The 144,179-nt window shown below is 48.8% G+C and overlaps 2 long non-coding RNA genes across 3 annotated transcripts; one reads left to right on the forward strand and one right to left on the reverse strand.

The window, feature by feature from the left end:
- Positions 1-1,359: 1,359 nt before the first annotated feature.
- Positions 1,360-60,942, reverse strand: LOC140427429 (uncharacterized). 2 transcript variants are annotated; one of them, XR_011948485.1, is made up of 3 exons: positions 60,771-60,942; positions 18,560-18,605; positions 1,360-1,653 (listed from the first exon to the last, which is right to left on the reverse strand). It is a non-coding gene; the product is annotated as an uncharacterized lncRNA (long non-coding RNA). The 2 variants fall into 2 exon arrangements; XR_011948484.1 differs by having other exon boundaries at positions 60,704-60,942.
- A 33,086-nt stretch (positions 60,943-94,028) lies between these two features.
- On the forward strand, positions 94,029-117,688 carry LOC140427430 (uncharacterized). The gene is made up of 3 exons (XR_011948486.1): positions 94,029-94,144; positions 115,069-115,168; positions 117,458-117,688. It is a non-coding gene; the product is annotated as an uncharacterized lncRNA (long non-coding RNA).
- Positions 117,689-144,179: the final 26,491 nt, after the last annotated feature.

A 144,179-nucleotide genomic window follows, 5' to 3' on the forward strand; every position in this document is an offset into this window, starting at 1 on the left:
GATCTCGTTTGAATGAACCCGGCAAGTTTCGGGCACCAACTGGGCAACCAGTACAGCTCACTGTTTGCGATCTGCTAAATTCCAGCACGTTCTGTTGGAAAGCTGGTCCACTGGCAGATCCTGGGAGTATAAGTTGATTTGCACAGGGGTGAGCTTGGGCCAACAACTGCTGGTGGGTCTTCTGTGCAACTATGAATGGCATCTAGAAGTCTCTTTAAGGATTGTTGGTTAGGCTGCTCAAGATTGGTGCAGCCAGATGAATCTTACATTGACAATTTGCAGCTGAAATTTAAATTGGTGTAAAACAGATAGTGTTAGGAGGGCAGCACGGTGGCACAGTGATTAGCACTGCTGCCTCATGGCGCCGAGTCCCAGGTTCGATCCCTGCTCTGGGTCACTATCCGTGTGGCGTTTGCACATTCTCCCCATGTTTGCGTGGGTTTCGCCCCCACAACCCAAAGATGTGCAGGGTAGGTGGATTGGCCATGCTAAATTGGCCCTTAATTGGAAAAATGAATTGGGTACGCTAAATTTTAAAAAAAATATATATATATTGTTAGGATCTTGAAACCTGTTCCCAATATGGCAAACTCTGCACTTGCAAACATGATTAAATAATTTGAATTACTTTTACAAGTCAGGAGTGTGATGGAATACTCTCAATTTGCCTGAATGGGTGCAGCTCCAGCAGCGCTCAAGAAGCTCAATACCATCCAGGACAAAACTACCCGCATGATTGGCACCCAATCGACAAACATTCACTCTCTCTACCACCGACTCATAGGAGCAGCAGTGTATACCACCTACAAGATGTACTGTAGGAACTCAACAAGGCTTAGACAAACGCACAACCCCTACCATCTAGAAGGACAAGAGCAGCAGACACATGGGAATGCTAACACCTGCAAGTTCCCCTCCAAGCCACACACTATCCTGACTTAGAAATATATTGTTGTTCCTTCACTGTCACTAAGCCAAAATACTGCAACTCCCTCCCTAACAGCACTGTGCATGCACCTACACCACATGGACCGCAGTGGTTCAAAAACACAGCTCACCACCACTTTCTCAAGGGCAATTGGTGATGGGCAATAAATACTGGCCTAGCCAACGATGCCCACATCCATCCCATGAACAAATAGTTTTAAAAATTAGGCCCAACAAGCAGGCAACACAGAATTGTTCATTCTCTTCTCGGACTAAGAGTTTAAGGAAAAGACAGGAATATTTAGCATCTTGTATCTCAGAAATATTTCAGACCTTTCAATTATTGTGAGGGCCACACGACTGCACAGGCCAATACTGGAGCAACGATGCGCACTGCTGGATTCCTCAAACAGCAACAAGATAAGTCAGCAATTGGTCTGATTTTGGTGGTTTTAATTGAGGAAGAAATGTTGGTACAGAAACTGGATGAACTCTGTGCATAGTGCTGAAGAATCTTTAACATCCACGTGACAATCTTTGTTCAATATCTCAGGAACAGAATGTGACAATATATGCATGGTAAGCATAATGACGCGTTAACAATTTACTGTAACAACATCCAACCACTAGATGGCGTTCAAACGCATACATGTGGATCATGTAATACTCTTGATTCGGGGCGTAGGTTGTTCGGCGAGGTGGTGAATAGTCGTGTTATCAGGAGCTCTGTAGTTAGAATCATAATTTTAGTCAATCTTTTATATCTTAGCAAGCAAATCAAATCTATTTAGTTGTAGTGTAAATAAATTAGCTTTGTTCAATACATCGCTTGATGTTCTCTGCGAGACACTACACTTCAAAGCTATCCTCATTCAGAAATCAAAGAACATTACACAGGACATCCAACAATGCAGTATTCCCTCAATAATTCACCAGCGTTTCAGCCTAAATGATGTGCTGAGGTTCTGGAGGGAATGAGGATGAACATCAATAGTTAATCAGAAATGGTTCACTAGGATGGCACGGTGGCCAGCACTGCTGCCTCACGGTGCTGAGAACCCGGGTTCGATCCCAACCTCGGGTCACTGCCCGTGTGGAGTTTGGTAAGAAGTCTTACAACACCAGGTTAAATCCCAACAGGTTTGATTCGAATCACTAGCCTTCAGAGGAGCTGCGCTCCGAAAGCTAGCGATTCAAAACAAACCTGTTGGACTTTAACCTGGTGTTGTACGACATCTTACTGTGCCCACCCCAGTCCAATGCCGGCATCTCCACATCATGTGGAGTTTGCACATTCTCCCCATGTCTGCGTGGCTCTCACCCCCACAACCCAGAGATGTGCAGGGTAGATGGATTGACCACACTAAATTGCCCCTTAATTTGATTTAAAAGAAAATATGGTTCACTGAGCAAAAGCTGTTATACCCTCCAATAGTCAAGCATAGCTGAATTAACATACAACTGATGATTATTGGCTGCATATCTACTTATTGCCGGACCTAAGTAATGCCACTAAGTAACTTTCCTCTCATAATGCCAGCAGTGCTCAAATATTTTTCAATATAAACTTAGAAAAAGGGAAACTAAACAAGATTAATGTTAATTCATTTTGACTTTTTTCTTCTGCCAAACAGAATTGTGCCGATACAAATACTGATCTTGTCAGGTTCAAAGCCGCATCAAATATAACAAGTTAAAAATGAGGAAGTTAGAAGTTGAAAGGGAAATTGCGCAAAAACTTGATTACTCGAAGGATGCTCGAGGTTTGGATTAAGTTATCACAGACTGTAATTGAAATGGACAGGATAAAGAGGCAATGACTTGTATTTCCAGAGAGAGCGAGAAAGGGGTTGAATTGAGGGATTTGTCATGAATACGTTGTCTATGAAAGTGTATGGGTTTGCTGGTACAAATAGACTTTTCCTGTTCCTAAAATGACTTGTAAATTCAAGGGATAATTCTGAGTGAAGATGTGAGTTTGTAAAATGTGAGTGTACACTGCAGATGATTTTCCAACAAGTTTAAATTGATGATCAGAGAATAGTGTCTTGTGTGACCCTGGAATTTCACAGGTTCCCTGCCAACTATGCAAAGTCCCAAAGGACTGAAGTGGTGAGGAAGCCACCAAGAGGGGAAATCTATATGTATCCTTGTCCTCAACAATCTACCTGTCCCATGTGTGTCTACCCATAGTATTGGCAGGAATGACCACTGTACAGTTCTTGTGGGGACAAAGGGTGGGATTTTCCATCCCCCTGCCCCGTGGCATGTTTTCTGGCAGGGGAGGCAGCTCGCTATTGGCCGTCAGTCCTGCCAATGTCTACTTGTCTTGTGTGGATCACCCATCCCTCTGCCAGTGAACCCACCGTGGGAGGATTCCACCAGCGGAACCAGAAGATCTCACCAGCAGGAAGGGCCGGAAAATCCCACCCAAAGTCTCACCTTCACATTGCGGACCCTCCATTGTGTCATATGGCACTACCTCTGTGCTCAGTGGGAAAGAATTAGAACAGATCTAGCAGCTAAATGAGGCACTGTGAGCAATCTGTGGCAGCAGAATTCTATTCATATACAATCTGTAACTTCACGAACCGGCAGATGCTTCACCCCACCATTATAAATAAACCAAGTGTGATGAATGTATTCACCATAATATAAGTTGTCTGTATAGTATTGTGGCCTATGGCCAGGGAATGGTAATATGATCTCCTTCCATGTATTGTACTGGAACCCTGGTGGGCTCCCCCCCCCCCCCGCCCCCCCAGGGTGGTATATAGACCTGCCGCCTATGGGCGGTGCTCATTGTTACAGCAGTCACAGGCAGGCAAGTTCCTGGATAATAAAGCCTATGTTCACTCGTTCTCATCGTCTTGTAGTGAATTGATGGTACATCAATTTATTATCCAAAGACATCACTATGGAAGCCGCTCTGAAGCCTGATAAACTGGAACTCGATGCACGAGCAGCAGAAGCTAAGGAAATCTTCTCCCACTGGCTCCACTGTTTTGAGGCCTACCTCGACTCCTCTGAAACGCCTCCCTCCGACGCCCTCAATCTGAGCCTCCTCCACGCCCGGGTGAGCCACCGAATCTCGGGTATGATTGAGGACGAAGCGGCGGTCGCAATTCTAAAGAGACAGTTCGTGAAGCCCGTGAACGAAGTGTTCTCGTGGCACCTCCTCACTACCCGCGACAACGTGCCGGGGAATCGCTGGACGAGTATCTAGAGAACCTGACACTACTCGCCCGCAACTGCAACTACAGGGATGTGAAGGCCGACGAGCACATGAAGCTGATGATCCGGGACACCTACGTGTCTTGGGTCCGGTCTAACTACGTCCAGCAGCGATTGCTAGAAAACGGGGCCACTGATCTACAGGACACGGTAAAATTAGCCACCTCATTAGAGGTGGCCTACCAGAACCTCACCGAATTCCCGGCAGACCCAGCGAACCCCTCGTGGGCACCACAGACGCGGCCTTCACCAGACCTGACTACATCCCAGGCCTGTGCCGCGCGGCTGCTCGTTCAGCCCGAGGGACCGTCTTGCTACTTCTGTGGTCAGGGCCAACACCCCCGGCAGTGTTTCCAAGCCCGCACCGCGACATGCAGTGACTGCCGCAAAAAGGGACATTTTGCCAGAGTCTGTCTGGCCCGATCCAAAGCCCCGAAGTCAAAAGCTTACCAGGCCCAATCCACGGACTCACAGGCCCACAGACCCGACAATGTGGTTGCGTGCCTGCTGGTACCGCCCCCTTCAGATGCGTCATCCGCCTCGTGCAGCTCATGGGGGGCGCTATCTTTAACTCAGCCCGACACATGCGACCCATGGGGGCAGCCATATTGGCCGCCATCTTCAACACCAACCGACACGTGCGACTCGTGGGGGCCGCCATCTTGTGACCCCGATACCTCCGACCATGCAGACGACCCGCAGCTCGGTGCAATCACCCTCGACCAGTCGTGGCCAAAACATCTGAAGAATTCGATGATGACCGTCCAGGTCAATGGGCACGAGACCCCCTGTCTTTTCGACTCCGGGAGCACAGAGAGCTTCGTCCATCCCGACACGGTAAGGCGCTGCTCCCTCCACATCTACTCCGTGTCCCAGACAATCTCCCTTGCCTCCGGATCCCATTCGATACAGATCCGGGGGTACTGTGTCGCGAACCTCGCGATACAGGGCGCTGAGTACGCCCAGTTTAAACTTTATGTCCTCCCTCACCTCTGCGCCCCCCCTACTGTTTGGACTCGACTTCCAATGCAGTCACCGAAGCCTGACCCTAAAGTTCGGCGGACCCCTACCCCCTCTCACTGTATGTAGCCTCGCGACCCTTAAGGTCACCCCCCCTTCGCTCTTTGCGAACCTCACCAACGACTGTAAGCCCGTTGCCACCAGGAGCAGGTGGTACAGTTCACAAGACATGAGTCGGAGCTCCAGCGACTCTTGAGGGAGGGGGTCATCAAGGCCAGCTACAGCCCCTGGAGAGCAGAAGTGGTGGTTGTCAGGACCGGGGAAAAGAATCGGATGGTTGTGGACTACAGCCAGACCATTAACCGGTTCACGCAACTTGATGCATACCCCCTCCCCCCCTCCCCTGCATAGCGGAGATGGTCAACCAGATCGCACAGTACCGGGTGTTCTCCACGGCAGATCAGGGGCGTCATTCTCCGACCCCCCAGCGGGTCGGAGAATGGCCGTTGGCCGCCGTGAATCCCGCCCCCACCGGTTACCGAAGTCTCCGGTACCGGAGATTGGGCGGGGGGCGGGAATCGGGCCGTGCCGGTTGGCGGGCCAACCCGCCAAGAAATTGCCTGTCCCGCCGGCGTAAATTAAAGTAGGTATTTACCGGCGGGACAAGGCGGCATGGGCGGGCTCCGGGGTCCTGGGGGGGGGGGGGGGGCACGGGGCGATCTGGCCCCGGGGGGTGCCCCCACGGTGGCCTGGCCCGCGATCGGGGCCCACCAATCCGCGGGCGGGCCTGTGCCGTGGGGGCACCTTTTTCCTTCCGCCTTCGCCACGGTCTCCACTATGGCGGAGGCGAAAGAGACTCTCCCCACTGCGCATGCGCGGGAAACTGTCAGCGGCCGCTGACGCTCCCGCGCATGCGCCGCCCGGGGATGTCATTTCCGCGCCAGCTGGTGGGGCAACAAAGGCCGTTTCCGCCAGCTGGCGAGGCGGAAATCCCTCCGGCGTCGGCCTAGCCCCTCAATGTTGGGGCTTGGCCCCCAAAGGTGCGGAGCATTCCGCACCTTTGGGGCGGCGCGATGCCCGTCTGATTGATGCCGTTTTGGGCGCCAGTCGGCGGACATCGCGCCTTTGGGGGAGAATTTCGCCCCTGAAGTCTGCCTACCACCAGTTCCCGATCCGCCCGGAAGATTGCCACTACATTGCTTTTGAAGCAGCCGGCCGACTCTTCCACTTCCTCAGGGTACCTTTCGGCATCACTAATGAGGTCTCGGTCTTCCAGAGACTGATGGACCGAATGGTGGACCAGTACGGGATGCGGGCTACATACCCGTACTTGGACAATGTTACCATCTGCGGCCATAATCAGCAGGACCACGACGCCAACCTTCAGAGGTTCCTCCAGGCCGCCCAATCCCTCAACCTCACATATAACAAGGAGAAGTGCGTTTTCCGCACAGCCCGGCTAGCCATCCTCGACTATGTCGTGGCAAACGGGGTCCTAGAGCCCGACCCCGACCGCATGCGCCACCTCATGGAACTTCCCTTTCCCCACAGCCTCAAGGCCCTCAAACGCTGCCTGGGGCTATTTTCCTATTATGCCCAGTGGGTCCCCAAAGCCCGCCCACTTATCAAAGCCACTGGGCGGGATTCTCCACTCCCACGCCGAAGTGCCCATGCCGTCGTGAACGCCGTCGAGGTTCACGACGGCGCGAAACGGCCCCGATCCCGATCGATTCAGGCCCCGACAATGGGCTAGGATCGAGGCCGTGTCATCTACACGCGCCAGGCCTTGTCGCCGCGTAAAGGCGGCGCCGCAAAGATGACGCGGCCGGCGCATGCGTGGTTGCCGTCCTCTCTCAGTTCTCCCCGCAAGAAGATGGCGGATGGATCTTGCGGGGCCGCGGAAGGAAGGAGGTCCTCCTTTAGAGAGGATGGCCCGACGATCGGTGAGCACCGATCGCGGGCCATGCCACATTTGAGGTATTCCCCGGTGCAGGATCCCCCCTCCCCCTCCCACCCCGGCAGGCTGCCCCCCCAGCGTTCCCGCACTGTTCCCGACAGCAGCGACCAGGTGTGGACGTAGCCGGGGGGGAACCCGCCGTTTTGGCCTGGCCACTCAGCCCATCCGGGCCTGAGAATAGCGGGGTTGCCGGAGAATCGCTATTTTGGGTGTCTCCGGCGATTCTCCGGCCTGTGGCCCGCGGAACGTGACTGGGCCGTTCCCGCCGCTTGGGAGAATCGTGGGAGGGCGTCGGACTAGGATCCCGGGAAATTTTGGCGGCCCAGTCGATTCTCCCAACCAGCGCGGGAGTGGAGAATCTCGCCCACTATAATCTCCCTGACAGATGAGGCCCGCTCGGGCTTCAGCCGCATCAAGAACGATATCACTAAGGCCGCAATACACGCAGTGGACGAGTCCATCCCCTTCCAGGAAGAGAGCGATGCGTCAGTCATCGCCCTGGCTGCCACCCTCAACCAGGCGGGCAGGCCAGTAGCCTTCTTTTCTAGAACTTTCCACGCATCTGAGATTCGACACTCCTCTGTCGAGAAGGAAGCGCAAGCCATTGTGGAAGCGGTGCGGCATTGGAGGCACCACCCAGCCGGTAGGAAGTTCACCCTCGTCACCGACCAACGGTTGATAGCCTTTATGTTCGACAACGCACAACGGGGCAAAATTAAAAGCAACAAAATCTTGAGGTGGAGGATCGAACTCTCCACCTACAATTACGATATCAAGTATCGTCCTGGGGAGCTCAACGAGCCCTAAGATGCCCTGTCCCACGGCACATGCGCCAGCGCACAAGATGACCGACAATGACCTCTGTCACCCGGGGGTCACTCGGCTTATCCACTTTATTAAAACCCGCAATCTGCCCTTCTCCACCGAGGAGGTCAGGGCCATGACCCGGGATTGCCAAGTCTGCGCGGAGTGCAAACCGCACTTCTACCGGCCAGACAAGGCCCGCCTGGTAAAGGCCTCCCGGCCCTTTGAGCACCTCAGTATCGACTTCAAACGGCCCCTCCCTTCCACCAACCGCAATATATACTTCCTGACCGGCATTGACAAGTACTCCCGCTTCCCCTTCGCTTTCCCATGTCCCGACATGACCTCGGCCACCGTTATAAAGGCTCTGCACAGCATTTTCACCCTGTTCGGTTTCCCTGTATACGTCCACAGTGACCGGGGCACCTCTTTCATGAGCGATGAGCTGCGTCAGTACCTGCTCAGTAAGGGCATCACCTCGAGCAGGACTACGAGCTACAACCCGCAGGGAAACGGGCAGGTGGAGAGGGGGAACGCGACGGTATGGAAGGTCGTCCTTCTTGTCCTTCGGTCTAGAAGTCTCCAGATTTCCCGCTGGCAGGAGGTCCTCCCCGACGCGCTCCACTCCATTAGATCCCTCCTCTGCACAGCCACGAATGAGACCCCTCACAACCGTTTGTTTGTCTTCCCTAGGAAGTCCATCTCCGAGGTCTTGCTTCCATCCTGGCTGACAACTCCGGGACCTGCCCTTCTCCGGAAGCATACGAGGAGCCATAAGACCGACCCCCTGGTCGGGTGGGTCCAGCTGCTGCACGCCAACCCCCAATATGCCTTTGTCGCGCACCAAGACGGACGACCAGATACGGTCTCCCTCCGGGACCTGATGCCCGCTAGTTCCCATGTCAACGCGCCCCCCTCCCCACCGCCTACCGCCACCCCCCGAATCCCTCCCCCCCCCCCCCCCCCCCGGGGCTCCTGTACTGTCCCGTGCCTACACTGCCGCCATCCACCACCCACCTGCCTACCCCCACCCCTCAACCCTCGCCGACACACCAGACCGAACCTCCAGCCAACACGCTGTCGGAGTCAACAACTACAACGCCCGTACCCGCCGCACTGCCAGAGCTGAGGAGGTCCAAAAGAACAATCCGGCCTCCAGACAGACTAAACGTATGATGACCCCACTTCACCCCCGCTGGACTTCATTTTTAACAGGGGGTGAATGTGGTGAATGTATTCACCATAATATAAGTAGTCTGTATAGTACTGTGGCCTATGGCCAGGGAATGGTAATATGATGTCTTTCCATGTATTGTACTGGAACTCTGGTGGGCTCTGCCTCTGGCTCTGCCCCCCCAGGGTGGTATATAGACCTGCCGTCTGTGGGTGGCGCTCATTGTTACAGCAGTCACAGGCAGGCAGGTTCTTGGCTAATAAAGCCTATGTTCACTCGTTCTCATCGTCTTGTAGTGAATTGATGGCACATCACCAAGGGACCAATCTTAGTTCAACGAAGTGTACAGAAGAACATAACAGGAGCAACACAAGGCAGACCTAAAAATAAGGTCCCTACCTGTTGAAATGACAATGCAGGCACTGACACAGTTATATATATTTTAAATTAAGGGGCAATTTTAGCATGGCCAATCCACCTAACCAGCACATCTTTGGGTTGTGAGGGTGAAACCCACACAAACATGGGGAGAATGTGCAAACTCCACACGGACAGTGACCCAGGGCCGGGATTCGAACCCGGGTCCTCAGCGCCGTAGTCTCAGTGCTAACCACTGCACCATCGTGCTGCCCTAGTAATATATTTCTTATATTCTCCGCAGGGTCACTCCACTCCCGACATCATTGCAAACTTGGTCATCTATAGACAAAAGAGATGAACTCAAGGACTAAGGTGAGAGTGACAAGGGTGGTTATTTGACGGAGTGTGGCAGGTCAGGGGGAAATTCTCCATTGGTTGGAGCCATACCTAGCACAAAGGAAGATCACTGGAATGATATTGTCTCAGTCCCCGAACAACTCTGCAGAAGTTCTTCAGGGTAGTTTCCTATGCCCAACCTTCTGCATCTGCGTCATTAATGACCATGTAGTGAAAAGTAACTGAGGAAGATTCTGGGAGAAGTCAGCTCACTCACCACAACTGAGAAGGACATCACGGTGAGAGGGAGAGAGAGAGAGAGAGAGACAGAGAGAGGGCAGGAAAGGTGGCTCTCCCTCTGGAAATTTGGAATTCGGCACGTTTAGCCCGAAAATACTCTACCAAGCTAGCAAAAAAAAAAAAAAACCCCAACCTCTTCCATGATCATCATAGACACATAGAGAAGCCCTCAAGCCATTTAAGGGGCTGAAGAGATGGTAAAACTAGCAGAAGTCAGGAGAGTAAAGCCGGGGCGGCGGGCATGCGGAGCAAGGAAGAGCTTAATATAGCTGACCGAGCAGGGTCCCCGACAATCACACCTAACTACCCGCCAATAAGCCAGTGGATGGAGCTCCTAATGCAGGAGCTCCTGAAGCAGAGGGCCGGGATCAAGCTGGAAATGATGGTGACAGTGATAGCATCGGTCTCAGATGCCCCGGGCCCCTCCAGCGATTGGAGGCGCAGGAAGTGGATGGTGCGGAAGCTCGAAGGGGTGGCGAGGGGACTGAAACGCCTCATTCGAAGCGGAGGTGGCAAGGATGTTGCCGACACAGGGAGCGCTCAAGGAAAAAGTGGAGGACCAGGAAAACCATTCATGTTGCCAGAACCACATTGTGAGTCTGCCGGAGAGCATCGAGGGCAGTAACCCAACTGTCTCGTGTGTACCGGCAGGGCCTGTCATTCAAGGGCCTGATGGACCAGGCATGTCGCACCTTACACCGTGGGGAATGGGGGAGGAAACCCACTCCCGGTGGCCGCCAAAGTGATGGTCACCCTGAACATTTACACAACTGGGTCCTTCCAGGTGCTGAGTGGGGACCTGTCTGGGATCTCACAGACCTCGATGCACAGGTGCATCCATGCTCTCATGGAGGCTCTATATGCATGGTCGCTACAACACATCAAATTCAACATGGAGCAAGCCACCAGGATGTTTGGGCAGCGGGGTTCACCGCCATCGCCAAGATGCCCCGGATCCAGGGGGTGATCGACAGGATGCATGTCTCCCTACCAGCATTAGCCCATGACGGGCCGGACTTCACAAACTGAAAGGAGTTCCACTCGATGAACGTGCAGCTGGTGTGACTACGAGATGCACATCATGCACGTCTGCGCCCGATACCCGGGCAGTGTGCTTGACACCTTCATCTTGGCACACTCGACATTTCCTGACCTCTTCGAGGTGCCCCACTGGCTGAGTGATTGGCTCCTGGGAGACAGAGGTTATCCACTGCTTCTGTGGCTGATGATGCTTATCCAGAGGGCACAGACTGACGCGAAGACCCGCTACAACTATGCCCTTCTGCGACCAGGAGAGTGATCGAGCGGTGCAACGGCATCCTGAAGATGCATTTCAGGTGCCTGAACCGCTCTGGAGGGGTTCTCCAGTATAGCGCTGGGAGAGTCTCCCACATCTTGGCGGCCTGCTGCGTCCTGCACAACATCGCTGAGCAGAGGAGCGACGTGGTGGATGAGGGGGATGAATGTCAGCCCTTGTCTAATCCCGAGGATGCAGGGGAGGGCAAGGATGGGCAGGACATGAGCCAAGAGCAGGCATGGTTGGCTGCACAATGTGTGCACCAGGGCCTGGCATGTATGGGACGCTCTAATTGCCTCCAGATTCACTGACTAGGGGGCCTGGCCAGCGGCATGGACATCTCAACCCCAGCACCCCACACCCTGGCTGACCACTCTTCCCATGAACACCCACCCCTGCGCATCCCACCCCCCCCCCCCCCCCCCCCCCCCCCCCACACTCCATGATACCTACCTGCCTCACACGGGGTGCAGGCCCAGGGTTGGGAGTAACAGCGGGTACAGTCCATGGGATGGAGGATGGTGACAACTCACTCGGGGATGACCTCTGGTGCTCCCCCCCAGGCATACCGGCACTTGGAGTGTCTCCCAGGCAATTGAAGGCCCCTGGGTGGTTGGCAGAATGGTACCCTAGCACTGTTGATGCCACCCAGACACCTTGACCCTGCCATTCTGATGGTGCCACCTGGGCACCCTGGCAGTGCCACCTGCGTGTCATCCTGGCATTGCCAGGGTGCCAGGTGGTACTGCCAGGCTGATAAAGCACTGCCATGGTGCTAGGCTGACAGTGCCAAGGAGCAAAGCTGCCAGGGATCGGGCCCAGAGGTGCCCTGCAAGTATGTGGTGAAGTGCGGGGGGGGTGATGGAACTCGAGGACCCCCCAACAGATGAGTTGGGGATTGGGAGGATCTGGGGGTCACATTGGGGGGTTGAGAGATCAAGGCATCTTTTTCAAATGGCGGCCCGATTTCATCCTGCATTGAGGCGTTCTGCCCGTCAGAGCTCCTCAGTGCAGGATAGGCAGCTAAGAGCGGCCTCAGCGGTACGTACGCCGTCAAGGGCTGAAAAATAAATCAGAGTGCCGATCGATAGCGGGGTCATTCCCGGCGCTATAAGCACCAAGAATGACCCCATGATTCCCACCCAGAACAGACTCTGTTTTATTAAAACTTAAATTGCACCCACTGCCTGTATGGATTTTAAACCAGGGTTTTTAATAACGTGACTGCAACAAAATATAAAATATAACATACAACAATTTCTACATTCATCACACTGTGGTAATTGACAACATCATAGACTGTCAAAATCTTCCTCACTGCAGGTTGCTGGCTACGTTTGCATGTTAATAATGGCATGCATCGTTAGGTACTGTTATTTTGTTTTAGCAAAATCTAGTTATTCAAAACACCAGTAATATCTTACAGTAGAGCAAATCAGGATCTAGAGATTATTAAAATGGAGTACCATTGTTCCTCTCCATCGTGGCACATTAGAATATCAACAACTTGCCTGAAAGCTGGATGGTTCCAGATCACACTGATCTTTTTTCAGTATTTGTATTATTTTCCTGGATCTGTAAAACCTTCCTCTCAGTCCATCAGATCTGCTTATTTTTCAACTTCCATTAACTAATTGTTCAGAAAAACTGTTGATCCTGCAGTTCACCAAGAACCCATTGGTCTCACTGTGCTGTTATCAGCAAGTGCTTCCAGAAACTTTGTGTGAAATGTTCCAAAAGTGCAATTATAAAGTCTAAGAATCCAGGCTACTGCAAAATGCCCTGTTGGACCTTGCTGATGGATACATTGGTGAATGGTGTGTTTCTGAGTTATCTAGATTTGTAAAACTCAATCTTTATCTCTCAGCATGCACTGAGTTAATCACAACCAGAGCAGTTCCGCAGGGCAACGTAATTCCCCTCGGCTAGGCAGGAGAATAATGAAGCAGGGTCCTATTTCTCATTGCTACTCACAATGAAAACCTCTCCCCCAAAATGCCTGACAGATTTTTGTTAGAGGGGCAGGACTGAGACAAGACAGTGGGCTGCATGGGTAATGAACGGGTTGAAGAGCTTTGCGACCTGCAAAGCATCCGGTAACCTCGTAACAAAGCAACAGAGTCAGAAAAGGGGGCTGTTTGATTGGTGAATGGTATGTGTCTAGCCGGGAGCCACAATGCAACAGAAGGTTGGGATCCTCGAGGCTGGAGAAGTAACTGTAATTAATGAGAAAAATCGATAAATATTTCAATTAAAAAGGAAGGTGAATTGTTCTGATAGAACAGAATCCAACAATTACTAGTATACAGAAATGTAGAAACTATTTCTGGGGATGTGAGAGCACTTGTTAGGTTTCCCTCTCATTATTATATTGAGAAAGTGCAGCAGGCAGCTTCAAATGAGAACACTATATTTTCTGTCTAATTTTTAAAATGGAACGTCGGGTCTTCGCCGTTTCGTGGTGGAGAGAAATATTGAGACGTCAGGTCTGATCCATTAGTGTAATGATGCTGCACTGACCTGCTGCCATGATGCAGAATGCTCCTGGATCCCATTGTCTCAGATTACCTTACATTGTCTCCTCCCCTCACCCCCTTGAGGAGACAGGACACTGTTATAGTCATCACCCCATGAGTCTCCCGGGAGAAACCATCTGTTTGCCTGACTGCTTCCCATCAGAGCTGAGGCCTGTTACTGCTAGGCTCTGACACTGCCTGCTTGCCTTTGTCTCAGATTCAGTCTGAAACCCTCTGCACTCTCAGCAGAGAGCAGATTGCATTACATTCACAAACAGAATCCCTACAGTGCAGAAGGAGGCCATTCGGCCCATCAAGTCCACACTGACCGTCTGAAAGAGCACGCTCCCTAGGCCCACTTCCCCGCAACCCATAACCCCACTTAACCTTAGGGGCAATTTAGCATGGCCAATCCACCTAACCTGCACATCTTTGGACTGCGGGAGGAAACCAGAGCACCTGGAAGAAACATGGGGAGAATGTGCAAATTCCACACCGACAGTCACCCAACTTTGGAATCAAACCTGGGTCCCTGACGCTGTGAGGCAGCAGTGCTAACAGCTTTGACACCGTGCCGCCCTTGGGGCATAATCTTCTGGATATATAGAATCTTCATGATATGCTCTCCCCCAAAATTCCTGACAGTTTGTTGTTTTCATTTTTTCACAAAGGCTATTCTGCTTTCTGATTTACCTTCTACACAACCATTCATCATTAAGGATGGTCAGGTGTTACATGCTATCTCAATCTTGTTCAAAAGCCTGTTTCAATTGAGAGTTATCAACCAGATTCCAGGACATAGAGAGATGGGAGAGCTGGAACCAAAAGGCTTGAAGCTGGTATCTGTGTAAGAGGACTTACCAGACTTTGCCATGTCTTATGACACATGAGGCAGACAAAGCACATTCTTCTGTCTGTTTCCACAGCTAGATTTTCCTGTCACAGATCACTAACCTGTCACCAGAGACTAAAGCTTGTGGGGCACCACGCCACAGCAAACATGACTGACCAGGTGACTGTCCTGCTCTCATCGCCTGCAATGGGCAAATTGAAAGGACTGACAGGTTGATAATCACCCTGTTTTGGCAATGTAATAAGGTCACCTTCTATGGCCATCAAGTCCTGGAATGTGGCTTGAACCCCCCAATGTAGAGCTTCTGGCTCAGAGGCAGGTAATGCACCACAACACTTCCACCTTCCCAAATGTAACATAGGACGAGGGAAAAATTATTTTGGTCCCTACCTGTAGCAAAGTTGTATGAATGTGTTTGCAACGCATCCTTGCCCAAGCATATCATCCTCCACAGCTGTTTTTTTTACCTGATTAAAAAGCACTTATGAAGCACTTTTCACAACCACCTGACACCTCAGAGCTTTGAAGTATTTTTGAAGTATAGTAACTGTTGTGATATCGGAAACATTAAGGTCAACCTGGGCACAACAAGCTCCCACGAAAAGCAACGTCATAATGACCAGATATTCTGTTTTTTGTGATGTTGATTGAAGGATAAGCACTGGCCCAGGAGGCTAATTCTCTTTCTCTTCTCTGAAATAGAGCCACAGGATCTTTTACATTCACCCAAGCAGACAGATGGGGCTTCGTTTTAACATCTCATTCAAAAGATGGCATCTCCCAACAGTACAGCACTCTCGGAGTCCTGCACTCCCTGAGTACTGCACTGGAGTGTCAGCCCTGAGATTTGTGCACAAGCCCTGGAGCAGGACTTGAGCCCAGAACCTTGTGACCGAGAGGCAAGAAGTCTATCAATAGTGAACCAGAACTGATACAAGATGATGCCGTTAAAGTTTAAAATGATGATTTACATTCTCTTGTGTAAAATATTGAAGTAACAATCTACAATGTGATTGTTTCATAAAGACTGTTTAGAAATCATAACTCAGAAAGGCCTGTTGGCGCAACCAATCATATTGGCATTTACCCTCCGCACAAGCAAATAGTCTAATCTTGTTTATGTACCTTATTCCCATATCTCTTTTCCTTTATCCACTTATCTAATCTAACCTTGAATGTTGGTATAGTTTCTGTCTCAATCAATGACCCTGGAAGTGGATTCCACAACCTCCCAGCAATCTGGGTAAAGAAACTTCTCCTGATAACATTGTGAATCTCTGACATTTAGTCTTGTATCTATGACCCCCTCAACTATCTAAAGTTATCAATTTTGATCTTCCTACTTACTATCCTCTCACAAATGTAAGCATTTGTTCCCCCTGTATCATGACATAATCTGCTTTGATCCAGTAGGAAAACCTATTTTTCTGGTGCATCTTTTTATTTTTATATCCTCATACCACACAGCATCTTAGTGCATCTGTGTTGGACTGTCTAAAGCATCAATGTCCTTCCCATAGTGTGTGGCCCAATACTGCACACGGTACTCAAACTGGATCCTTAAGGTTTTTATATGTGTTCATCATCGCCTCTTTGCATCTACATTTATCTCAAGAGGGCACAACAAATGTTAGTCTTGCCTGTGACGCCAACATCCCAGGAATGATTCAAGGTGTTTAAAATGATTAAAGGATTTGACAACCTCTGGTATGAGAGTCCAGAACAAGGGTGCAAAATCATAAAATTAGAGCTAGCACATTAAGGATTGATTTGAGGGAGCATTTATTCACTCAAGGGTGGTGAACTCTCTCCCCAAATAGCTGTTGTGGCTAGGTCAATTGAACATTTCAGAACTGAGATTGATACATTTCTGTTAATTGGCTGCAAAACCAATGTGGGTGGATGAATTAAGCTGCACATCAACCCTGATCTAATTGAACAGAACAGACTCAAACGGCTGAATGGCCTACTCCTGTTGCTATGTCCTATACCACTTACATAGAAACCTAGTTTTGTGAGGGCCACGAAGAATCCAGCACGAGTTTCAAGGATACAAAGAAATAACATTTATTTACAATAACATATATACACAACAACAACAACCTCGCTTACTTCTTCCTGCTGGTTCCAAACTGGCCAGCTTTATTTATACAGGGAGTCTGCTAATGATTTCTCTGCCCCCCTCATTGGGGAAGTTCATACTCCCACAGGATTGTGCGATTGTCATTAGTCCCCAGCCAATGGTAAGCAGGCAGGTTATAACACCTAGGAATGGAAATTTAACTGGATCTATTTCCATGTTGAGAGTTGGGAAACTACAGCAGCATTAAAAGGGCAGTACTTGCCCATGGTGCTTCTATAACATGGTTTAAACTGTGATCCCAGGTGCTGGAGGCTTCTTCTTGGGATGGGAATCTCTGTCTTCAGTAAGATTGGGATTGTGCATGCTATTATAAAGTGTTCCCTGAAACATTTTTCACCAGCATGAGGAATGTTGTGATTGGTGAGGTGAAGGCAGGATATCCCTCAAAGACCCAGCTTGCAATGTGCCAGTGTGACTCTTCCCAGTCTGAGCGGTGCAGCATTTGCTATTAACGGCCTGTTCCCAATTGATACACGTCAAGCTAATTTCACATAGGCCATTATTTGAGAGATTCCAAACTGGACTGCAGTGGTGAAAGGTCAATTTTCCAAATCAACAGTCTCTCCCATTTCAACAATGAAACCCAGGAATATAGACTAGCCTGCAAATGTGAGGCTGTACCCATTGAAAAGTGTTAAGGATATAGGAGCGGTATAGCATAATATATAGAACATAGAAAATACAGTGCAGAAGGAGGCCATTCAGCCCATCGGGTTTGCACCGACCCACTTATGCCCTCACTTCCACCCTATCCCTGTAACCCAATAACCCCTCCTATCCTTTTTGGTCACTAAGGGCAATTTATCATGGCCAATCCACCTAACCTGCATGTCTTTGGACTGTGGGAGGAAACCGGAGCACCAGGCGGAAACCCACGCAAACACGGGGAGAACGAGCAGACTCCGCACAGACAGTGACCCAGCGGGGAATCGAACCTGGGACCCTGGAGCTGTGAAGCCACAGTGCTAATCACTTATGCTACCGTGCTGCCCGCATAATACAATAATAGAATCTTTGATATTGTCAGAAGTAGGCTTACATTAACACTGCAATGAAGTTACTGTGAAAAGCCCTTCGTTGCCACACTCCAGCACCTGTTCGGTTCACTGAGGGAGAATTCAGAGTGTCCAAATTACCTAACAGCAGGCCTTTTGGGACTTGTGGGAGGAAACCGGAGCACCCGGAGGAAACCCACGCAGATACAGGGAGAATCTGCAGACTTCACACAGACAGTGACCCAAGCCGGGAATCGAACCTGGAACTCTGATGCTGTGAAGCAACAGTGCTAACCACTGTGCTACCATGCCGCCCAAGAAGTAGGAATAAACCCAGTTCATTGTGTCTGCATGAGAATATTACACAGGTGGATTTATTTTAATGGACTATTAATGATAGCATTTTAAATATTAGAGCAGTCATGAGCAAAGGAAACTGTTAATGTTTCATTCCATATTCTGAGCACTAAAATTATTGGATGTAGGTAAATATCAGATGCACAGTGAAGTCTTCGCTCTCTTGTCTTGCTGGTAATGCCCTCAAACATTTTGAGGTAGGATTTCATAGTGAGTCAAATGTTAATATCAGCCGAACCCAATTTAGATAAACTTAGGCAAATTTCTAAAAAGGCAAATTTTGCCCAATTTGAATATATGTGTAATGTTGGACCCATCAGGATAAACTTTTGTAAATGATACCTACTCATTTAAAGTTGCTACATTCAGTTCCATCTTCACAAAGGAAAGATCTGGAAGTCAAAGAAAGCACATTTCATTGTTAACCCTCTATGGACCACTATTTTGTCAAACATGTTAAGGAGTGGAGAGGGCATGGATCACCTGTTGAGGCAGTGTAGAGGAAGCTTAATGGAATGTTCTTTTGTGTTTAATGTTGAATAGTATAATGACTTTAGCTCATTAATCTGTACAGTACCTGACCTGGGAAAACCACGTTGAACTGTATGCTGTGAATCTATTTGGGATTACTTGATCAGACAATATAAAGGCATGAAAGCAGTACCTGACCACTCAATGATCAGTGTAGAGGCAAACTTTATTCTGGATCTAAGTTATGTGGCAACCTTTACCCTGGATCTAAGCTGTGTGGTACCTTACCTGGGAACTTTTGATGGGATCGTGCAAAGGGAGCTTTCCCTGAATCTAAACTATGCTACAGCTGAACTGTGAACGCTGTTGAATTGGTACAGTTGCTGTCAGGAATTCAATTTGGTCGTTATGGGCACAAATTTCCATCTCACCATTGGGTGACACGGCATGTCCAAGCCCCAACATGATGGCCCAGTAATGAGAAACTAGGCGAGTGAGTGGGCTGCGTAAGTGGCCCTCCTTCATCTCGTGAATGTTCATTAACCATGGCCGTTCAATGAGATTGAATACGTTTAATACACGCCAAATATTTCATAATAAGTTACAGAAAATGCTTAATCATTCATACCTTAATAGAACTGTCATCAATTTCAAGTGGTAAAAATGAAGGAAATATTTATGTTATGGATGCAGAGGGAGCGCACGTTTCTCACAGTCAATGTTGTGAGGATCAGCACGCGCCTTACTTCACGTGCCCTTACTTTGTGTGTGTATCACTTCAGCTATACCGATGGGAAAAAAGTTACGCGGATGGAAACCAGTGAAATCTGGCAACTCTACGAATGACAACAGAATGTCTCATGGGCCGCACTCAGAATCCTGATGGGCCGCATGTGGCCCCCCAATCACAGGTTGCCCACCACTGTGATGGCCCATTGCACGACTGACCTTTGCCAGTGACTGAACTAAGGATGAATCTTGAAGAGTACAGCTGGTGTTGTTCAGCCAGAATTAAATTCAAAGCTTGTATCAGAGTGCTTAAGTGATACTACTGCTGTCAAGGCTTTTGGGCCTCTAATTATTTTGTCCTTTCATGAATGTCCTGAATATTACATTTCTCTATTTACAGCTTTCTAAATTAAATTGACTTGACGCACAAGGTAATGAGGAATGACATCAGATGGTACTGTGGATGTTAAAAGGCAAAACCCCTCAAAGTAAAGACTAAGTTAAGACTGTGAGGGGGTGGGGGGGGGGGGGGGGGGGGGGGGGGAGGTGAAGGGCTGCTGAGGAAAAACTTTTATTCTCACACTGGCTTGTTTTTGATTATGTTTCAGCTTCATGAAGTATGTCACAGAATTTGATTTGCAATGGAAAAATTCACTGATGCCTACAACAATTCTAAGGCCTTTGATATCTCCTGCTCAAATGTGCCAGAGGTACAATTTTTCAAATGTGACTTTCAGACCTTCCGTGCTTGTTTGATGAAGGGTGGCAGTACTGAGGAATGGAGCTGTCGCTCCAGTATAGGCCCAGCTGATGAATCCCGGTGTCCGCCTCAGCTCCATTGTTATCCTGTTTTCAGCTCTGGCCAGCAGCCAGCTCCTCTACTTTAAAGGGCCAGCTGTAGGAATTTGCACTGCAGATTCAGCGGACTGAGTGCTGGGATCTCAGAATTCTTTTTTCCATCCTTGGGGGTATTTAAGAGTCAATCACATTGTTGTGGATCTGTCACATCAGGGTCAAACCAGGTAAGGTTGAAAAATTTCCTTCCCACAGGACCTTAGTGAACCAGACGGGTTTTTACGACAATGGTTTTATTGTCACCTTTTAGACTTTGAATTCCAGATGTTTATTGAATTCAAATTTCACCATCTGCCATGATGGGATTCGAACCCGCGTCCCTTGAACATGACTCTGGGTCTTTGGATTACGAGTCCAGCAATAATACCACTACACCACTGCCTACCCTCAGATAGCAGGAGAGCATCTCACTTCCCAGTCTTGGTTCTTGGCAGGTGAAACTCCATACTAGAAGAATGGCTTTGTTACACCATCCCACAAGCATTAGTTCTTCACAACTGGGCCAGGATATTCGATATGGGCTATGTAGAAGATTGAAACAGGCCACTCTAAACAACATTGTGGATTAATGTTCAGTTTTGAATAACAAGTATTTAATGGAATGCCACTGAACTAGGGTAATAGTTTGCTTCAGATCCAACACCTTTGCCTCCCTAATATCACCTCCTTCAGTAAAAGCAGAGGGTGGGAGAAGATTTATCAATCTACTTAGCCCCACTCATCATTTAGTGGGAAACGTTAGTCAGGCCTTTTGCAGTTGGTGTATAGTGGGAATCTATGTCACAGCCATTTTGAGAGAACCTATCAATGCTTGATAAAATGATAGAAGAACCAGGGAATCATTTGCCTGAGCAGTCATGTGCACACAGGTGTACAATATGTCACACAGGTGTACAATATGTCACACAGGTGTACAATATGTCACACAGGTGTACAATATGTCACACACATTCACTCTTCCAAAGACGGTGGGAAATCATATTTTCAAGAACTTTTTTTTTAAAGTCTGGAGTGATATTGCATTATTTGGACACTTGGATTTTTTTTTAAAAAGGTCATGAGTTCACCTTTGGATTGGGAGCAAGCATGCCCTTTCCAAGAAATCACTTGATCAGCATGGTACTTGAGAGGGGGAAGAGCTGTGTGCTTGTTTGCACCGCAGTTACTTTAATTGGTGTGGAGAAAAATCTACTTAAAGACAAAGGCCAAAGGATTTACCAGAAGTCACCTGACGGAGATGAGTTTTTAGTTTTGAGCTCTAAAAAAAAACTTAAATGGGACTGAACTGACAAAGTGAAAAGCTGCCAGCATGTAATTTCCTTGCCTTGGCTGAATCAGTATCCAGCTGAGAATCCTCATCTCAGTGGAACTTGTCTGTCTTTGGAAATCCAAGAGGCTGAGACAAGAAAGGTTGGTCTAGTTCTAATTTCCTCCATGCCAAAGGTCCATTGGTAAGAACCTCATGGCTTCTGCTATGATTAGCGATCTGTCTTCACACGAAGGGCCCTCGATCAACAGTGTGGAAACCCCACAAACTTTATCCTCTTTTTCAATAACGTCCATTCTTCAACCACCCATTTCTGCAGAAACCCCTATCAGTTTATCCTTTGTATGTGTGTGTCATGTGTGTATGTTTGTGTGTTTTGGGGGTATTTCAGGAGGGATAGATTGATACACTTTCAGATTACAAATTGTGTGTTAACCAGTTCTTGCGACTTGTTTTAAAAAATGTGTGTTTTATAATTATAATATCCTTGGGAGTCCTGAGAAGGTTAAACAATTAAGGCTTACTTAGGCAAACAAAAGTATAGGCTGCAACACAGCATACAGCATATAAATCCCAGCCAGGACTACCGATCATGTCGGTCCCAATCCTGGCCGGCTTCACAAGCCCCAGCTGCTAGGCCTTCGCCATTCAGTGGGTGAACTCATACTCTACGAGCCCCACGGGGGGATCAATTGCATCATCCCCATAGGTCTTGTGAGGGTTATTACAATAATAATTCAATCATTATGAGCTTATTGAAAGAAGCCTGGTTAAAGACTCTTTTATTTTGAGTCTAACAATAGCGAAGGCAAATTATTGGCCATTTTGGTGAGTAAATTAAACTTTTAAACTAATGGTCCAATCTGTGGAAGAATGGGGTGAGATAAAATGCCCACTATTCCCATCCCAGTCGCAACATGGGAAAGCACTGGCTCAGATAACGAAAGGAAATCAAAACAAAGTCCGAATATTCATCCATCCGCATAAGGCTGTATTTTTCCCCCATTTTGCATCTCATTGCCGCAGGCACCATCAAAAGACTGCAACACAGGCAGTGGCATAGTGGTATTGTCACTGGATCAGTAATCCAAAGACCCAGGGTAATGCTTGGGGGACTAGAGTTCAAATCTCACCACAGGAGATAGTGAAATTTAAATGAAAAACTTGGTACTCAAAATCTAACGATGACCAAAAAACCAATATTGATTGTCGTAAAAATCCACCTGTTCACTAATGTTCTGGAGTGAAGGAAATCTGCCATCCTTATCTGGTCTGATTTACATACAACTCCAGACCCAATGTGGTTGATTCTTATATGCCCTCTGAAATGACCTAACAAACCACTCAGTTCAAGGGCAGTTAGGGATAGATGCCAAATGCTAGCACAGCCAGTGTGTCCACATCCCATAAATGATTTTTTTTTAAATGGAGGAGTTTGTTTACTATTCTGGACAGTGAGTTTTTCAAATTGCATTTGTATCTTCATCAAGGATGCCAATTTTGGACTTGAGGTCTCAGGCCTCATTGACATCATTTGGGTGAGCTGCCAGTGTCTTTGGAAGTGACCACTGAAGAATGCTGAAGGAAGGCCAAAACTTCCTCATAAGCCTTTCTAGCAGAGTGGGCCCAAAATAGACATTAGAGTCACACATTTACATAATGGTCCTATTGTCTGTCTTACACAACCACCAAAGACATTTGAAAAATAACCCAACGTGACCCAATACCTGGTTGAACACCTTCCAGGTGCCCTTGAGGTGCAGGTTGTTTTTCCACACTTGCCGATTCCCATTTATCTCCTTGGTATTTCAAAATATAGAAGATTGGGTCCCCCCCCCCCCCATCAACCCACGGTTCATAGAAACATTCTGATTCGTTCTATGTTGAGCACTCATGATGAAAATTACTTCAAACTGCAAGAGATAAACTATAAATTCTCCCTTGGTGGCTCCGAGAAATGACTTTACTGCATACAAAATCATCAGTTGCTTTTCAGTAGAAAGATTTTTTCGTTCTCTGCCTTGGGCTCTTATTGGCCTGCTCAAACCCAATTTACGAGGATCCTTGATGTTTTTCCTTGGTATTAATGTGTTGAAAATCACAGAGATGAAAGGTATGCCCTAAAGTCATATAAAAAAATGGATTATTCCAGCTCACACACTCTATCATTTGCACTTTTACAACAGCCGCATGAGCCTCGAGGAGATCTCATTCGTAAAGCTGGCCCTACACCGTGGAGATCTGCAGCATCAGCTCCATGCTGGAGAAACGATCAGAAGCAACTGCTCTGCTGTCCCCATTATACAACGACTGGAGATTAATGCCAAAGCATCAACTCTGAATCTTTAGGGTGAGGTGTTAAAATTACGGCTTTGTGTGCTGAGGATTTCCAAGATATCATGAAGATCATGTCCTGGCCAGTGACATCACTCAATCAATACCACTAGCAGATTATTTGGTCATGTATGTTGCTGCTGATTTTGGGGCCTTGCTGTTCCCAAATGGGCTGCCATAATTCCTGAAGTGTCAATTCTACACCAAGTACGTCATTGGCCATGAAACACTGTGGGATGTCCCAAGGTGTCAGAAATGCTTTCTTTCTTCCCCTAAGCAACCTTTGGATCAAGCTGATTCAACCTGTCAATATTTAATCATCAAGATGAGCACCGCAGTGCAGTGGTTAGCACGGCTGCCTCACGGCGCTGAGGTCCCAGGTTCGAACCCGGCTCTGGGTCACTGTCCGTGTTGAGTTTACGCATTCTCCCCGTGTTTGCGTTGGTTACGCCCCAACAACCCAGAAATATGCAGGGTAGGCGGATTGGCCACGCTAAATTGCCCCTTAATTGGAAAAAGTGAATTGGGCACTCTAAATTTATATTAAAAAAATATTTAATCATCAAGATGCTGATTAGAAATGTGCATCCTTTTCATGGAGGGCGAATTGAACATAGAACGTAGAACATACAGTGCAGAAGGAGGCCATTTGGCCCATCGAGTCTGCACCGACCCACTTAAGCCCTCACTTCCACCCTATCCCCGTAACCCAATAACCTCTCCTAACCTTTTAGGACACTAAGGGCAATTTACCATGGCCAATCCACCTAACCTGTATTTCTTTGGACTGTGGGAGGAAACCGGAGCACCCGGAGGAAACCCACGCAGACACGGGGAGAACGTGCAGACTCCGCACAGACAGTGACCCAAGCCGGGAATCAATCCTGGGACCCTGTCCCAGTGGGGAATCGCTTGTGCTACCGTGCTGCCCATTTAATGTGCAAAATTTATTTTCATCACTACGATATATCACCCTCCTCTCTCTGAGACACAATTGGTGGGATTCTCCATTCCGGAGAGTAAGGGCTGGATTCTCCGATTGCAGAAGCCAAAATCGCATTCGGCGATTGGCCGGAGAATCCGTTTTGACGCCAAAATTGGGGGCGGCGCCTGTTGTCGGATGCTCCACCCCCTCCAAAACGGCATCATTGGTGAATACGGCGTACATCATTGGGACGGCCTCAGGATGTCACCTGAAGGCCCTCCTCCGATGCTCCGCCTCCGATGGGCCGACTTCCCGACGGCGTGGATCACTTGTGCTCTGAGGTTTCGTCAACCTCGCTTGGCGGTTGCGGACTGTATCCAGGGCCGCCACAATCGAAAGGGGTGGGGGGAAGCCATTCCCATGGCCGGGGGGTGGGGGGGGGGGGTGGTCTTCGGCGAAAGCTGGGTGTCTGGTGGGGGTGGTTCAGAGGTGGAGAGGGGGGTTACAGAGAGGCACTATCTTGCAGGCCGGGTCCGTGCGTGGCCGGCACCATGTTGTACGCGCGACCGCCACAGGACGGCGGGATGCGCATGCGCAGTCACCACCCGCCAATTCTCCGTCCGTATCTGCAGGGAAGCCGGGGGGTGGGTGCTGGATTCTCCATTATTGGGACTATGTCCCTACGCCAGTGTCAAAACGGTGGGGTTTTACGCCCGAAAAACTGGCATCGAAGGGATACAAATTCCTAGCCCTGCAGGGAGCTCGCAGGGACCCGAAGTAGATCTCGCAGCCTTTGCTGCAGATCCGGGCCCCCGCACATCCAGTTCGGAGGCACCGTGGCGGCCTCCAGCAGCCACGCTGTGCTCCATGCCGGACTCGGACCGCGGAGCTGGACACAAAAAATAAATCCCCCGATCGGCCACGCGCCCGTCGCTCAACACCTGCATAAGCATTTGCCGGCCGCCTAAAAGGCCCCCCCCCCCCCGGCCCTCGATTGCCCGCCCCCCCCCCCCCCCCCGACCAGGGCCAGCACATTAGTTCCACACCATCGGAACTTCGGTCGGTCGGGGGCGGAGGATGGTGGAGTGGGCCTCAACAATGGCTTCAGTTAGGTCCCAGGTGGTGCGGCATACTCCCCAAGTACGCCGCATTTCGGGGCCCGCAGAATCGGGGAACCGGCGACGGTGCCGATTTCTTGCGGGGATATGTATTCTCTGCCCTCGCGCCGACCGCAAGTTCAGCATCGGGGTGCAGAGATCCAGCAGGGGGGGTGGTGGGGGGGGGGTTTACATGGCGCGGCTGCAAGCCCCTCCGAGGGAGGGGCATCGGTGTGGGGGCAGCGCTGCTTTTTTGGTCGTAATACTGGACAACTGCTCCGGACATAGCCTCAAAATCGGAGAGTCCAGCCCAAGCTTTGATGCCGAGATAGAATTTGTGGACTTTCACGACAGCAACATTTTCACCAAACCTGGATGGCTTCCGCTGCTGTTAAGAGGCTAGCAGCAGTGCCACGTGGAACACAATCCATTCCAATGGAAAACGGTGCGGGATTCGCCGGGTTCATGATTGACACTCGGGAGGCTGACAAGCTGCAGCCACATATAGACATTACAATCCACACACACATACATCATAGCCAACAAGATGGCACTGGTTGTGCTGGAATGCGCCCATCCCATTGATGGGTCGGCTGGGGCCAGATACACCTGGGGGGTGGCCTGGGGGACACACCTGTATGCCCCTTGGCCCAAGGTTCACAGTAGACTGTCAGCGGCATGAGCAGCTGCATGGCTGCCTTGCCAGCAGCGGCAATGGTGTTCCGTTTCCATCCACCCTGACCCCACAGCCCACCTCCTGGTCACCCCCGGCTCCCCAGCCCTGGCAGATGCACCCCGACCAGTGGCACAACTGTTCGCAAATTATGGCCAGGTTGGACACTTTCCGTAGCCCCCCCCCCCCCCTTCTCTCCCTCAGCAGCTACCACGCCGGTTTCACAATTTCTAAAAGCACAAGTGAACCACGTCATCGGGAACCTGGCCCATCGGAGGCGGAGAATTGCGGTGGCCCAGAGAATATTGGGTCAGGCACGCTAATTATATGCAAATATTGTCCACTGTACGTGCATTCCGGTATGCATTGACACCGCTGTCTAGGTGACGGAGAATAGTGATTTACGTCAAACCGGCGCCCGCTGCGATTTTGACGTCGGAAACTATTCTCCACCCAATCGTCTTTCGCGATTTCGGCGTCGGCAAACGGAGAATCACGCCCCATTTCTCTCATAAAGATCTCAAAGTGTTTCACAAGCAATGAATTACATCTGAAGTGCAGTGGCAGCTATTAATTAGGCAAGAATTTCAGCCATTTTGTGTATGCCAACTTCCCACAAATGAGATGATTGACCAGTTGTCTGATTCGAAGGTGTTCCTTGAGGGAGAGATGTCCGCCAAGGCACCAGGAGAGCCGTCAGCTCTTTGAATACCACCTGAACTATTGGAACAGGCGGAGTCTCAGATTAACATCTCATCAGTACTCCTTTGGCTTTTCACACTAAATTACGTACTCAAGTCCTGGTGTGGGACTTGGAAGCCAGGCTTTTCGACCAATGACAATTCTCAATGCTACTTATAATATGACATCACCCTTTCCTCCGCCACTTTTATCTTTCTTGCTCTTTCTTTTTCTTTTTCTCTCCTTTTCTTCTTTCCTGACTGCCTTTCACTTTCCCCTTTTCTCCAAGTGGCTTCTGCAACATTTCCCCCACATCTCCTGCAGCATTCCCGTGGCTGGGGAGGAAGTGGCTGAGTTCATTCGGCTTGCACTTTGCAAATAGGAAGGGGCTTTCTGTGTGCCGAGACTGTGGGCTTTCTGCTGAGGGTGCAGGGGCTCTAGCGGTCCAGCTTATATTGCAGCGCCAAGCAATGACTAAACTCTTCAAGGTCCCAAAACGACACACTGTCCATCGATAATGGATTTATTTAATGTAATTCCATCTCCCGTAAATTGCAAGAAGGAAATCGCCTTTTCAGATTTAAGCAGCCAAGGCAAGTTTTTATCAGGCTGAAGAGCGCTTGACAGAATGGATCAGTTTATCAAAACAAAGCATTACTCATCCCAACTGCCCGCCTAAGCAAGTCCCTGAAGGTCTGAGCTTCAAACTGATATTTTTATCTCTGTCCTCGGAGATATGGTAGATGAATCTCTGTCGCTCCTCCCCCCCCCCCCAACCTCTTGAGGTTTTGTCTCTATCTCCTGCATACAAGGCCGTTTGTGCATCTGATATTAAATCTGGGCCACTTGCAGACCTGGACCTGCTCCCATTGTATTGATTCTGAATATCTTCCAAGTCTTGGAATTTGAAGCTGGCAGGGTGACACTTCAATACTGAGCTCTGTTTTTAACTCTGCTCTCATTTCGATTATGTGAAGAGGATCAAAGATCACGGGTTTCTGGGGTTATGGTGTCGCATTTAATGTTCCTATACTGTGTAAAGGACTGAATTTCATAAGCTCCACTAAACGACTAAAACCATCTTACACTGTTTTGCTTTCTCCCCCAACCACATCAGAATACCACTTTAGGCCCCCTCCCACGACAATTCAAATTTGTCCTTTTCTTCACTTGATTACCTTCCAGCGTGTTACTCGAACTAAGCCAGATAATGCAATGTCTTGTATGGAGCTACCTCGGAAGCTGTGGGAATTATACAATTCATCATTTCCACCAGGCTTTATAAATGCAAATTATCTGTTACATTGTTGCAAAACCTATGATTGTGAATGATGAAGAATGGTCAAGGGGTCTATCAAATAGGAGTGCCAGGCGGGGAGCAATAATAAATAAAAACCAGGAGAAGCCAAGAGTTAACTCCTCAATGGGATTGGTTCCCACAGCGGTGAGGACGAACAATTAAATGAATCTGATGATTTCTCATCCCACTGTTGATCCACGGGCCAATCTGCAAATGAGTTTAGTCATTGCTTGGCGCTGCAATACAAGCTGGATCGCTAGACCCCCTGCACCCTCAGCAGAAAGATGGCAAGAGCCTTTCCATCTTGCCTTAACCAGCTCACTCAACTTTGCACAAACATTTGCTTCATTTTGACCTTAAAGCTTACCTTATTATGATCACTACACCTGAGATAACTCATTCACCTCTTGCCTGAAAAACGGGTGATTGGTAGAAGGTGACCTAATGGAGTTTCTGGACATCCATTTCTGATGATATGGTCAACAACCTGAAATGCCAACTCTCTTTCTCTCTCTGTGCTGCCAGACCTGTTGATTATTTCCAATATTTTCTGTTTCTATTTGGGACATCCTGGGCAGGATTCTCCATTGGCTGACACCAACATCGGGAAAGGCAATTGGGTGGAGAATAGGTTCCGATGCCAAAATTGGAGCAGGTGCCGATTTGACGCCAAATCACAATTCTCCGTCACCTCGACAGCGGCGTCAATGTGTTCCGGAATGCATGTACAGTAAACACTGTTTACATAACATTAGTGGGCCCCACATAATATTCTCCGGGGCCTCCGCGAGCCTCCGCCTCCGATTGGGGAGCTCCCAACCACGTAGTTCACTTGTGCTTTTAAAAATCGAGAAATCATCTTTGTGGCTGCTGAGGGAGAGAGAGGAGGTATGGAATGTGTCCAACACCCCCAAAGCTTGCTCACAGTTGTGCCGCTGGCCGGGGGGGGGGCGGCTTCTGCCAGGGCTGGGGGGAGTAGCCGGGGATGGCCAGGAGGTGAGCTGTGGGGTGGGAGTGGACGGGCATGGAACACCATTGCCACAGCCTGCAAGGCAGCTATGCAGCTGCGCACGCCGTTGACTATCCACTGTGAACTTAGTGCCACGGGTCATATAAGTGACCCCTCCTCCCCCCGCCCCGGTCACCCCCCGGGTGCCCTCTGGCCCCAGCTGACCCATCAGCTGTATGGGCGTGCTCCAGCACAACCAGTGCCATCTTGTTGGCTGGGATGGTGTGTCTGAGGATTGTAACGTGCATGTGCCGCTGCAGCTTGTCAGCCTCCCGAGTGTCAATCATGGACCTGGCGAATCTGCAACGTTTTTCATTGGAATCAATTGTCTTCCACGTGGCGCCGATGCTAGCCCCTCCACAGACATAGAATTGATCCAGGTTCGGCGCCAGTTTTGCTGTCGTGAAAGTCCACGAATACTGCGTTGGCATCAACAGTCTCAGGAACTGAGAATTCCGCCCCCTAAGTTTGCGGAATTTGCTGCATAAATAAGAATCTTTCATTCTCTTTCTTTCACAGATTTTGGGATAAGAGACATTTAAGAAACACTAAAAATGACTACGTAAGGAGAAGGATTGCAGCCAGTCACCATTGTACATATGTGGTCTGATAGAGAGAAGGAAAAATCTTAAAGAATAGCAGGCAAGCTTGAGCTGAGCTTCAAAGATGGTCATCTTTAGATAATTTCCTCAGTCATGTGCTGGAATAGGGAAGGATAGAAAGATTACTGAGTTTACTCTTTATCTCTTTACGTAGTGTCCTTGTTGTCTTAGAGTTGACAATCATGCCTTGTGCCATCATATTATTAGAGGACAAAGTGGAAAAGATCCCCAAGAACTACCTCCTCTGACATGGGAATGATCCTGCACTGTTGGTGCTATCCTACACCACAATCTATAGTCATGTAGTCAACCAGCCCCTCAGGGAAGCCCAAGATGCAGTTGAATGTGTGTCAGAGAGAGAAGTTGTATTTTCTGGGCCTTTAGCACTAATCCCAGGGAAGATGGGAGCTATTCCACAGGATACACTACATTTGAACAGAATTGTCCATCCACTCTTACGCTTGCCAACATACATTGGTTCCCAATCCAACATTTTAAAATTATCATCCATGTTTTAAAATCCTCCACGGCCTAACCCTTCCTATTCTCTGTACCGCCTCCATCCCTACAACCCTCTGAGATCTGTTCTCCTCCAGATGTAGCCCTTGCACATTCCCCACTTTTAATTGCTGCACTGTTAGTAGATGTCTCTTAGTTGCCTATAGCTGTCACTTTGGAATTCCCCCTGAAAACCTCTCTGTCTCTTAAGACACTTCTTAAAAAATTCTGACCTAATATCTCATCATGTGACTCAGTGTCAGAGATTGTTTGACATTGCTCCTGTGAAGTGCCTTGTGACAGTTCTTCACATTAAAGATGCTATATAAATGCAAGTTGTTGTTCACCATAAACAAAAAAAGAGGGTACCAAGAGAGAATGAAGATTGAAAATTATTAACTATGGGGTTGAATTACAAACCCCTAATTGTGGGACAGAAAACGTCTGAACAACGTACATGAGAAGGAATAGCACAATTATTGTTCTCGGAGATTTTAATTAGCCACTCATTAATTAGAACAGAAAAGAAGTAAGCAGAAGCAAATGTAGACAACTCTAATGGGTTGCCTCAGCTCAGCGGCCTCCTGAAATCACACTTTACTTTGCTTGATTTCTCTCTCAACCATTGTTACAACACTGTAACATTCCGCCTATGCTTTATTGCCCTTGTAAATAAGAACAGCACAGATTGCTGTATCATTCATGATCACCATTATGCTGTGGAACTGTGCCCATTGGAAAAGTAAATCAAGACTGCTCAAAACCAATTCATTTTGTGCATTTAATGAGCTTCAGTATGAGGAAACCTATCTGTTTTGTGTTGACGCAGGCTGGGTCTGTTCCAGATTGCTCAGATACAAGGCAAAGGTGCCACAGACCCCTAACTGCCAATGGCACACCAAAATTTAACCAAAATGTTTACAAGTGTGGTAGCAAGGAGGAATTGCCGCAAGCTTCCCAATGCTCGGCCCGGTGAGGCCGTCACCGCTATAAAACGCTAAGTGGTCCAGTTAAAGAGGCCCCACGGGCTTCTCGCTGCAAATCATGGTTCCGCCGGCTGATTCGTCGGGATCGTGCCCCCTGCCAACAAGGGAGAGCAGCACTTAAACCGCTCCTGCACAGTCAAACCCACTCCGCTTGCAGCTATTCCGACACTGAGACCAGCCCAAGCTTTGGCAATGCCCACCTTGGATGTGGTGGAAGCCAGAGGAGATAGCCTGTTCCCCCAGGGGTCTAAGAGGATCAGCCACAGGACAGCCACCGCCACCTGGGAGGAAGTGCAGCAGCCGTCAGCTCAGAGAGCATGACCAGGAGGACCAGCATGCAGTGCCGCAAGAAGATCAATGACAAAAAATGTGCAGGCTTGGCTATGCTAAATTGCCCTTAGTGTCCAAAAAAGGTTAGGTGGGGTTACTGGGTTACGGGGATAGAGTGGAGGTATGGACCTGCGTAGGGTGTTCTTTCCGAGATGCCAAGAGAGAATATCAGACCAAGCTAGAGTCGCAGACTAGCGTTACAGACTCTCGGCGGTTGTGGCAAGGCCTAAACAACATAACGGGATACATAGCGAAGCCGAGCAGTATCTCCAGCAGCAGCGCACCCCTCCCCGATGAACTCAATGCACCCTATGCTCGGTTCGAGCAGGAAACCAACGATCCGCTGTCGAGTGCCCCAGCAGCCCATAACACACCCATACCCACCATCAGAGCTGCCGAAGTCAGATTGTCTTTCCTGAAAGTGAACCCTCGGAAGGCGACGGGTCCGGATGGGATGCAATAAGAGATTGCGCGGACCAGCTGACATCTTTAGCCTGTCCCTACTCCGCTCCGAGGTCCCCACCTGTGAGGTGATGCACTTGGGTGGGACAAACAAGATAAGGGAATACATGATAATCGGCAGGACCCTGGGAAGCACCAAGGATCAGAGGGACCTTGGTGTGGCATGTATATATGCCTTTATTAGCCAAGGCATATAGTTTAAGAGCAGGGCGGTTTTGCTCGAACTGTATAAAACATTGGTTTGGCCACATCTAGAGTATTGTGTGCAGTTCTGGAATCCATATTATAGCAGGGATATGAAAGCACTGGAAAGGGCGCAGTGGAGATTTACCAGGACGTTGCCTGGATTGGAGAGTTTTAGCTATGAAGAGAAATTGGTTAGGCTGGGGTTGTTTTCCTTGGAGCTGAGGGCGGACGTGATTGAGATGTATAAAATTATGAGGGTCTTAGGTGGCGTAGACAGGAACAAACATTTCCCCTTGGTGGGGGGTGATCAATGACCAGCGGGCATAGATTTACAGTAAGGGGCAGGAGGTTTAGAGGGGATGTGAGGAACAATGTTTCACCCAGGGGGTGGTGGGAGTCTGGAACTCGCAGCCTGAAAGGATGGTGGAGGCAGAGACCCTCACACAACATTTAAGAAGTATTTAGATGAGCGATGCCAAGACATACAAGGCTCCTCTCAGAGTGTTCTAAGACCGAGACCTCAAATCCAGCACCAAGCTCATGGTCTACAGAGCAGCACTGGTAACCGCCCTCCTGTATGCATCAGGACAACAGACACCTCAATCAAATCCTAGGGTAGGAGAATCAAGTACTAGGGGACATATGTTTAAAGTACCTGGGGAAAAGTTTAGAACATACGTGCGAGGCAAGTTTTTTACACAGAGGGTGGTAAATATATGGAACACGCTGCCTGGGGAGGTGGTGGGAGCAGGTATGATAGCAGCATTTAAGGGGCATCTAGACAAATATATGAATAGGGTGGGAATGGAAGGATATGGACTCTGTAAGTGCATACGGTTTTAGTTTAGGCAGGTACCATGGTCGGTGTAGGCTTGGAGGGCCGAAGGGCATGTTCCTGTGCTGTATTGTTCTTTGTTCTTTGCTTCAAGAAGACCACCATCATACTGGTGCCAAAGTAAAACCAGGCAACGTGCCTCAATGACTACCATCCGGTGGCCCTGACTTCAGTCGTAAAGAAGTTCTTCGAGAGGTTGATCATGAAGCGTATCACCTCCATACTCCCAGAACGCCTTGATCCACTGCAATTTGCATACCGCCGCAACTGGTCCACAGCAGACGCCATCTCCCTGGCCCTACACTCATCCCTAGAGCATCTCGACAACAAGGACTCCTACATCAGACTCGTATTTATTGACTACAGCTCCGCCTTCAACACCATAATCCCAGCCAAGCTCATATCAAAGCTCCAAAACTTAGGACTTGGCTCCAACTGATCCTCGACTTTCTGACCCACAGGCCACAATCAGTAAGAATAAACAACAACACCACCTCCACAATAGTACTCAATACAAGGGCCCCCGCAAGGCTGCGTACTTAGCCCCCTACTATACTCCCTGTACATACACGACTGCATGGCAAAATTTGGTTCCAACTCCATCTACAAGTTTGCTGACGATATGACCACAGTGGGCCAGATCTCGAATAACGACGAGTCGGAATACGGGAGGGAGATTGAGAACCTAGTGGAATGGTGCAGCAACAACAATCTCTCCCTCAATGCTAGCAAAACTAAAGAGCTGGTAATTGACTTCAGGAAGCAAAGTACTGTACACACCCCTGTCAGCATCAACGGGGCCGAGGTGGAGATGGTTAGCAGTTTCATATTCCTAGGGGTACACATCTCCAAAAATCTGGCCTGGTCCACCCACGTCGTGCTACCACCAAGAAAGCACAACAGCGCTTATACTTCCTCAGGAAACTAAGGAAATTCGGCATGTCCACATTAACTCTTACCAACTTTTACAGATGCACCATAGAAAGCATCCTATCTCGCTGCATCACAGCCTGGTATGGCAACTGCTCGGCCCAGGACTGCAAGAAACTTCAGAGAGTCGTGAACACAGCCCAGTCCATCACACGAACCTGCCTCCCATCCATTGACTCCATCTACACCTCCCGCTGCCTGGAGAAAGAGGGCAGCATAATCAAAGATCCCTCCCACCCGGCTTACTCACTATTCCAACTTCTCCCAGGAGATACAAAAGTCTGAGAACACGCACGAACAGACTCAAAAACAGCTTCTTCCCCCATGACTACCGTCCGGTGGCCCTGACTTCAGTCGTAATGAAGTTCTTCGAGAGGTTGATCATGAAGCGTATCACCTCCATACTCCCAGAACGCCTTGATCCACTGCAATTCGCTTACCGCCGCAAGCAGTCCACAGCAGATGCCATCTCCCTGGCCCTACACTCATCCCTAGAGCATTCGACTCCTACATCAGACTCCTATTTATTGACTACAGCTCTACAATCAACACCATAATCACAGCCAACCTCATATCAAAGCTCCAAAACCTGGGACTTGGCTCCTCACTCTGCAACTGGATCCTCAACTTTCTGACCCACAGACCACAATCAGTAAGAATAAGCAACAACACCTCTTCCACAATATTACTCAATACCGGGGCCCCACAAGGCTGCGTACTTTGCCCCCTACTATACTCCTTGTACACATGACTGAATGGCAAAACTTGGTTCCAACTCCATCTCCAACTCCAACACGTTTGCTGACGACACAACCATAATGGGCCGGATCTCGACTAACGAGTCAGAATACAGGAGGGAGATAGAGAACCTAGTGGGCTCGTGCAACAACAATAATCTCTCCTCAATGCCAGCAAAACTAAAGAGCTGGTCATTGACTTCAGGAAGCAAAGTACTGTACACGCCCCTGTGGAGATGGTTAGCAGTTTCAAATTCCTAGGGGCACACATCACCAAATATCTGTCCTGGTCCACCCACGTCGTGCTACCATAGAAAGCATCCTATCGGGTTGCATCACAGCCTGGTATGGCAACTGCTCGGCCCAGGACCACAAGAAACTTCAGAGAGTCGTGAACACCGCCCAGTCCATCACACAAACCTGCCTCCCATCCATTGACTCCAGCTACACCTCCCGCTGCCTGGGGAAAGCGGGCAGCATAATCAAAGACCGCTCCCGCCCAGCTTACTCACTCTTCCAACTTCTTCCATCGGGCCGGAAATACAAAAGTCTGAGAACACTCATGAACAGATTCAAAAACAGCTTCTTCCCCGCTGTTACCAGACTCCTAAATGACCCTCTTATGGACTGACCTGATTAATACTCTACTCCTGTATGCTTCACCCAATGCCGGTGTCTATATATTTAAATTGTGTACCTTGTGTTGCCCTATTATGTATTTTCTTTTTATCTTATTTTCATGTACTTAATGATCTGTTGAGCAGCTCGCAGAAAAATACTTTTCACTGTACCTCGGGTCCCAGTCCCAGTGCATGACCAGGGATCCCATCCGGACCCGTCGCCTTCCACTGTTGCAATGTAACCTTATCTTCCTTTGAGCAAAACAAAAATGCCACTAATGCTGACAGAAGTGTACGTTGTTGTGTATTTAATGTCCTCTACACTGGATAAATACAAGTCCAGGTGGCTCTTCACAGGAGGCTCCCACTCAGCTTCACATCGCCAATAATGTGACCCAGATTGAAGCAACGGTAATCAGTACCGACCAGGAAAATGGCTCTGACAAAGTTTAACCTCCCTTCAGAAATGGAGTACTGTACGTGGTTTTCCAGGAGATGCTTTATCTGATAGTTCAGCTAAAGTTGACTCGCCGAGCTAGGCCACAGCTTAAAAGGCACAGCCGTGTGACCTCGCTGATCATCCTGCACATTTCCAGCCACATCTCTTGCTTTGCAGGTCTGGCGTCATGTTGTTCCTCACTTTAATTATTCACCTTGTGACTTATTTTCCTTGGTATCAGGGAATGTCTGGACCACTTTTAATCAACTGTTGCTCATCATGAACCCATTGTGAGCCTTAGTGACAAGTAAAGTTTCCTTTACTCAGCCCTAACAACCACTCAGATAGCAGAACTACTGTAAAGTTCCCACTACACCAGAGCAAGATTGAAGTTTCCACTATGGAGGTTCTATAGTCAGAACCATAAGCCAGGGCAGAACTTTAACGCCGCATATACGAACGTACAAATTAGTAGCAGAGGAAGGTCCTTTTGTCCCTCAAGCCTGCTCCTCCATTCAATAGGATTGTGGCTGATTGTGGTCTCAATTCCACATTCCAACCTAATAATTCACCCCTGACAATCTTTCATCCTTTTGTTAGTCAAGAATCTATCTGTCTCTGCCTTAAAAAGTTCTATGTCCCTCCCTCCACCGCTCTCTGGGGAAGAGAGTTCTAAAGGCTCATGTCCATCTGAGAGAAAAAGTTCTCCTCATCCCTGTCTTAAATGGGAGAGACCTTATTTTTAAGCTGTTCTAGTCTCACCCATAAAGGGAAACATTCTTTCAGTATCCACCCTGTCAATACCCCTCAGGATCTGAAAATATTTCAATAAGAACTAAAGAAATAGAAGCAAGAGTAGGCCACTAGGCCCTTCAAGCCTGCCCCACCATTCAATATAATCATGGCAGATCTAATCTAGCCTCAACTCCTTTTCTGTGCCATTTCCCCATATCCCTCTATTCCTCGATCTATCAGATATTTATCCACCTCCACTTTAAATACATCTACTGATCCAGCCTCTACCACCCGCCAGGGCAGAGAATCCCAGAGATTCACCATTCTCTGCGAGAAGATCACTCAATCTTCTGAACTCCACTGGATACAGGCCCAGCCTACCTAAACTTTCCTCATAAGACAACCCACCATCTCAGTTATCACTCAAGGGAACATACTCTGAACTGTTTCTAACGCATTTATAGTCTTAAATAAGGGAATCAAAACCAAACATAGTACTCCTGTACAATCGTGCCCCTACTTTTATATACTTTCATGCCAAACAGTGGAAACCGCATGCAATAGAGCGAAGTGATCCCACTACCAATAAATCATATCTAAGCTCTGCAGTTCTGCCACATCCAATTCTGAATGGTGATGACCAATTAAACAACACACACAAATATCTCCATGTTGAATGATGGAAGAGTCCAGCATATCAGTGCAAAAGGCAAAATTAAAGCATTTACAGTCATCTTCAGCCAGAAGTGCTGAGTGGAGAATCCTTCTCAGCCTCCTCCTGAGGTCCCCAGGATCGCAGATGCCAGTCTTCAGCAAATTTAGCTCAGTGGGCTGGACAGCTGGTTTGTGATGCAGAACAAGGCCAGCAGTGTGGGTTCAATTCCCATACCAGCTGAGAATTCTGAATTCTCCCTCTGTGTACCCAAACAGGCACCGTAATGTGGCGACTAGGGGCTTGTTGCAGTATTAATGTAAGCCTACTTGTGACAATAAAAAGATTATTATTATTATTATTATTATTAATTTGATTCACTCTACGTGATATCAAAAAACATCTGAGAGCATTGGATATTGCAAAGGCATAGGCCTCAACAACATTCCAACAATAATACTGAAGACTTGTGCCCCAGAACTAGCTGTGCCCTTTGCCAAACTGTCCCAGTACAGCTACAATGCTAGTGCCAAGCTGTTCCAGTACAGCTATAACACTGGTGCCAATTTGTTTCAATACAGCTACAACTGGCATCTATGTGGTAAATTGCCCAAGTATGTCCTGTCTACAAAAAGCAGGACAAATCCAACCCAGCAATTAGTCTAGTCTTGATCATCAGAAAAATTATGAAATGTGTTTTTGACAATGCTATCAAACGGTACTTACTCAGCAATAATCTGCTCACTGGTGTTCAGGTTGATTTCCAAGAGGCCCACTCAGCTCTTGCCATGGACAAAAGAACAGAACTCCAGAGGTGAAGTGCGAGTGACTGCTCTTGACATCAAGGCAGCATTTGACCGAGGATGGCATGAAGGAGGCTTAACCAAACTCAAGTCAATGGGAATCAAGGGAAAAGGCTCTCCACTGGTTGGAGCCATACCTGGCACAAAGGGGGATGGTTGTGGTGGTCGGAGGTCAATCATCTCGGTCCAGGAACATCACTGCAGGAATTCCTCAGAGTAGTGTCCTGGTCCAACCATCTTCAGCTGCTTCATCAATGACCTTCTTTCCAACATAAAGTCAGAACTGGGGATGTTCGCAGATGATTGCACAATGTTCAGCACCATTCGTGATTCCTCAGATAATGAAGCAGTCATAGGGTCATGGAATCATAGAGGTTTACAGCATGAAAACAGAACCTTTGGCCCAACTTGCCCATGCCCCCCAGTTTTTACCACTAAGCTAGTCCCAATTGCCCGCATTTGGCCCATAACCCTCTCCACCCTCTCGACCTAGTTTTCCCATATAACTCTCTAAATGCTTTTTAAAAGACAAAATTGTACCCACCTCTACTACTGCCTCTGGCAGCTCATTCCAGATGCTCACCACCCTCAGTGTGAAAAAGGTGCCCCTCAGAACCCTTGTGTAGCTCTCCCCTCTTACCTTAAACCTATGGGGCGCGATTCTCCGCTCCCACGTCTAAGTGCCCACGCCGTCGTGAACGCCGTCGAGGTTCACGACGGCGCGAAACGGCCCCGATCCCGATCAGGGCCCGAAAATGGGCAAGGATCGGGGCTGCGAGAGACTCGGGGTCGTGTCACGGCCGGGCATTGCCGCTGCCTTAAAGCCGGCGCCGCGCAACTGGCGTCACCTGCGCATGCGTGGGTTGGCCGGCGCCAGCTGGCGCCAACACACGCATGCGTGGTTGTCGTCCTCCCCGAAGCCGCCCCGCAAGAAGATGTCGGATGGATCTTGCGGGGCGCGGAGGAAAGGAGATCCTCCTTCAGAGAGGCCGGCCCGCCGATCGGTGGGTACCGATCGCGGGCCAGACCCCATTTGAGGTCCCCCCCCCGGTGCAAGATCCCCCCCCCCCCCCCCCCCCCACAGGCCGTCCCTCCAGCGTTCCCGCGCTGTTCCCGCGCTGTTCCCGCCGGCAGCGACCATGTGTGGACGGCGCCGGTGGGAACCCGTCGTATTGGGCAGACCGCTCGGCCCATCCGGGTCGGAGAATAGCGGGGACAGCGGAGAATCGCCATTTTGGGTGTCTCGGGTGATTCTCCGGCCTGCGCCGCGCAGAACTCGATAGTGCCGATCTCGCCGCTTGGGTGAATCGCGGGAGGGTGTCGGACCGGCGTCGCGTGAAAAAATGGCGCCCCAGGCGATTCTCCCAAACGGTGCGGCATCGGAGAATCGCGCCCATGCCCTCTAGTTTTAGACTCCCCTACCTTTGGGAAAAGATGTTGGCGATGTAACTTATCTATGCCTCTCATTATTTTGTAGACCTCCATAAGTTCACCCCTAAGCCTCCTACGCTCAAGGGAAAAAGTCTCAGTCTATCCAGCCTCTCCTTATAACTCCAATCATCAAGTCCCAATAGCATCCTAGTAAATATCTTCTGCATTCTTTCTAGTTTAATAATATCCTTTCAGTAATAGGGGGCGGGATTCTCCGACCCCCCGCCGGGTCGGAGAATCGCCGGGGGCTGGCGTGAATCCCGCCCCCGCCGGTTGCCAAATTCTCCGGCACCGGATATTCAGCGGGGGCAGGAATCGCGCCGCACCGGTTGGCGGCCCCCCCCCTCGGCGATTCTCCGGCCCGGATGGGCCGAAGTCCCGCTGCTGGAATGCCTGTCCCGCCGGCGTGGATTTAACCACCTCTCTTACCGGCGGGACAAGGCGGCGCGGGCAGGCTCCGGGATCCTGGGGGGGGTGCGGAGTGATCTCGCCCCGGGGGGTGCCCCCACGGTGGCCTGGCCCGCGATCGGGCCCCACCGATCCGCGGGCGGGCCTGTGCCGTGGGGGCACTCTTTTCTTTCCGCCTTCGCCACGGTCTCCACCATGGTGGAGGCGGAAGAGACCCCCTCCACTGCGCATGCGCGGGGATGCCGTGAGCGGCCGCTGACGCTCCCGCGCATGCGCCGCACGGCAAAGTCATTTCCGCGCCAGCTGGTGGGGCACCAAAGGCCTTTCCCGCCAGCTGGCGGGGCGGAAATCAGTCCGTCGCGGGCCTAGCCCCTCAAGGTTAGGGCTCGGATGCTCAAGGTGCGGAGGATTCGCGCCGTTTTTGGCGCCGGTCGGCGGACATCGCGCCGATTGCGGAGAATTCCGCCCAGGGTGTCTAGAACTTTACACAGTTGATCAGAACTGTACAAAGTCGATGCCCAAATGCAGCAATGTTGAATGGCACCCATTCAGGCTTGGGCTGATCAGTGATAAGTTGAAACTGATCTGGACTGGCCATACAAATACTGTGGCTACAAGAGCAGGTCAGAGGCTGGGAATTCTGTGGCGAGTAACTCACCTACTGACTCCCCAGCCTGTCCAAATTCTACAAGTCAGGAGTGTGATTGAATACTCTCCACTTGCCTGAATGAGTGCAGCTCCAACAACACTCAAGAAGCTCAACACCATTCAAGACAAAGCAACCTGCTTAGCTGGCACCCCATACACATACATTCAGTCCCTCCACTACCGACACACACTGGCAGCTGTGTGTACCATCAAGAGGATGAACTGCAGCAACTCAACAAGCCTCCTTCAACAGCAACTTCCAAACCCACAACATCTACCACCTAGAAGGACAAGGACAGCACCAACTACAAAGTTCCCTTGACGCTACTCACCTTCTTGACTTGGAAATATATCGCCGTTCCCTCACTGTCGCTGGTCAAAATTCTCTTCCTAACAGCACTGTGGCTATACTACATGGACTGCAATAGTTCAAGAAGGAAAAATACTGCCAACTTCTCAGGGGCAATTAGAGATGGGCAAAATGCAGACATAACCAGTGATGGCAACACCCGTGAATCCCCTTGAAATAAAGGACTTTCCATTTGCTTCCTAATCACTTGTTGTGCCTGTGTGCTAACATTTTGTGATTCATGTACTGGGACCCCAGATCCCTCTGTACCTCAGAGTTCTGCAATCTCTCACGATTTGAATAATATGCTGCTTTTCTATTCTTGCCAAAGTGGACACGTTCACATTTCCCACATTATATTTCATCTGCCACATTTCTGCCACTCACCTATTTATGTCACTTTGCAAACTTTGTGTCCTCTTCACCACTTACTCTCTATAAAGGTGTGGATCTCACTGACAAAACCGGCAGGCAGGAAACACCCATCCAACATGCCCAAAATCATACCAGAAAAGTTTCCGTTAAATCACGCCTGATCATTTTATAATGAGGAGAGCATTCAATCACACTCCTGACGTGTGCCTTGTAGATGTAGGACAGGCTTTGGGGAGTCAGGTGATGTATTACTCACCACAGAATTCTCAGCCTCTGACCTGCTCTTGTAGCCACAGTATTTATATGGCTAGTCCAGTTCAGTTTCAAGTCAATGACCACGTAGGAGACTTGGTTGACCCTGAATTTGTATTTTGCAGGGTTCAGTTTTAGCTGTATGGCCTTGATTCTGTCAAGGACGAGACAAAGACATGCATCATGTTCTTGCATAGTATGACTCCAAACCAGGATGTCATCAACAATGATCTTGCAGGGTTGACCTGCAAAGAGTTGCTCCATGCACCGCTGGAAGATCTCGCTGCCAGTGGAGATTCTATAGGGCATACGAAGAAAACAATATCTGCTTGCCGGAGACATAAATGTTATAAGTTTCAAAGGTTTCTCATCTAGCAGAATCATCCAGAACCTACATTTTGCATCCAGGATGCTGCAAACTTTGGTGTTGGGCATGTCTACTTTCACCTGTTCCACTGTCTTCATAGGGTAATGTGGTCTGAGCAGTGCCTCTGAACTGGGTCAATACAGATCCTGACCATGCCATCTTTCTTTACTGCAGCCACCATTGTTGAAACCCATTCTGTGGCCTCATCTATGAGATTTATGACACCACGTATCATCATCTGATGCAGCTCATTGTCTACTTTCTGCTTCATGGCTATTGGTACCCTTCTCGGAGCACCAGTTTTTGGTGGTATTCAGTCATCTCATTTCATGTAGTATATTGCAGGTAGCTTACCAGTAATGTTGCAGTTGAATACATCTTTGTACTCAATCATTTCTGGGGCCTGGTGCTGCAAAGTGTGTACATCTGGATCAAGTTGGATGAGCCCCAGTGTGACGCTGTCCTGGAGACCCAACAGCAGCTTTATGGTCTGGTCAACTATGTGAGACTTGAAGCTGCCCTGTGTACAATGGAGAGTGGCCACACCTTACTGCGAATGGTTTGACCACACAAGCCATATGGTCCACCTGGGTATTAGGGTCGAATGCTGCATATGGGTCTCGTTCCCATAGCTTTCGGCTAGGAAATACATTACACTTTGCTCTGGTATCTATCTTTATCTTCAGTATTGTGTTGTTGCAAATCACGTTTTGAAGATCTCACCCTTTTCTGTAGCGGTCTCGACACTCGCACAGTAGAATGTTGTTGGAGGCTCAGTGGCTTGGCTGCTATGACTGAGTTCCAGTTCATTCACTTCTCTGATCATAGAATCATAGAATTTACAGTGCAGAAGGAGGCCATTCGGCCCATCGAGTCTGCACCAGCCCCCGGAAAGAGCACCCCACCCAAGGTCAACACCTCCACCCTATCCCCATAACACAGTAACCCCACCCAACACTAAGGGCAATTTTGGACACTAAGGGCAATTTATCATGGCCAATCCACCTAACCTGCACATCTTTGGACTGTGGGAGGAAACCGGAGCACCCAGAGGAAACCCACGCACACACGGGGAGGATGTGCAGACTCCGCACAGTGACCCAAGCCGGAATCGAACCTGGGACCCTGGAGCTGTGAAGCAATTGTGCTATCCACAATGCTACCGTGATGCTCCTAATCTTGGAGAGCAGGTCGACTGCAACGTGGCTATTGTCAAAAGAAAGCTGCTGTGATGTCCCAGGTTCGATCCAGGCTCTGGGTCACTGACCGAGTGGAGTTTGCACATTCTCCCCGTGTTTGCCTGGTTTTCGGCCCCACAACCCAAAAATGTGCAGGGTAGGTGGATTGGCCATGCTAAATTGCCCCTTAATTGGAAAAAAACGAATTGGGTACTCTAAGTTTAAAAAGAAAAGAGAAAAAAAAGAAAGCTGCTGTGATTTTGATCTGCAGCATTTTGTGAAGCGATTCCTCTTTCCACATTTGTTGCAGCATTTACCGTATGTCAGACATGCTGCTCTGTTCTGAGGGTGATGGCCATCACAGTTTGGATATGGCATGCCCTGTGCTGTGAAACTTATGTCGCCCCCCTCAACTCCTTGCTGTATTTGCCAGGCTGTTCGTTTAGCATGCATTTGCTAATGATTGTTTGTGGCGGCACGGTGGCGCAGTGGTCAGCACTGCTGCCTCATGGCGTTGAGGACCCGGGTTTGATCCCGGCCCCGGGTCACTGTCCATGTGGAGTTTGCGCATTCTCCCAGTGTGTGCGTGGGCCTCACCCCCACAACCCAAAGATGTGCAAGCTAGGTGGATTGGCCACACTAAATTGCCCCTTAATTGGAAACAATGAAATTATTGGGTACTCTTAAAAGAAAAATTAAATAATGACTGTTTGTAGTATTAAGTCTTTCTCTGGCACAGCTGTTTGAGGACGAGATCGCTGTGGGCCTGCAGACTATTCAATCCATGACAAACACATCAGTAAGGGTGCCAAATGCCCATTTCTTTGCTAAGATTTTTAAAGTTGTATGATTGTATCGATTCATCAGATCATTAATTTGTAGAGTTAAACGTTTGCATGTTGAGTATTATGTCTTTCACTGGCAGGCAAATGTTCTCAAACATTTTTTAGAATTATTCTGGGGATCTCTTTCTCCTCCTCCATTTGAAACCCAAAGGGCTTGAACTGCTTGATGGCCTCGGGGCCTGCTAGATTTAGTGAGGTGCAGGTTTGTGTCTGTTTTTGATTTTTTGATTTTTCCTACAATGGATCACTGCATTATAGTTGTCTGCAATATTTTCAAGGAATATGAGTGGGTCAATGTGGCAATGTCCTTGTGCCCTACTGCCAACTTCTGACACCATGAAGAAGTGATGGGTTCCTAAAAACTGACAACCAAGGATTTTTGACAAACAATATTCACGAGCTGAGCAGCTACTCCATGCTTGCACTCTGCCCGTACTTCGGGGGAACGCCATCACATGACCTCTTAAGTAACCACATCATTACATGACCACTTGGTCTACAGCACCCTTCCTTCAACAAGGTCCATCTCTGATTTCTCCCTCCTCTTCCTCGACTTCTTTGTCTTAATTTCTGGGGAGACTGTGATGAATGTAGGAATTTCAGATATATTGTATTATACAGAGCTGATGCAGTAAGGGTTAGAAGCCAGGGTTATGATGCGCATGACGGCTGCAGTCATGTTCTTAAAAATCCTGGCTTTGAAAGGCAGCAGGGTGTTTGGAGACAAAGGTGCAATAAAACATCGTAAAAGTTGGACAAATGGAATTTTATTCATAATGAGGTTCCCTGGGGAGTAGATAATTAGAGAGAATGGGCGCGATTTAATGCAAAACAAGTGTCCCATTTTTGGCGCGTTTAACGGGGTGTTTTCCAGTGCTTGCAGCCGAGGCAGTAGTTAGACCTATATCCTGCACTAACAAGCTCAGCTCACCACTGCAGGAAGAGATCAGGGTGCCATTTTTAAAAAGTGGCCCGGTCACTCAAACCCCACCACGGTTTCTGTACCCCAATGCCCCGACTTACAAATTAGGGCGTCCTCGAGCCCCTTGCACCCCACTTCATAAAGACAGGGCATCCCCGAGCCCCAGCACAGACAAGATACCACTCAGGCACCTTGGCATTGCCAACCTGGCAGTGCCACCTGGATACCATTGCCAGGGTGGCACCTGGTGGCACTTCCAAGGAGCCCGGGTGACACTGCTAAGGTGGCAATGCCACAGTGCCTGGTGGCAACAGGGGTGCCAGGGTACCAGCCTGCCCAGGACACGACCTACCCAGGGCCCGACCCACCCGATCACCTGGGATTCACCCCAAATGCTGTTACGCCTATTCCACATTTATGGAGACCAGTTCTAAATGGCACCCGGTCGAGGTTTCCGCGGTGAGGCATTTTGATCCTGCGACGCAGTTATCTCTGGCACACACATATTCAAGTGAGCCAAACTGTTCGCTTGAATATGCAAATCTGGTTCACCCCCTGTGAGGGCGAGTTACAGATCGCGATGTCTGGCACGATCTAATGAGATCTCGCAAGGCGTAATGAGCCTCGTAAATCTCATGACAAGATCTCTCCCCAAAATCTCTACACAGACAAGCAAGTAACCTGTTTTGTGAACTTTATTTATAAGTGGCATTTGAACTGTATTGGGTTGCTTAATTGGAATTCGTGGCAGGTGTAGATAGTAAACTCAAGTTTTTCCTTTTATTCAAGAACTGTTTAACTGTTAATTGTAATGTTATTTCTTTGATGTGGATGTGGCTAATGCAGTGTTTAAATTAAAGCTTGCTTCAACATAAAAGATATCTATTGGTCAGAATCATCACTCCTGAGGTGAAGTATCCTTTCCTCACAGTTGTACAAATAGAAAAATTGTTTGGGGTTCTCGGCCTCAGGCCTGTTGTGCCATTCCGCTGCTAGCTTTGCAGAAATGACCACCTTGAGCCTAATCTCCCTGTGCTTTTAAGGTCCTTAATTGGTAACGGAGCGGGAAGAACATCCACTTGCATTCCCACCACTGACTTATTCTATGTGGAGGGTAGAAGATGGCAAGGTCCGTAGCTGCCACCTTTCTGTCTTATCGAATGCTCCCCCTGCCACCAAGCTAATCACAGGAGAGGGCACAAGGTTTCACCTCATATTTCTATGTAACTCACTACGCACTCTGTGTAGAGGACTGAAAGCAATTTGCTTTCAGTGTTCTACTCAAAAGAAAATCATTGTGGAATATACCTTATTCACCTTGCATCTACAGTCCTACACACCATAGCCATTAGATCCCTTTTCAGTGGTCAGTCTATAAACTTGGCGGGATTAGTTTCCACTCACCCATAATATTGCATTAGTTATTTTAATAAACTCCATCTATTGATGTAAACTTTAAGCCTTTTATACCCTCGAACTCCCACTGATTGAGAGCTGACCTTCTTAGACGCCACTGCACTTTGATTCAGTAATAAAGCTGCTCTATTGTACATGAAGCTTTCCATTATTAAGTTTTAAAAACTGCTTGCCTCACATTGGAAGAAGTGCACTGCTTTTAGACTAAAAACTGATTCATTCTAGACGGCGTTGTGCTGTGTCAGGAATATGAAATTTTATGGCCCTGGAAAATTGTTCCATAGTAATAAGGACAAATAAAACTCCAATATTCGGCAGCATGTAGAGCACATTTAATTCTTACTCGGCTCATTCTCACTTGTTCAGCAAATTTCCATCGATTGCTCTCTTGGTTCGTTTTGGGATTAATTTTTAACCTCTGAGCTCTTCCTTTGCCTATACTGTATCATTTTACAGATATTGAATTCATAGAGCTCTCCTGTGTTGTACACTATTCATTGTGTACAGTTCCCCACAGTAACCTATGTTCGGTCCTACAATTCCTCCCTATCATATACTGTTTAGGTGCTCTAGTCTCTCTCTTTAACCATCATTCAGTTCAAAAGCTCGCCATGTAGCCCTCACCAGTGTAGTTTATGCAACTCATGGTGCTGCCCTGTCTAATGCGCTGTCCATTTTTTATAACTCCCTTGTGTAACACACAATTCCATTTATACAGTCCCCTCTGTAATGTACTCACCATTTGGGGTGCGCATTGTAATTCTGTTCTCACTCTGCTGATTCCCCTTTATTATACATCTAAAACGAGCTCCATTATAAATGGTTCAAGGTGCATAGTCCTGTTCATCATATGATGTCCATCACTGTATCCACCCTTGTGAAATGAAGTTCCACAGCTTGCCAGGAACTCATGTAAATGCACATAGCTTTGAAATTCTGCTGCACACACCACAAGACTGAGCCTTACTCCTTTGCCAGACTTCTCTGCCCCTATCCTCTAGCCCTGCCTTTTAGCTTTGCCACCCAGATTGAGGCCATCTATTCGGTTGCCTCTGCTGCTTTCCCCTTCCAATTTGCCTACCTGATCTTGTGTGTTTTCATACTTTCTCTCCTATCTCACCTGCCCCTAGCATTCCTACCACCCCCGCATCCCCCTGCCCCATATCCCCCATGCTATCTCTAAGCATTTCCTATCATTGTCACCTCATCCGCACTTATCCCAATTTCCACTAACCAGCTGGATACCCAGGGGGGCAGCAATCTTCCGGCATTTCCCGCCAGTGGGATCTTCTTGTCCTGCGGACGGCAAACCCCCGGGGATGGAGGGGTGTGATCCTGCCACTGGCCGAGGGTGGGCCACATCCGCCGTTTAGAAACATGTGGCGGGAGGCGTGGAAATTCCTGCTCCCAAAACCTGTTCCTGACCTCCCTGTCGGGTCTTCTTCACATTCCTGTTCAAAACTGCTACCTTCATGCTATTCCACAAAAGCCTCATCTTTAATTTCCCTGTCTTCTAGCGAATAACTGCTTGGTCTCAAAGTTCCCTTTCCTCTACAAGTTCCTTCGATATGTTGTCATCTCCTAAATCTTATCTGCCCTACCTTTCCAGTGTGTCTCTTCCTAGCCAGACTCTCCCCCCCCCCCAACATTACTGAAAGACACGGAAGACATCTGTTGTGACTGTGATGTATTATGTCTTGTTACCCTCTTCAACCTCTATCAGTCTTTGGCCTAGTAAACCACATCATAGATCACCATAGAATTTACAGTTCAGAAGGAGGCCATTCGGCCCATTGAGTCTGCACCGGCTCTTGGAAAGAGCACCCTACCCAAGGTCCACACCTCCACCCTATCCCCATAACCCAGTAGCCCCACCCAACACTAAGGACAATTTTGGACACTAAGGGCAATTTATCATGGCCAATCCACCTAACCTACACATCTTTGGACTGTGGGAGGAAACCGGAGCACCAGGAGGAAACCCACGCACACACGGGGAGGATGTGCAGACTCCGCACAGACAGTGACCCAAGCCGGAATCGAACCTGGGACCCTGGAGCTGTGAAGCAATTGTGCTATCCACAAGGCTACCGTGCTGCCCATCCTCCTCCAGTGCCCTTCTTGGTTTTCTAGTTCAGTGGCATTCCCCTCACTTCTCTCCACTTTTACCTATCCAAGCACAGCCGACAGTACCTTGATTTCCAACTGAGGTTTATCTCCAGTTCTCCCCCTCCTCAAGGATCTATCCTTGGCTCCTTCACTTTCCTCACCTGCCCCTTGGCAATGTCACCTGCAGACATGAGATCTGTTTCCAGCTGACAGCTTTATCCCTCCATCATATCTCTCTCATCGTGTCGGCCATTTTTCCTTGAATAGGTTTCAATCGCCTCCATTGGGAAAACTGAAACCACTGTCACTCAGTCGATCCTAAATCTGTACACTTGCCACTAATTCCATCCCCCTCCTAGCTACATTTTCAGGTTGAATGAGGCTCTTAACCTATGATTTGATTCTAAGCTGAACTTCTGACCACCATCCTCTCTGTCCTGATTATTTGTCCTTTTTCTTGTCTTCGCTTTCTCCTCATTTCTCAATGCATCAAGTTTAGAAATCTTGTCCTTTCGCACAATTCTTTTTCTTTCAGAACCTCACCACATCAGTCTTGAGCTTTCTTCAGCCCGACAACTCCCACTCTCCCTGATCTGCTTTCCCTTTCCTCTTGTGCATACCAATCTTCCCGGGAAAACCATCTCCTGGTGCAATTCGCAAGCGGAAAATAAGCTGCAAGAAGCGACTTGGTTTGCATCCCAAATCCCATGATGAATAGCAGCATCTCACTCACTCAAATAGACTGGCACTGGGGCTGAGGTTAAAGGTGACAGTCAGTGAAACAAATCAGCAGCTACCTAGCCCCAGAGAGGAGAGTATGAGAGCAGCGCAGGCTTCAAATTAGGTTGCCGTTAATTTGATAATTCACTCATTATGAAAGTAAAGACAATCTTTTTCCCAATAGATGCTTGATGACATTAGGTTGGTGTAGAGGTGGAAAGAAAATGCTGCATTTTACAGGGAGGGGGCCGATCAGGGTTAATGCACGACTCCATTTATTACAGTGTAAGGGGGCACTGCTGTTGCTGCGATCAATGGCAATACAATCACTCGGTGGGGTTGGAGCTCTTCCATTGAAGGCCCGGGGCTCTGTTTAGTGAAAATTCAATATACATTAGCCTGGCTGGAGCAGGAAATCATTGGGACCCGCTTGCCAACGCATCAGATGCAGATGTACTAATCACACTGCGAGCTCCTCTCCGAAAATAGCACATCTATCAGATTTTGAACCGATGTGGGTTCTTTTTAAGGGGAAGACTGAGCAAGAAAAATAAAAACCAGCTTTCATCATCTTGGAGAAATAGTCAGGATTGGGTCAAAGAGACTGTGTTGTGTGCTGGACATTCCATTCATGTGCCAGTTCCTGCAATGCCCTGTAACGGTTGAATAGTTATGCAGCCCAGGTACTGTGATTCAGTGTCGCCTTTTGTATGTGTGCAATCGAAGCCAATAAACAGAATTCACTCCATATGTTCTTCCCTTGAGGGCTTACAGTGAACCCCAACTGAAACGGAATGACTCGCACTGTCTGATGTTGCACAGATCGACTGTCTCAGTATAATTTGTCCCACACACGGGGGCAAGTTAGCACATTGAGAATATAAAGATCATTGCTCCTTGTTGTATTTTCAGTCCCATTGATTTTATTGGCAGGAATGTCTTTTGGGACACTCTCAGCATTCCTGAATCTTCCTTTTAGCATGAGCTGCTCCTGGACAGGAGTGCAGGCCATCCTTGTAGAGTGTGCAGCAGGTAAAGGTGAATGGTTTGTTCCTACCATGTTCTCCCATCGGCATTCCAGTGCTGACTATAGTACACACCAAGCAAAATGGAGTGGCTCATCTCAATGTTGCTGCACATACACAGCACACACCAGCTCATGACAGCTTGTGTTTATACAGCAACTTTAACAGAGCAAAATATCCCCAGGCACTTCGCAGGGACGTTATAAAATAATATTTGACACGGAGACATGAGGTACTAGGTCAAAAGCTTGGTCAATGTGTGGGATTTTGAGGAGCATCATAAAATAGTAAGGTGAGGTAGAGAGGTAGTAAGATTTAGGGAGAGGATCCCAGAGTTCAATGTCTAGCCAGCTGAAGGCACAACCTCTGATCGCAGGACAATGAAAATCAGAGATGCTCAAGAGATTAGAATTGGAGGAGCTCAGGTATCTCAGGGGATTTTAGGGATGGAGCAGATTAGAAAAATAGGGAAGGGAGGGCGTGGCCATTGTGTACTTTGAAAACATGGATGAGAATTTTAAATTGAGATGATACATAGAGCATAGAAAATAGGAGCAGGAGGAGGCCATACAGCCCTTTGAGCCTGCTCCGCCAATCAGGATGATCATCTTTGAAGTTTAAGTAGTGTGAGTCATCCTAAAGTCTGTATAAAAGACAGACAGAAAGCGCACTTAGTAAGCATTGCGCAAGTCAAGGAGACACAGCCTGAGTGAGTGAGATACAGACAGAGTGAGAATTTGAAACTTGGTAATTTGGTGCAGTGAGGTAATTTGGTGAAGAGTGGGAGAAGGTGCTTTTCCCCTACTGTTTTGTTCTCTCTCTTTCTTCTGGCCCGTAACTTTTAATCAGCAGGGAGAGAACCTGAGAACATCTGAGACCCTCAGAAGGTAAGTAAGTGATTTTTACTCATTTTTACTTTTATTACCTTTTCAAATTGTGTGTGTGTGTGTGGGGGGTGGGGGGGGGGGGGGGGGGGGGGGGGAACTGAAGTGACATCACAGAAAAGCTGTGACCTGAGTGGCTGGTTGGGAATCTACACTAAATTAAAAAAATTAAGCATTGGTAACTAATTAAACATAATTACTTAATTATAATTTAGAGGGGTATCTAAGCCAGAGATCGGAGAGTACTATATTTAGCTTTCACATTTATAGTAGAAATCTAGTGCTAGGAAACAGATAGTTAACAGTAACTTAAGTTTTTTTTTTTACTTTTAACTTTAATTCACTAATTAATTGACGCAATGTCAGTTAGAGGGGTGCAGTGATCTGACTGTGAGATGTGGCAGGTCCGGGAGGCTTCCAGCATCCCGGATGGCTTCATCTGCACAAAGTGCACCCAACTGGAGCTCCTCACAGACCGCATGGTTTGGTTGGAGCAGCAGTTGGATGCACTTAGGAGCATGCAGGTGGCAGAAAGCGTCATAGATAGCAGTTATATAAATGTGGTCACACCCAAGGTGCAGGCAGAGAAATGGGTGACCACCAGAAAGGGCAGGCAGTCAGTGCAGGAATCCCCTTTGGTTGTCCCCCTCTCGAACAGGTATACCCCTTTGGATACTGTCGGGGGGGGTAGCCTATCAGGGGAAAACAGCAGCAGCCAGAGCAGTGGCACCACGGCTGGCTCTGATGTTCAGAAGGGAGGGTCAAAGCGCATAAGAGCAATAGTAATAGGGGACTCTATAGTCAGGGGCACAGATAGGCGCTTCTGTGGACGTGAAAGAGACTCCAGGATGGTATGTTGCCTCCCTGGTGCCAGGGTCCAGGATGTCTCCAAACGGGTAGAGGGCATCCTGAAGGGGGAGGGCAAACAGGCAGAGGTCGTTGTACATATTGGTACTAACGACATAGGTAGGAAGGGGCATGAGGTCCTGCAGCAGGAGTTCAGGGAGCTAGGCAGAAAGTTAAAAGACAGGACCTCTAGGGTTGTAATCTCGGGATTACTCCCTGTGCCACGTGCCAGTGAGGCTAGAAATAGGAAGATAGAGCAGCTAAACATGTGGCTAAACAGCTGGTGTAGGAGGGAGGGTTTCCATTATCTGGACCACTGGGTGCTCTTCCGGGGCAGGTGTGACCTATATAAGAAGGACGGGTTGCATCTAAACTGGAGAGGCATAAATATCCTGGCCGCGAGGTTTGCTAGTGTCCCACGGGAGGGTTTAAACTAGTATGGCAGGGGGGTGGGCATGGGAGCAATAGGTCAGAAGGTGAGAGCATTGAGGGAGAACTAGGGAATAGGGACAGTGTGGCTCTGAGGCAGAGCAGACAGGGAGAAGTTGCTGAACACAGCGGGTCTGGTGGCCTGAAGTGCATATGTTTTAATGCAAGAAGTATTACGGGTAAGGCAGATGAACGTAGAGCTTGGATTAGTACTTGGAACTATGATGTTGTTGCCATTACAGAGACCTGGTTGAGGGAAGGGCAGGATTGGCAGCTAAACGTTCCAGGATTTAGATGTTTCAGGCGGGATAGAGGGGGATGTAAAAGGGGTGGCGGAGTTGCGCTACTGGTTAGGGAGGATATCACAGCTGTACTACTGGAGGACACCTCAGAGGGCAGTGAGGCTATATGGGTAGAGATCAGGAATAAGAAGGGTGCAGTCACAATGTTGGGGGTTTACTACAGGCCTCCCAACAGCCAGCGGGAGATAGAGGAGCAGATAGGTAGACAGATTTTGGAAAAGAGTAAAAACAACAGGGTTGTGGTGATGGGAAACTTCAACTTCCCCAATATTGACTGGGACTCATTTAGTGCCAGGAGCTTAGACAGGGTAGAGTTTGTAAGGAGCATCCAGGAGGGCTTCTTAAAACAATATGTAGACAGTCCAACTAGGGAAGGGGCGGTACTGGACCTAGTATTGGGGAATGAGCCCGGCCAGGTGGTAGAAGTTTCAGTAGGGGAGCATTTCGGGAACAGTGGCCGCAATTCAGTTAGTTTTAAAGTGCTGGTGGACAAGGATAAGAGTGGTCCTAGGGTGAATGTGCTAAATTGGGGGAAGGCTAATTATAGCAATATTAGGCCGGAACTGAAGAACTTAGATTGGGGGCGGATGTTTGAGGGCAAATCAACATCTGACATGTGGGAGGCTTTCAAGTGTCAGTTGAAAGGAATTCAGGACCGGCATGTTCCTGTGAGGAAGAAGGATAAATACGGAAATTTTCGGGTACCTTGGATAACGAGAGATATTGTAGGCCTCATCAAAAAGAAAAAGGAGGCATTTGTCAGGGCTAAAAGGCTGGGAACAGACAAAGCCTGTGTGGAATATCAGGAAAGTAGGAAGGAACTTAAGCAAGGAGTCAGGTGGGCTAGAAGGGGTCACGAAAAGTCATTGGCAAATAGGGTTAAGGAAAATCCCAAGGCTTTTTACACGTACATAAAAAGCAAGAGGGTAGCCAGGGAAAGGGTTGGCCCACTGAAGGATAGGCAAGGGAATATATGTGTGGAGCCAGAGGAAATGGGTGAGGTACTAAATGAATACTTTGCATCAGTATTCACCAAAGAGAAGGAATTGGTACATGTTGAGCCTGGAGAAGGGTGTGTAGATAGCCTGGGTCACATTGAGATCCAAAAAGACGAGGTGTTGGGCGTCTTAAAAAATATTAAGGTAGATAAGTCCCCAGGGCCTGATGGGATCTACCCCAGAATACTGAAGGAGGCTGGAGAGGACATTACAGAGGCCTTGACAGAAATCTTTGGGTCCTCACTGTCTTCAGGTGATGTCCTGGAAGACTGGAGAATAGCCAATGTTGTTCCTCTGTTTAAGAAGGGTAGCAAGGATAATCCAGGGAACTCGGTGAGCCTTACTTCAGTGGTAGGGAAATTACTGGAGAGAATTCTTCGAGACAGGATCTACTCCCATTTGGAAGCAAATGGACGTATTAGTGAGAGGCAGCATGGTTTTGTGAAGAGGAGGTCGTGTCTCACTAACTTGATAGAGTTTTTCGAGGAGGTCACAAAGATGATTGATGCAGGTAGGGCAGTGGATGTTGTCTATATGGACTTCAGTAAGGCCTTTGACAAGGTCCCTCATGGTAGACTAGTACAAAAGGTGAAGTCACACGGGATCAGGGGTGAGCTGGCAAGGTGGATACAGAACTGGCTAGGTCATAGAAGGCAGAGAGTAGCAATGGAAGGATGCTTTTCTGATTGGAGGGCTGTGACGAGTGGTGTTCCGCAGGGAGCAGTGCTGGGACCTTTGCTGTTTGTAGTATATATAAATGATTTGGAGGAAAATGTAACTGGTCTGATTAGTAAGTTTGCAGATGACAAAAAGGTTAGTGGAATTGTGGATAGCGATGAGGACTGTCAGAGGATACAGCAGGATTTAGATTGTTTGGAGACTTGGGTAGAGAGATGGCAGATGGAGTTTAATCCGGACAAATGTGCATTTTGGAAGGTCTAATGCAGGTAGGGAATATACAGTGAATGGTAGAACCCTCAAGAGTATTGAAAGTCAGAGAGATCTAGGTGTACAGGTCCACAGGTCACTGAAAGGGGCAACACAGGTGGAGAAGGTAGTCAAGAAGGCATACGGCATGCTTGCCTTCATTGGTCGGGGCATTGAGTATAAGAATTGGCAAGTAATGTTGCAGCTGTATAGAACCTTAGTTAGGCCACACTTGGAGTATAGTGTTCAATTCTGATCGCCACACTACCAGAAGGATGTAGAGGCTTTAGAGAGGGTGCAGAAGAGATTTACCAGAATGTTGCCTGGTATGGAGGGCATTAGCTATGAGGAGCGGTTGAATAAACTCGGTTTGTTCTTACTGGAACGATGGAGGTTGAGGGGTGACCTGATAGAGGTCTACAAAATTATGAGGGGCATAGACAGAGTGGATAGTCAGAGGCTTTTCCCCAGGGTAGAGGGGTCAATTACTATGCGGCATAGGTTTAAGGTGAGAGGGGCAAGGTTTAGAGTAGATGTACGAGGCAAGTTTTTTACACAGAGGGTAGTGGGTGCCTGGAACTCGCTACCGGAGGAGGTGGTGGAAGCAGGGACAATAGTGACATTTAAGGGGCATCTTGACAAATACATGAATAGGATGGGAATAGAGGGATACGGACCCAGGAAGTGTAGAAGATTGTAATTTAGTCGGGCAGCATGGTCGGCACGGGCTTGGAGGGCCGAAGGGCCTGTTCCTGTGCTGTACATTTCTTTGTTCTTTGTTCTCAGTAATCTGTTCCCGCTTACCCCGCGTATCCTTTGCTCCCTTTAGCCCCAAGCGGTACATCCAACAACTTCTTGAAAACATACAATGTTTTGGCCTTGACTGCTGTCTATGGTAATGAATTCCACAGGCTCACCACTCTCTGGGTGAAGAAATTTCTCCTCATCTCAGTCCTAAATGGTCTACCCCGTATCCTCAGACTGTGACCCCTGGTTCTGGACTCCCCCATCATTGGGAACATCCTTCTTGCATCTACCCAGTCTAGTCCTGTTAGAATTTTATAGGTTTTTTTGAGTTCCCCCCATCATTCTTCTACATTCCAGTGAATATAATCACGTCAGTCCCACCATCCCAGGAATCAGTCTGGTAAAATTATGTTTCACTACCTTTATAGCAAGAACACCCATCCTCAGATAAGGGGACCGAAACCGCACTCACAATTCCAGGTATGGTCACACCAAGGTCTTATATAATTGCAGCAAGACATCCCTGCTCCTGTACTCAAATCCTCCTGCTGTGAAGGCCAACATACCATTCACCTGCTGCATTTGCATGCTTACTTTCAGCTGCTGGTGTACAAGGACACCCAGGTCTCCTTACACATTTCCCTCTCTCAATATATAGCCATTCAGATAATAATCTACCTTCCAGTGTTTGCTACCAAAATGGATGAACTCACATTTATCAACATTATACAGCATCTGCCATGTATTTTCCCACTCACTCAAATTGTCCAAATCACACTGTAGCATCACTGTATCCTCCTCACAGCTCACCCTCCCACTCAGCTTTGTGTCATCTACAAATTTGGAGATATTACATTTAGTTCCCTCATCATTAATATCCATTGTGATTAGCTGGGGTCCTAGCACGGATTCCTTTGGTACCCCACTAGTCATTACCTGCCATTTGGAAAAAGATCCGTTTATTCCAACTCTTTGTTTCCTGTCTGTCAACCAGTTTTCTATCCAACCCAATACACCCCACCTCTAATCCCATGTGCTTTATTTTTACACGCTAATCTCTTATGTTGGACTTTGTTGAAAGTATTCTGAGAGTCCAAATAAACCACATCCACTGACTCCCCCTCGTCAACTCTACTAGTTACATCCCCGAAGAATTCTAATAGGTTTGTCAGGCATGATTTCCCCTTCAGAAATCCATGCTGACTCTGTCCGATCCTGCCACTGTTTATCAAGTATTCTGCTATAAAACGTTTAGAATGGACTCTGGCAACGTCAGGCTGACTGGTCTCTAATTCCCTGTTTTTTCTCTACCTCCCTTTTTAAATAGTGGGATTATATAGCTACCTTCCAATCTGTAGGAACTGTTCCCGAGTCTATAGAATCTTGGAAAATGACCTTCAATGCATCCACTATTTCTAGGGCCACTTCTGGGATATATCAGGCCCTTGGAATTTATCGGCCTTTAATCCCATCAATTTCCCCAACACCATTTCTCTACTAATACTGATTTCCTTCAGTTCCTCCCTCTCCCCCAACATTTCTGATACGTTATTTGTGTCTTCCTTTGTGAAGATAGAACCAAAGTATGTATTTAGTCGCTCAGCCATTTCTATGTTCCCAATATAAATTCCCCTGTTCCTGACTGTAATGGACCTACATTTGTCGTGGCCAATCTTTTTCTCTTCACATACCTACAGAAACCTTTACAGTCAGTTTTTATGTTCCCCCCCATTCTTGTATTCTATTTTCTCCTTCTTAATGAATCACGTTGTTCTCCTTTGCTGAATTTTAAACTGCTCATAAACCTCAGGTCTGCTGTTTTATTCTGGTCAATATATATGTCTCTTCCTTGGATCTAATACTATCTCTAATTTCCCTTATAAGTCATGGTTCAACCACCTTTCACATCTTATTTTTGCACCAGAAAGGGATGAACAATTGTTGCAGTTGACACATGCATTCTTTGCCATTGCCTATCCCCCATCATCCCTTTAAGTAACATTCCCCAATCCATCATAGCCAACTCACATCTCATACCATCATAGTTTCCTATATTTAGATTCAGCGCCCTAGTCTCAGGACTAGTCTCAGGATCACTTCCATCACTCTCCATCTTGATGAAGAATTCTATCGTTTCCGCAACCATTCTAAAGGGCCCCGCACAACTACATTGCTAATTATTCCTTTCTCATTAATAATGCCCGGTCTAGGATGGCTTGTTCTCTGGTTAGATCCTCAACTTATTGGCCCAGAAAACCATCCTGTATACACTCCAGGAATTCATCCTCTACACTATCATTACTCATTTGATTTGCCCAATCTATACGCAGATTAAAGTCACCCAAAATTACAAATGTTCCTTTATCATATGCATCTCTAATTTCCTGTTTAATGTCATTCCCAACATCACCGCTACAGTTTGGGGTCCATATACAACCCCAACTAATGTTTTTTGCCCCTTTGTGTTTCTCAGCTCTACCCATACAGATTCCACATTATCGGAGCTAGTATCCTTCCTCACTATTGCATTAATTCTTTCAACCAGCAATGCAACCCCACCGCCTTTTCCTTTTTGTCTGTTCTTCCTAAATACTGAATACTCCTGGGTGTTCAGTTCACATCCCTGGTCACCCTGCAGCCATGTCTCCATAATCCCGACCATATCATACCTGTTTACATCAATTTGCACGATTAATTCACCAACTTTATCGCGAATGCTCTGCGCATTAAGGTTCAAAGCCTCAGGCTTGTCTTTTTATCATTACTTATTCCGTTCCCACTCTTTCTCTGTGGCCCTGTTTGATTCTGGCCCATTATTTCTCTGCCTATCATTTCTTATTCCCTTTTCTGTCTTTTGTTCTTGTCTGTGTTTCCCCCTCCTCTGACTCCTTACATAGGTTCCCATCTCCCTGCCATTTTAGTTTAAACACTCCTCAATTACTCCAGCAAGTACTCCCCCTAGTACATGAGTCCAAGTCCTGCCCAGGTGTAACGCATCCAGTTTGTACCACCTCCCCCAGAACCAGTCCCAATGTTCCAGGAATCTGAAACCCTCTCCTCACACCATCTCTTCAGCCATGTGTTCATCAGATATCTCCTGCTATTTCTATTCTCACTAGCACATGGCACTGGTAGTAATCCTGAGATCACTACTTTTGAGGTCCTACTTTTAAACCTACCCCCTAACACCCTGGGTGGAATTCTCCATCGTCCAACGCCAAAATCGGGAAAGGCAATTGGGCGGAGAATCGGTCATGAGGCCAAAATCGTGGCCAGCGCCGGGTGCCCGCCTGAATGCCAGGTGCCTTGACAGCTGCGGCAATGCGTTCTACTCCGCACATACAGTAAATGCCGTTGGCATACCATTAGCGGGCCTGACCTAGTATTCTCAGGGGCCTCCGCGATCACGTGTGGTTTCAAAAATCGGGAAACAGGTGCCCTGGCTACTGAGGGAGAGAGAGGGGGGGTACAGAAAGTGTCCAACATCGCCATAGTGTGCTGAAAGTTATGCCGCTGGGTGTAGGGCTTCTACTAGGCAAGTGGGGAGTAGCGGGGGCAGCCAGGAGGTGGGCCATGGAGTCGGGGTGGACGGGCAAGGAACACCATCGCTGTAGCCGCAAGGCAGCCATGTGTCTGCGCATGTGCTGACCGGCCCACTGTGAATTTAGTGCCACGGGGCATATGCTTGTCCCCCCAGGCCATCCCCCTGGGTACCGTCTGGCCCCAGCTGACACATCAATGGGATGGGCACAGTCCAGCGCAACCAGTGCCGTCTTCTTGGGTGGGATGAGTGTGTGTGGGAGGGACTGCGGCTGCAGCTTGTCAGCATATCGAGTGCCAATCCCGACCCCAGCAAATCTGATGCCGTTTTTCATTGGAATCAATCGTGGCGCCGGTGCTAGCCCATTAACAGTCGATGAATTGCTCTGGGAATGGCGTCAATTTTGCTGTCGTAGAACACCACTGATTCAGTCCTGGTGTCAACACACAGGGCTGGATTCTCTGATTGCTGACGGTGAAATCGCATTTGACGATTGGGTGGAAAATCCCTTTTGATGCAGAAATCAGGGGCGGTGCCTGTTTCAGATGCTCCGCCCATTCCAAAACAGCGTCATTGGCCTCAGGACATCACCTAAAGGCTCTCTCTGATGCTCCGCCCCCGATGTGCCGACTTCTCAACGGCGTGGACCACTTGTGGCCTGACGTTCTTTCAACCTCGCGTGGCGGCTGCGAACTGTGTCCAGCGCCGCCAAAGTCGGGGGGGGGGACAGTTCCGCTGGCCGGTGGGACTTTGGCGGGGACTGGGGGGCGGGGGGGCTGATGTGGGGTGATCTGAAGGTGGCATTATCTGGCAGGCTGGGTCCACGCGTGGCTGGCGCCATGTTGTACAGCGCGACCGCTGCAGGTCATCGCCGTGCGCATGTGCGGCCACAGACCCGGTAATTCTCCGACCGTTTCTGTCGGGAACGCCGGGGATGCCAGCGCCCCACCGTGCGGAGCATCGGTGCGGGGGCGCCGCCGGATTTTTGGTCATAAGACTAGACACATGCTCCGGACATAGCCTCAAAATCGGAGAATCCAGCCCATAGTTTCTGAAACGGAGAATTCCGCCGCCTATATTTTGCCTCATCCCTTTTTTTACCGAAGCCGTTTGTACCAATGTGTACCACGACCGTTGGCTGTTCACCTTCCCCCTCCAGAATGTCCTGTAGCCGCTCTGAGACATCCTTGACCTAGCACCAGGGAGGCAACACAACATCTTGGTATCTCGTTTGTAGCCACAGAAATGCCTATCTATTCCCCTTACAATTGAATCCCCTATAACTATTGCATTCCCACATTTTGTACTCCACCCCTGTGCAGCAGAGCAAGCCATGGTGCAACAAATCTGGCTGTCGCTGCTTTCCCCTGAGAGGCTAACCCTCACTCTCACCGCCAACTGTTTCCAAAGCGGTATATCTGTTTTGCAGGGGAATGGTTCGCACCATTCCTGCACTGCGATTCCTGCACTTCTTGCCCAGTCCTCTTGCTCTGCCTGGTGGTCACCCATTCCCTTTCTGCCTGTGGTGCCTCAGCCATATGTGCATCCAGTTTTCCCAGTCACCCGTCCAACCCTGAAACCCAGGCATCCAGGAGCTGCAGCTGGAGATACTTACTGTACACATGTTGGCCCTGGGCACTGGAAATATTCCCAGCTTCCCAAATAGAGAAGGAGGAACACACCTTGGCTTTGAGCTTGCCTTCCACGACCCATCCTTCAGGCTTACTTTTTCTCCCGCTCTTTTATCCTCCTGGCTCCACTCTCAGTCTCAGTCTTTCTCACGCTCTTTTATCTTCCCGGCTCAGCTGGTTTTCCTGCGAAGACAGATCTGGAACCAACAGCAGTTAGAGAACACAGGGCTAATAGGACATTGTGACTTGCTGCGAGGTAAAATGCTAACAGCAGAGTGTTGGATGACCTTGGGTTTCTGGAATGTGGGAGGAAAGCCAGCAGAACATTGCAATCATCAGATTTATGGATGAGATTTCCAACAGCAGATGAGCTGAGACAGGGGCAGAGTCCACTGATGTCACAGAGTTTATAACCCTTATTTCTGCATCCTTAAGCCGAAGGGATGCAAACTTGAAGAGAAGTGGTGGACAACTGGTGTAGTCATTCACCACCAGCAGGCAAGTTAGGTGGATTGGCCATGCTAAATTGCCCCTTGGTGTCCAAAGATGTGCGGTTAGGTTATGTGGATTGGGCAGGTTAGTGCACATGGGTGAGGTGCTCTTTCAATGAGTCGGTGCAGACTCGATTGGCCGAATTGCCTCCTTCTGCACTGTAAGGATTCTATGATTCGAACTGGGCTAAACCTCCTCTAAGGTAGCTGGGAATAATTTGCTTCTGGGAATAGTCTGACTTGGCATCCCAGTGTTGATAGCTGTACTTAGGAAAATCGTTGCCTGGTAACCGATACTGTGTGGCTTGTATTTGTTTCATTCACTGTCAGTCCAACTGGCCACCTTCTACGTCATAACAATTCTATGATTCTGTGGTGGAGGTAGGTTCAATCGAGGCATTCAAGAGGGCATTAGATTGATTATTTGAATAGAAACAATGTGCAGGGGTACAGGGAAAAGGCAGGGGAATGGCATCAAGTCATGATGCTCATTTGGAGAGCTGGTGCAGACATGATGGACTAAATTGCACAGTAACAATTCCGTGATTCCGTTCCTTTATGAACATTCTCAGTGGCTTGCTGACTTTACCGAATGACTACAGAAACCAGACAGATCATGAACACCCTTAATTAAATCCATAGTCTGTGCTCTGTTTTAATTGTTGTGGGTTTTAGATGCAGTTGTTCATCGTATTAATTTATAGATACTGCTGGAGGCAAGGCTGTTGGTAAACTCTACCTTTTATTGAACATAATGCTAATCATGTACAATAATGACGTAGCACGGGGCTCTACATAGAACTATCTCTCTCAGTGCTCTTATTGCCATGTGATCGTACGTCACTGATGATATGGACTGTATGTTTACATATTAAACATTAACCCTCTATACTACATTGCTGAGTAAATGGAGCAGCTGGGCCAGTGTTAAGGGCTTACCACTGAATCAACATCCCTGATCCAACATTAACTGAAGATCCTGGGCGAAATTCTCCGGTATCGGCGCGATGTCCGCCGACCGGCGCCAAAAACGGCGCAAATCAGGCGGGCATCGCGCCGCCCCAAAGGTGCGGAATCCTCCGCATCTTGGGGGGCCGAGCCCTAACATTGAGGGGCTAGGCCCGCACCGGACTGATTTCCGCCCCTTCAGCTGGCGGAAGTGCCCCGCCAGCTGGCGCAGAAATGACATTGCCGGGCGGCGCATGCGTGGGAGCGTTAGCGGCCGCTCACGGCACCACGCGCATGCGCAGTGGAGGGAGTCTCTTCCGCTTCCGCCATAGTGGAGACCGTGGCGAAGGCGGAAGGAAAAGAGTGCCCCCACGGCACAGGCCCGCCCGTGGATCGGTGGGCCCCGATCGTGGGCCAGGCCACCGTGGGGGCACCCCCCGGGGCCAGATCGCCTCGCGCCCCCCCCAGGACCATGGAGCCCGCCTGCGCCGCCTTGTGCCGCCGGTAAGAGAGGTGGTTTAATCCACGCCGGTGGGACTGGCATCCTAGCAGCGGGACTTCCTTCGGCCCATCTGGGCCAGAGAATCGCGGGGGGGGGATGGCCCGCCAACCGGCGTGGCGTGATTCCCGCCCCCGCCGAATATCTGGTGCCGGAGAATTCGGCAATCGGCGGGGGCGGGATTCACGCCAGCCCCCGGCGATTCTCCGACCCGGCGGGGGGTCGGAGAATCTCGCCCCCTGTTCTTGATCGTTTTCTAGTAATGCCCTGGTGAAGTGGATTTGGACGCAAGCTTATATACCTACATGTGTGCATTAGTACTGGGTGATGATCATGCTTTTTTCTGTGGTTGAATTGCCTTCCAAACCCCCAGTCATGGATCCCACATGAACTGATAGTCAGTTGGGCAATATGTTCAGTGCCGGTAGAACTGTAACATGGGAGGAATTAAAGTCAGCAGGAAGGATGAGGGGAGAAATTTTGCAGAAAAGAAGATGGGGCTCAGATTTTCTCTCCAAGGCTGGGTGCACAGGGAGGAGAATTCCCAGCTCTGCAAACCTGACCTCTAAAAATGTCTACCAGAACCTTCAATTTTCAGTTCAGTGGGTGAGCTTGAATAGGAGTTGGGGCAGGTGGCCCTGGAAGCAATGAGCAGTCAGGGGTGGACCCTGTGTGGTTTGGACGACCCAGGCACAGATAAAAACGTGATCTTCAGAAAGGCACATTTGAGAGGTAGGACGTCCATGGTGAATTCCCTCTGCCTCAGAGCAGACGTCATTGTCTTGTCAGGTGATTGACCAGCTGTAAATGTTGTCCAACTGTTAGCTGACCCTAGAACGGATGGCCCATCATGGGCTTTCCCTATGCGAATAATGTCACTGTTGCTGATTGTATTCCACTGAACCACTGAACACATGTCATGAATTCACAAGTCACAGCAGCGGGAACTGCATCATCTTACCACCACTATCTCCTATAGATGTGCAGGACGCAGCAGGCCGCCATGATGCGGGCGACCCTCTCAGCATCATACTGAAGGGTCCCTCCAGAGCGGTCCAGGCACCTGAACCTCATTTTCAGGATGCCGAAGTTCGATCACAGACCTGGTTGCTACATGGGCATTGTTGTGGCTGGTTTTTGCATCGGTCTGTGGCCCCCGGATCGGCATCATCAGCCATGACCGCAGTGGATAAACCCTGTCACCCAGGAGCCAACCCCCAGCAAGGGGGGGCGTCTCAAACAGGTCAAGAATTATCGTGTGCCAGGATGAAGGTGTCGTGCACACTGACCGGGCATTGGGCGCAGAGGTGCATGCTGCGCATCTGATGGTCACATATCAGCTGCACGTTTATCGAGTGGAAACCCTGTCTGCTTGTGTAGAGCAGCCTGTCATCTGAAGGTGCTCCTAGGGTGACATGCTTCTGGTCAATCACCCCCTGGGCCTGGGGCATGTCGGCAATGGCGGTGAACCCCGCTGCCCTGACATCCTGGTGGGCTCAGCCCACCTTGAAATGGATGTATTAAGCCGCCTGGGCATATAGGGCCTCCGTGACGGCACGGATGCACTTGTGCACCGAGGTCTGAGAGATCCCAGACAGGTCCCCACTCGGCGCCTGGAACAACCCTGTGGCATAAACGTTCAGGGCGACCGTCATCTTGACAGCCACTGGGAGCAGTTGTCCTCCCCCATACTTCCGTGGTGCCAGGTGCGCCATGATCTGGCAGATATGTCGCATTGTCTCCCTACTCAGCTGGAGTCTTCGATTGCATGCCCGCTCCGGCAGGTCCTTGATTGATAGGTGCTGCCGGTACACACGAGGCCTCCTTTGACGCATCCTTGGCACCTCCTCCTCCTTGGCCTGTTGGCGGCTGGCTCTCCATCCTGGGCGCTGCCTCCAGTCACTCTGTGGCACGTTCCGCTGCTGCCTGCTCCGTTGCTGCAGCTTCCTCATCCTCCTTGAGCAGCGCTAGCTCGTACAGCCACAGGACATCCCCCAGGACTGCGGTGACGAGCAGGAAGACCCCCATTGTTGGTTGAATTCCAATATCCATTGTCTGCAGGGGGTGAAAGGCCGACATGTTAGCATGGTGCGTAACCCCGTGCCCAACCGAGCCCAAGCAGCAAGGTGGCTGCTTTCCAGGCTGCGGCAATGGCCGTCCGTGCCTGTGCACATTTCCAGTCCTGTGAAGGGTCACCCCGGCCACACGGCCCATTCCCTGGTCACCATGCCCTCCCTCACCGGCCCTCTCTGGGCTGCCCCATCCCAGCCAGCCCGACCAAAGTCCGGCCCAGCAGTCCTACCTCCTGTCTCTCTCTCTCCGCAGCCATGACACCGGTTTCACGATTTTTAAAAGCGGTCGGGAACTCAGCCCACTGGAGGCGCAGAATCGCAGCGGCCCCGGAAAATACCTCTAATGATATGCGAACGGTGTTTACCATACAAGCGTTCCGGAATGCATTGATGGCGTTGACGAGGTGACAGAGATTTGCGATTTGACGTCAAATCGGCGCCCATCACGATTTTGGCATCGGGACCTATTAATGGTCTTGAAACCAGAGGATACAATCGCAGACTAAAGGGACGATCCTTTAAAACAGAGATGAGGAGAAATTTCTTCAGCCAGAGGGTGGTGAATCTGTGGAACTCCTTGCCGCAGAAGGCTGTGGAGGCCAAATCACTGAGTGTCTTTAAAGCAGAGATAGATAGGTTCTTGATTAATAAGGGGATCAGGGATTATGGGACAAGGCAGGTGAGTGGGGATGAGAAAAATATCAGCCATGATTGAAGTGGCCTTATTCCGCTCCTATGTCTAATGGTCTTATGGTGACGTGTCAGTTACATATGTCATAATTTACACACAAGTATATGATGGTGCACAGACAGACATTGATTGACACAAAGGATGACCAATGAACATACAGAACACAGCAGCCAATCACCAGGCAGGACACGGCCACTATAAAACCAGAGGGCACTAGTTTTCCCGCTCTCTTGGGATGCAGCCTCTAAGACAGTCAGCCTGTGACCAACAACTAGAACATCCATCATGTGGTAGTAAGGTAGTCTGGTCAGGTTAGCCTCAGGTCTCCAGTCAACCTAGCATAGTGTCAACCCACAGTTAAAGTATGTTTAATAGTTAAGAGTTTAATAAAATAGAGTTGCATTTCTTCAAGTGTTGGAAGCCTGACTCTCTCCGCTACAGTAAACGCAGTCCTGTCAGACCCGGCATACCCAACACATCATGGTACCAGTGAGTTATGCTCGAGTTTGATGGACCCACCTTGAGATAGTCTGCCTTTGACCAGCAATCAGCAATCCGGTAACATGGACAGCGTCCGCCCTCCCCTGCAGCTCCGCATCGCCAGCAACCTCGGTGCGAACTGGAAGATTTTTAAGCAGAAGTTTCAGCTGTATCTTGAAGCCATCAACCTCAAGGCCGCATCGAATGCCAGAAAGATTGCTCTCTTCCTCTCTACAGCCGGGGACCACGCTATCCACATTTTTAACTCCCTCACCTTTGCTGAAGATGGGGACAAGACAAACTTCTAAACAGTCCTGCTGAAGTTCGACAGCCACTGTGACATCGAAGTCAACGAGAGCTTTGAACGCTATGTGTTCCAGCAGAGGCTTCAGGGTAAGGATGAACCTTTTCAGTCCTTCTTAACCCATCTCCGTATCCTCGCGCAATCCTGCAACTACGGCTCCACTTCCGAATCCATGATCCACGACCAGATCGTTTTTGGGGTCCATTCCGATCCCCTTCGCCAGCAACTCCTCAAAGTTAAGCAGCTCATCCTCACCATCGCCATCGAAACCTGCGTCCTACATGAGCACGCTAATAACCGGTACTCCCATATTAAGGCGGCAGAGACGGCGCGGCAAGGCCCCCACGATGCGGAGCGGGCGCAGGCCGTAAAACAGCTCCAGGGCCTGAGTCTGGACGAGGGCAGCCATTTTGCGCGCTTTTCCCGGGCTCCTGCGCATGCGCACAACGACCAAGCGGACAGCGAGGCTGAGGATCGAACTGCGCATGTGCGCACATCTTTTGACCGCACCGCGCATGCGCGGTGGCGCAGGGAACATCCTGGCGTCGGCGTCATGACGTGCAACAACTATGGATCCGCCCACTTAAAGCGGCAATGTCCCGCGAAATCTCGACGCTGTCTCCAGTGTGGCAAGCTTGGCCACTACGCAGCCCTGTGCAGATCTGCTCAACTGCCCACCACACAGCCATCCCAGCCACAGCGCAGGAACGTCCAGTCAGTGCAGCAACCCGTTGCAGACTCCGACTCCGACATGGTTCCAGATCCCGACACCGAGGATCTCACATCCCCATTCCGGGTAGGCATCGTCACCAAGCATACGATGCTTTCTAAAAAAAAATGGCTAATCCACTCCCAGTGATGAGCATTGATCCGATCTCATCGTTCCTCAAGACCCACCCTGCGTTTCGAAACAGTAGGGTCCAACAAAGCTTCCTTGCTCGGAGCTCAGGCCTGCAAAATCCTGCATCTTGTGCAGCGGGTTCACTCCATGTCGCCCGCTGAGGCATCAGCCTCGCCAGATGCCAACTTTCAAACCCAATTAAATGACAGCATAGCACGATACCACAGCGTCTTCGAGGGTATGGGCACACTCCCCTACACATACAAGATACTGCTGAAGCCGAATGCCACACCTGTGGTTCATTCACGCGTCGGGTGCCGGTACCCCTTCAGGACTGCCTCAAGCAGCAGCTGCAAGACCTCCAGGACCAGGGCGTCAATTCTAAGGTCACGGAACCCACGGACTGGGTTAGCTCCATGGTTTGTGTCAAAAAACCGTCAGGCGAACTTCGCATTTGTATCGACCCCAAAGATTTGAACCGTAACATCATGAGGGAACACTACCCTATCCCTAAGCGAGAAGAGCTCACCAGTGAAATGGCTCACGCCAAGTTATTTACGGAGCTGGATGCCTCCAAGGGATTTTGGCAGATACAGCTGGACGCAAGCTCTGCACTTTTAACACCCCATTTGGTAGTTACTGTTACAACCGGCTGCCCTTTGGCACCATCTCCGCCTCGGAGGTGTTCCACCGAATAATGGAGCAAATGATGGAGGGCATCGAGGGGGTGTGCGTGTACATTGATGACATCTTTGTATGCTCCACAACTCCTCAGGAACACATCGATCGCCTCAAGCGAGTGTTCCATAGGATCCACAAGCATGGCCTCCGACTCAATAGAGTCAAGTGCTCGTTCGGTCAAGCAGAAATAAAGTTCCTCGGCGACCATATTTCGCAGTTCGGTGTGCAGCCAGACGCAGATAAAGTGTCGGCGATCAATGCTAGGAAGACACCGGAGGACAAGAAGGCGGTCCTCCGCTTCCTAGAGATGGTCAACTTCCTTGGGAAGTTTATCCCCAACCTTGCATCTCACACCACAGCTCTCCGGAATCTTATAAAACAAAACACCGACTTGTGGCTCCCCGCTCATGAGCGAGAGTGGCGTGAGCTCAGGGCGAAACTCACCGAGGCCCCGGTCCTGGCGTTTTTTGACCCTGCCAAGGAGCCGGAGATCTCCACCGACACGAGTCAGGCTGGCATTGGGGCAGTACTCCTGCAGCACGACAAATCCTCCTCCTGGACCCCAGTCACATATGCATCTAGAGCCATGACCCCTACTGAGCAGCGATATGCTCAAATCGAGAAAGAGTGCCTGGGCCTCCTTACGGGGATTGACAAATTCCATGATTACATGTGTGGACTCCCCAAGTTTACGGTTGAAACGGACCACAGGCCACTGGTTCACATCATACAGAAGGACCTCAACGATATGACGCACGCCTACAGCGTATCCTCCTCAAACTCCGACGCTATGATTTCGACCTGGCCTGCACCCCGGGCAAGGAGCTCATTGTGGCCGATGCATTCTCCCGCTCCATCACCACGCTGTGTGAGCAGTCGGACTTCATCTGCCAGATCATTCCCCATGTTGAGTGTTGCGCATCCAACTTTCCGGCCACTGACGAAAGGGTTGTGCAGATTCGTCAAGAGATGGCCAGGGATCCTTTACTCCAACGGGTCATGCGCCATCTCACAGATGGTTGGCAGAAGGGCCAGTGCCCACAGTTCTACAATATAAAAGATGACCTGGCAGTGGTCGATGGCATACTAATGAAACTGGACAGGATAGTAATACCACAGAGTATGCGAGAGCTCGTCCTCGGCCAACTCCACGAGGGTACCTGGGGGTGGAAAAGTGTCGCCGGCGAGCCCGAGAGGCATCAATCACGACATCGCCAACACTGTTCTCAATTGTCCAACGTGCCAACGGTTCCAGCTGGCTCAGCCGAAAGAGACTTTGCAGCCGCATGAACTAGTGTCGTCCCCATGGACCAAGGTTGGCATTGATCTCCTCCACTCAAACGGCCGGGACTATGTCCTCCTCGTGGACTATTTTTCAAACTACCCCGAGGTGGTCAGACTGACTGACCTCGCATCAGCAACAGTCATCAGGGCGTGCAAAGAAACCTTTGCCCGTCATGGCATTCCACTTACGGTCATAACAGATAATGGCCCGTGCTTCTTCAGTCAGGAATGGACGGATATTGCCCGACGGTACAATTTCACGCACTTCAATTCAAGCTCCCACTACCCCCAGTCAAATGGGAAAGTAGAAAAGGGGGTACACATTGTAAAATGACTGTTGTGTAAAGCTGCTGATTCGGGTTCAGATTTTCACCTGGCACTGCTAGCCTACAGGGCGACTCCTTTGTCTGCTGGCCTGTCCCCAGCACAGCTGCTAATGAACCGACAATACGGACGATGGTGCCGGCTATCCACATCCCGGACCGAGACAATTTTCCGGTCCTGCAAAGAATGCAACTGTCTCAGGCCCAATGCAAGTCGGCGTATGATGCCCACGCCACAGACCTCCCTGCTCTGGTCCCTGCTGACCGAGTTCGTGTTCAGCTACCTGACGGTGGCTGGTCTGCCACAGCTGTGGTGGTCAAGCAAGTGGCCCCCACATCATTTCTCGTTCGCATGCATGATGGCTCCTTTCTTCGGAGTAATAGGCGGGCACTGCGGCTGCTTCCACGCCCGCCTCCTGAACGTGATGTCCCGTCTCACCTGCTGATTCCTCAGGACACACCCTTCCAAGAGGTCACCAATCTGCCGCTTCTTTTGCCACCGTCTATGTTGGACGCAGCTCCGCCCATTCCAGTGCAGGTGGCCCCGGACCCACCCTTAAGGCGGTCAACCAGAATTCATCGGCCGCCACAGAGACTGAACTTATAGACTGAATGTTGCATTGCCTTGTGCTTCGTTTACACTTCTGTACATATTGTCTCATCCTAATTTGTTGTATGCACTCTATCTGCACTAGACACCTTCCCATGTAAATACGTTCACGTATTTCGTATATAGTTCAGCTCCTACTCATGTAAATACGCTCACATACTTTGTACATAGTCAGGCTCATACACACACCCACTATTTATTGACACATACACATTTTTTGAAAGGGGGGAGATGTCATAATATACACACAAGTATATGATGGTGCACAGACAGACAGTGAGTGACACAAAGGATGACCAACGAACATACAGAACACAGCAACCAATCACCAGACAGGACATGGCCACTATAAAACCAGAGGGCACTAGTTTTTCCGCTCTCTTGGGATGCAGCCTCTGAGACAGTCAGAGCCTGTGAGCAACAACTGGAACATCCCCCATGTGGTAGTAAGGTAGTCTGGTCAGGCTAGCCTCAGGTTTCCAGTCAACTCAGCATAGTGTCAACCCACAGTTCAAGCATGTTTAATAGTTCAGAGTTTAATAAAATAGAGTTGCATTTCTTCAAGTGTTGGAAGCCTGTCTCTCTCTGCTACAGTAAACGCAGTCCTCGCAGACCCAGCTTACCCAACACATCAACATGTAGCACTCACCACACCATCAACAAAACCATCAGCAATCTGGGAAAGTATTTCTTCAACAGTGTCATCAGGTGACCCGTTCGGATCAATGTTGTTCACCAGGTCCTGCAGTGTCTTCTTGCTTCAAACCAGATTGCCTTCTGGACTCATACATCCATCTGAGCCCGGCGTTGCAGGACCAAGGTATCTAAGAAAAACATGTTATTCTTTCCAGCTACAGGAGCAAGCAGCAAACACAACATGCAGCTGTGAAATTCTCTCGCAACTAACAAGGCCAATTCTTCAATAGCAATAACCTTCAACTGTGCAGCCAGAGGCTGCTCACAGTTAGAGGGAGTTAAAGTGACCTTTAGCATATTACCACAAACAGTGTTCTGTCCTGGAGGTGTTTGGTTGGACAGACAGGCAGGAGCTGTAGTTGCCACTGTTATGGATATACACAATTTGGAGGATGGCCTATAGGGCCCGCATGAGCTGAGCCCCTCACCTCCCCTGCCCAGGGGCTGTGGTGTTGGGCGTTCTGACACACAGATGAGCCAACACAGTTGTATATGGTACAACGCTATTTTATTTAAACTTTCTATGTACAGTTTTGTCTTGACACTCTGCACGTGGGGATTCCCTGTTTGTGATGTTAAAACAGGTCGTGTCCGTGTCCTTGTCCCCAGACCTACTGTCCACCAGGTGTCGTGTTCGTGCTTTTATATGGTTCCTGTCTTTGTGTGTGATTGGTTGTGGTGTTGTGTGTTCTGATTTGTCTGTTGGTGTGTCCATCATGATGTGTGTGTTTGAATATCATGACAGGGGCCACCACTGACCGATGTCACCCAGCCCCCTGACCAGGCCCATCCTCCCCCTGGGGCCTCCACCAATTCCTCCCCTTCCCTCCGAGCAGTGACCCCCAGTGCTCCTAGGCTGCATGCCCCAAAATGAATATGGTTACTCACCTCCTTCGATCCCCTCAGCATCTATCGCGCTAGGTTCCTGTTTTTAATAGGACTGCTTAATGGTGCCCATGTGACCTCTCACTGGGGAACAAGTTAGTTTCCGGGAGGCCGTTAGATTGGGCTTCCATCTCATTAATGAGATGGAGATTGGTCTTAATTGATGTCTCGCCCCAGCTATATGGGATCCGGAACCCGCCAACAGGAGTGGGCTGATTAAATTGCGAATCGATTCACACCCGGCGTGGATTCCGATTATGGCCTCCCGGTGCACACGGATCCACGCTGGGCACAACGCAGCCACTAAATCACGCCCTGTGACTCTGAGAGTATTGGCATAAATGGATCTTTCTCTGGTTGGCAGGATGATGAGTGTTGTGCCACAGGGATCTGTGCTGGGGCCTCAACATTTTAAAATTTATATCAATGGTTTGGATGAAGGGACTGAAGGTACGGTTGCTAAATTTGCCAATGACAAAAAGAAAGATAGGAAAGTAAATCATGAAGAGGATGTAAGGAGGCGACAAAGGGACAAAGATGGGTCACGTGATTGGGCAAAAATCTGGCAAATGGAGTATAATGTGGCCAAATGGGAAATTGTCCATTTTGACAAGAAGAATAAATAAGAAGCTCATTATCTAAATGGTGAGAGATTTCAAAGCTATGAGGTGCAGAGGGATCTGGGTGTCCTAGTGCATGCGTCACAAAAAGCCAGTATGTAGTTGCAGCAAGTAATTAGGAAAGCTAATAGAATGATGTAATTTATTGTGAGGGGGAATTAGTTACAAGAAGTAGGCAGGTTGTGCTTCAGTTGCACAGGGCATTGGTGAGACCACATTTAGAGTATCATGGACAGTATTGGTCTCCTTATTAAAGAAACAATGGAAATATAGTATAAGCAGTTCAGAGGATGTTTACTAGATTAATGTCAGGAATGGGCAGGTTGTGTTATGAGGAAAGGTTGGAGAGATTATGTTTATATCCACTAGGGTTTGAGAGACTAGGAGGCGACTTGATTGAAACCTTTAAAATCCTGAGGCGTTTTAACAGGGTGGACGTGGAGAGGAGATTTCCCCTTGTTGGAGAATCTAGAACCATGGGGGTCACTGTTTAAAAATAATGGGTCGTTCATTTAATAATAATAATCTTTATTATTGTCACAAGTAGGCTTACATTAACACTGCAATGAAGATACTATGAAAATCCCCTAGTCACCACATTCCGGAGCCTGTTTGGGTACACAGAGGGAGATATTCCTATAGAGAGAGATATATATTCCTATAGAGAGTGCCAAATTCACCGAATAGCACATCTGTCGGGACTTGTGGTAGGAAACCGGAGCACCCGGAGGAAACCCACGCAGACACGGGGAGAACGTGCAGACTCCACACAGCCAGTGACCCAAGCTGGGAATCGAACCTGGGACCCTGGAGCTGTGAAGCAACAGTGCTACTCACTGTGCTACCGTGCCGCCCAAGATGGAGTTGAGATTTTTTTTTCTCTCAGAGGATTATGAGACTCTGGAACTCTCTTCCTCAAAAGGCAATGGGAGCAGAGTCTTGAATATTTTAAGGCAGAACTCGATAGATTTTTGATGAACAATGGGGTGAAAGGTTATCGGGGGTTGACAGGAATGTGGAGTTGAGGGTACAATCAGATCAGTCATGATCCTATTGAATGGTGGAGCAGGCTTGAGGGGCCAAATGGCCTACTCCTGCTCCTAGGTCTGTTCGTATCAAATTTTACTCGATTGAAGGCAGCTGGTGATTAAAACGGTCTGTTGCCTCCGCAAAACACATTCGTCCTCTATTCCCACCCCAGTGAAAATGGGAAATGCCATATTCGAGGAACAGGCCTTATGATTCTTAGGCAGCTCTATCATGAAAAAATCTGGGCCTTAATGTATTTTTGTTCATTTCAATGCAAACAATCAAGAAATAGTCTAGTTTGTAGCAGACGGTGATGAGCTGACAATGTCACATTGCAGATTATATCATAATGCTCCCCTGATAGCTTACTCAGCACATTGTTTCTTAAGATTGGAACTTACTTTGATTAGCTAGGCATCTATAAAGCAGAGTAGTGAGAGAAGCTTTCTGTAATGATGTAACTGGCTATCTCATGAGGCCTTTGTTCATGAGAGTGGTATTCTGTGAGATCCTACATCATGTAGAACCAAATAAGGCACCGTTAAAGAACCAGACCGGCATCAACCAATGCCTATGTAATATACATTATTGATAAATATTAATCATCCAACAACTCTTTGTGTCTGATGATATTTAATGTGGAGAATGAGGCCACCTACCAGAAATGGTAATTATGAGTCAGGGATCAAAAGGGATATGTTTTTAAAACTTTTTTTAATAAAACAAGTATGATGGAATAGTGTAGTGAGAAGATTGAGAATAATGATTGCAAAATTGACCATCAGTGGTGGAGCAGAGTAAATATTATCCAGTAAATATTATTGCAAAATGTGGCATTAATATCAGTGAATTATGGGCAGTAATTAAGACAATAGTCTCAGAAATGTGTAAATCAAACATCTCCTTCGTGGGTTGCATTGTCACCTGAAGTCCTCAATTGGATTAATGCCTTGTAATGCACTAACTGCTGTCCAGTAGCCTCCACATAAAGATAATTTATTGCCAGGCCAGATGATTTACCAGTTGAGAATGCTCCTTTAACAGATCAGGAATGTACAGCAAAACAGGAGTGTTGAAAGGCGATGGGCTGCTGATCAATGTTAACAGGAGCTTCGGAGGGTGGGTTTGTTTTTGACGGGATTAGGTAATTTAGCACTAATGTTAATGGCCGGGTCACTCATCATGCTCGCGACTGCCATTATCCTAATCTGCTGGTTTTACAGGGCTTTGCCCTTCAAAGCCTAATGCTAACCACAGGTCAAAGATGATTCATTGGAACGGAGGGCAAGGAATTAACTGATTTCCTCGGCTTTGTAGCGAGAGTGCTTGAAAGTGATTGTGTTAATAGGAGCAATGGTGTAGTCAGGCTGCGTGCAATTGATATTCCAGCACTTCCTCACTCAATGAGTAGGCTACACCACTGCTTCTTTGACCAGGTGGTGGGTGTGTTTTGGAGGAAGTATATTTTATAATGAGGCTGAATATTTAATAGGAGGCACTGAGCAAGGCATGAAAAAGAACCAAGAGGTTTGTTTGTCTATCTCCAGGACATGCTAGAGCGCAGGAAGAGGAGTAGGCCATTCAGCTTCTCGAGCCCAGTCTGCCATTCAGTTAGATCATGGGTGGGGTTGTCTTAAGTCCATTTCTTGACCTTGGTTCAGTAACCCTTAATGCCCTTACCTAACAAGTCTATCAATCTCAATTTGGAAATTTCAATTGAAACTAGCCTCACAGCTTTTTTGGGAGGGAAGAAAGAGTTCCAGATACCCATTATCATTTGTGTGAAAAATAACAGTGACAACTTTAATTGATATAGTGCCTTTAATTCAGCAAATCATCAAAAGAATTTCACAGGAGTGTTATTGAATTAGTTGACTCTGTTACAAACAAGGGATCGCTCATTTAAGACAGAGTCGAGGAGACATCTTTTTCTCTGAGGGTGGTGAGTTTCTGGAACTGTCTTCCTCAAGAGCTGGTGGAAGCAGAATCTTTGAGTATTTTTATGGTAGAGCCAGATAGATTCTTGATTAACAAGGGGTGAAAGGTTATCGGGGGTAGGCAGGAATGTCGGGCTGAAGTTACAATCAGATCAGTCATAATATTGCTGAATGGCAGGGCAAACTCAAGGGGCCGAGTGGCCTACTCCTGCTCCTAATTCATGGCTGGGATTCTCCGTTCAGCAATGCCAGAATCACAATCGGGCAGAGAATCGGCTGCCAGCCAAACATCAAGGCCGGTTCCTGGTCCCCGGTGGAAAGCCATGCTCCGGCTCCTTCTAGCTGCGCACTGACTGCCCACTGTGTCCCATCAATATGCAGAGCACCATCAGCCATATGCATACCCCCCCTCCTCACCCAAACCACCCCCCGGGAACCCCCAGGTGCCCTCCGACCCATCAACGGGATGGGCGTGGTCCAGCGCACTCAACGGCCCACCAGGTGTTGGTACCCCTAAGCGCACCCACCCGAGGTGCTGCCCCACTGCAGGGGAAGAGCAGAGCGCAGCCCGAACAGCAGCCGCATGAACAATGGCCGTTGCCACCCTATCCCAGCACACTGCACCCCAGAGCGGATGCCCCACCACTGGCACCATCAGCCAGCCCACCCTGCAGGAGCACTGCTCGACACCAAGCCCCACCTCCCCACTGTGTCCCTGCTCCCATCCATTCTGCCCCCACACTCGTGCGTCATACAGAGGACCCATAGCATGCACAGCTACGGTCCCAACCATGCCCACTCCTCTCGTCCAGCCCCGGCATGGTCCCTGCCCACACGCGTGCCACCAATCATGGCACAATCAGTGGCACACGGTGGCCCCCGCAACCAAGTGACTCCCTGCTCGCGGGGTATCATGTGGCCCACCCAAGGAGGACACCCTCGGTAGACCCCACAGGACGGTGCAGGACAGAGGTCACACAGCTAAATGGGTGGCGGGGCAGGAGGCCTCCTGATGACAGGCACTAGCGAGGTCAAAGGCGTGTTGCGGAGGAAAGAGTGTCGGGAGAAATGGCCAGTGGTTGGGCCTACATTCAGGAGGGGTAGAGGGACATGCCGGGGAAGTGCAAGCCAAGATGACTGTGCATCAGGTGGACCCTGTATGACATCTCTGCCGAATCATGGCACACCTGGAACTGCGGGTGTATGGGAGAGGACGCCATCAAGGTGACGGGCGCCTTGATCTTCAATTGCACGGAGTCTTTCCAGGTGCCAAGTAGGGACTTGTCTGGGATCTTCCAGACCTCCGTGCACAGGTGGATACGCACTGTAACACATGCCCTGTATGCCTGGGCAGCACCATACATTACCTTTGCCGTGGACTGAGCTCACCAGTTTTTCTGGGCAGTGGGATTCACAGCCATCGCAAGCATGCCCCAGGTCCAGGGGGTGATCGACGGGACACATGTCCCCCTACGAGCAGCAGTGCATGAGGGGGTACCTTTATCAACCAGAAGAGCTTCCAATCCCTCATGTGCAGCTGGTGTGTGACCACCGTCTGGCTGCACATCGCGCATGTGTGAGCCCACTATCCAGGCAGTGTGCCTTTGTCCTTTGACACGCACACCCGGGGAGAGGTTGGCTTCTGGGTGACAGGGGCTATCCGCGACTGCCATGGTTGATGATGCCTATTAGAAAGCCTCAGACTGACCCGGTGACCCGCTACAACGATGCCCATGCAGCAACCAGGGGCATCATCGAGCGGTGCATCGGTGTGCTGAAGGCACGGTTCAGGCACCTGGATTGTATCACAATGGCCTTCTCAATCCAAATTAGGCTGGTTGGGCCTCAGAAGTGTTAAAGAGATATGTGAATTCCATTGATGGCTGTGAGGTACCCTCACCTATGTCCATATTAATTAGGCATTTGCCAGAGACATGATACCATCTGTAGTCCAAAACCCAAAATTCACATGATTTGTGGCAGCCATCTTAACAGCTTCTTTGTGTCTATTTTTTTCAAAGTATTGACTGAAAGGTGATAATATGACATGCCTGTACTGGACTTGACAGACTTGATGGGCTGAATGGTCTCTATCCATGCTGTAAATTGTTCTAGAAATTACTTTGTGACAAAAAGCTTGGTCTAAGAGGTAGGTTTTAAGGAGTTTCATAAAGGGAACGGAGGGTAAAAGGAAAACGTTTATGGAGAGCATTCCCTGGCTTACGGTCCAGGTAGCTGAAGACACAATACCAATGTAGGAGCATTGAAAATAGTGAATGTGCAAGAGGACAGAATGGTAGGCCCACCGAGATTTTGGATGAGTATAGGGTTGGAGGAGATTCCTGTTGGAGCGAGGAGTGAGACCAAGGAGGGATTGGAAAGCAAGGATGAAAGTCTTTTTAAATTGATGCGCTGCTGGACCAGGGGTCAATGTGGGTGAGTTGGCTGATTGATGATTGAGACTTGGGGTGAATAAGGACACAGTCAGCAGATTTGTGAATGAGCTCAAAGGTCTGGAGGGTGAAGAAGTGCTTTATGCCCCCATGACGTTTGTTGTGCCTGTATCTTGTTGATCAGTATGATTGAGTAGTTTGTTACACATGCTGAACTGATGGTCTGTTCAGTGACTAGCATCTAATCCTGGAATTTCTTGACCACTCCTCCCCCCCCCCCTCCCCCCCCCCTCCACCCTCACCCTCCACCCACAACCTGCATGGAAGCATGGAAATGAGAAGCAAGACTTTTGCCTCAAACTGGCCACATATGTTTGTTGTTCACTGACGGCTTTCTATGAATGCTTTTTGATAAGTTTCCATCATTCCCTCAATCTCAAGCTTGACAGACCCTTGAGTCTAGACCTTCTATTGTTGCACTGGGAACTCTAATAAACCCGTCAATCGAATGACAGCTCACAGGGCCAAGGCCCTGTGTCCACAGATAGAAAACTCTACATCAGGCCATCGGATCAGTCACAAGGCCTCAACACAGTAGACATAAAACTGTATCCCAGGAGACACATCATGGATATATGGGTTTCTTATCTCATGGACATGGGTTTCCCACCTCTCAGCTCCCTCCCTATCTCCCTGTAAATGTCAGGGTCGATATCTCTAAAACCATAAAGGAAAACTGAAGAGGCGAAAAGAAAAACACCCCATGCTTCCAAACAAGGAATTTGATTTTATTTGTCACATAGAATGTTCCAGAAAAATCATTCAACACAGAAAAAAACAGGGAGTGCCATTGATTTCTCCGCTTCTCACTTATTCCTAACATTGAAATCTGTGCAAGAGCAGGCAAACAATGACAGTAAGGTGCATAAGAGAGCTGGGTGGTGGTGGAGGGAGAGACACACATAAAGAGTTGCTCCTTTTGCCGTGTTTGTATTGCACCTGTGCAGGATTGAGGCAGAATACGTAACACAAGTGGTATCGCGAGGGATATCTGCTGTGAACTGCATGGGTACAGAAACTGAAAGTGAGACACAGACAATCCATGTTGGTACTGGATAGGAGTGTCCTGTGTAACTCCATGAAGGGATACACATGAGACTGCACGCGAGTGACTGTAAAACCCAGTGTTTCTCCCTCCCTCCCTGTGCTTCCCCACAGCAGCGTGACCAAGAATTTGAAGTGCAGAGAAAAATACAGATTTACTAATCGTATTTCTCAAGCATCTCAACGTGCTTCACCTACAGTATGATTTGCCACTGTTAAGTAGGTAAATACCATGAGCCATTTTCCCCATTCTAATATTCTGTGGTGCTGCATATGGGTGAATCTAACATGGTGCCAACCTTGAATTTCAAACATTGGATGCTGGAGTTCCTTCGAACAGCCCCTCACATCTGATTAATGCTGCTTAATGCCAGGATTCATTGACACTTGTTCAACAGTGAGGGGTTATACTTAAATAGAACATAGAACATAGAACGATACAGCGCAGTACAGGCCCTTCGGCCCACGATGTTGCACCGAAACAAAAGCCATCTAACCTACACTATGCCATTATCATCCATATGCTTATCCAATAAACTTGTAAATGCCCTCAATGTTGGCGAGTTCACTACTGTTGCAGGTAGGGCATTCCACGGCCTCACTACTCTTTGCGTAAAGAACCTACCTCTGACCTCTGTCCTATATCAATTACCCCTCAGTTTAAAGCTATGTCCCCTCGTGCCAGCCATTTCCATCCGTGGGAGAAGGCTCTCACTGTCCACCCTATCTAACCTCCTGATCATTTTGTATGCCTCTATTAAGTCTCCTCTTAACCTTCTTCTCTCTAACGAAAACAATCTCAAGCCCATCAGCCTTTCCTCATAAGATTTTCCCTCCATACCCGGCAACATCCTGGTAAATCTCCTCTGCACCCGCTCCAAAGCTTCCACATCCTTCCTATAATGCGGTGACCAGAACTGTATGCAATACTCCAAATGCGGCCGTACCAGAGTTTTGTACAGCTGCAACATGACCTCCTGACTCCGGAACTCAATCCCTCTACCAATAAAGGCCAACACTCCACAGGCCTTCTTCACAACCCTATCAACCTGGGTGGCAACTTTCAGGGATCTATGTACATGGACACCTAGATCCCCCTGCTCATCCACACTTCCAAGAGCTTTACCATTAGCCAAATATTCCGCATTCCTGTTATTCCTTCCAAAGTGAATCACCTCACACTTCTCTACATTAAACTCCATTTGCCACCTCTCAGCCCAGCTCTGCAGCTTATCTATGTCCCTCTGTAACCTGCTACATCCTTCCGCACTGTCGACAACACCACCGACATTAGTGTCGTCTGCAAATTTACTCACCCATCCTTCTGCGCCCTCCTCTAGGTCATTGATAAAAATGACAAACAGCAACGGCCCCAGAACAGATCCTTGTGGTACGCCACTTGTAACTGAACTCCATTCTGAACATTTCCCATCAACCACCACCCTCTGTCTTTTTTCAGCTAGCCAATTTCTGATCCACATCTCTAAATCACCCCCAAATCCCCAGCCTCCGTATTTTCTGCAATAGCCTACCGTGGGGAACCTTATCAAACGCTTTACTGAAATCCATATACACCACATCAACTGCTCTACCCTCGTCTACCTGTTCAGTCACCTTCTCAAATAACTCGATAAGGTTTGTGAGGCATGACCTACCCTTCACAAAGCCATGCTGACTATCCCTGATCATATTATTCCTATCTAGATGATTATAAATCTTGTCTCTTATAATCCCCTCCAAGACTTTACCCACAACAGACGTGAGGCTCACCGGTCTATAGTTGCCGGGGGTGTCTCTACTCCCCTTCTTGAACAAAGGGACCACATTTGCTATCCTCCAGTCCTCTGGCACTATTCCTGTAGCCAATGATGATATAAAAATCAAAGCCACTTGACTAACATTTCCCACCAAGGGTGCCATTGGAGTTAAACAGGAAAATGTCATGCTTTGCATTTTAATTCCTCAGTGCAGTTTTCTCAAATTTTACATTTATGAACAAAAATATAAAACTGTAGACAGCGAATTGACCCTTTTAACTACAAGAACCGTTGTGGAATTCTTGCCCCATCATGACCGGGTGCCCTCCCCTGCCATGGCTGAGTAACCCCCTCCCCGGCCTTCTCAGCCGTGACGACATAACACCCCCTACTCCCAACCTACCCAGCCATGACTACAGGACTTCTGATGAAGGACAAAGGAGAGTTTGTTAATGCCCTTTTTTTGCTGAGCGTTAATTTAATTAATCATTATTTTGATAAATCTTGTGTTTACGCTGCTGTGACAAGCTGCTTAAGCCTCCTGCACCATCAGGAACTCAATTAATTGATTCTCGTTAGCCACATTTACTGGAGTTGATGTAGACAGATAGGCCAGCCCCAGAGACACATGTAAACTGCATTCTTTCCATAATTGTTTTTTTTTTAATTTAAAGGGTCAGCACCACCAAATTACCTGTTCCTGATCAGATTAAATAACTTCTTCTTTGCGATCTCAAAAATGATGTGCCCTGTGCATCAGTGACATCAATCTATAATTTCATTGGCTAATCAAACATAGATTGAACTGTTTAACTTTTAAAAGCAAGAAAATACATTAACCTAAGATGGCTGCCATAAGTCACCTGACATCTGATATTGCAAGTTGACCAGTTTCTGGCACTTTCCAATGTGAATTCCAATTGAGACATGCCATGACATTTTTCTATGGAATTTCACACCTGCTGATGTCAAGAACTACTTCAAAAGGATTTACTGGAAATTGCACTGGACCTCACATTTACATATTTACAAGGCTACCTCTCAAGTGAAGACGGAAGTTCTATCAGGACAACAACTACATGGAAAGGTGTTTTCTCTATCTCAACAAGATGGATAATGAATCATTTGGAAGCTAATGGCTGGGACATTATAGGGTATGTGACAATGGCTGCAGTTGGTTCAGGCATCAGTTAAACAAATAAATTCAGAAAACATAACATGATGGGGAACGAGGTTATGTGACATGAATAACCATTTTTGAAACTTCATTGTAACAAGTCGCAAGCTGCTGAACAGTAGTCTTGAGAAGTTGCCAATGAAGCAGTAACAAGCTCCCTTTCCTTCCCTTCCAAGTTAAAACCTTGGGCGTGATTCAGCAAGCCCATTGCGCCTAGCATGGATCCAGGTGCGATGAGTGAATCTTGCCCAAGCCCCAAATCAAGCTCCACACCAGGCAGTCCATTTAAATACCCAGACACTGGACTCACAAGGCGCCCGGTGCTCAATAGCAGTGCCTGGGAGACCTCGCCAGGGTGCCGTTTAGTGCTGGTCCAGATAAATGTGAACAAGGTGTAAAGACGGAGGTGTCTCCCAGGCTACTGGAGACCAGGGTGGTCAGGGAAGGGTGGCACCCTGGCACCTTGGCACTTCCAGGCTGGTACCCTAGCAGTACCACCTGAGCACCCTGCCAGCCTGCCACCCTGGCAGGTAACCAGGTGTCAAGTTGGCACTGTCAAGGAGGGGCTTTGCCAAGCAGAAGGGGATATGGGGGGGTCCCCTGGGGCCTCCCAAAGGTTGGAGGATGAGGGGGGGGGGGTCAAAAAAGCAGGGGAAGTGGAGATCGGGGCTGCCGGACAAAATGGCACGCCGATCTGCGAGCAGCCTTTCGCTTGCCAGCAGGAAATCCCTCCAAGTGCGGCATTGCCTTGGAGAAATGTCCTGAGGCCAAACAAAATGGCAAAGTGCCATTGGATAGCGGGATCTTTCTTGGTGCTGCAGCCTCTGAGAAACATCCCACTAAACACACCGTTCCATGGACTTTAATCTCAGTCCGCTAAATCGCACCCTCTATCTCTTACAGTTTAAAACTCCAGCGCAGAGCAAGTGAATTTCCATCGTAAGGAACCACTGGTGCAAAAATAGTCGACTTCTGGAAAATACGGATTACATTTTAAAGATAATTGTCTCCAGCAATTGTGGTTTTACATGGGCTTCAACTCCTGACATTACACCATGGAGAACAATCTGTCACAGTCAAATCTCTGTCTTTACCTGCAGCATTGAGCTTTTATTTGGCTGAGAAAGTAATTACTTAATGTACAGCTTGTAATTCTGTATGCATGTGCTTGTGTGTGTGGATGTGTGGGTGTATTTCATAGATTTCATAGAATTTACAGTGCAGAAGGAGGCCATTCGGCCCATTGAGTCTGCACCGGCTCTTGGAAAAGGCACCCGACCCAAGGTCAACAGCTCCACCCTATCCCCATAACCCAGTAACCCCACCCAACACTAAGGGCAATTTTGGACAATAAAGGCAATTTATCATGGCCAATCCACCTAACCTGCACATCTTTGGACTGTGGGAGGAAACCGGAGCACCCGGAGGAAACCCACGCACACACGGGGAGGATGTGCAGACTCCGCACAGGCAGTGACCCAAGCCGGAATCGAACCTGGGACCCTGGAGCTGTGAAGCAATTGTGCTATCCACAATGCTACCATGCTGCCCTATTGCAAAGGATTTACATTTTTAAAATATTTTTGCCGGGCTTGGTATTTTAACTCAATAAAAACTAAGCCTAGTTTCTTTGCAATCAAGGGTTAAATGGTTAAGTACAGGCATTGGGCAGGATATTCTGGCCCTCGGAGCCGGAGAGGGTGAACAAGATTTATGGGCTTTTTACCGGAAATTGTATAGCTCGGAGCCGCCATGGGGGATGAGGGCATGAGGCAGTTTTTGGGTGGACTAGAGTTTCCGAGGGTGGAGGGGTGAAGGTGCAGGGGCTGGGGGGCCCGACTGGGTTACGAGGGACTGTATGCGGTTGATGCAGGCGGGGAAGGCCCCAGGTCCAGATGGGTATCCAGACAAGGATCCGGAGCAGTGCGGATCGTACTGACCAATTTTGCTGTTGGCGAAGGTACTGGCGATACAGAAAGAGGATTGTGTGCTGAGGTGATAGGTGAGGATCAAACCAGATTTGCAAAGGGGCGGCTGCTGTCTGTGAATGCCCGGAGGTTACTGAATGTAATTATGATGCCCTCGGAGGGCCGTGAAGTTGAAGTGGTCATGGCGATGGATGCGGAGAAAGCTTTCGACCGGTTTGAGTGGGTGTACTTATTCGAAGTGCTGGAGCAGTTTGGATTTGGACAGGGGTTTGTGGGCTGGGTTTGGTTGCTGTATAAGGCGCCTAAGGTGAGTGTTACGGTCAGCTCGGAGTACTTTGGGTTGCACCAGGAGACAAGGCAGGGGTTCTCGCTCTCCCCATTGCTCTTTGCCTGGTAATTGAACTGCTCAGAATGGCGCTTAGGGGCTCGAGGGGGTGGGTGGGTATTGAGCGTGGGGCGGGGGGAGACTTCATCAGGATTATGGGGGTTTTGAGGGAGTTTGGTCACTTTTCGGGGTATAAGATTAACATGGGGAAAAGAGTGGTAATCCCAGTTAATGCTCGGAGACAGGAGAGGAGGCTGGGGGAACTGCCACTTTGGTTGGTAAAGGCGAGCTTTCGCTATCTTGGGATACAGGTGGCATGGAGTTGGGCGAGCTGTATAAGTTGAACTTGACGCAGCTGGTGGAGGGAATGAAGGTGGACTTTAAGAGGTGGGAGGTGCTGCCGTTGTTGGTGGCTGGTCGGGTCCAGATAGTAAAGATGATGGAGCTGCCGAAGCTTTTGTTTGTGTTCCAGAACCTCCCGATTTTTGTGAATTTAGAAGGGATAAAAATATTAACGAAATAGGTGGGATTTCTGGTCCCACTGAAGGTGCCCCTACTGCCGTGGCGGGATAGGGAAACTGCGCAAATCACCATAAATATCGGCGGGACAGGAAGATTATGCGGGCGGCCAATGGTCTACCACCTCTACCACTGGAAAACATGCTGCCGGGGAGGGGGGTTCGGGGGTGGGGTGGCTAGAAAATCCCACCTATTTAGTTAATATTTTGATCCTTTCTAAATTCACAAAAAATGGTCAGTTTTGAAGTGGTATGATAGGGCAGTCATCTTTTTACCCCTCTCCTCGTGTGGATCTAACGGAAATGAAAAAGAAGTAAGGCTGTGGTGTAAAAAGCACTGATTTACTTTGTACACACTGCTCATGGCATCAAAATAGAAGCTTCTAACTTCAATCACATACCAACAGAATACCTCACATACCCACACCCATCTGCCTGCTGCCGAAATGTGGTCTAGGGCAATTTAACAGTGTTTCCAAAGTTCAAATTCAGAACTGTATCAGAAGTTGTCTCCCAGCCTGCCCTTTGACATTATTTGGAGAGTTAATCCTACAGCCTATTCTAATGTTAGATCCAGATTCAGATTAAAATTAGCACAAAATCTGCACTGACACTCCACTGCTGTGCTGAGGGAACACTGCATTGCCAGAGATGCCACTGAGATATTAGTAAGAAGTCTTACTAATATAGGCCAGGCCAGATGGTGGGCGGTGAATGTAATGTGACATCAATCCAAGGTCCCAAATGAGGCTGTACTCATGTGGGTTGAACTTGGCTAGCATGGTAGCACAAGTGGATAGCACTGTGGCTTCACAGCGCCAGGGTCCCAGGTTCAATTCCCCGCTGGGTCATTGGCTGTGCGGAGTCTGCACGTTCTCCACGTGTCTGCATGGGTTTCCTCCGGGTGCTCCATTTCCTCCCACAGTCCAAAGACTGTTAGTTAACCGAAGGTTTAAGACATGGCAGGAGATCTCAGACCTGTGTCATGCTCCTCGTGTGCGATGTGGGAGTTCAGGGACACGTCCACTGTCCCTGGCTCCTTCACATGCAAGAAGTGTGTCCAGTTGCAGCTCCTGTTAGACCGCTTGATGGCTCTGGATCTGCGGATGGACACACTTTGGAGCATCCGCGATGCTGAGGACGTCGTGGATAGCACGTTTAGCGAGTTGGTCACACCGCAGGTGAAAGGTACTGAGGGAGATAGAAAATGGGTGACCAAAAGACAGAGCAAGAGTAGGAAGGCAGTGCAGGTGTCCTCTGCGGTCATCTCCCTGCAAAACAGATATACCGCTTTGGATACTGTTGAGGGAGATGGCTCACCAGGGGAAGGCAGCAGCAGCCAGGTTCATGGCACCGTGGCTGGCTCTGCTGCACAGCTGGGCAGGAAGAAGAATGGCAGGGCTATAGTGATAGGGGACTCAATTGTAAGGGGAATAGACAGGCGGTTCTGCGGACGCAATCGAGACTCCAGGATGGTATGTTGCCTCCCTGGTGCAAGGGTCAAGAATGTCTCGGAGCGGCTGCAGGACATTCTGGGGGGGGAGGGTGAACAGCCAGCTGTTGTGGTGCACATAGGCACCAACGATATAGGTAAAAAATGGGACGAGGTCCTACAAGCTGAATTTAGGGAGCTAGGAGTTAAACTAAAAAGTAGGACCTCAAAGGTAGTAATCTCAGGATTGCTACCAGTGCCACGAGCTAGTCAGAGTAGGAATGTCAGGATAGAGAGGATGAATGCGTGGCTCGAGAGATGGTGCAAGAGGGAGGGATTCAAATTCCTGGGACATTGGAACCGGTTCTGGGGGAAGTGGGACCAGTACAAACCGGACGGTCTGCACCTGGGCAGGACTGGAACCGATGTCCTAGGGGGGGGGGGGTTTGCTAGAGCTGTTGGGGAGAGTTTAAACTAATGTGGCAGGGGGATGGGAACCGATGCAGGAAGTTGGAAAGTAGTAAAACATGGACAGAAATAAAAGGCAGTAAGGGGGAAAGTGTAAGGCAGAGAAGCCATAGTCAAAAATCAAAAAGGGCGACAGTACAAGGTACGGTGACTGAGGGGAGCTCAGTGAATAGGACCAGGAATACTAAAAGAAATAAAATGGGAAGTGAAAGCATTAATGGTAAGCGACGCGGCAGGTTGTTACATGAAGATATGGGTTCAACGACAAGGAAAATTAGGAGAAAGGTTAAGAGGAAATATAACTTAGGAGAGGTTACTGATCGAGGTGTTAAGATTCAGAACAGAGGTAAAAAAGCCAACATAAGTGTACTTTACCTGAATGCTCGTAGTATTCGGAATAAGGTAAATGAGTTGATGGCGCAAATCATCGTGAATGACTAATATTTAGTGGCCATTACTGAAATATGGTTAAAGGATGGTCACGACTGGGAGTTAAATATCCGAGGTTATCAAACTTTTCGGAAGGACAGAGTGGATGGTAAGGGAGGTGGTGTAGCTCTGTTATTTAAGGATGACATCCGGGCAATAGTAAGGGATGACATCGGTGCTATGGAGGATAAGGTTGAATCCATTTGGGTGGAAATCAGGAATAGTAAGGCAAAAAAGTCACTGATAGGAGTAATCTATAGGCCACCAAATAGTAACATTATGGTGGGGCAGGCAATAAACAAAGAAATAACTGATGCATGTAGAAATGGTACAGCAGTTATCATGGGGGATTTTAATCTACATGTTGATTGGTTTAACCAGGTCGGTCAAGGCAGCCTTGAGGAGGAGTTTATAGAATGTATCCGCGATACTTTCCTCGAACAGTATGTAATGGAACCTACGAGGGACCAAGCGGGCCTAGATCTGGCCCTGTGTAATGAGACAGGATTGATTCAGGATCTCATAGTTAGGGATCCTCTCGGAAGGAGCGATCACAATATGGTGGAATTTAAAATACAGATGGAGGGTGAGAAGGTAAAATCAAGCACTCGTGTTTTGTGCTTAAACAAAGGAGATTACAATGGGATGAGAGAAGAACTAGCTAAGGTAGACTGGGAGCAAAGACTTTATAGTGAAACAGTTGAGGAACAGTGGAGAACCTTCCAAGTGATTTTTCACAGTGCTCAGCAAAGGTTTATACCAACAAAAAAGAAGGACGGTAAAAAGAGGGACAATCGACCGTGGATATCTAAGGAAATAAGGGAGAGTATCAAATTGAAGGAAAAAACATACAAAGTAGCAAAGATTAGTGGGAGACTAGAGGACTGGGAAATCTTTAAGGGGCAACAGAAAGCTACTAAAAAAGCTATAAAGAAGAGTAAGATAGATTATGAGAGTAAACTTGCTCAGAATATAAAAACAGATAGTAAAAGTTTCTACAAATACATAAAACAAAAAAGAGTGGCTAAGGTAAATATTGGTCCTTTAGAGGATGAGAAGGGAGATTTAATAATGGGAGATGAGGAAATGGCTGAGGAACTGAACAGGTTTTTTGGGTCGGTCTTCACAGTGGAAGACACAAATGACATGCCAGTGACTGATGGAAATGAGGCTTTGACAGGTGAGGACCTTGAGAGGATTGTTATCACCAAGTAGGTAGTGATGGGCAAGCTAATGGGGCTAAAGGTAGACAAGTCTCCTGGACCTGATGGAATGCATCCCAGAGTGCTAAAAGAGATGGCTAGGGAAATTGCAAATGCACTAGTGATAATTTACCAAAATTCACTAGACTCTGGGGTGGTCCAGGCGGATTGGAAATTAGCAAACGTGACACCACTGTTTAAAAAAGGAGGTAGGCAGAAAGCGGGTAATTATAGGCCAGTGAGCTTAACTTCGGTAGTAGGGAAGATGCTGGAATCTATCATCAAGGAAGAAATAGCGAGGCATCTGGATGGAAATTGTCCCATTGGGCAGATGCAGCATGGGTTCATAAAGGGCAGGTCGTGCCTAACTAATTTAGTGGAATTTTTTGAGGACATTAACAATGCGGTAGATAACGGGGAGCCAGTGAATGTGGTATACCTGGATTTCCAGAAAGCCTTTGACAAGGTGCCACACAAAAGGTTGTTGCATAAGATAAAGATGCATGGCATTAAGGGGAAAGTAGTAGCATGGATAGAGGATTGGTTAATTAATAGAAAGCAAAGAGTGGTGATTAATGGGTTTTTCTCTGGTTGGCAATCAGTAGCTAGTGGTGTCCCTCAGGGATCAGTGTCGGGCCCACAACTGTTCACAATTTGCATAGATGATTTAGAGTTGGGAACCAAGGGCAATGTGTCCAAGTTTGCAGACGACACTAAGATAAGTGGTAAAGCAAAAAGTGCAGAGGATACTGGAAGTCTGCAGAGGGATTTGGATAGGCTAAGTGAATGGGCTAGGGTCTAGCAGACGGAATACAATGTTGACAAATGTGAGGTTATCCATTTTGGTAGGAATAACAGCAAAAGGGATTATTATTTAAATGATAAAATATTAAAACATGCTGCTGTGCAGAGAGACCTGGGTGCGCTAGTGCATGAGTCGCAAAAAGTTGGTTTACAGGTGCAACAGGTGATTAAGAAGGCAAATGGAATTTTGTCCTTCATTGCTAGAGGGATGGAGTTTAAGACTAGGGAGGTTCTGCTGCAATTCTATAAGGCGTTAGTGAGGCCACACCTGGAGTATTGTGTTCAGTTTTGGTCTCCTTACTTGAGAAATGACGTACTGGCACTGGAGGGTGTGCAGAGGAGATTCACTAGGTTAATCCCAGAGCTGAAGGGGTTGGATTACGAGGAGAGGTTGAGTAGACTGGGACTGTACTCGTTGGAATTTAGAAGGATAAGGGGAGATCTTATAGAAACATATAAGATGATGACGGGAATAGATAGGATAGATGTGGGCAGGTTGTTTCCACTGGCAGGAAAAAGCAGAACTAGGGGGCATAGCCTCAAAATAAGGGGAAGTAGATTTAGGACTGAGTTTAGGAGGAACTTCTTCACCCAAAGGGTTGTGAATCTATGGAATTCCTTGCCCAGTGAAGCAGTAGAGGCTCCTTCATGTTTTTAAGATAAAGATAGATAGTTTTTTGAAGAATAAAGGGATTAAGGGTTATAGTGTTCGGGCCGGAAAGTGGAGCTGAGTCCACAAAAGATCAGCCATGATCTCATTGAATGGTGGAGCAGGCTCGAGGGGCCAGATGGCCTGCTCCTGCTTCTAGTTCTTATGTTCTTATGGGACGTGCAGGTTAGGTGGATCGGCCATGATAAATTGTCCTTAGTGACCAAAAAGGTTAGGAGAGGTTATTGGGTTATGGAAACCGGTGGAAGTGAGGGCTTAAGTGGGTCGGTGCACTCGATGGGCTGAATGGCCTCCTTCTGCACTGTATGTTCTATATCTATAGCTATAAGTTTCTGCTCGGCGATTCCACAATGTCGCGCGTCCTGAACGTCGCTTTGGAGAATGCTTACCCGAAGATCAGAGGCTTGCAAAATCCTCCCAACTGTCCTGGCTTGAGACAATTCACACCTCTTTAACCTGTGATTATCCCTCTCTCCAGTTGCTCCACCTGGACCTGTAAAGACTTACTTACCTGAAAATACTCGCATCCAAAGTATTGTCTTGCATGTTTGACTTTGTCTATATATATGTTTCTGGAACCCACCTCTTCATTCACCTGAGGAAGGAGCTGTGCTCCGAAAGCTAGTGGTTCGAAAAAAAACCTGTTGGACTTTAACCTGGTGTTGTAAGCCTTCTTACTGTGCTCACCCCAGTTCAACGCTGGCATCTCCACATCACTGAGATGTTAAACTGAAGTTAAATGTCTGCCCTCTGAGGTGGCTGTAGAGATCCCATGACACGGCTCCAAAAGGAGTAGAGAATGTCTTGCCAGTGTCCTGGCTAACACTTGTCTCTCGGCTAATATCACTGTCTGACCATTAAGTCAGTGCTATTTCTGGTAGCTTGTTGTGCGCATATTGGCTCCTGTATTTCCTAAATGACAAAAGTGACTGCACTTCAAACATAGCTCATTGACAATAAAGCTTTTTGGGACATCCCGAGATTGTGAAAGGGACGTACAGTCAATGTGGAGTTAGGGGCAACAAGACATGCCTCAGGATCCTACTGGAATACTTTGAAGGGTGGGAGGTCTTTGATTAAATTTTACAGGTGATGTACAAAGCCACTCAACAGAGGGGAAATTGAATTGTCACCAAACCTCTGTGGCAGGACTAGAAGAAGTGACTTAAAGCTTTGTTGAAGAGATGGTTTTTGAGAGGGCTTTTAAAGTAGGAAAGGAGACAAAACATTAATGACAAAATAGCTAACTAGTGCTGCAATAGAAGACAGAAGGTGATAATAAATGGAAATGTACTTTGGTCACCTAGATCTACAATCTCAGCATCGATGAAATGACCTTGTTACTCACATGCTATTCATGCCTTTCAGAACAATCCTCTTCCATCTATCTCTCTTCCCACTCCTGAGCTGGATTTTCCCTCTCCCTGGTGGGATCTCCTCTTCCATCTATCTCTCTTCCCACTCCTGAGCTGGATTTTCCCTCTCCCTGGTGGGATCTCCGAGACCCGTCACAGGCAACAACCCTTTGGATGGCTCACCACAGAGCTGCTGCAGCAGAGCCAGTAAATGGTCTTCCGATGGTCTCCAATATCTGGATGCCCTGCTAATTGCAGTACATCTCAAATTGCAGGGAATGTGGCTGCACCAGTGGTGTAGTGCTGCTGGAGTGCATCGAAAACTGCTCCAGCACCTTCTATTTAAACCAAACGTTTCCAGCTCAATGCGGCCCACCAAATCTCTTGGATATTCAAGTGACTTATATTTGAAAAATGGTACAAAGCTGTTCACCCAATCACAGGCTGGTTCCTCCCTACATTTGCTGCTGATAGTCTCACTATCAGCAACAGATGCAAAGAGCAACCAGCCTGTGATTGGACAAGCAGCAAAGAGTGGCAAGTTAAGTTTGGAAGGTAAGTTCCAGGGTTTGGAGCACAAGGCAGCAGGAGCAGTGAGGCCCGGGTCAGGCAGCAGGAGCAGTGGGGCCCAGGCGAGGTCCTGGAGCAGCGGGGCCCAGGAGAGGCTCTGGAGCAGTGGGAACCAGGCGATGCCCTGGAGCAGTGGGGCCCGGGTGAGGCAGCAGGAGCAGTGGGGCCCAGGTGAGGCAGCAGGAGCAGTGGGACCCAGACGAGGCCCTGGAGCAGCAGGGCCCAGGTGAGGCAGCAGGAGCAGTGGGGCCCAGGTGAGGCCCTGGAGCAGTGGAGCTCAGGCGAGGCAGAAGGAGCAGTGGGACCCAGGTGAGGCCCTGGAACAGTGGGGTCCAGGTGAGGCAGAAGGAGCAGTGAGGCACAGGTGAGGCCCTGGAGCAGTGGAGCTCAGGCGAGGCAGCAGGAGCAGTGAGGCCCTGGAAAAGTGGGACCCAGGTGAGGCAGCAGGAGCAGTGGGGCACAGGTGAGGCCCTGGAGCAGTGGGGCTCAGGCGAGGCACCAGGAGCAGTGAGGCCCTGGAAAAGTGGGACCCAGGTGAGGCAGCTGGATCAGCGGGGCCCAGGTGAGGCCCTAGAGCAGCGGGGCCCAGGTGAGGCCCATGAGCAGTGGGGCTCAGGTGAGGCAGCGGGCCCAGACAAGGCCCTGGAGCAGTGGGGTTCAGGCAAGGCAGCAGGAGCAATGGACCCAGACGAGGCCCTGGAGCAGGGTCCACCAGCATCTCAGTAAATGAGTAACTGGAGGCTGTGTGAGAGAGTGAACGTGAGGGGGATAGGGGGAGAGTGAGCATGAGGGGGGTAGGGGGAAAGTGAGTGTGAAGGGAGGAGGAGGAGAGTGAGCCTGAGGAGGGTGGAGGTAAATGAGGGTGGTGGGAGAGTGAGCATGAGGGCGGTGGGAGCAGAGTGATGCGGGTGGGGGAGAGTGAACATGAGGGGGTGGGGACAGAATGAGGGTGGGGGGAGAATGCTGAACAGTTTCTCCCCATTTCCGTTCTCCAGACCCTTCATGATTTTGAACTCGTCTAACAGATCTACTCTCAACCTTCCCCCCTCCAAGGGGAAAGGCCCCAGCTTCGCCAATCTGTCCACATAGCTGAAGTCTCTCATCCTCTGAAGCACTTTGTAAATATTCTCTGCACCATATCTAAAATCTTCACATCCTTCCCATTGAGGCTGAACCAATATTTTATGAAGGTTCATAACTTAGTTGCTTTGTACTCTGTCCCACTATGTATAATACAATTTATTAACTTCTTTCCCAAACTGCCCTTCCACCTTCAATGATTTATGCACAGATACACCCAGATCCCTCGGGCTCCTGCATTTCCTTTCGAGTTGTAATCTTGCCACTCTCTTCATTTTTCTGGTCCAAATGTATAATTTCACACTTCCTTACGTTGAATTTCATCTGCCCTATGTCTGCCCATTCCAAAAGCCCATCTATGGGTGCTATTCTCCCCCCCCACGCCGGGTGGGAGAATCACCGGGACGCCGCGCGAATCGCGCCATGCCGCCCCGACCCCCGCACGCAATTCTCCCACCCCCCCCCCCCCGGAAACCAGCGGCGCGCGATTCGCACCGGGCCGCTCGGAGAACCGGCGAGCGGCGATTCTCCGGCCGGATGGGCCGAGCGGCCGCTACGACATGAAAGGTTCCCGCCGGCGCTGTCTACCCCTGGTCGCTGCCGATGGGAACTCTGCGGGAACGCTAGGGGGCGGCCTGTGGGGGGGGGGGCTCCTTCACCGGGGTGGCCTCCGATGGGGTCTGGCCCGCAATCGGGGCCCACCGATTGGCGGGCCGGCCTCTCCCCCCCCGGGCCTACCTCCTTCCGCGCGTGGCCCCAGAACACCGGCTCCATGTTGGTGAGGGGCCAGCGTGCGTAAGACGCTCCCCACACATGCGCAGGATTGGGCTGCCCCAACTGCGCATGCGCGGGTTGGCGCGGCGTGAGCAGCGTGAACCGCTCCAGCGCCCTGCTGGCCCCCTGTGTGGGCCAGAATAAGTCGTGTCCGGGCCCTGTTTGCACCGTCGTGAAACGCGACGGCGTTCACGACGGCGCGAACACTTGGCCTCAATATCGGAGAATCGCCCCCTATATTCTCTTGAAGTCCTCCTCACAGTTCGCAATACTTCCAAGTTTCACATCATCTTCCAATTTTGAAATTGTGCCCTGTACACCCAGGACTTGGTAATTAATATAAATCAAGAAAGGCTGAGTCTGCTCTGTATGCCATGCCAGAGGCAATTGATGTTTTATATAATTCATGTTTTTAATAGCCTTGAATTAAATAATTAAACTTGCACAATGAAGTTCTAGCTATGCTAAACACTGGTGATTCAAAATACCACACAATCTAAAATAAAATGCCTATTGGCACTAATATTTTTCACTTAAAAGGAATAGTTTAACTGACATTTGGGGACTGGAATGATTAATACACAGGAAACAAATGTAAAAGTAGATTCAGAAACGATACAGTTAGAACTCCTGAACCTCAAAGTTTCCCACAACACCACTGGGCCTCAATGCTGAGTTTGCACAAGATTAAAATAATCTGCTTTGAAAATCAATTAAATGTATTGAAGACTGTTCCCAGGACATGACTGACTGGCCTCATTGAAAACAATCTCACATTGATTGAGTTTGTGTCTCCTTAAAGTGGACACACTTACTCACGCAACCCCCCCCCCCTCACTTCCACCAACCCCCCCCCCCCCCCACCTTAGTAGGCAAATTAAACCGTAACTCATGCTTCCGAGATCTTTAAAATGTACACATTCTGTTTGGATCCTCTAGGCTGTGGAATTGTTTCGATGGTCTCTTGAATCAGGGCCTCAAATTTCTCCCGTGCAAATTGCAGGAAATACGGAGGAGCTGACCAGCATCAAGAAAAGAAGAGGCAAAGGTGAGAAATGTGTCACTCTGGGTGACTATCCATGCCAGCCAGACACCACCACTCAAATAACCCATGTAAAATCAGAAGGCAGGTAGTGCAGACAGCCACTACTACAATGTATAGACAACGGCAGTTGTATGGCCACCTTATGGGAAAGGAGGTTCCAAGCCACCATCAACCCGCGTGAATCACTCATCCAGCTATTAGGCATAGAGTTCCATTCCTGTGCAATAGTAGCGCCTGGACATAACATTAGAATAGGCTGTATGATTAACTCTCCAAATAATGTCAAAGGGGAAGCTGGGAGACAACTTTGGATACAGTTCTGAATTTGAACTTTGGAAACACTGTTAAATTGCCCTCGACCATATTTCGGCATCAGGCAGATGGGTGTGTGAGGCATTCTACTGGCATGTGATTGAAGTGAGAAGAATCTATTTTGATGTGTTGTGGGATGTCGGGGGCAGTTCCTCAGCTATAACAGAGGTTCCACCTCACTTGCCCTGAAAGTCCCAGAGGGACCTACACCTACTGTGAGAAGACCTAGATCGCATTGCTGTAGCAAACAAAGGTCATTGCTTCGAGAGGAATTGATTGTCTTCAGCAAGTTGAGGTGAATTTTTAAAAACGCTGCCTGATTGATGTTTCTCTTCACCTTGACAAGACCTTAACAAGGCCTCTGTGAGAATTTTGGGAGATGTTTTACCTTTAGTCTTGCAACCCCAAGATGACTTTATCCGACTCTGCTGAAATGCAACCGGTGGATTGAACCCGATAAGGGCGGCATCACATCGCATTCGGCAAGGGAAAACAATAGCATTCCAAAAACAGTCTCATTCTCAGGCAGGCCAAGTCATGACCGGAACAGGTATGAGATTGAAGAAATTACTGATTCATCGCCCTGATGTAAATATGGTTGCCTATCATAACCAGGCTCTGTACTTACATCATTTTCTGTCTACTGACCCCATCTAAGTCAGCAGGTACTTGCTGTCTGACTGCAATGTATAGGCTGTCTGATTTTTAAATGAATTTGTGCATGGGAGCTTGAGGGCAAAAGTCTGCTATGATATGTAGAGCACTTTGTAAGTCAATTAGCTTAGTAATTGAAATCATACATCAATTTGTGTGTTGGGAGATGTACATTTAATTATTTATAATAGGATGCTCTACAACGGCAAAGTTTGGCAGATGCGAAAAGTTATTCAGTGCCCTTTCTAATCTCCAGTCTGTTTGTTAATGAGACAAACCTCGGGCTGAACAGACAAAGTGCTGAAGACACTCTCTCCAGGACATTCTGGACCCATGTTTCAGCCACAGCAGTAACAGCTGGTGCCCAATTCCAAACAGCCACCATTCCAGCAGCTCGCAGCCGGGTAATCCCAATCCCAGCCTCCAGTGCATCCTCAATTTTCATCCCTCTACCGTGCTGCACTTCAGCTGGTCTTTAAGACAGAGATAGATAGGTTTTTGATCAATAAGGGGATCAGGGGTTGTGGGGAGAAGGCAGGAGGTTGGAGATGAGAAAATATCAGCCATGATTGAATGGCGGAGCAGACTCGATGGGCCGAGTGGCCTAATTCTGCCCCTATGTCTTATGGTCTTATGATCTTATGCTCTGGAATTCCCTCACCACCTCTGTCTAAGACACTCCTTAAAATTTACCTTTGTCCAAGCTTTTGCTCAGCTGTCCTGATGGCTTCTTATGTGGTGCAGTGTATGTTGTCTAATAACTAGGGGGGTCAGTTAGCTCATTCAAGTCAGTTACAATGGCCATATAGCTGCTGGTTCATGTTGCGGTGCACGGGTTCAATTCCCGTACCAGCTGAGGCCTCATAGAATCCCTACAGTGCAGAAGGAGGCCATTCGGCCCACTAAGTCTGCACCAACCCTCTAAAGGAGCACCCTACCTAGGCCCATTCCCCTGCAACCCCACCTAACCCTTTGGACATTAAGGGGCAATTTATCATGGCCAATCCACCTAACCTGACATCTTTGGACTGTGGGAGGAAACCGGGGAACCCAAAGGAAACCCACGCAGACAATGAAGAACGTACAAACTCCAAACATACAGTCATCCAAGGACGGAATCGAACCCTGGCCTCTGGCACTGTGAGGCAGCAGTGCTAACCACTGCACCACTGTGTCCCCTTCTCAACGTTGCCCCTCGCGTGAGGTGTGGTGACCCTCAGGCTAAATCACCACTAGTCAGCTCTCAAAGGGGAGAGTGGCCTAGGGTCCCCTGGGTCATTAGCGACACTTACATGTCTAATAACTCTTGTGTGAAACAAGTTGGGATGTTCGCCCTGTAAATGCATGCCGTTCCTGTTCGGTGAAGAGGTAACTGGTGGTAGATTTTCGTCTTTAATTTCAGGGAGCTTCATTGGGCTGAAGGTGGCAATTCAGTGGTTGGAAAGCGATGAGGTGGGAGGTTTTGGCTTAATTTTTCCAGCCCCAAGAAGGCAGCTTTGGAGTAGTGGGGCAGGCTGGGAAATTTAGAACAGAACCTGTCAGGTCAGCACCCCTCCACCCCCCCCCCTCACCCCCCCCACCCCCCTCCTCCCCCCCCCCCCCCCTCAATGTGCTCTAAAGGGTAGGTTATGAGTGGAATCAGTAGTCCATTCTCCTATGAGCGGCATGGTAGCACAGTAGTTAGCACAGTTGCTTCACAGCTCCAGAGTCCCAGGTTCGATTCCCAGCTGGGTCACTGTCTGTGCGGAGTCTGCACGTTCTCCCCGTGTCTGCGTGGTTTTCCTCCGGGTGCTCCGTTTTCCTCCCACAGTCCAAAGATGTGCGGGTTAGGTGGATTGGCCATGCTAAATTGCCCTTAGTGTCCAAAAAATGTTAAGTGGGGGTTACGGGGATAGTGTGGATACGTGGACTTCAGTAGGGTGCTCTTTGCAAGGGCCGGTGCAGACTCGATGGGCTGAATGGCCTCCTTCTGCACTGTAAATTTTATGAAATCAATGTAAGTTGAGCTGGCAATTCAGACTTTTAACACCTCAATTAATTACCATTTCCATATGGGAAGTTATATAGTTATATTGTTTGCAAAGAGTTCAAAATTATTGTCACGCAATATGCACCTGAGATGTTACATTTACTGCTGCACTGTGGTAAGGTATTGAGCAATGACATATCAGTCTACTTGATGAAGCTCCAGCATTCTGAGTCAAAAAGTATGATTGTTTCAAATTCTGGAAACCTGCAGACGTAACATGGTGGCAGCGGGTATCTGTGAGTAAAGACCCTAACATTTAAAATGGATTCAATGTTGAATCAGCTTGAGAAATATCAACCTGAATTCCTGCCAGAGGGGGACAGAAAAAGGGAGTGAATTGTGTGAAAATGAAATGGCCACTGCTGAAACAATGAACACACAGCTGCAACCGAGTGAGTCAGGAAGTTGATGTCGTGGAGGCATTTGAGAAGTTTAAACAAAAATGCAGACTGGCATTCAGTCATTTTCTAAAAGCACGAGTGATGAGGAAAGGGTCAGCTATATCCTTTTGTGGGCAGGAGAGATAGGGTTCAATTTGTTTAATAGCTGATTGGTATGTTCAATGTTTGAGGACAACAGCAAAAGCTAAGATTTTTTTTGAAATTCAGCACACATCTTCAGCCAGATTCAAATCATCAAATCCATCAAAATGATATTCAAAGCCTGATGCAGGAGAACCAGGTGATCCTATTGACAATTTCATTATAGAACTGAAAAATACAACCAGAAAACATAAATGTAAGGACATAGATGAACGGCTGATAGATCAGCCCCTTGAAGTACAAAAAGATTTGATGGGAAAGGACAAGTTCACAAAATCACAGCATCTGCATCAAACTGCAGAGCTTGTGGAAAGCAAAATCATTGGGAAAGGGTGTGCAGAACATAGAAGATGGTAAATCAGTTATCAGATTCAGAGCATCAGGAAGGATGAGGGGTGTTATGGGCCAGGGTTTAGAGAACCCCAAAGTGTATCATGGAGTTCACCTGACCCACAATTTTTATTAGATTGTGGTATGGGGAGCACACGGCCCACTCTACAGATGTGGTGCAGCAGAAATGGAAAAGTATTTTTTAAAGCAAGACAATGTTTATTCTATGAACTCAAGTTAACCTCTGTAAAGCATACAGTGAACATCTTAGCAACCATTAATTCAAATTCAACCCCAAAGACTACAATACTAAGTAAACCTTTAAGCTTTCCTTTTTAACATCCATACAACTTAAAAACAAAACCTTTATCAGAAGCACATCAGGTTAATGTCACTACTGAAAACATTTATAATTCTGAATTCACCAAATGATCAAAAGATAGTCTTTTGATGGCAGAGAGAACAGCAAAACCCTTGCTTGGTCTGGCATCAGCTCCAACACTGAAAACAAAACTAAAACACACCCTGCAGCCTGTTCCAAAACAAAAGTAAAAAGCTGACAGACAGCCCAGCTCCACCCACTCTCTGACATCACTGCAGTAATAAACACCCATTTCTTAAAGGTACTCTTACTACAGATATTTATATACACACCCATTTATAAACACCCATTTCGTAAAGGTACTTTCACATGACACCTTCCCCCCAAGAAAAAAAAATATACCATCAACTTCAAGATGGTTTCATTTTTCATCTTTTCACTATCCTTTAAGAAATGCACGCAGTAAATATACTTTTTTGTTTCAAAAAAACAACACACGCAAATAGGTACAATAATATAGTATATTTTTGTATTTCTTCCTCCAACTGAAATCCGTCTTGATCGATCTTGACAAATACATGAATAGGATGGGAATAGAGGGATACAGACCCAGGAAGTGTAGAAGATTGTAGTTTAGTCGGGCAGCATGGTTGGCGCGGACTTGGAGGGCCGAAGGGCCTGTACATTTCTTTGTTCTTTGTTCTTTGATCCATCCATTGCTCTACGCCTCGGCATTTCTCTTTAGATTCAGATACTTTAGTTCAATCTGATCACAGAGTCCCTTGCAATTCTCCAACACAGGAGCATTGGTTATCACAGCTTTCAGGCAATCAAATGCCTGTTGAAACTCCACTGTTCATTGAAATTTTCGACGTTTCTTCAGCAAGTCCATCAGTGGAGCAATCACGCGACAAATCTTTTGCACAAATGTTCGATCAAACCCACTCATGCCAAGAAATCGCATTATGTCCCTTTGTCTCGAGGGTATCGGAAGCTCCTCAAGAAAAGTGACTTGGGCTTTTCCAAATTCATTTTTGGCTAGGTTTATCACCAAACCCGCTTGCTGAAGTAGACCAAATAACTCCATCAGATGTTTTAAATGTTCTTTCCATGTCTGGCTGAAAATTACCAGATTGTCGATGTTTCCCGCACAATTGGGTAATCCTGAAACAACTTTGTTAGTTAACAGTTGAAATGTGTTTTTCATGCCAAATGGCATAACTTTGAATTGGTACATACCATCTGGAGTCACAAAAGCTGAAATCTCCTTCGCCCTTTCAGATAAAAGTACCAGTTTAGAAATAAAAGCTGATTGTCCCACTTTTTCAATGCAATCCTCCAAATGTGGGATAGAATAAGAGTCCGTTCTTGTAACTGCATTAACCTTTCAATCGTCCACACACAACTGTTGGGTACCGTCTGGTTTTGGTACCATCACTATGTGAGCCTCATTGGCTGTAATCCATTTCAATTATGCCATTTTTAAGCATACTCTCAATTTCTTTGTTAACCTGTGCCAATTTTAACAGATCAAGTCTGTATGGATGTTGTTTGATTGGAACAGCCTTTCCCACATCTACATAATGTATAGCCATTTTAGTACTTCCCAATTTATCTCAACAAACTTTCCCACGTGATATCAATAACTCTTTCAGGTCAGTCCGTTTTTCCTCTGGAAGGTAACTCAACAATTTATCCCAATTTTTAAGAACATCCTCATTTTCCAATTTAATTTGAGGTATGTCAAATTCACAGTCATCTGGATTTGGTTCGTCACTTTGAGTTAGAATCATTAAAACCTCCTTTTTCTCTCCTTCCCTTTCAAAGTACCTTTTAAGCATATTCACATGACACACTCGGTGAGTCTTCCGTCTATCTGGTGTTTTTACCACAGAATTCACCTCACTTAATTTCCTTTCAATCTAATAAGGTCCACAAAACCTTGCTTTTAAAGGTTCACCTACCACTGGTAACAATACCGAAACTTTATCTCCACTGGCAAAAGTACAAACTTTCAATTTCTTGTCCGCTACCTGTTTCATCACATTTTGTGCAACTTTTAAATGTTGTCTTGCCAATTCACCTGCTCTATTTAATCGTTCCCTAAAATTTGACACACAATCCAATAATGTAATTTCCGATTTCTCACTCACCAATTTTTCCTTAATCAATTTAAGTGGTCCTCTTACCTCGGGCGAAATTCTCCTACCCACCCCGCCACATTTCTGCCCCGAACGGCCAGCGGGAGCCTCCGTAACACCGGCCGGTCAATGGGGTTTCCCATTGTGGGGCAGCCCCACGCCGTCGGGAAACCCCCGGGCGCTGGCAAAACGGAGACTCCCGCCGGTGGAGAATGACACCCCCTATGACCAAAAATTAGTTCAAAAGGATGAAATTTGGTTGACTCATTAGGTGCATCCCTAATTGCAAACAGTACGAATGGAATTCCTTTATCCCAATCCTCTGGCTAATCTTGACAATAAGCCCCTAACTTTGTCTTTAATGTCTGATGCCACCTTTCTAATGCTCCCTGCGATTCTGGATGGTACGCAGTTGATTTAATTGTTTTATTCCTAAGTTATCCAGGTAAAAGGTAAAATTTGATCCTTGATCCGATTGTATTTCTGTGGGTAGTCCATATCTAGTAAAGAATTTAAGTAACTGCTCCACAATCTTTTTAGCTGTAATATTACATACTGGAATGGCCTCTGGAAATCTAGTAGACACATCCATTATCGTCAAAAGATATTGATTACCACTTTTCATTTTAGGAAGCGGTCCTACGCAATCAATTAGGACCCTTGTAAAGGGTTCCTCAAATGCTGGAATGGGTATTAAGGGTGCTGGTTTTATCACTGCTTGAGGTTTCCTTATCACTTGACATGTGTGACATGATTGACAAAATTTAACTACATCTTTATGTAGTCCAGGCCAACAAAAATGTTCTGGATTTTGAGTTTTCCTTATTCCCAAATGACCTTCCACTGGTACCTCATGTGCAACTCGCAACACCTCCTTTCTATACCCTACCGGCAATACTACTTGATGAACTTCTTTTTTTTTAATAAACAATTTTATTGAGATATTTTTGGCATATAAAACAATGACATTGTATAGTACTGTACAAAAAGAAAAGCAAATAACGCATCGTACAAACCACAACTCCATTCTCGCAAGGATCTGCCTAAACCACACCCTACTCTACTCTACCCTAGCCCCTCCCCCCCTTCCCGCCCCCCCCCCCCCCTCCTGCTGACGATTAATTTTCCGCGAAGAAGTCAATGAATGACTGCCACCTCCAGGCGAACCCTGATAGTGATCCTCTCAAGGCGAACTTAACTTTCTCTAGACCGAGAAAGTCCGCCATGTCTGATAGCCATACTTCAGTCTTTGGGGGCCTTGAGTCCCTCTATGCCAACAGTATTCGTCGCCGGGCTACCAGGGAAGCAAAGGCCAAGACATCGGCCTCCTTCTCATCCGGGACTCCCGAGTCCTCCGACACCCCAAAGATTGCCACCTCAGGACTCATTACCACCCCAGTTTTCAAACCCCGGACATGATGTCCGCGAATCCCTGCCAGTACCCCCTGAGTTTGGGGCACAAACACAACATGTGCACGTGATTAGCCGGCCCCCCTGCACATCTGGCACACTTGCCCTCCAGCCCGAAGAATTTACTCATCCGGGCCACCGTCATGTGGGCCCAGTGCACGACCTTAAACTGGATCAGACTGAGCCTGGCGCATGTTGCAGTCGTGTTTACTCTGCTCAGAGCTTCTGCCCAAATACCGTCCTCCATCTCCCCCCCGAGCTCCTCTTCCCACTTAAGCTTCAGGTCCTCGGTCTGCGTATCCTCAGCTCCCATTAGTTCTTTGTAAATATCTGAAACTCTACCCTCACCTACCCCTCCCCTCGGTACTACCCTGTCCTGCCTCCCCTTTGGCGGGAGGTGTGGGAAGGACGGCATCAGTCTACGCACAAAATCCCACACCTGTAAGAATCTAAAGTTATTCCCTCCCGCCAGCCCAAACTTCTCGTCCAACGCCCTCATGCTCGGGAAGCTCCCTTCCAAGAACAGATCACCCACCCTAGCAATCGCCGCCCTCCGCCACAGTCGATACCCACCGTCCATGTTCCCCGGGGCAAATCGGTGATTGCCACAGATTGGGGTCCACACCGATGCTCTCACTTCCCCTATATGCCTCCTCCACTGGCCCCAGATCCGAAGAGCCGCTACCACTATAGGGCTGATGGAGTACCGCACCGGCGGGAGCGGCAGAGGCGCCGCAACCAGGGCTGCCAAACTGGTGCCCCCGCACGGAGCAGCCTCCACCCGCTCCCAAACCGACCCCGTACCCACCATCCATTTCCTTATCATCGCTTTGTTGGCCGCCCAGTAGTAGTTGCTGAAGTGCGGCAACGCCAGCCCCCCTTCCCCTCTGTTCCTTTCGAGCATCACCTTCCTCACCCGCGGGGACTTCCCCACCCAGACAAATCCCAGGATAATTTTATTCAGCCTCTTAAAGAAGGACCTCGGGATGAAAATGGGGAGACATTGAAATATGAACAAGTATCTCGGTAGAATCATCATTTTAACAGTCTGCACCCTTCCCGCTAGTGACAGCGGGAGCGCATCCCAACTCCGAACCTCCTCCCTCATTCGTTCCACCAATCGGGACAGCTTGAGCTTATGCAACTTGCCCCAGTCCCGAGCCACCTGTATCCACAAGTGTCTGAAGCTTTCTCCTACCAGCCTGAACGGCAGCTCCTTCAGCCCACTCTCCTGCCTCCTCGCCTGAATTACGAACAACTCGCACTTAGCCATGTTCAATTTATATTCTGCAAACCGGCCAAATTCCCTCAGGGTTTCCTTGATACCGTCCATCCCCGCCATTGGGTCCGATACGTATACCAGCAGGTCATCCGCGCATAACGAGACTTTATGTTCCGCTCCCCCCCGGACCAGCCCTCTCCAGTCCCTTGAGCTCTCAGAGCAACTGCCAGGGGCTCTATGGCCAGCGCAAACAGCAGTGGGGAGAGAGGACAACCCTGTCTATTCCTGTGGTGCAGTCTGAAGTAATTTGATGTCGTCCTGTTCATCCTTACACTCACCTCTGGGGCCTGATATAACAGCCTAACCCAGTCAATGAACCCCTCCACGAACCCAAACCATCCCAGCACCTCCCACAGATAGTCCCACTCGACCCAGTCGGAAGCCTTTTCTGCATCCATAGCTGCCACTATCTCTGCCTCCCTGCTCTCCAGGGGCATCATAAACACATTAAGCAGCCTTCTTAGATTGGCCGCCGGTTGCCTACACTTTACGAGCCCAGTTTGGTCCTCCGCAATTACGGCCGGTACATAGTCCTCAATTCTAGCCGCCAAGATCTTGGCCAGTAACTTAGCATCTAATTTGATCAAAGATATCGGCCTAGAAGACCCACAGGCCTCCGTCCGGGTCTTTATCCCGTTTCAGAATAAGCGAAATAGTGGCCTGCGACATCGTCGAGGGTAGAACCCCTCTGCCTCTTGCCTCATTAAAAACCCTGACCAGCACCGGCCCCACTGTCTCGGCAAACGTTTTACAGAACTCCACCGGATACCCATCCGGCCCCGGGGCTTTATCCGACTGCATGACCTTCAGGCCCCCCACTACCTCTTCGATCCTGACCAGGGCCCCCAGTCCATCTACCAACCCCCTACCCACTCTTGGGAAGGTCAGTCCATCCAGGAATCGCCTCATCCCCTCCGGTCCCCTGGGGGTTCCGAAGTGTATAGCTTACTATAAAAGTCCCGAAACACCTTGTTCAGCCCTGCCGGGTCCCACACCAGATTTCCCTCCCCATCCGCTATCCTTCCTATCTCCCTAGCTGCTTCTCTCTTCCTTAGTTGTTGTGCGAACATTCTGCTGGCCTTCTCTCCATGCTCATATATCGCGCCTTTTACCTTTCTAAGCTGCTCTATGGCCTTGCCTGTAGTCAGCACCCCGAACTTGGCCTGCAGCCTCTGTCGTTTCCTGAGTAACTCTGGCTACTTGATGAACTTCTGCCCACTTTTCATCCGCCTGCATATGTAGAGGTCTCCTTTTCTCATCAAGACATCACTTTTACGGTAATAACACTCTGGTATACACGCAGATTCCTCTTCCGTGTATGCTTTCTGATACATCCGTTTTATTTCTATATCTTTTAGTTGTAACTCCGCCAATTTTCCTGAACTAAAAATATCCGCCTCATCCTCAACCTGTTCTTGTTCTTTTTCAACCATCTGATGAAAAATTGTTTCTGATAATTGCACTTCAACTTCATCTTCACGCTTTGATTTCTCCTCTTGTCTTAACCTGTGACTTTGCGACCTTGTTATTACACATTCCGGAAAAATCCCAGGATATTCGTCCTTCAACACTTCAGTTGTCTGATTTTCCACTAGCTTATCAACCACCGTAGGCATCACTCCCACCTGCGATCCAACTATATCATTACCCAAGATAAACTGTATTCCTGGACAAGATAGTTTCTCTATTACTCCGACTACCACTTCACCACTCTTCACTGGACTTTCCAACCTTACCTTATATAATGGAACACTACTCCTCTCACCCTGAATTCCACATATTATCACCTTTTCTGGCAACATTCTTCCCAGACTACATAACTCCTCATCTCTTACCATTAAAGATTGACCAACTCCCGTATCTCTTAAAATTGTGACTTCTTTACCTGCTCCTCCTGATACACACGAGTAAACTTTACCCACACAAGTAAATTCTTTAAAGAGATCTGGCACCTTCTTATCAATCACCTCTTGATCAGGCTGTACAGTCTTTTGCACCTCCTTCACTTCACTTGGGCTTTCCTTTACCACTTTAACAAACCCCACTATCTTATCCTGTTTTAAACCATCAACCTTCCCAGTGCTTTTCTTCAACCACCAACACTGTGATTTTACATGGCCTAGTTTATTACAGTGAAAGCATTTGAAACTTTTCATGTCTTTTCCACCCTCCTGGATTTCTTTTTTAGTCTGAGGTACACTTCCTTTATTATCTCCCATCAGATCACCTTTACCTTTACCACTTGAGTATTTCTCATGTCCCCAGTTCCTATCCCTCAGAGGCTGAAACTGATGTTGGAAACCAAACTTTGATTTATGAACTAATTCATAGTCATCTGCCATTTCTGCTGCTAATCTCGCAGTTTTAACCCTCTGCTCTTCCACATGAGTTTTCACTACATCAGGAATTGAATTTTTAAACTCCTCCAAAAGCATAATTTCTCTGAGAGCTTCATACATTTGGTCTATTTGCAAAGCTCTTATCCACCTATCAAAATTACTCTGTTTGAGCCTTTCAAACTCCATGTATGCTTGTCCAAATTCTTTCCTTAAATTTCTAATCCTTTGTCTGTAGGCTTCAGGCACTAGTTCATATGCACCTAAGATGGATTTTTTCACCTCCTCATACGTCCCAGATACCTCTTCCGGTAGTGATGCAAACACTTCACTAGCCCTACCTATCAGCTTTGTTTGAATCAGTAATACCCACATGTCCTGTGGCCATTTCAATTGTTTAGCTACCTTCTCAAATTAAATGAAAAAGGCTTCAACCTCTTTCTCATCAAACCTTGGCAATGCTTGGACATATTTAAATAGATTCCCACCAAGCCTTCGACTTTGACGCTCTTTCTCACTATCCTCATCACTATCATCCAACTGTACATTTCCCTTTACGTCTGCCAATTTTAACTGACTGTCATGTTTCATGGCCATTTTCTGAAGTTCAAACTCTCTCTCTTTATCTTTTTCCCTGATCTGGACCTCCCTTTCTCTTTTGTTTTGTTCTGCTAGGGCTATTCTTTCTTTTCTCCTTTCTTCTCTCTCCTTTTTGTTTTCCTCTCTCTCTTTCTTTTTCCTCTCTATCTCTTTCTCTTTCTCTTTCATTTTCCTCTCTCTCTTTCGTATTCAAGCTGCTTTAATTCTTTCTCATGTTCCATTTGTTTAAGTTGTAACTGATTTTTTGCCATTTCCAATGAGTCAAACTGTGTCTCAGGCAACTTTAAATGCTTAGCCACTGCCATAATTACCTCATCCTTTCGCATTTTGTCAGGTAATGTTAACTGCAATGTTTTTGCCAAATCTAACAGTCTGCTTTAGGTCTGTCCGTAAGGTACTGCGTGTGACCGTCTCCACCCCCCAAAACTTCTGAGCCTCTGAAAGAGCCATTGTCCACAACACACTCCCGACTTAAACTAAAATACCACACCTGATAAGCAACCACAATATGCTCACCCCTCACTGTCTTTAAGTTCACTAAGCCAATCCAATAGATAGACTTTTATCCCCCTCGAGCCCCCAATTTGTTATGGGCCATGGTTTAGAGAACCCCAAAGTGTATCATGGAGTTCACCTGACCCACAACTTTTACTAGATTGTGGTATGGGGAGCACACGGCCCACTCTACAGGTGTGGAGCAGCAGAAATGGAAAAGTATTTTTTAAAGCAAGACAATGTTTATTCTATGAACTCAAGTTAAACTTTTTAAAACATACAGTGAACATCTTAGCAACCATTAATTCAAATACAACCCCCAAAGACTACAACACTAAGTAAACCTTTAAGCTTTCCTTTTTAACATCCATACGACTTAAAAACAAAACCTTTATCAGAAGCACAACAGGTTAAAGTCAGTACTGAAAACATTTATAATTCTGAATTCCCAATTGATCAAGGGATAGTCTTTTGATGGCAGAGAGAACGGCATTACACCTGCTTGGTCTGGCTTCAGCTCCAACACTGAAAACTAAACTAAAACACACCCTGCAACCTGCTCAAAAACAAAAGTAAAAAGCTGACAGACAGCCCAGCTCCACCCACTCTCTGACATCACTGCAGTAGTAAACACCCATTTCTTAAAGGTACTCTCACATGACAGGGGTAAAAGAAACCAAAACATCCATACTCAGCAAGATAATGCTGAGTCTGAGAACACAGCTGACATAGGAGCTACACAACTGCATAAAATGGCTGGATGTGGCAGTTACCAGAGAAAAGAAATTCATACAACCACTTAGATCAAGAAGAGGGTGAGAAATAAGCCCACAGCCATCTGAAGCTGAAGTTCAGATGGAGATTCACCATATTGGAGTGGTGGGGGGTCGCTAGCTCGACAGTGCTGAGTTGATATAATTATTATTCTTCAGCGTAGCCTTCGCTGTCCTTCCTCCTCATTCAGCCTTCCCGATGTTCAGCTTGCCGATATCTGGGTGAGCTAATCGTGTGGACAAACCCACAGGAACTTCCACGTCCTCCTCAACGTGTTTCACAGCGGCGGAGGGCAGCCACCATTGTCCGGCGATGGGATCTTCTGGTTCCACCGCTGTCTACGGGGTTTCTCGTTCTATGGATCCGGCCGCCGGGAAATGCGTGGCGGTTGTTCAGAGTCGGCAGGACCGGATGATCCCGCCGGCGAGAAGGACCGGAAAATTGCTATCATGAACTCCTTAAAATATTTGTTTGCAAACTCTGGACCTTTGTCTGAAATGATTAGGTTTGGAATGGAGTGTGTGGCAAAAATTTATTTTAGTAATTTAGTGAGAGCTGCCATGTAGCTGCTTAGCCATAATCCGTCCTGATCAGTAGGCAACAGCTACAGGGAGCCTCTTCCCTTTGAGCTCATGCTCACGGCCATGGAGCACAGGGAGTCGACCATCGCTGTCTGGGACTGTGCCACCGTCTTCTGGGTCTGTGTCACATCAGCCAATGACTGCGCTATCTCCCTCCTGTGTCTGCGTCACGCGGCCAGTGCCTGAGCAATGGGCAGCACGATAGCATTGTGGATAGCACAATTGCTTCACAGCTCCAGGGTCCCAGGTTCGATTCCGGCTCGGGTCACTGTCTGTGCGGAGTCTGCACATCCTCCCCGTGTGTGCGTGGGTTTCCTCCGGGTACTCCGGTTTCCTCCACAGTCCAAAGAAGTGCAGGTTAGGTGGATTGGTCATGATAAATTGCCCTTAGTGTCCAAAATTGCCCTTAGTGTTGGGTTGGGTTACTGGGTTATGGGGATAGGGTGGAGGTGTTGACCATGGGTAGGGTGCTCTTTCCAAGAGCCAGTGCAGACTCGATGGGCCGAATGGCCTCCTTCTGCATTGTAAATTCTATGATAATGTCGCCAACATTCCCAGCCATGGCCTGCTGTGGCTGGGCCATGCTGAGGAGCGCCGCTGCAATGTCCAATGCCTGTGAGATTGCAGTCCTGACCTGTGCCTCGGTCAGCGCCTGCACAGAATGCCCCAGGCCTTGGACATGCTGATCCATAGACAAAAACCTCACCCCCAATGCCTCCGCAGACAGCACCCGTGCAGTGTTGGCCTGGTGGCATGCATGATCGGGATCACCTCCTGCTCCTGCAAGTGGTTGGATTCCTCCAACTGCGCCTGCAGGTGATGGATGCTCGCTGACAACCCCTCATGTAGTCCCTGCCTCTGTGACTGGATCTCCACAATCGATGGGACTGTCCATTCCAAAAGCCTGAACCCCGTCTGGACTGCAGGTCCAGTTTACCTCTGCTCCCGGCGGTATTGCACGACCTTCTCCTGGGTGGGGGGCACAGAAAACAAGTGTTAAACAGTCCAACGCATGCAGTCCAGGGGGTGGGTTGTTGGTGGCCTCAGTGGCCAAGGCACCCAGCCATGGCGGCCAGTATGGGTGCTGGCATGTGGCGCAGGGTGGGGATTTGGATGCCTTCCGGGTGGTGGGGGGGCATCGGGGTTACAGAACTGTGGGACGGGGGTTGGTGCTAGGGGCACAGCGCTGCCTACTCACTCTGGCCACCCTGAGGAGGTTGTGTAATTTTTTATGGCACTGCAGGCCGATCCAGATGGTGTTGCCCCGGTGCTGACCGCCATTGCCACCGGTGCCCAGGCAAGACGAAGGGCCGTGGTTGGCAGCCTCCTTCCCGGGCTGGCATACAGGGTGACCTGCCTCTCCTCTACCACGTCCAGGAGGATCTCGAACTCGGCGTCGGTGAAGCACAGTGCCGCTCTCCTCGCTGCCATCTTGTTGGCCGGGATGGGGTGTGTGGGGAATGAAGTGTGTATATGTGGCTGCAGCTTGTCAACCTCCTAAGTGTCAATCGCGAATCCGGAAAATCCCGCACAGTTTTTCATTGGAATCGATTGTGTTCCACATGGCGCCGTGCTAGCCCCTTAACAGTCGCTGAATCAGTTCAGTTGCACTGCCGTTTTGCTGTCGTAGAAGTCCATGGATCCTGCCCAGGCGTCAACACTTAGTCTCAGGAAGGGAGAATCCCACTGCATATGTCTCTCCTTGGGAGAAAGTTCATAGTGTGGAGTGATCATTGTCCACTGAAGCATATCTACAAAACACAATCAGTGCAGAGCAACAGCAAGACTGCAGAGGTTACACCTGAGACTTCAAAGTTATGATTTCACTCTCAAATACAAGCTAGGAAGAGATATGATTCCAGCAGGTGCCCCATCTGAGTTGTCATCATGGAGAAACATAAAATAAAAATCTAGATATGACGTTCCATCACCGAGTGAATGAAATATCACCAGGAAGTCTTATCAGGAGATGAGACCTGCAAAGATGAAGAGTTACAGATGTCCTCTCAACAAGTGATCCAGCTAGTAACATAGCAGCATTTGTCTATAACAGAGCAGGGCACAACAGGTGAATTAAAGTTAGGGTTAGAGTGTGCAAGAATCCCAAAGTGGGGTCCGAGCCGGGCCGATCGCGAGTCACCCAATTTGCTCCGCCTCCACAATCTGGATCTTGTCCTCGCTGGCCACTTGGAAGGGGGTTCCTAGGTGTCTCCTCAAGGTCGGAGGGGTGAGGGGTGGTCATTAAAGCAGGGCGGGGGGGGGGGGGGGGGGATGAAAGAATGGGGAGAGAAAATCGGGGCGGCCAGTCAAAAGGTGCTCTGACCTGAAGCTTGCCAGCAGGAAATATCTCTAAGTGCAGTCTTGGCGGAGAGAAACTCCCCGAGTCTAAAAGTGCCAGCAAATTGTCGTTGAATAGCGGGGTGAACCTTGGCGCTGAAGCTGCCGAGAAACACCCCACTAAATGTGCCCAACAGTGGACTTAGTTTGAAATCTGCTGTATCGCGCCCTATGTTCTGCTAGCTAGTATTAATCAGGTTTATTATTAGTAGTAAAAGATTAATAGTAGTAAAATTTATTTTAGCACAAACAGGTTTATTATCAAATAGATAAAGAAATTGCAGATTTATCTGGCCTCTAGAATGCACATCCTGTGCTATGTGTGAACTCCAGTATGCTTCCCATGAGCTGGTTAATTATATGTGCAGGAAGTATTGTCAGTTGGAATGGCTCAAGCTCCAGGCTTATAATAATAATCTTTATTAGTGTCACAAGTAAGTTTACATTAACACTGCAATGAAGTTAGTGTGAATAGCATCTGGCATCATTGCAGTGCATCCATGATGTTGATAGCTTAGTGGAAAGTGTTTCTTGATGTGGTCACCCTGCAGTTTAAGAACATTCAGGGAGAGAGGGAATTGGGTGGCCACCAAACAATCAAGAAGTAATAGGCAAGTAGTCCCTGAGTGCATCCAGCTCTCCAACCAGTATCCCATTCTGAATACTGATAGAAGTGATGGTTCCTCTGGACAGTGTAGATGGAGCCATATCCATGGCATAATGGCTGGTTTAGTTGAACAGAGGGCATAAGGTTGGTTAGAAGAGCAACAATGGTCGACGATTTGATAGTGGGATAGATTTATATAACTACAGGCATGAATTCAGGAATGTGTGCTGCTTCCCTGATTCCAATGTCAACAATGTCACTGGGTGGCTGCAGAGCACTCTGAGGGGGAGAGAGTAAACCACCAGCAGTCATGGTCTACATTCGTAACAACGACATAGGTAGAAAGAGGGATATAGCCCTGCAGTCAGAATTAAGGGAGATAGATAGGCAATTAGCAAGCAGGACCCCAAATGTAGTCATCTAGATTACCCCTGGCTCCACGTGCAAACAAAAGTAGAAAAAGGAGGATAAAGAAGATTAATGAGTGGTTGGAGCGATAGTGCAAGAGGGAGGGCTTTAGATTCCTGGGGCATTGGGACAATGTGTGGGGGAGATCTGTATGAGTCAAATGAAGCTTGGACTGATTGTGTTGTGGGTTAATTTGCTAGTGCTATTGGGGAGGGTTTAATTGAACTTGATAGAAGTTTGGGAACCAGGAGGCAAAGTCAGAAGGGAATACCTAGGTACAAAGAATAATGAGAGAGAAAGATAGCATTAAAGTAAGGGATAGGAAGATATTTAGTGGGTTCAGAGTAAGGGAGAAAGTAATAAAGTATAAAATAGGGTTACTGTGTTGGTATGTAAATGCATGGAGTGTGGCAAATGAGATTAGTGAGCTATAGACAGATAGCCATTTAATGTTGTGACTATAACAGAGACTTGGTTCACAGAAGGGCCAAGACTAGATGTTAAAGGAAAGATGGGAAAAGAAAGAAAGGGGGAGGGGTGGCAATATTGATTGCAGTGCTGGAACTTGCCCACCATCCTTAGTTGAACAACAGGCTTGGGGGCACCTCTTAATTGGCCGCCCATGGGAAGATCTCCCAGGTGGGTGCCCTGACATCCAGAGCGCAGTTAGGAGCCTCAAATGGTCCCAACTCACCCTCACTGTCTAAGGACAGGAGGTGCCACCCATTAGTGACTTCCAGTCTGTGGGCTTGAGATCATTTATACTGCGAGGAATCTTTTGAAGGCATGCACTGAATCCTTTTGATGATGTAAGTATAACCATGACAATAGGAACGTGTTGGTCTACTCAGCATTGAAAGCGGTATTTATAGAAACATTGACTGGCAGTGACTGCACCATTGCACAGTAGGAATTAATACTGCCAGTAGGAATTAAGTTTAAATGACGTGTCAGCTTTGGCTCAGTGATAACACTCTTGCCACTGAGTCAGAAAATGTGGGTTCAGGTTCCACTCCAGAGATGTTAGCACATTATCCAGGCCGATACTCTGGAGCAGTACTTAGGAAATGCTGCATTGTCAGAGATGTCGCCATTCTGGTCCGTCATTAAACTAAAGACATGCCTGCCCCCTCAGGTGGGCATGAAAGATCCCATGCTATTATTTCGAAGAAGAACAGGCAAGTTCTTCCAGGCCAATATTTATCCCTCAACCAACGTCATTAAAATAAATTAGCAGGTCATTATCAATGTTGTTATTGGGGTTATGAAAAACACGACATGAATACAACATTTTTTTCTTCAATTCTTTTCCTCTTCCGGTGGCCTTGCCCTGTTGTCTTGTTTCTTTTTTCTCCTCTTTCTTTCCATTGCTGCCTCTGCTTTTTTCTCTCTCACCCATTTTATTGTGATTCCTTTTTGGTTCTGATACATACCATGCTCAAAAGGAGATCTTTCAAGTTAGTTTTGAGGATGTTCTAAATGCGTCCTTCATTCATTCATGTATATCCAAATTCTTCAAAATTAAAATACGAAGGTGGATGGTGGATTGTACAGAATGCAGAAAACATTCCACGTGCTTGGGATCTGTGTGACTGATTGGAACCATAGAATACAAGAATTCTACAATTCTGGAATAGATTATACTGGAGTATTTTAGTGCCAATGGGGGTGATTCAGTCCATTGGATCTGGGTTGGTCTATCAAAGAACAATCCTGAGGGTAGCACTGTGGTGCAGTGGTTAGCACTGCTACCTCACCGTGCTACGCTCCCAGGTTCGATCCCAGCCTTGGGTCACTGTCCGTGTAGAGTTTGTACATTCTCCCTGTGTTTGCGTGGGTTTCACCCCCACAACCCAAAGATGTGCAAGGTAGGTGGATTGGCTAAATTGCCCATTAATTGGAAAAATGAATTGGGTACTCTAAATTTTTCTTTAAAAAAAGAGCACACTCCTGCTCTACCTCCATATCCCTGCAATCATCTTTTCCTTTGAGTATTTATCTAATTCCCTTTTGAAGGATATTGTTGGTCAGCTGCAAGGGCTGAGGCTCTTCCACTCCCATCTTCTCGATCACCTTACCTCCCTGACTCACAGTCACACCCTCCTGGTCTTGACCACTGACCAAATCAGACAATGCTAATCTAAGAACAGAGATTGCCTTCTGGTACAATGTGTCCAGGTAACATTCACCTTCCCTGAAGTGCTACAATGTATGCAAGTTACCCTCTAGCTCATTAATTCTCAGCCAAAGCTCATCGGGCTGCAGGCACTTATTGATTGTCGAGGCATCCAGGAGCTCCCACATGCTGCAGCTGTGACATATCACCTTTCTGACGGTATTGTGTCAATTAAATAAATGTTGTTTTCTTCATTTATAGTTCCCCTCTTCACTGAACTCCCTCACTCACCATCTCCCAGCTTCCCACTCTGTCCACTCAAAGCAACATTCACTGAAGCTAATCTTCCTGGCTTTTGTGCTGTATGCCTCAATCTATATAGGATGCAATATAAAGAACAAAGGACAATACAGCACAGGAACAGGCCCTTCGCACCTCCAAGCCTGTACCAGTCATGATACCAACTTTTGCCAAAACCCTCAGCACTGCCTTGTGCCGTATCCCTCTATACTCTATGTGTGAAGGTGTTGGAGAAAATCTCCCCTTCCCCCTCCCACTATGGTTGTTGTGTTCCTTCAAATCTTCCAAGAGCAAGTGGAGGAGAAAGAAGAGTGCCATCTTTCACTGGATTTGGGAGGTGAGGGAGGAAATGGCAATTTCAACTTTTCATTCCAGCTTCAGCTCCCTACAAGTCATTACAAACCTCACGGTGATTTTGCCAACTTTTTTTGGAGGGGATTGGAGGTAACACCCAATCAGAGTAAAACCGACAAATGAATATATATCAGTTGAACATGGTCCAGTTGTTTCATTTGCATTAATATAGATTACATTTGAGTTGGTGGCTAAATTGACTATTGCCAGTAAATCACTATGTAGAGAATGGCAATTTAAAGGCTAGGTGATAACTAATTAATTCTTGCTTACTTTACCACCCTATTAGCATTTTCAACCACACAAAAAATGATTTTGCACTCCCATTTCTGCTTTACTTGGATACAAAGGTTGTTCTGCGGATTGATAAAAGCAGTGTGTTGATTGTGATCTGTGATTTGATGCATGGGTATACATGCTCTTAACTGTGTGGGAACAGAAGTAGGGCTGCAGGGTTGGGGTAGGGTTAAAAATGACAAAATGGCAAGTGGGACATGGCTCCAGTATTCCTTCCCCATTTCTGGCACCTCCAATTTTCGCTGGCATGGATTAAGGGTGCGAGTAACAAGACTGCACCTTGCATCCCTCATCTGGCCAGCTCCCTGCAGAGTAGACCCTGCAATTTTTGTGAAGACAGGGCCAACTTCTCCATGACTTGTGGTAGACAGATCTCAAAGGCGTTCTGAACCACAGCCTGGATTCGGGAACCTTCTGAAAGATAAGTTCAAAAGGTCTTACCCGTGGCCTCTCGTGCCCTCTCCATGCCAATCATGGCCCACACACCCCCATGGCCCCTCAAAACCTCCATGCCAATGCATAGGCCTTCCATGCCCATTCACTAAGTATACACTATATACAGAACCAATGAACCCTTTATTGATAATGGCACATTTGAAACTGCTTCGTAAAAAAAACACCCATTGATAACTCTTTAAGAATAATTCTGGTGTTCTCACAACCTGTTGTTGCTTTCCTCTTTTCCATGAAATAACCGGAGGAGTCTCAGGCACAGAACAATTGTTTACTGACTAACATGTTTGGAGAACCCAGCTTCAGAGGTAGATCGCGGAGCTGACTTTTTGAGCGTACAAAATCAGGTGACATTTATACAGAATATGGTTATGTACATTACGAATGTAAAAGATATTGTTTACATTAGATCATGTCTGTTTTAAATTTTACATTAAATAAGTTATGTGCACCCAGGCAGAGTGACTATTATCTACCTTCAATTACAAATGGATCCCGAACTTCCCTAAATTCCTTACTTGGTGCCAGACCCGTTAGATGTGACTGGTCCTTAGGTCGAGTTAGAAAAACATGTTAATTTTTTATGCTGACTGTTGTAGATTATGTCTTAGAACAAGTTTTTAAGATCACTGGAACGTGTTTGACCCTTATACCGATTGATGTAGATGGTTCTTTTAGCTGACATCTTTATGAAAATTGCTTTAGTTTACTGTACAAAATCCATTTGAATAAGTGCTGTCTGTCCTAGTAGATTATTGTCAATAAATCCTAATCATTCATTTCCAACAACACAACCTTATAAAGGTGTCAATAAAACAGATTGTTAAATCCTGAGCAAATAAATATTGAGACATTGACAAAGATGATCACAGAAAGAACACTTACTATAACCACATAAAGATGTCAGTCATGCAAAGTCAACTGTTATATCCAGCTGCGTAAACAACCTCCCACTCACATAATCCTTTTCTGGGTCAGGGTTGTCAGCCAAGTCACATTATTCATGCTGAAATGACAGGGAATGGAATTGGTACGGGAGGATAATATAATAATAATCTTTATTAGTGTCACAAGTAGGCTTACATTAACACTGCAATGAAGTATCCCGGCCCTGGGTCACTGTTCGTGTGGAGTTTGAACATTCTCCCTGTGCCTACGTGGGTTTCACACCCACTTCAGAATGTCCAATTCACCTAACAGCTCGTCTTTTGGAACTTGTGGGAGGAAACCGGAGCACCCGGAGGAAACGCACACAGACACAGGGAGAACGTGCAGACTCTGTGCAGACAGTGACCCAAGCCGGGAATCGAACCTGGAACCCTGGTGCTGTGAAGTAACAGTGCTAACCAGGTACAGGGAGTTATGGGGGGGGGGGGGGGGGGTGGTGTGAGGGAGGAGGGCTAGAGGACCTAAGAAGTATAAGAAAATTGCAATGAAGTCCCAGAAAACCGAGGCAGATGTCCCAAGCAGCGAGCTTCAGTACTGAACTATCCCTGTGGCCACCTCCGATTTGCCTCCAGGGGCGTTGGTCCTGACTTTGTTCCCCACCCACTGCCTGGGAGGGAAAATTGAGTCTGACGGTGCACTTTCTACCAAGGTGGCTCCTCCATGTTGGAAAATTTCTCGACATGAGTTGCCCATCTCAAAGCCATAAATCTTGCTCCATCACTCTGATCATTACAGTGCTTGTGCTAGAAAAACAGCTTTAAAAGTTTCCCTTTTCTTGCCACCAAATCACAACTGGGTCACTAATGTTGTTCAGGGAAGGGAAGGCCTACACTTGGCTCCAGTCCCACACACATTTGGTTGCCTCTGAATGCTCCTCTTAAGTAGCTAGCAGCTATTCAGTTGTCAGGGAAAGTAGAGATGGGGAGCACACAAATAAAGGCTCGGCAGATGTCACCAGATCCTGGGAACAAATAATAAACAAAAGAATATCCCAAGAGCATAAATCCATAAAACAAGGATATAATTAGGGTTCAGACTAGCCTTGACTCTGCTGGTCGCAAGGGTCCACACAGCTCCAGTTCCGTACCCGGTGGACATGTACTTTCAATAAGAATTGGTCATGTTTTAACAATGAATTGGCCATCAAACACTGCTGCCACAAAAATGCTTGCTTGGAAATGAAAAGGGAATTTGGAAGTTGCTTTTTTGAAGATCTCATTGTGGAGGGGTAAAGCAGAAATGGTAAATTGGAAAAGCTGGGATTCATTTTAATAATTCCTGAGTGAGGACTTCCCGTGTGCGATGTAAGGGGAAGACGTGCACAAGGTCGGCTCCCGCTGGAAACCTGACTTTTCTACTCTTTTTCCATGTGCCACAGGTCTTTAACTTTCCAAAAAATATCCTGAAATAATTTGAATAGAGTCCTTCATTTCTGCGAATCCCAGGAGAGGCAAAGCCAGAAAAAATCGCCCTAGATTTCGACAGCAGACTCAAGTTCTGAATCCCCTCACGGCTCAACTAGAGCTAAGATGGCAATGGGAGCTTCTTCTCCAGTCACTCCACTAATGACCAAATTGCTCATTAACTACAAAATCTTGGTGGTTGAACTTGAAAAATGTTGACAAAGTTTGACTTTGGATCTTAAAAATCTATTTTTAAGATTATTATTATCTATTATTATTATACAGCACGTATTCCGGCACTTGTGGTAGGAAACCAGAGCACCTGGAGGACCCCATGCAGACACGGGGAGAACGTACAGACTCCACACAGACAGTGACCCAAGCCAGGAATTGAACATGGGACCCTGGAACTGTGAAGCAACAGTGCTACCCACTGTGCTACCGTGCTGTTATAGGTTTTAGGTTAGGTTATTGTTTGCAACTGCTCCAATTGCTTTTGGGTGGTGGTTATGCTCATGTTTGGGCTGGCAAGGGCGGGGGGGGGGGGGGGGGGGGGAGGAATGGTTTTAGTTTCAGTTTGCTTATGGTGTCTGCTGGTTGCTCTTTGTTGAGTCACCTGACTTGGCTAGGTGTTTGATGTGTTGGGTATTCTGGATCACATACAGGTCACCAACACTTGAAGTAGTGCAACACTATTTTATTAAAAGGTTAACTATTTAAACATACTTGAACTGTGGGTAAATACGATACCAGCTTTAACTAAAGACCTTTGCCTTGTCCTAACCAGTTGATGCACTCAGCACATGGTGAATGTCTGTGTTGCAGGCTGTGAGCTCTGTGCTCCTAGCTAGCTGCTACTCGAATGAGCGGGAACTCTGATGCCTCCTGTCTTTATAGTGCGTGTGCTCTCACTGGTGATTGGCTGCGGTGTTGTGTATGTTGATTGGTCCCACTGTATGTCCATCAGTGTGTGTCTGCACCATGATATACTGGTGTATATTATGACATCCCCCCTTTTATGTAAAGAAAATGTGCCTGCGTGACAATAAATAGTGTGTGGTGAATGTTCCTGACTATGTGTGTGTGAAATATTTACAGGACTATGTACATAAAACTAAGCTATTTACATGGGAAGGTGCCTGGTGCATAAACAAACAGCGTGTCACACAAATAACACGATGAACACTATATACAAACCACTTGAACGATTAAACGGAAGAACAGAACAGACCAGAGAGTCCATTAGTGCAAAGTTCACAAATTACGTCTCTGAGGTGGGTGACGAATTATGATTGACTGCCTCAAGGGTGGGTCGGGAGCCGCCGGCTGAGGAGCGGGCTGGACTGCGTCAGAGTGAGGAGGATGCAGAGTGACCGGAATCTCTGCATAGTCCAGGTCAGGGACAACAGGAGGACGTGGCACTGGTGGAGGATCACGTAGCGAGCGCAGAGCGAGACGAAGGGCATGCCGATTACGGCGCAGAATGGAACCATCCGGTAGATGAACCAGGAACGAGCGGGGAGCCACCTGCCGAAGAACCACAGCAGTTGCAGACCAGCCACCATCCGGAAGATGGATGCGGACGTTGTCATCTGGAGCCAGAGCAGGGAGATCAGCTGCACGGGCGTCATGAGCCGCCTTGTGCTGTGCACGAGATAGTTGCATTCGTTGAAGGAAACGTGGTGGAGGTCTGGGACATGAATGGATGGCACCGTCGTCCTCGGGGTGCGACCCATGAGCAGCTGGGCTGGCGACAGGCCAGTGGACAGTGGGGCCGAGCGATAAGCCAGCAGGGCGAGGTAGAAGTCGGATCCCGCATCGGCAGCCTTGCAGAGGAGCCGTTTGACTATGTGGACGCCCTTCTCCGCTTTGCTATTGGACTGGGGGTACAGGGGACTGGATGTCACATGCACAAAGTTGTACCTCCGAGGACGGTGTTCATCTGGGTTGACCTTTTTGTGTTTTCTACCCAGTGCCCCTTGTGTAACACCGCCCCCCCCCCCCCCCCCCCCCCGGCAATGTCTCCCCCCCCCCCTCCCCCTGGTAATGGCCCATTCCAGTTTGTGGGAGACCCCCACTCCGACTGACTATCTGGAAATTTAGGGGTGGTTTGAATGGACCTGTAAACCAATCAAAAGCATTTGCGCATCTAAAGAGTCTATGATTTTTTTTCCAAAAATAAAAACCCCATGTATGCATTAAAGATCAGCACAGGTTGGGCAAGTTTTTAATTCTAGTTTTAATAGCAGAGCTACAAAAGGGTCTAATTCTCCACATCTCAGGTTGTGGCTGACCCAAACGGTGGATGCGTAGTTGTGCGACTCTCTATTAAGCACCCCCCCAGTAGTTCTTGTCAACACCTTGCCCCTAATAGAGATGATACAAATTTCATCAATGCTCTGTTGTCTTCCTTCCCCAACCTTGACACACACCATTTTATTTTGGGAGGCGCCATGAACTATGTTCTGGACCCAAAATTGGATCAATCAAAACCAAAGGGCTCGATTCAATCAAATGGGAACGGGGTCCCATAGCGAGCATGTTTAGCCGTGTGTGTCCCAGCACTCGCAGTGACAAAACACACATGGCTAGTCAACGCGACTCGCATTGTATAAGGGGCCCTAATGGGGAATGCGGCCGTATTTTCTGAGGAGCTCCGCTCGCCGGAACTCCCCAGCGTAGCGAGAGATCGGGACACCAAGGCCCCCAAAGTGATCCCCAGCCTCCCCCCACCCCCTTACCTGAGCACACTATGGGAGGTCCCCCCAGCCCATCCCTCCCAACACCCACGCAGGGCAGCCCCAGTCTGATCGCACACGCGCAAAAATGCCAGATTGGCACCTTGGCATACCAACCTGGCAGTGCCCATGCTAGTTCCACTTGGGCACCAAGGCTGGCCCAGGTAGCACTGCCAAGGTACCATGCTGGGACTTCCGGGGTGCCAAGGTGGCACCAGCAGTGCCAGGGCACCATCCTGCCCAAAGGGCATGCAGCTAGGGGTCTCCAATCCCCTGGGTGACCCCCACAAGTCCAGTCCTGTCTGGTCCCGTCTGTGGGGACCAGTCTTGAACAGCGTTTGCCCGAGGTCTCCGAGGCAAAGAGGGTGAATCCCAAAGTCTCAAGTATATTTTTCTTTCAATGCCTCCCCACTTTCCTGCCTAAATCCTTTCTTATCAAGGTTAACAAATTGACATCCGCCTTTATCAGAACGGGCAAGAATCCCAGAATCCGCAGCATTCCACTCCAGAGGGAAAGACAGACAGGGGGTTTGGTCCTCCCAAGCTTCCTGTATGATCACTGGCCGCCAATATTCAAATGATTTTACTCTGGATCAGCGACCCTGATTCAATCTTGGGCCAAATGGAGGCTCGCTCTAGCCATAGTCAATACATCATTGCCCTCTCTTCCGCTAGATTTTCCTCGAGCTCAGTGGTGGTCCCCTCTCTTAGAATTTGGAAACAATTCCAACAATATTTTAAACTCCTGTCCCTGTCTTCACTGGCTCCTATCTGCAACAACCACCTTTTCTTACCTTTGGGGCTGGACTCGACCTTTAACTTATGGAGTCTTCAGCCCTTTAGTAACCTATTCATAGAGGGGAGGTTTGCCAGCTTTAGAGAATTAGCGGACAAATTTCAGCTCCCCAACTCTAGTCTTTTTCGCTACTTTCAAGTCCGCTATTTTACCCGTTCAGCTTTCCATAGAACATAGAATTCCTACAGTACAGAAGGAGACCATTTGGCCCATCGAGCCTGAACCAACCCTCTGAAAGAGCATCCTACCTAGGCCCACACCCCCACCCTATCCCCACCTAACCTGCACATCCCTGGACACTAAGGGGCAATTTTAGCATGGTCAATCCACCTAACCTCCACACCTTTGGGCTATGGGAGGAAACCGGAGCACCCGGAGGAAACCCACACAGACAGGTGGAGAAAGTGCATACTTCACACAGACAGTCTCCCAAGGCCAGAATTCATTCCGAGTCCCTGGCGCTGTGAGGAAGCAGAAGGTTCCCTTCCTTTCCTCTGGCTCCACCTTCCACCTGACTAGAGAGGATTCTTTCCTCAGCTTTACCGGAGGGCAGGTCTACCTCAGACTTATATGGCCACATTCACTCATCGGATCCCTCTTCACTGAACGGGGTGAGGGTGAAATGGGAGAGTGAGAGAATGAACTGGGCCCTACATTCACTAGTGAGGTTTTTGAGGGCCTATGTAGGGTCAACTCCACATACTCATGTGCCCGGTTAAGCCTAATTCAGTTCAAAGTGCTACATTTGAAACACCTGACCAAGGCAAGGGATGAGCGGGTTTTTCCCCAATGTTGAGAACATGGGCTGGATTCTCCGTTGGCAGGATCCTCCAGTTCGCTGGCAGCACACTCACGCCGGCGGATTTCCCGACGGCGTGGGGGTGTCCACAATGGAAAACCCCATTGGCCAGCTACCGAGACGGCGGATCGCGCTGCCGGCAGGGGCGCGCCGCACCTGAGAACGGGTGCAGCGGAATGGAGAATCCTGCCCCATATCTGACTGCTGTTCACCTGCCCGGCAGATCGCATACATATGTTTTGGCCCTGCTCCAGTCTCGCCAGTTTCTGGTCTTCCTTCTTCAACACTATGTCAAATGTTCCCCGGTTATGTTTACAGCCATGCCCGCTGGTGGCCATATTTGAGGTTTCGGACTCTCGGCAGTTCACGCTGGAATAGAGGCAGACGTTATCTTTGCTTCTTTGATCGCCAGAGGTGGATACTGCTCGGTTAGAGGTCTCCCTTACCGCCTGGTGCTCCTGATGGGCTGGGGACTTAGCATTTGGAAAAAACTAAATTCACTATCTGTTGAAAGATTCTGCCTGAAATGGCTACCGTTTATCTCCTTTGTCAAAGATCCAGACACTGTCAGCTGTTAGATGTTAGGGACAGAGTTTAAGTTATTTGATTATTCTTGGTTTTGTTTGTATTACTGGGAAAATGGCTTTTGTTCTTATATTTGCAATAATGCTTGTTCTGCATTGAATTTGTATTTGTGGCTTTATTTGTAAAAAAAAAAATTAAAACCCAATAAAAAAATATTTTTAAAAATAATAATTCCTGAATGATAGAATGCTGCACAATATAGGATTGCAATCTCGATTTATTCATTAGCTGGAACTGCTTTGCCTCTTGCTACACAGCTGTCTGTCAGCAGGTAACTATGTATTTTTCTGTGAATTGTGTTGATACTAAGCTCTGTCCAATACACCAGCTCTCCTGAATGGACAGATGGAAAATATTTAAGTAAACTGTTTGCAGTACCACACTGCTGTCGATATTGTACAAACTACACTATCAATGGTGTATTGGCAGGCAATCACCTGAAACTGATTTCATCTGAAAGGCTGCTGATGCCGTTCTCAGCCTGACTTCCAGTTTGCCTGACTAACCACGGGCCTATTAAGTCCTGCTTCAATCTTTGGCAGGCATGAGGGTATCATTAGCCAGTGTTGAAAAGACAGCTTGGGTAGTCAAAGAGCCATAATTGCACTCTTCATATGCGTTCAAAAGAGGATGCCACAAATGATTGTCTTAGATATGCACCACTGTGCCTCGGAAACAGATATTGTGCTATGCATTGTCAGTCAAGCAGATAATTAAATTATGTGGCCAGCTTGCATGAACATAGCTTATATTCCCTCTGTGTATAAGAGGTTGAGGGGTGATCAGATCAAGGTGTTTCAAATGTTTAAAAGGATTTGATAGGGTAGGTACACATAAACTACTTCCATGTGCTGGGGAAATGAGGATGAGGAAACGAAGGGGTGTATTTAACGCTCTCCCACCAGTGTCGCGTTAGATGTTCTGATGCACAAATGATCCAACACGGCTGTAGATGGTACAACTCTGTTTTATTGTCCAAACAACGGTAACAACTAACTGCTGGCTTGGGTATGTGCTGCACCAGCTAACCTGTGGACCCAGCCCTATCACTATCTTAGTGAGGCACTCAGCACATGTCTATGTCTGAGTGGCGCACTGTGAGCTCTGTGTTCTGAGCTATCTCCTGGTAGAATGAGCGGGAACTGTGGTGTTCCCTGTTTTATAGAGCATGTGCTCTCACTGGTGATTGGCTGCGATGTTATGTGTGTGCTGGTTGGTCCAACTGCCTGTCCATCAGTGTGTGTGTGATTGCACCATGATATGCTGATCTGGATATCATGACATCCCCCGCTTCACAAAGGCTATGTGCCTACATGCTAATAAATATTGATGTGTACTGAGTGCGTCTGAGTATGTGTGTGCAATATTTACAACATGAACATGAGGCTAAACTATATACAGAGGAAGGTGTCAGGTGCAACAGAACAACGAGGTTGTACCAATAACAGAACAAATGCAATCAACAAACGACGAGAGAAAACTTCTGGAACAATGAACGACAAGAAAAGAAACTTGTTAACAGTACTGTAAAACAATTCAGTAAGTCCAATGTGCTAACAGGCTCATAAGTCAAGTCTCTCAGCTGGGCGACGAATTCGGGTTGACCGCCTCAAGGGTGGGTCAGGATCCACCAGCTGAGGAATGGGCCTGGCCACGGGCGAGAAAGGAAGAGGCAGAGTGGCAGGAAGCTCAACAAAGTTGACATCAGGGACAACAGGAGGGCGTGGCACCGGTGCATGATCTCGTAGCGAGCGTGGAACCAGACGAAGGGCCCGCCGATTACGGCGGCGAATGGAGCCATCAGGCATACAAACCAGGAATGAGCAGGGAGCCACGTGGCGGAGAACCTCGGCGGTTGCCGACCAGCCACCCTCCGGTAGGTGTATGCGGACATTGTCTCTAGGCGCCAGGGCAGGAAGATCAGTCGCCTGAGCGTCATGTGCCACCTTCTGCTGAGCCCGCTGTTGTTTATCCTTCGCAATACTGGAGCATGGTCGAGGTCAGGAACATGAATGGACGGCACAGTGGTCCTGAGGGTGCGATCCATCAACAGCTGGGCTGGCGGGAGGCCCGTGGACAGTGGGGCCGAGCGATAGGCCAGCAGGGCTAAACAGAAGTCAGATCCAGCATCAGCAGCCTTGCAGAGGAGCCGCTTCACAATGTGGACGCCCTTTTCTGCCTTGCCATTCGACTGAGGATGCAAGGGACTGGACGTCACGTGTGTGAAGTTGTATGAAGTGGCAAAGGAATACCATTCTTGGCTCGCAAAGCAAGGCCCGTTGTCAGACATGACGGTGAGCGGAATTCCATGGCGAGCAAAGGTTTCTTTGCATGCCCGGATGACAGCTGATGACGTCGTGTCGTGCAGGCGTATGACCTCCAGATAACTTGAGAAGTAGTCAATAAGAATAATGTAGTCCCTGCCGAGCGCATGAAAGAGGTCCACGCCCACCTTCACCCAGGGGGATGTGACCAACTCATGGGGCTGAAGGGACTCAGGGGGTTGCGCCGGCTGAATCCTTTGGCAGGTGGGGCAGTTGAGCACCATGTTGGCGATGTCATCGCTGATGCCCAGCCAGTATACAGCCTCTCGGGCCCTCCGCCTGCACTTTTCAACTCCGAGATGGCCTTCGTGCAGTTGTTCGAGGACAAGCCGGTGCATGCTGTGTGGGATCACGATCCGGTCCAACTTCAAGAGGACACCATCAATGACGGCCAAGTCGTCCCGGACGTTGTAAAATTGTGGGCACTACCCCTTGAGCCACCCTTCCGTCATGTGGCGCATCACACGTTGTAGAAGGGGGTCAGCCGCAGTCTCACAGCAAATGTGGGCCAGACATGCATCAGTGGCCGGAAAGATTGGCCGATGTGAAGGCTACTTGTGTATCGACCTGACAAATGAACCCCTCCGAGTCGGGCGGTGTGTTGGCCGCCCTGGACAGAGCATCTGCGATGGGGAGATCCTACCCCGGGGTGTAGACAAGTTGGAAGTCGTACCTCCGGAGCTTGAGCAGAATGCGCTGGAGGCGAGGGGTCATATTGTTGAGGTCCTTCTGAATGATGCCGACCAGGGGGAACTGCATATACATAGTCGTGAAACTTGTCGATGCCAGTCAACAGGCCTAGGCACTCCTTCTCAATCTGCACATAGCGCTGTTCTGTGAGGGTTATGGCCCGCGACGCATAGGCGACCGGAGCCCATGATGCGGTGTCGTCCCTTTGCAGGAGTACCGCCCCAATGTCGGACTGGCTGGCATCAGTTGAGATCTTTGTTTCCCGTGTGGTATCGAAAAACGCCAGTACCGGGGCGGTGGTGAGCTTGACCTTGAGCTCCTCCCATTCACTCTGGTGTGCGGGCAGCCACTGGAATTCCGTTGTCTTTTTGACCAGGTGGCGAAGAGCAGTCGTGTGCGAAGCAAGGTTAGGAATGAACTTCCCCAGGAAGTTGACCATCCCGAGAAAGCGCAGCACTGCCTTCTTGTCTGACGGCTGCTGCATGGCTGCGATGGCTGCCACTTTGTCGGCATCCGGCCGCACACCCGACCGGGAGATGTGGTCCCCCAAAAACTTTAGCTCAGTCTGGCCAAAAGAGCACTTGGCTCGGTTAAGGCGCAGGCCCTGATCCCCTATCATGGAGTCGGAGGTGGCCCCATAGCCGCAGGACTGCGCGGGGATACGGAGGTGTGTCAAGTAAGATTGGAAAAGCTCATCCTTACCCTGCAGGCGCTGCTGGAAGAGGTACCTCTCGAAGCTCTCATTGACTTCCACGCTGAAGTGTTCCTCGAACTTCTGAAGCACCGTCTTATATTTTGTTTTGTCCTCGCCTTCCGCGAATGCCAGGGAGTTATAGATGTGGATGGCCTGTTGTCCCGCCGTGGAGAGAAGGAGGACGATCTTCCGGGTGTCCGATTTATTCTCCCTGTCTGTGGCTTCTAGGAAGAGCTGGAAGCGCCGTTTAAACAGCTTCCAGTTTATGCCAAGATTACCAGCGCTTCGGAGCGGCTACAGCGGGCTGATGTTTTCCATGGAGCAGGATGGCGGATTTCTGAAAGGGTGCAGGTAGGTCTCACAGTCGCTGGTTAGCGTCCACTACTGGTATCATGTCGTGTTGGGTGTTCTGATGCACAAATGATCCAACACGGCTGTAGATGGTACAACTCTATTTTATTGTCTAAACAACGGTAACAACTAACTGCTGGCTTGGGTACGTGCTTCACCAGCTAACCTGTGGACCCAGCCCTATCACTATCTTAGTGAGGCACTCAGCACATGGTCTATGTCTGGGTGACGCGCTGTGAGCTCTGTGCTCTGAGCTATCTCCTGGTAGAATGAACGGGAACTGTGGTGTTCCCTGTTTTATAGTGCGTGTGCTCTCACTGGTGATTGGCTGCGATGTTATGTGTGTGCTGGTTGGTCCAAAAGCCTGTCCATCAGTGTGTGTGTGATTGCACCATGATATGCTGATGTGGATATCATGACAACCAGCAGGTATGAAGGTGAGGGGAGGGGCATGTCAAATCCAGCAGGGGCCTTCTAACCATTTATTTGCCCAGCCTTGACCTGTCTGAAATTTTCTGGAGGTGGGGTAGGCATGGGGTGGCTCACCTGACCTTGGGCTAACTGAGGCTGTTATGTGGTCAGGTAATGCCCATTTAAGGGCCTCATCCTGTCACTCTGGGATTTTACCCCCAGTGGGCAGAAATCTCGGCATGCAGATTTAACTGTGCAGAATGGTGTCAGGCAAGAAGGGGGATCCTGACTTCGCAGGACCCCCCCTGGGCCCATCAGAGTCACTCCTATCCCCACTTTAGCCCTTCTCCCTGCTTCTGGAACCTGGCCCCTCACCCCTCTCAGCGCACTCATCGCAACCACAGAATCTTAGCTGGGATCCTCTGAGTGTAGTCCCAGCCGTGGCAATCGCTAATGATTATCAGGTCATTATCTCATTGCTGTTTCTGAGAGCTTGCTGTGTGCAAATTGGCTGCTATGTTTCTTACAATCCAACCATGACTACACTTCATTGTCTGTAAAGTGCTTTGGGATGTCCCAAGTTGTGAAATGTTCTAAAGAAATGGACAATACTGTTTTCTTTCAAATATGTTTTGTCATGTGCCTCTTTAAATTAAAATTAAAATTCCACTAACACTGAGTCGGTTGGGCAATGATGAGTTAGTAGATTTTTTTGCAGCGAGAACAGATAATTCCTCAGATCTCTGTCATTTACTTGTAGACAACTTGGAGTAGTCAGAGTGTTAAATTATTCATTTTAATGTGTTATTAATTCCATCATTCATTGCTGTGTACCATCTCGACACTCACAGGGTAAAGACTCAGTCCCCTAACCCTATTATACCATACCAGTACCAAAGAAGAACAAGGTAGTCTGCCTCAATGACTACCGACCGGTGGCCCTGACGTCTGTTATCATGAAATGCTTTGAGCGGCTAGTCATGAGACGGATCACTGCCAGCCTTCCAGACGGTCTCGATCCACTGCGGTTTGCCTATCACCGCAACCGGTCCACAGCAGATGCTATCTCCCTGGCTCTATAATCAACACTCGAACACCTCGACAACAAGAACACCTATGTAAGACTGCTGTTCATCGAGTACAGCTCCGCCTTCAACACCATTTATCCCGACAAGGCTCATAACCAAACTCTGCAATCTTGGACTTGACCCCTCTCTGTGAAGCTGGTTCCTTGACTTCCTCACCAACAGACCGCAATCTGTCAGGATAGGCAACAGCACCTCCTCCACAATAGTCCTCATCACCGGGGCCCCGCAAGGATGTGTGCTCAGTCATCTACTGTACTCCCTATGCACACATGACTGTGGCAAGATTTAACTCCAACTCAATCTATAAGTATGCAGATGATACTACTGTGGTTGGTCGTATCTCAAACAATGACAAATCAATCTACAGGGGGGAGATAAATCACTTGGTTGCATGGTGTACCTCTCTCTAAATGTCGGAAAGACCAAGGAACTGATCATTGAATTCAGGAAGCGTAGCATGACACACACTCCCATCTGCATCAATGGCTCCAAAGTGGAGATGGTCGATAGCTTTAAGTTCCTGGAGGGTCACCATCACCAACAGTCTGTCCTGGTCCACTCACATTGATGCAACAGTCAAGAAAGCCCAATTACATCTCTACTTCCTACGGAAGCTAAAGAAATTTGGCATGTCTGCATCGACTGTCACAAACTTCCATAGGTGTGTGGTAGAGAGCATCCTTTCCGGCTGCATCACAGCCTGGTATGGGCTGGTTTAGCTCACTGGGCTAAATCACTGGCTTTAAAAGCAGGCCAGCAGCACGGTTCAATTCCCATACCAGCCTCCCCGAACAGGTGCCGGAATGTGGCGACTAGGGGCTTTTCACAGTAACTTAATTTGAAGCCTACTTGTGACAATAAGCAATTTTCATTTCATTTTAATTTCAACTGCTCCATCCAAGATTGCAAGAAGCTGCAGAGTGTGGGGAACTCAGCCCAACGTATCACACAAACTTGCCACCCCCACATTGATTCTGTATACATCTCCTGCTGCCTCAGGAAGGCAGACAGCATTATCAGGGACCTCTCCTATCCAGGCTTTGCCTTCTTCCAGACCCTTCCATCAGGCAGAAGGTACAGAAGTCTGAAGACACGCAAATCCAGGCATAGGAACAGCTTCTTCCCCACAGCTACAAGATTCCTCAACGACTCGCCCTCGGACTGATCTGTTCCCTGTAAGAACACCATTCACGACGCCCTATGTTGCTCTTGCTCATGTATTTGCTTTATTTGGCCCCTTGTTCCGCACTGTAACCAATCACTGTTTGTCGATGTACCATTTGTCAATGTACTCTGTTGATTATTCCTTTTGTCTACTATGTATGTACTGTGTACGTTCCCTCGGCCGCAGAAAAATACTTTTCACTGTACTTCGGTACAGGTGACAATAAATCAAATCAATTATAGTTATTAGAATCATTAAACACTCATTATAGTTACAGTCTACATCCCAGCATGTGTTACACTGGATTTGATTACTGACTGATCAATATCAACACAGTGATCAGTATCATAAAGGCTTTGGTAAGTTTACTCAGCATTCTGAATTTAGATATCTCATGAGTGCCTTCACATGAGAATGTTGCTCTCTGATGGTGTAACTCAGTTGCGATAACTTAAAAGGTGGGATGCCCTCCCTCTGACCTTTGTAGGAAGGGTACAGATGGTGAAGATGAATATTCTCCTGAGGCTTTTGTTTTTGTCCTAGTGTCTCCCAGTCTTTCTTTCCAAGGCTTTATTTTGCAGGATTAATAAATTGATATCTCGGGCGGCATGTGGTGCAGTGGTTAGCACTGGGACTGCGGCGCTGAGGACCCGGGTTCGAATCCCAGCCCTGGGTCACTATCCATGTGGAGTTTGCACATTCTCCCCGTGTCTGCGTGAGTTTCCCCCCACCACAACCTAAAGATGTGCTGGTTAACAAAGAACAAAGAACAAAGAAATGTACAGCACAGGAACAGGCCCTTCGGCCCTCCAAGCCCGTGCCGACCATGCTGCCCGACTAAACTACAGTCTTCTACACTTCCTGGGTCCGTATCCCTCTATTCCCATCCTATTCATGTATTTGTCAAGATGCCCCTTAAATGTCACTATCGTCCCTGCTTCCACCACCTCCTCCGGTAGCGAGTTCCAGGCACCCACTACCCTCTGCGTAAAAAACTTGCCTCGTACATTTACTCTAAACCTTGCCCCTCTCACCTTAAACCTATGCCCCCTAGTAATTGACCCCTCTACCCTGGGGAGAAGCCTCTGACTATCCACTCTGTCTATGCCCCTCATAATTTTGTATACCTCTATCAGGTCTCCCCTCAACCTCCTTCGCTCCAGTGAGAACAAACCGAGTTTATTCAACCGCTCCTCATAGCTAATGCCCTCCATACCAGGCAACATCCTGGTAAATCTCTTCTGCACCCTCTCTAAAGCCTCCACATCCTTCTGGTAGTGTGGCGACCAGAATTGAACACTATACTCCAAGTGTTAGGTGGATTGGCCACGTTAAATTGCCCCTTAATTGGAAAAGAAAAAATAATAATTGGCTACTCTAAATTTATTTAATAAATAAATTGATATCTGCTTTTGTTTGGGCTGGTAAGACCCCTCGGGTTCGTAGGACCTTTTTGCAAAGGGCAAGGGAGTCATAGAACATAGAACAATACAGCGCAGTACAGGCCCTTCGGCCCACGATGTTGCACCGAAACAAAAGCCATCTAACCTACACTATGCCATTATCATCCATATGTTTATCCAATAAACTTTTAAATGCCCTCAATGTTGGCGAGTTCACTACTGTAGCAGGGAGGGCATTCCACGGCCTCACTACTCTTATGTCGGGGGGGTTGGCACTACCTAATCTGCTAAATTACTACTGGGCGGCAAATATTGACAAGGTGTGGGGGTGGTTCAGGGAGGCAGATGGAGGAGGTTTTATGCATGGGGTCAGATCTGAGGGTCCCGGTTATTGCACCACTCCCGCTCTCCCCTGCTCGATTCTCTTTGAGACTGGTTGTGATAGCCACTTTGAGGATTTGGAATCAGTTTAGGCAGTATTTTACACTGGGCTCCATGTCAATGCTGGTTCCGATCTGCAGGAACCACAAGTTTGTGCGGTCTGGCTTAGACTCATCATTTAGGGCATGGGAGATGGAGGGGATGGAGAGGTAAAGGGACATGTTTCTGGAGGGTAGGTTCACCGGCCTAGGCGAGTTGCTGGAGAAGTTCCAGCTCCTGAGAGGGAATGTATTCAGGTACTTTCAGGTGTGTGATTTTCTTTACGCAAGTAGCTTCCTTCATTTCCCCTGATGCCATCACCATCCTGGCCGAGTTAGGGGAAGGTAAGATTTCAGACGTCTATGGGTGGATGTTGGCGACCGAGCTGGCATCATTGGAGAAATTAAAGTGAAAGTGCAGCTTGGTTTGGTCTTTGAGGGAGGGGGTATGGAGTGAGGTTCTTCACAGGGTCAACTTCACCTCCTCATGTTAGAGGTTAAGCCTGATCCAGTTTAAGATGATGCACAGGGAGAACCTGACCAGCGTGCAGATGAATGGGTTCTTCTAAAGGTTGGAGGATAGGTGTGAGCTGTGCTCTAAGGGGCCAGCGAATCACATGCACATGTTTTGGTCTTTCCCCAAGCTTTTTGATATGATGTCAGGGATTTGGGGCGTTCAGCTGGAGCCCTTGCCCGTTGTCCGCCATTTTTGGAGTGTCGGACTCGCCGGTACTGCAGACGGGGATGAGGACAGATGTCCTAGCCTTTGCTTCGCTAATAGCCCGGAAGTGAGTTTTGCTTGAGTGGGAGTCCCAGGTGCAGCCTAAGCCTCAGCTTGAGTGGGGGTATCTTTGTACATTCTGAAGTTCAAGTATACCATGAGGGGGTCAGTGAAAGGTTTCTACTCGAGGTTTCTACTTCATCTCCTTTTTCGGGAACTGATTACTGTTATCTGTTTGGGGGGCATTCTCTTTTAAAATTCTTTTATCAATTTTCTGTTTTCTCTCTGGGGGCTATGGGGAAGGGGGACTGGGTGGGTCTACTTTTGTTACAGTACGGGGTTGGGATTTGTTCTATTGTTGTTTTTTTGTTGTAATGAAAATCTTGTTCCAATAAAAATATATTTTTAAAAGAGTTTCAATAACTTTCATGCTCTATACTGAATCCAGAGATTCAGCAAAGCTTCTCATTTTCAAACAGTGATTGATGTTCTTTTAGAAATATTTTTATTCAAATTTTTACATATTTTCAACAAACCCCCCCCCCCTTACAGAAAAAACAAAAACAAAGAACACATAAATAAACATCTTACAACTACATCACAAATTCCCCCAATATACAAACCCCTCATTAAGCAATAATAAACACAGTAGAAAACACAAAGTACACCCCCTCCCCTCACCCCCTCCCCCCCATCTGGGTTGCTGCTGCTGCTGCTGACCACCTCCTAACGCTCCGCTAGAAAGTCCAGGAACGGTTGCCACCGCCTGAAGAACCCTTGCACAGACCCTCTCAAGGCAAATGTTACCCTCTCCAATTTAATGAATCCTGCCATGTCGCTGGCCCAGGCTTCCACACTTGGGGGCCTCGCATCTTTCCACTGTCGCAGAATCCTCCGCCAGGCTACCAGGGACACAAAGGCCAGAATACCGGCCTCTTTCGCCTCCTGCTCTCCCGGCTTGTCCGATACCCCAAATAGTGCTAACCCCCAGCTCGGCTTAACCCGGGTGTTCACCACCTTAGACACCACCCTCACAATACCCCACCAGAACCCATCCAACGCCGGGTACGCCCAGAACACGTGGGTGTGATTTGCTAGGCTCCCCGAGACCCTACCCTCTCCAACCCACCCTCCCAAGAGCACCCTATCCTGGATCCTGAGTGCTGGAAGCAGCGGGAACTCCCTGACCTGCCGTCTTACAAACGTCCTTACCTGCATGTACCGGAAGGCATTTCTGGGGGGGGAAGCCCAAATTTTTCCTCCAGCGCCCCAAGGCTCACAAACATCCCATCTAAAAACAGGTCCCCCATCCTTCTAATTCCTGCCCTGTGCCAACTCAGGAACCCTCCATCCATTCTCCCCGGGACGAACCGATGGTTCTCCTGGGTCGGGGACCAAACTGAAGCCGCGTCCTCACCCCTGTGGCGTCTCCACTGCCCCCAAATTTTCAAAGTCGCCGCCACCACTGGACTCATGGTGTACCTAGTCGGCGGCAGCGGTGCTGTCACCAGCGCTCCCAGACTCGTGCCCACACAGGACGCCATCTCCTGTCTCTTCTATGCTGCCCCCTCCCCCTCCATTACCCACTTGCGTATCATTGCCACATTGGCAGCCCAGTAATACCCACACAGATTAGGTAACGCTAACCCTCCTCTGTCCCTGCTCCGCTCCAGAAACACCCCTCTCACCCTCGGGGTCTTTTTCGCCCACACGAATCCCATGATGCTCCTACTGACCCGCTTATAAAAGGCCTTAGGGATCAGGATGGGGAGGCACTGGAATATAAAAAGGAACCTCGGGAGCACCGTCACCTTCACCGACTGTATCCTACCCGCCGGGGGAGTGGCAGCATATCCCACCTTTTAAACTCCTCCTCCATCTGCTCCACCGGCCTCGTCAAGTGGAGCTTGTGAAGGGCCCCCCAGCTCCTGGCCCCCTGGATCCCTAGGTACCGAAAACTCCTTTCTGCCCTCTTCAGTGGAAGTTCGTCTATCCCCCTTCGCTGGTCCCCTGGGTGTACCACAAAGAGCTCACTCTTCCCCACGTTGAAGTCCCCAAACTCCGGAAAAGTCCCCAAACTCCCTGAGGATCTGCATCACCTCCGGTATCCCCCCCACTGGGTCCGCCACATACAGTAACAGTTCATCGGCATACAACGATACCCGGTATTCCTCCCCCTCCCGGACGAGCCCCCTCCAGTTCCTGGACTCCCTTAGAGCCATAGCCAAAGGCTCAATTGCCGATGCAAATAGCAAGGGGGATAGGGGGCACCCCTGCCTCGTCCCCCTGTACAGCCGAAGGTATTCTGACCTCCTCCGATTCGTGGCCACACTCGCCACCGGGGCTTCGTAAAGTAGCCTAACCCAACTAATGAACCCCTCCCCGAAACCAAACCTCCTCAACACTTCCCAAAGGTACCCCCACTCCACCCTCTCGAAGGCCTTCTCCACGTCCATCGCCGCCACTATCTCCGCTTCCCCCTCCACTGCAGGCATCATGATTACATTAAGGAGCCTCCGCACATTGGTATTCAGCTGCCTTCCCTTACCAAAATCCATCTGGTCCTCGTGAATCACCCCCGGGACACAGTCCCCAATTCTGGTAGCCAACACCTTCGCTAACAGCTTCGCGTCCACGTTGAGGAGAGAGATTGGCCTATACGACCCACACTGTACTGGGTCCTTGTCCCGCTTCAAGATCAGCGAGATCAGCGCCCTGGACATCGTCGGGGGTAGGGTCCCCCCTCCCTCGCCTCATTGAAAGTCCTCACTAATAGAGGGCCCAGCAGGTCCATGTACGTCTGATAAAATTCCACCGGGAACCCATCTGGCCCCGGTGCCTTCCCCGCCTTCATACTCCCCAGCCCCTTAGTCAGCTCCTCCTGCCCTATCGGTGCCCCAAGCCCAGCCACCTGCTCCTCCTCCACCCTCGGGAACCTCAGACGATCCAAAAATCGATGCATCCCCCCCTCCTCCGTCAGGGGCTCAGACCTATACAGCCCCTCATAACAGTCTCTAAATACCCCTTTATTCCTACCGCACTCCGCACCGTGTTCTCCCCTTTATCCCTAACTCCCCCAATCTCCCTCGCTGCCTCCCGCTTCCAAAGCTAGTGTGCCAACATCCGGCTAACCTTCTCCCCGTACTCACACACCGCCCCTTGCGCTTTCCTCCACTGCACCTCTGCCTTCTTGGTGGTCAACAGGTCGAACTCGGCCTGGAGGCTTCGTCGCTCCTTGAGTAGTCCCTCCTCGGAGACCTCTGCATACCTCCTATCGACCCTTAAAATCTCCCCCACCAATCTCTCCCTCTCTCTCCTCTCCTTGTCCTTGTGGGCCCTAGTGGAGATTAGCTCTCCCCTAATCACCGCCTTCAGCGCCACCCAGACCACACCCACCTGCACCTCCCCATTATTGTTAGCCTCTAGATAGCTTTCAATGCACCCCCGGATCCGCCCGCTCACCTCCTCGTCCGCCAGCAAACCCACATCCAGGTGCCACAGCGAGAGCTGGTCCCTCTCCTCCCCTAGCTCCAGCTCCATCCAATGCGGGGCATGGTCTGAGATGGCTATGGCCGAATACTCCATGTCCTCCACCCTCAGGATTAGTGCCTTGCTCATAACGAAGAAGTCTATCCGGGAGTAGGTTTTATGGATGTGGGAAAAAAAAGAAAATTCCCCGGCCCCCGGCCTGACAAACCTCCAAGGGTCCACTCCTCCCATCTGGTCCATAAACCCCCTCAGCACCTTGGCCGCCGCCGGCCTCTTACCCGTCCTGGACCTGGAGCAGTCCAATGCTGGATCCAGTACCGTATTGAAGTCCCCCCCATTATCAAGCTTCCTACCTCCAGGTCCGGAATCCGACCCAGCATGCGCCACATAAATCCGGCATCGTCCCAATTCGGGGCATATACATTCACTAATACCACCCGCACCCCCTGCAGCTTATCATTCGCCATCACATACCTATCTCCATTGTCTGCCATGATGTTCAGCACCTCAAACAACACCCGCTACCCCACCAAAATCGCCACCCCTCGATTCTTTGCGTCCAACCCCGAGTGGAAAACCTGCCCTACCCACCCCTTTCTCAGCCTAACCTGATCTGCCACCCTCAAATGCGTCTCCAGAAGCATAACCACATCTGCCTTCAGTCCCTTCAGGTGAGCAAACACACGGGCCCGCTTGACCGGCTCGTTCAGGCCCCTCACATTCCAAGGTATCAGCCGGATCAGGGGGCTTCCCCCCCCCCCCCCCACCCCCCCACCCCCCACCCCCACCCCTGCCAATTAGCCAGCCCCTTTTCTAGGCCAACCACGTGCCCGCGCCTCCCGCACTCTCCGTTCCCCCCAGCGGCAGACCCCCGCCCCGACTCTCTCTCCGAGCTCCAGCTCCCCTTTGGCCAATGCAGCAGCAACCCAGTTCCCAGCTCCCTCCCTCCCCCTACCCCCCCAGCTAGGCCCCCCACCTAGCTGCGTTGCTCCCCCCATAGCACTCCCGTAAGTCAGCTGACTCCAGCTGACCCCAGCCACTCCCGCCACCCCATCGACCCCCCAATGTGGTAGTCTCCCCCCCCTCCCTGTCCATCAGCGGGTGCTCCTCTCCGATACCGCTTTCCCTCCCAGCCCTGCCCCCTTCCTTCCCTAGCGCGGGAAAAAGCCCGTGCTCTCCATCAAACCGGCCCCGCCCTCTCTGGCGCATCTCCATTTTGCGGCCTAATCCCAGCTCCCCCACCTCGGGCCTCCCATCTCCCCTCCCCCCAATGGGGCCCCGTCTTTCCAACCACCGACACCCACACTCCCACAAAACCCCCACTTCGAACCATTTAACCCTACCCCACCCAGCACTCAAGGAAACAATACAGAACAGAATAGAACATCCCCCAAAGCATAGTAACCACAGTAGCCCCCCGCGACCTCCCCTCACAACCGACCCTCAGTCCGTGTCCAACCTTTCGGCCTGAATAAAGGTCCATGCCTCCTCCAGCGTCTCAAAGCAATGGTGCCGGTCCTTAAACGTGACCCACAGTCGCGCCGGCTGCAGCACCCCGAATTTCACCCCCTTCCGATGCAGAACCGCCTAAGCCCGATTGTACCCGTCCCTCTTCTTGGCCACCTCCGCGCTCCAGTCCTGGTATGTACGGATCTCTGCGTTCTCCCACCTGTTGCTCCGCTCCTTTTTTGGCCATCTTAGGACACACTCCCTGTCCACCAAGCGGTGGAACCGCATCAATACCGCCCGCGGCGGCTCGTTAGACTTGGGCCTCCTCGTCAGGACTCGGTGGACCCCATCCATCACCAGGGGCCTCGGGAAGGCACCCGCACCCATCAACGTGTTCAGCATCGTGACCACATATGCTGCAGCATCCGACCCCTCCACTCCCTCCGGGAGACCCAGAATCCGCAGGTTCTTCCTCCTCAACCGATTCTCCATGTCCTCGAACTTCTCCTGACATTTCTTATACAGCGCCTCGTGCGCCTCCACCTTCACCGCCAGGCCCAATATCTCGGCCTCATTCTCCGAGGCCTTCTGCCGCACCTCCCGGATCGCCGTCCCTTGGGCCTTCTGGGTCTCGACCAGCTTGTCGATCGAAGCCTTCATCGGCTCCAGCAGCTCTGCTTTCAATTCCGTGAAGCAGCGCTTGAGAAACTCCTGCTGCTCTTGCGACCACTGCGCCCACGCTGCCTGGTCTCCACCTGCCGCCATCTTGGCTTTCCTCCCTCGCACTTTTCGCTGCACCAGAATTACTTTTTTCACCGCTCCACTCCTGGTCCAATCCATACAGTGCCGGGGAAATCGTACTGTCGCCTTCCCACACTAGGAACCATCGAACAAATGCCGCTGGGGCCCCTAAGAAGAGCCCAAAAGTCGGTTTCTGGCAGGAGCTGCCGAATGTGCGACGTAGCTCAGCATAGCCGCAACCGGAAGCCAGTGATTGATTTTTAACAACAACAAAGTCCACTTATACAGCACCCTTTCACCCCAAGGTGCTTCACAGAGAAGTAATCAAAGAATTGACACCAAGCTAAAGAAGGAGATATAAGGTGGCCAAATGCATGATCAAAGATAGGTTTTAAAGAGCATAATAAAAGTGGACAGAGAATTGGTGAGGTCTGAGAGGGAGAATTCCAGAACTTTGGGTGCAGGCAGCTGAAGCTACGTCCACCAAATGTGAGAGCAGGAAATATTTGACTATCGCCTCCCCCAATGCCTTTTTCTTTCCTTTGACACATTTTCAGATGATACAACAATGGTTTGTATTTTTTTAGTGCTGCTCAAATCCAGGGAGAAGATTCAAAACACGTACTCTTGAGGAGAACCAGCAGTGGACCTGGTATATGAATCAGAATGGAGTGGGATATGTTGTGCTGTCAACTGTCTTTGCCTGTTAACTCCATTTTGCCTCAAAATTATGCTCCTATCTCGACTAGTTCAGCTCCTTCAGTTATTTCAAGTCAGGGACAATCTACACACCATGGAAGGGCAGAGCTGGGCACTGGAAGCATAATGAGCCATGGGAGGTGGATGGAAGGGCAGAGCTGAGAAATGGAAACATGAGGGGTCATGGGGACTGTGTGGAAGGCATGAAGAGGACGTTTTGAACTTAACTTTTGATCGGTGTTCCCATGTAGATTAGTGTTCAAGAATGCTCTAAGGGGCCGTGAACCACGATTCTTTAGAAACCTGGCCCAAGACATGAAAATTTCAGAGGAGTAGGACATGCCTATCTCCACAATGGTCAGGGGGGCCAGTGTGGGTGCATGACAGGGACCAGGCCACATCCTTTGAAGGAAAATGAATCAACCAGCTTGTGTATGAGGCCGGGAATCCCAGAATAGGGATCCATTTTTAAAGGCCACCTGCAGCCACCCAATTCGGTGAAAATCCCAGCCAAAGTCTCTGTGTAAACAACCTGCAAGGACCTGCATCACTCTCAGGACTACCACTTCTGAGATCCTGGTTCTGCAAGCCAGAAGATAGAAGCTATGTGAGTGCTGTAATGATATGTATATTGACTGGGATGTAAAGAGTTAACAAGTTAATGATACTTCCTACCACTAGAGGGAACCACAGAACAGTCATATATATATCATGTGATTTCAGGGATTCTGTGATTTAGAAGGCAGTTGGAGGATGGTCAGACATAGGAGCAATTGTACTTGAGAGTTCTGTAGGTAGAGATAGTGTAGATTAATATAGAAACCTTCTACTTTAGGAATGTGAATGAATCTTAGTTAGTAGTGTAAATAAATTTATAGTTTTGTTTGTTAACAAAGTTTTGTGTTCTTTATTCAACGCTACGCAGCTGAGCCATCCAGGTAAAGCAGAATAGAGAACACAAGTGCTAGGACATCCTTCATCAGGACGGTGGTCCTGATGCTTCCATAGCCTCAACAGCAGAGCTGGGTGCTGCTGTGGCAGGTTAGTGAATGAGAGGGCACCTCAACATGGAGGTGTCCTCAAAGAGATAAGTAAAAAAAATATTAAAATCAGAGTGACCAAGCAGGCTGTCCCTTGGCATATCCACGAGGATATTAAAGCAGGCAGCTTTCTGAGGCAGCGGGAATGGAGTTCACTAAATCACTCTTAGAATGGCCTTTAATTGGACTTTCGGTGACGGCGGGCGGGAGGCAGCCGCACACTGGAGGGCTCCCACTCGGGAATAGGAATTTTGGAGCTTTAACGCCCGGTCCCGGGAGCAACGGAGACTGAAAAGGCTGTAAGAAGGCACAGGGAGAAGAAATGTCCAAGTTTGGGAGAAAAACGGCCGTGAAAAAGGGGGTTATCGGAAGTCTGCCGGTGACTGACAACGTCAGCGCAGGAACTGTAAGGAAAGCGGAGGCTGGAGCACCAGGGGAGGCCGCATCGTTCACAGCAGAAGAAATGACCAAGGTGATGGCTGTGGAACTTGAAAAACAGTTCACAAAACACATGAGCGATGAAGAAGGATGTGGGGGCGGTATTGAAAGTGCTGGTGGAGGAGGCGATTGCCCCGGTGAGGGCAGCAGTACAAGCGCAGTAGCGTAGGTGCAGGAGCAAGGTGAGACACTGAAGGAAGTGGAAGGGGAATTATCGCAGCACCGTGATCAACTCACCTCGATGGGGAAGGAGTTGCGGAAGGTGATAGAGACCAACAAGGGTCTGCGAGCCAAAATGGAAGGCCTGGAAAACAAATCCAGACGACAGAATCTGAGGATTGTGGGTCTGCCCGAAGGGGTGGAAGGCCCGAGGCCGACGGAGTATTTTGCCACGATGTTGGCAAAGCTATTGGGAGAGGTGGACGGTCCCTCCTGATATGAACTGGATCATGCTCATCTGTCGTGGAGGCCTATACCAAAGGCGAGTGAGCCGCCAAGAGTAGTAACTGTGTTTCTGTAGGTATAGCGTGACGGAGAAAGTACTTTGCTGGGCAAAGCAGAAACGGGAGGTGCAGTGGGCTGGAGCTGGTATATGTATATACCAGGACTTTACGATGGAGCTGGCGAGGAGGCGGGCTGCCTCAAGCCGGGTGAAGAAGGCACTGTACATCAGCAAGGTGCAGTACGGTATAGTATATCCAGCTAAGTTGAGGGTAACCTACAAATCCAAGGACTTTTATTTAGGGGTGGCAGAAGCAGCGGAGGAGTTTGCGAAGGCAGAAGAACTGTGGCAGAATTGAGACATGGTCGTGTACCAATGTAGCCTCATGTAACTTTATTTTTTCACTACGTATTGGTGTATGTACTAAATGAGTCGGCACTGTATATTTGGACAAGGGAAGAGATGGGACTTTCATTTGGTTCTTTGGGGCTTGGGTGTGTGTGCGGGGTTTGTGTGCTAAAGGGGATTTCTTGGTTTTCCTGGGACTGGGCAAAGGGGAAGGAGACTCGGGCGGGGGCCTCCACACTGGCCAGTTTAAGCCGGCCAGTGAATGGGAGTGAGGTGGGGGGAGGTGCTGCGGCCATCGGAGCCTGGTACAACAGGTTTTGGTGAGTCTAGCCAGGGTGAAAAGTTGGGGGAAGGAGTTTACAAGAGGAAGTAGAGGGGAGGAGTCAGGGAAGAGGGTTTGGGGGGGTGTCTACAATTCATGGGTGTCATTCACAGTACTCTTTCGGGGATTGGATGGCATTGAATATTAGGGGGGTGGTGTTGGGGGGTGGACTGTATATGTCAATGGTGACCATAGGCGATTCCTGATTCCTTTTTCTTTTTTTTCCTCTCTTTTCCCACCTTGGGAGGGTTTGTTTTATTTGATGCTTATACTGTCAGGTGGGTCGTTGTTTCGGGGGGTGGTGGGAGGATGGGATCGTTGTTGTTGATTGATGCACGATCAATTGCACAAAGACTAAAGTTGGGTACAACTGTGGCTTTATTACAGTCAGATGCGTGGCCTCCTGCTGCAGCTGGCGAAATGGCAGGGCACTGGAGGTCATGCATATTTATACAGTTCTCTGTGGGAGGAGCCAGCCGGCAGGAGCTACCGGCGAACCTGTAGTGCAGGTCCTACCTTACATCTCCTATTACAGTGGTTCACCACATTCTCCCCCTGTTAAAATGAGTCCGGCGGGGGTGACGTGAAACTATATACAATTAGTGCAATTATGTACAGTGGTAGGGAAAGAAAAGTCCATGTTGACAGTCCGGAGCCCGTCAAAGTTTCAGCCGGTCCGGTGCTTTGGTGCTTCGTTGGGAGCGGAGTTACGGTGGTGGCGAAGTCGGTGGTGGCGGTGCTGATGCTGGCCAGTCATCGGGGAGCTCCGGGAGCGTGCAGAAGTCCTCTTCGTCCTCTTGGGCGGAAAAGGGGAGGGGAGGGGATGCTCTGGTGGGGTCAATATTGGGGGGGGGCATTGGTGGTGGGGTGTTTTGGGGTGGAACCTGACGGTGCCAGGTCCCTGAGTGAGACAGTGTCTTGGCGGCCGTTGGGGAACTCATCGTAGGCATATTGAGGGTTGGCGTGGAGCAGGTGAACCCTGTCCACCAAGGGGTCCGCCTTGTGGAGTCGGACGTGCCTACGGAGAAGGACTGGTCCTGGAGCAGTGAGCCAAGTCGGGAGCGACACCACGGATGTGGACTTCCTGGGAAAGGTAAAAACATGTTCATGGGGTGTGTTATTAGTGGCGGTGCACAATAGTGACCGGATGGAGCATAGAGCGTCAGGGAGGACCTCCTGCCAGCGAGAGGCTGGGAGGTTCCTGGACCGTAGGGCCAGCTGGGCAGCCCTCCAAACTGTCCCATTCTCCTGTTCTACTTGCTCGTTTCCCCGGAGGTTGTAGCTGGTCGTCCTGCTGGAGGCTGTACCCCTGCTGAGCAGGAACTGACGCAGCTCATCGCTCATGAATGAGGATCCCCTGTCACTGTTGATGTAGGCGGGGAAACCGAACAGAGCGAAGATGGTGCTGAGGGCTTTGATGACGGTGGCAGACGTCATACCGGGGCATGGGATGGCGAAGGGGAAGCTGGAGTACTCATCGACCACACTGAGAATGTACGTGTTACGGTCGGTGGAGGGGAGGGGCCTTTGAAATCCGCACTGAGGCGTTCAAAGAGGCGGGAAGCCTTCACCAGGCGTGCACGGTCTGGCTGGTAGAAGTGCGGCTTGCACTCTGCACAGACCTGGCAGTCCCTGGTGATTGTCCGTACTTCTCGACGGAGTAGGGCAGATTGCGAGCTTTGACCAGATGGTACAATCGAGTGACCCCTGGGTGACAAAGGATGTCGTGTAGGGCCCGGAGTTGGTCCACTTGTGCGCTGGCACATGTACCTCGGGAGAGGGCGTCTGGGGGCTCGTTGAGTTTAACGGGGCGATACAAGATCTCGTAATTGTAGGTGGAGAGCTCGATTCTCCACCGCAAGATTTTATCATTTTTGATCTTGCCCCGCGGTGTGTTATTGAACATGAAGGCTACCGACCATTGGTCCGTAAGGAGAGTGAATCTCTTACCGGCCAGGTAATGCCTCCAATGCCGCACAGCTTCAACGATAGCTTGGGCCTCCTTTTCGACGAATGAGTGTCGAATTTCCGAGGCATGAAGGGTGCGGGAAAAGAATGCCACGGGTCTGCCTGACTGGTTTAGAGTGGCGGCAAGGGCGACGTCTGAAGCGTCGCTTTCTACTTGGAAAGGCAGTGACTCATCCACTGCACGCATCCCGGCCTTGGCGATGTCTGCTCTGATGCGGGCGAAAGCGTGTTGTGTCTCGGCGGCGAAGGGGAATTGGGTGGACTGAATGAGTGGGCGGGCCTTGTCTGCATAGTTTGGGACCCACTGAACATAGTAGGAAAAGAACCCCAGGCAGCGTTTGAGGGCCTTGGGGCAGTGGGGGAGGGGAAGTTCCATGAGGGGGCCCGAGAAGTCCGTTTTGGACTATCTAGCCGAGAATGGCTAACCAGGTCGTGCTGAACACACACTTATCTTTGTTGTAGGTCAAGTTGAGAAGAGTGGCAGTGCGGAGGAATTTATCGAGGTTGGCATCGTGGTCCTGCTGGTCATGGCCACAGATGGTGACATTATCTAAGTATGGAAAGGTGGCCCGCAAACCGTACTGGTCGACCATTCGGTCCATCTCTCTTTGGAAGACCGAGACCCCATTTGTGACACCGAAAGGGACCCTAAGGAAGTGGTAGAGGCGACTGTCCACCTCGAAGGCAGTGTATGGCCAGTCCGACTTCCGGATGGGGAGCTGGTGGTAGGTGGATTTCAGGTCAATTGTTGAGAAGACCTGGTACTGCGCAATCTGATTGACCATATCAGATATGTGTGGGAGGTGGTACCCGTCGAGCTGCGTGTACCGATTGATGGTCTGGCTGTAGTCCACCACCATCCTGTGTTTCTCCCCAGTTTTTACCACTACCACTTGGGCTCTCCAGGGGCTGTTGCTGGCCTCGATAATACCCTCCTTAAGCAGCCGCTGGACTTCGGACCTGATGATGGTCTGGTCCTGGGTGCTGTATCGTCTGCTCCTCGTGGCAACGTGCTTGCAATCCGCAGCTAGATTGGCAAAAAGGGAGGGGGGATCAACCTTGAGGGTCGCGAGGCCACAAACGGTAAGGAGGGGTAAGGGCCTGCCGAATTTAAGGGTGAGGCTCTGGAGGTTGCACTGGAAGTCCAGGCCCAACAGGAGTGCAGCGCAGAGATTAGGAAGGACATAGAGGTGGAAGTTACTAAATTCTACGGCCTGGACCGTGAGGGTGACTGTACAAAAACATCGGATCGGGACGGAGTAGGATCCGGATGCTAGGGAGATCTTTTGATTGGCAGGGTGGACCGCGAGGGAGCAGCGCCTTACCGTATCTGGGTGAACGAAGCTTTCGGTGCTCCCGGAGTCCAGCAGGCACGAGGTCGCATGGCCATTGATTTTAACCGTCGTCAACGCGGTGGCCAGGTTGTGCGGGCAAGATTGGTCCAGCGTCATCGAAGCGAGCTGCGGGTAGCCATCGGATACTTCGGGTGGCGAGCGAGTGCGGTTCCGATGTCGGGATGTCCGGAGGTCCTGTGGGGACAAGATGGCGGCGCCCATGGTGCGCACATTGCGAGGCCGGGACAAGATGGCGGCGCCCATGGTGTGCACATTGTGGGGTCGGGACAAGATGGTGGCACCCATGGGGCACACGTGGCCGAAGGGGGACAATGTGGCGGTGCCCATTGGTCACACATGGACCCGGGAGGAGAAGATGGCGGCTCCCATTGTGCGTCTGGCGTGGGGGAGGGGGCGATAGCGGGCGCGATCGCAGAGTCTGTGCGGGCCTGGCACACAGCCGCGAAGTGGCCCTTTTTACTGCAGGCTTTACAAACTGCAGTGCGGGCGGGGCCGTGTTGGCGGGGGTGCTTCTGCTGACCGCAGAAGTAGC

This window comes from Scyliorhinus torazame, chromosome 7, assembly GCF_047496885.1.
Source record: "Scyliorhinus torazame isolate Kashiwa2021f chromosome 7, sScyTor2.1, whole genome shotgun sequence".
In the NCBI taxonomy this organism is placed as follows: Eukaryota; Metazoa; Chordata; class Chondrichthyes; order Carcharhiniformes; family Scyliorhinidae; genus Scyliorhinus; species Scyliorhinus torazame.